This window comes from Alosa sapidissima, chromosome 6 (assembly GCF_018492685.1).
Source record: "Alosa sapidissima isolate fAloSap1 chromosome 6, fAloSap1.pri, whole genome shotgun sequence".
NCBI lineage: Eukaryota > Metazoa > Chordata > Actinopteri > Clupeiformes > Clupeidae > Alosa > Alosa sapidissima.
The window spans coordinates 35,206,820-35,349,378 of record NC_055962.1 but is presented as its reverse complement, the minus strand read 5'-3'; the positions used below and the strand labels follow the sequence as shown (position 1 = coordinate 35,349,378).

The window sequence follows — 142,559 nt, the reverse complement described above, 5'->3', positions numbered from 1 at the left end:
CATTAGGCTAGGCTATTCTCATTGGTAAATAAATGCTTACAAAATATCCCTATAACTTATAGTAATATAGGCCACACGTTGGCTACATTGTGACACTAGTAAATGGAGGACAAGTAAGTTATCACTTACCATGGTGTGATGGTGGTTCCTTGCACAGAACTGAAAACATGTCACACAGCCATCTGGTCCTGAGGGGAAAAATATTATGAACAGTATTATTTCACTTTTTTGAACAAAAGTCAGTCAGACAGTCTCTTCATCTCTCTGTATAGGCAGGCCTATCAGAGTCTGATGTTGCCATTGATCATGCTTAGGCTATTGTCAGTAAGTTCGGAGCTACAACTTCCTTCCTATCCGTGTTAACAAAACTGGAATTGACGTTGATATAAGACATATGCTATTGCTGCAGGGTTATTCTTCAACTATGGCACACACTAATCCCAATGCAGTGAGCTGCCTGCTACAGCCACGCTCAGGGAGCAGTGAGGGGTTAGGTGCTTTGCTCAAGGGCACTTCAGCCGTTCCTACTGGTCGGGGTTCGAACCAGCAACCCTCCGGTTACAAGTCCGAAGCCCTAACCAGTAGGCCACGACTACCCAATCACAAAACATGTGTTTTCAAGCAAAAATAACATCTACTGTTCCAAATGTATTTATTAAATATTACACATATCAGCCAAAATATTCAATTTATTAATTTTCCAGAAATGTTGTATGTTGTATTATTTTTACATGTTTAACTTAAAATATGTGTTGTGATGGAAATGACAAAGTGTGGTGGAGATGACATGACATACATAGACAAATTTAAGATTTAAAAGCATTAAGATTTAAAACAAAAAAATGCGTCCCTGCCATATGTTATGTAATTATGATGTTTTTTTCTACTAGACTCTTTAGTAGGCCTACTATGAAGCAAATAAACTGTGTTTTAGGGCAATGCCATTTCCACCACGTCATTTCCACCACCAAAAACAAAAGTAGCCTAAATATTTTTTAGTTTTTCTTATTTCTTCCAAGGACAAGAAAAGTATCATAGTTGAAGAATTACCCTGCAGTGTTACTTTGCATTACATCCATAGACAGTAAAAGAAATGGACGAACAGACTCCATCGTTTTCAATGGGAGGGCACTTGAGTCAAATAGAACGATTTTTCAGTTGGTCCCCCCAGTACTAGAGCTTCTCCCAGTAATGCGCAGACTCACACTTAACTTTGTGACATTAGCCATCGAACTGAATCTTGTAACTCATATGATAGATACACAGAAATTCTTCTCACACTTCCTTCGCCTTCAAAGTCATCAAAGTTAAACATTTATTTATGTATTATTATTAATATCATCCTCACCAAGTCGTGTTAATGTTGAAGCTACCACACATGATCATCTTCAAAAACAGTCATGCTAAAACAAAACAAAAAAGTTATAGCCTTGAAGCTAATCTTCTTTCCACTTTTCCGACCTACGGTCAATCCATCGAAAACCTCTGAAATGATTAGTGCCGATTTTTTAAAAATTAGGTTTACTTTTTTTATTATTATTAGGTTGCCTCTGAGTAATGCTTTACCTTAACATACGGTCGTGTATGCTAGGTTTTGCTTATGAGTTACCGTCATAGACAGTAAGGTGGACTGAGCTTCTTATCCAAAAAATACGGTTATCTCCCTACGACGCGAAAAAGAGATTACGTCAAAGATAGCTTCCCTCCAACCGAACAAGCTAACCATTCTTCTTACGGGTAACCAACGTTACGGACGAGGTTGTGGAGTCTGTTTTGCCTTTGTAGTGTTTATGTAGATTACACAGAAGCTACAATATCGGCACAGGATATATGTTATATGAAGTTATGGTATTTCAAAAAAATCCTAGAATGAATGGACTTTTATGGGAGTTAGCAGAGAGGTGGTCCCTCCAGCCTACGTCGATTCTTCTACTTCCGGGAATTCGCCTGCCCCCTTGATTACATGTAGCAGCTAAAGTTAACCAGCTTACGGTGGGTTTCCACACAGCGAAACACCTCGCGATTTTCGGCCAGCGAAATTTCGCCTTGGGGGCGTGACGGCGAAACCACTAACCTTTTGACTGCAGTGTCTAGCCAGTGGTAGCAAGCGAGCTAATTAGGCTAATCAGCTAATTCAAACGTTTAAGTACTTGAAGATATCCAGGGGTCTTTATGCCTCGACTAAGTTGATGTTGCCTATAAACAACAATTCATGTTCATAGAAACAACAAGGTCAATAAGACATAATATATTTCATACCTGTCTAGCTAGGTTTACAATGCAATCTAATGTCCTAAAATACTAGCATTTCGCCTGTCAGCTAGCTAAAAAGATCGAGTGCTTAAACTAACATATATAGTGGTCTATTTAGTGGTGTATGTGCTCTGACTAAGTTCGTGTGGCATATAAACCACAATTCGTGTTGATGTGTCAATGTTCGTGTAGTAACAGTTTAATCACATAAACATTTTCGTGTTACAGCTCAGGTAGTCTCCGCCATCTTGGTCAGACTTTTTTGTAACTCCCGCCACCAAACACAAAGACGCGGACCTGATTGGTTCTCGAATGGTTCTCATTTAAATAAAGTTAAACTTTGGCCAACTTTCGTCTCCATTCAACCTCAATGAGAGCGACGCGAAATTTCGGTGTGTGGAAACACCGTTATGGTAGGCTACTAATAGTGCGCTGCCTGTTTGTGCGTGTCATGTGTTTGATTTCCAACTTATGAAACGTTGCTTTGGTGTCTAACCTGCGCGGCCAAAGTAGGCCACACTAGAAACGGTTGGTAAAAGGATCTTTGGTAATGCTAAACCATACTGTTTGTCTGTCCAGTTTCCACTAAAGTAGTGCAACAACAGACTGGCTGGCTGGCTGGCTGGCTGACAGCTCAGACAACAAACTTTAGTTAACTCGCTAAAACATGCAGCTAGCCCGCAAAAGGTCTCTCTTACATAGCCTACACTTTAGCTGAGATCTGCCCGCTGGAAGACGGTACACAAATAAATAAACAAAGTACACCTACATTAAGGCGCGTTCTTACCTTTGTGTAGTAGAGGCTATAAGGCTTGCAGTCTGATGATGATGATTGATGGATGATCTCACTGATTGGTTGCAGCTTGCCTGCCTACATCCGGGTGCGCAGCAGTCCTTGCAAACAATTAGTCTTAGGCCTACGATGTCAAAGTGTATCAATTTACAACTGCCACAATCGATCGTAGACTAGTTAATTCACCATACATTGGGATTTCCTATTTTTTTATTGTTTTATGTTGGTTTGTGTAGGTTATTAGGTGAACCTAACCAATGAAGTTGCACGTCTTTATTACGTCAGACGTAATTTCAATCCACTCTTGAAAGAAATGAGTTTGGAGGTCAGTTCTACTCATATACTAAGAGCTAATCATGTCAAAATAATCAATAACTGGGAAACTAGTTGAGTGAACTTAAAACTTTTGTGGTGCCTGAACAATATGGCAGCTTTGAGTACAGCTCTGTAATTTTATTGAGTTTACAACACTGTTGGGGAATACAGTGTACAGCTGTAGCCTACTGGCACTGTACAGAGTGGTGGTTTATAAGGCAACTGAGTCTACACTGACTGCATTCTAAAAATGACAGTCTCACACTCTCGCTTGAGGAAATCTTGCTTCATTACGCCCCCCTGTAGCCGTAAGATTCCAGTAGATCTACTAGAGAGAGAGAGAATAAACAAATCCAGGCGCTTGCCCATTTTAATTAGACTCACATTACCTCACGAGGGTAAGAGAGTGCTAAAGGGAAGTGAAACAGACAGCGGTGGATGACGAGCGCCCCTGTGCCGTGTTAGAAAGGCGGGCTTGGGGAGGGCATCCGCGGTTCTCGCACTGCTCGCTGACGGTGATTATCACCTCTCTAACAGGCCTAATGGGCACACGACGGTACTACTGGCCTCATCCGTCAGTCTGCTGCGGCCAAAGGCGTCCTGGGAGTGACAGTGGATGGCAGAGGGCGCGATCCGATTGATTACCGGCTTCTTCCCCGCCAGGCACAGCGAGAGGAGGTGACAGCACTCTAAATATAAACAAGTCTTCCAGGCACTAAAAAGGCTAAAAACTCCACAGCGAAGCAGGAAAGATGACAAGGAGGAAAGGGGGACATGTTATCTGTTGACTCTGACAAATCCTCCCCCTGACGCCTTCAGAACGTTGATGTGGACATGGACGCAAAAACATTTTGACAGTGTGCCACTGGCCTGATGGCTGTGTTGTGATTTTTCACTTACTACACATTCTCTTTCTCCCCACTTCTCCAGGGAGATATCGTTAAACGTAGGCTAAGAAGCTCTGGCAGTGAGCTCGATTTCTCGTTATAAGAAATAGGCCTATTGCTAAAAACCTGTTCCCTGAAGCTTCTGTATTGACTGTGGATGCCTCTCCTAATGGCCACGCCTGCCAACACTAGTGGGAAACAACTGGCAGAACACTTGAACACAACTGGCAGAACACTTGGACACAACTGGCAGAACACTTGAACACAACAGGCAGAACACTTGAACACTTTAACACAACAGGTAGAACACTTTAACACAACAGGCAGAACACTTGGACACAACAGGCAGAACAATCAATCAATGAATCTCAATAAAGAGCTACAGATACAGAGAGCTACAAACCTGCCCTGCATGCCAGCCGAACTAGCCCCGCCCACAACATTTGCTGGACTTGTTCTTTTGTGGAGCAATTATGCCCGAACCAGAGCTGTGCGGACCAATCAAATTTGGCTTTGTGCGATGATGGACAGATGAGCAACAGTGCCTCGTCACGTCATCGGAGTACGCTTCGGTTGATTTTCTTTGCAACAAAAACGCTGTGGCTAGAAGCTTTTCATTTACACGAAAATTAGTTTTTATCACAGAAAACTGGCCAATGTGGATATGTGGGAAAAGTCTGGTTTCACTTTCATCAAGGGAAAACAGCGTCTTTGCATTGTGACATGTTGTTCCCTCGTTTGTTTGAAATCTCTGATTGGCCACCTGTTTGCTTGAGGGGTTTGCGCAATAACTTGCAAAAACGACCAGAAAACAATGTTAAAGGTTGTATCAGCGATAGCGGGGATACGTCACTTCTGTTGATATTCAAACAAAACACAGAGCTAGCTCGCTACTCCCTCCCCCTCCCTCCTGTGTAATTGACCCTCCTAAACGCGCATCTCGTCGGTTATTGGTTGAAACACTTTATTTTGCTTTTAAGGGGGTTGACAACCCTTGTTGGTAGCAATTGTTTTTGTGTAGCCTACAGATCTCGGAGCCTAGGCTGCCTACAGAGACGCAGTTTTTTGACGGCCTGCTATGGGGCAGGCAGCTAGCGGATCATCAGGCCTTTTTTGGGCCTGAAATTGCTGATACAACCTTTAAGGCATTTGTGGAGAAGAAGGATGGTTCGGGTGTTCTTCCTACAGCTCACGGTGAGCTATTTCGTTGCTCTGATTGATTAGGTCTATCCAATTGAGTGCAGATGCATTTTCCCCACTGTATTGGTTGAAACACGCCCCATAATCACGTCCCAATGGAGCAATATCAGACTCAAATTCCGACTAGAATTGAGTATAACGACGTCAGGCTACTACAAACCTGAGTGAATCTCAATACAGAGAGCTACAAACCTGCTACAAACCAGATTAATAGTTGTGCAGGTCCATGACAACATATGAAGTTGAGGAACATGGGATATTCCAAAAACAAAAGACAAGAAGACAAAGGAAAACCTTAAGTAGATCCTGGCAGGGTTGTGATAATAAAGGGCACAACATAATTGGAGATGTTACAAAATGTTTACCACAAAGTTAAACACCATCAAAGCCAAAGACAGAGGCATCCTCTGAAGTTGCAATAAAGTGAGGTGAAGACTCAGCAGAATTACCATATGCCAATAGCAATTTTAGCATGCCTGCAAAGCACATCTTTTAGATAATTTCCAATACACATGTCCAACTTCTAATGTTATGTCCAACTGCATTATCTTTGATCCATTAATTCTGGCAATGCTTACTCTCAGTTGAAACATCAACCACAGCAACTGCAACTGTTTCGTGCTGAAAGCACACCATGGCTTACATAGTGACAGATTGAACAAAACCTTTCAAGCCAAAAAGCAGTTAAAACAGAACAAGTACATTGAATAACGGCAGGATATTTCTCCCAAGGGGGGGCACACCGAGAGTGCAAGCGAGTGAGAGACAGACAGACAGACAGAGAGAGGGGGTAGGGAGAGAGAGAGAAAGAGAGAGAGAGAGAGAGAAAGAGACACTTAAGGTAGATGTAGCAGATACAGTTAAATTCCTGGTGCGTGGGATATTGACTCATGGCAGAATATAAATGACATGGTCAGTAATTACTAGTCTGTGGGTAGAAATGCTTTGAGTATATAGCCTATGGATTTATTTTAAATGTTTTGTGATTTACATTTATATTCACTAGTGCAAACATGCTATTTCTGTAGTATAGAAAACCCGTAGCCCAATGACATGCACGCAGGTAGGCCTTCTTTAAAAATAGGATGCTAAGGAAAAATATCATCCCACCATTCAAAATTAATACTGAATATTATATTACATTATAATTAATGTATAGTGAGCAGAATTTAAGCATGTGATATTTTTTATACATAAACAACATAAACATGTAGCTTCTCTAGCAAGCTTTTTGCTGTAAACAAATTCAACCGCAGCGCACTCAGGTCACGTGAATGAATAGGCACCGTTGCTAATCTGTTTCAGAAAAGTTTTCGTTTACACTAACCCGTATATACGGTCAAGAGCATGCCAAACCTGTAGGTGGCAGTGTAACGAGAAGCTCAAGCCCACGTTAGCCAATCAGAATCCCGAAAATAGCAACAACAGCAACAAATCACTTCCTTTTTCTCTTTTGAACAGGCATTACTGTTTATGGGGGTTTTTTCTCATCTGTCTTTTTATCTATCCTCCCTCCCTTCCTTCCTTCATGGTTTTTCAAAATAACCATGTACGTGTCAAACGGGGTCAAAGTTATTAGGGAAGTGTGGTGTAAGTTTGCATTAATTTGTGCGTAGTGCCGGTGTCATTAATTTATTTTACATGTCTTACAACATAAATAAATGCATTCATAGTGAAGTCAGATATGAGCATACAAAGACGCTTAGAACTCATGTTAAGCCTATAGATGCGCACTAAATGCGAATGCGCGATTTGATGCAAGCAAAAGTATCGACTGTTACTAACAAAGGTATTATAGCAATATTATAAATGTGGCGACGGAATGGCCTAGAACTTGGGTACAGCCTAGCCTTTGCACTTGCGGTGATAACCAAAACTAATGTGAATCACGGACTATCCTACAACCAAAGAAAGTAAAGGAGATTATTTTTACCTGCGTTAGCCAAATAAAGGACGGGACTGCACCCTTCACAAACCGTAAAAATTAAGTTTATTAGACAGTTTATTTGACAGTTCACTATAAGTCCACACAAACAATTCTGGTTTCCTTGCACTAGCCATTTCGTCGTAGCCTATTCTGTCTGTTTGTATAGCCTACAGCGCAAGATTTGGTCAATTTCTGTAAAGAAACAGTGCCACCTATAGGCCTGGGTAACGTGTTGAGTCGTGTTGAGATGGATCCGTTTGGACGCAAATATTCTTGATACGGTTCCAGGGAAGACGGAGGAAAAAAAGATCGGTTTGGTACGTGTGGACTAGGCCTTACTGATATATTCACACCTTTTCACATCTTGTCTTTCTTTGTTCACCTCTAGACAGAACATCTCACTTTGCTTGGGAGGCCTATAGCACACCATTATGTGTCAAGCCTAAAAGCAGGTCAAGGCACAAGGAGCCGTCTTTGTTGAAATATGTCTTTTCAGATGTCAGTTGTCTCTTGGTATGAAAAGATGACACCTTCAATTTGTTCACTCTCGTCACCCCATCTTCATCCTGAGTGACAGGTGCAATCTGCTGGTTTTACGCTGGAGCTCCAGCTCTAATATCTCTGCTTTAAGCAGACGGCGTTTCCTAAGTAAAAGAAAGAACAGCACTGACAAAAGCTTTGGCCTTAAATATCACCAGCAGAGGCATCTAGTTTCTCCTAGTTCTTGTCTGTTTCAATCTTTCAGGAAGAAGGCAGTGAAATGGATAACTTTGTTAAGTGCTCTGTTTTGTGGAATAACAGTTTTCAGAGGAATATGTTCTTTAATTTAACTTTATACATGAATAATTATATCTTTCTATGAAGTGCTCTTGGTTAAGTAAACAGTTACACTACCGTTAAGAAGTTTGGAGTCACTAGAAATGACCTTGATTTCATCATTATTGTTGTAAATTACTGTTGTAGAAAAAAATGGCTGATCTTTAATGCAACATTTACATAAGTATACAGATGCCCTAGCCTTTCTGGGTCTGGGAACTTACCATTGGCACTGCTCAATCCGAGGGGCGGGATAAACGGTTGTCTTTCAAATTTCCTCTGCACGCAATAGAATAGCGCTACAACTCATATGAGGCCCATGCGTTTTCCCACCAGCTGAGCTAGTTGGCTAGTTGATCAAACTTTTGCTAATTTAAAAAAAGCTTATCTCGAGTCGCGATTCAAAGACCGCTGTTCGCCAGCAGCAGATTCGGAGTGGCCTAGAGAGACAGGGGGGGTGGGGTGGGCGGGTGGCATGGTGATGGCAGTCGGGCAGGGATAGAAAGTGCCATTGGGAGTGGAAAGGAGCCAAGACTGACCTATTTAGTAACAAAGTATCAAAGCTTAGTCTAGAGTGCAGATGGTTTGGTTTACATATTGTTTACATGATCATATACATACATTACATAATCATCTTGAATTTCCCCTGGGGATCAATAAAGTATCTATCTATCTATCTATATGGAGCCATGGTCATACAGCCACACAAAGGCATAGTCAGAAAGCAGACCAGACATGCAAATGTTGCACACCCAAGTTATATTAGAATATTTGTTATACTTAGGCCACAATATCTGCACTTAGTTTTTATACCAAAATGCACACATTTGTGTTCATATTACTACAGTTATGGTTGTAATTTATTCAAACCTCAATGGCATTAAAAAGAAAACATAAATAATCATGTTACCCCATGTGTTTGTGAATTTGCACATATAATAGAATGGCAGGGACTGTTTTTGCCCCCCATGCACATTTGGTCCCCCCCCCCCAATGTAGACCCCATGGCTACGGCCTTGCTTCCACCCGCATAAGAGGGAGTGACAGTTGGCAGAGCGATGTTGCCAGCATTAAATATTCCACCCAAACACATGATTCATGTAGGCTGTGTGAAGCGTACTAGAGAGGACTAATCTGCTAATCTGTTTCACAATATAACAATATACTAGAGAGCGAACTTGAGGAAGCAACTGCAGAACACATTGTTCACTCTTAATAAAACAATTCCTAATATTAGACCAGTGTGTGGTGATAGTCTTTATTTCTTAAAAGTCTGATATTCCTGCACCATCACCAGCACCTGGGCTCTGAAAACGGACAGTGCACAGGGATTTGATCTTTTTAACAATATACTACTTACTCTGTGTCCTATATCTTGAGTTATATCCACTCATGTGGGCAATATGTGTGAGAAAAAACATATTTACTGTTCAACAGTGAGCATATGTTGTCTTTAAATGTTTGGCTAAGAGTTGCTTGGGCATACATCTTTTGTGCCATTGTAAACCTTTGTCCAATTTAATGTGATCAACACTAGGCCATGCAGGATCTTAAAAGTCAATTCTGTAATTTACTGGAAGCCAGTTCAGAGACTTTGTATTGGAGTAATGTGGTCAGTTCTTTATATTGGAGTAATGTGGTCAGTTCTTTTAGTTTTCGTGAGAAACCTACAGTAGCTGAATTTTGTACCACCTGAAGCTGTTTGATGGTCTTTTTAGGAAGGCTTGTGAAAAGCCCACTGAAGTAATCAACCTTGCAAGTAATCAAAAGCAGGTATGAGTTTTTCTAAATCATGTTTTGACATAAGACCTCTGAGTTTGGCAATGTTTTTGAGGTGGGGAACAAGCTGATTTAGCTATTGCTTTCATGCGTCTGTAGATCACTGTCAAATATAAGTCACCAAGATGTTCAACAGTATCCTTTGCTTTAAGCCCTTTTGTGTCAAAAGTGGTGGCAATCTCAAGTTTGTCCTCCTTATTGGTCACTACCAGTACTAAATTAAGAAATGCTATTTACAATTTTCTCATAAATGATTCAGTCCAAATGAGACTGGAATGCGTCACAGAATTGCCTAATGATTAATACTACAGACCAGTCATTAATACTGACAATATGAAATCTGTAGTCACTTTAAAAGGTTGTACAAATATCTGCTCCTGAAAATCCATCTTACTCCAACGATACATTTTGATTACCACATGTCCCTGATTTGTGTTAGATGCTGCAAAGAAGATTATTGTTTCCAACCCACCGTGTGGATTTCCTGACCTCCAAAGTAACACATTCTGTAGAGCAGACTCACCATTTGGCTAATTAGTACATCAGCACAATTACATGGATTGCTGTCATAAGTATGCCTGTGGCTTTGGACTCACAGAGGACAATATTTGAATTTTTGTAACAGATTGAGCTGATGGAGGATTGCCTAAATCGTAATGAGAAATATCATCTCAACTCAGCATGACACAAAAGGAAACGTGGAGAAAGCCCAGCCATGGGGAGATCATTTATGTGCTCAGAGCATGGACGTGTTAGGTCATATTGTCATGGTCATCAGGTCATTGCATCAGCATTTCAAAGCCAGGCTGTTTGTTTCTGTTCAGACAATTTCAGTTCTCAACATAAATATTAGGATATATCCTTCTGTTGTGTCCCTATAATACCTCAGATGTCAAACACTTTTAGTGCCATGGGGATAAGATCATTTTTTGGGGATTTGTAAACATAAACAGAGGTATGACAAGGGGACAAACAAATCCCCCAGGCTTATCAGACACATAAGCACCATTACATAACAGGCAACATGTGGACAACAAAAGAAGACATAAGAAAACCTCTCACAGAAGTTCAGGATAGAAAGTATAAGTATATATACTCTTTTGATCCCGTGAGGGAAATTTGGTCTCTGCATTTATCCCAATCCGTGAATTAGTGTAACAAGTTAAGAAGAATGATGTAGAACATTCATATTCACATACTACTATCTGAAGAGTGTTACCATGGCAATATATTATTCTACAACACACACACATTCTATGTTTAGCATAGAACTAAAACTGAATGAATCACTGAATGATGCCTTATGCTTGCAAACTGTAAATATGTGTACTGAGGTTCTCTTCACCCTCTTTCAGCTCTCTCCGTAGATGTAGGGTTTTAGGGTTTTCTTTCCCTCATGGGATCAAAAGAGTATATATACTTATACTTATTCAATTTATTTATTTATTTTGTGTCTTTTTTTTCTTCTTAACTGGATTGAGCTACCTCTGTAACAAAAATTACCACCAACATGTGTGACTAGGGATGTAACGGTATGAAAATGTAACCTCATGGTTATAGTGACCAAAATGATCACGGTTTTCGGTATTATCACGGTATTTTTAAAAGTGTGTTCAATATGTTCAGAAAGCACTGATAGGCCTACACAAGCTGAAATAGTTTCAAAAAGTGTCCTGATCATGTTTAATTGGCTATGTGCTTATAGCTTATCTTACCCTAACATTACTTGGAGGCAGTGGCGCAAAAAGTGGGTATGCGCTATATGCGGCGCATAGGGGCGCAGAACCATGGGGGCGCCAAAGTGATGGTAAAAATAATAATAATAATAATATATTTGGTGTATTCTATATGTAGCTACTGTTGTACGTTTCTAAATCATTTCTGCATTTCCTCGATGTTAAATAACATTTTAGAGGACTAACAGGCTAGAGTAGCTAGGCGCCCTATCTCATAAGATTCTATCATAGAATTTTGACATAGAAGAGGGAGTGGGGGCGCCGTGAGCGCTGAGTGAGCAGGTACGAGTAGTGAGTTTTGTCTATGGAAAAAGATGGATGAAGCAAAAAAGCTGTCGGGGGCTAAAATAGAAAAAGAAAGAGGGAAAATGAGATGGCATGTCAAGGGATGCTACAGTAGTTAAATAAGTGAATGGTGAAAAACAACAGGTAGGATTTAAAGTGAGACGTCTGTGCTTGGAAGCACACGTTTCATGTTCATGCTATTCATGTTACCAGACTAACTAGCGTTTGCTAAGCATATGCAGATTGAAACAGCCTATATTCCATTCATAGCTAGGTGGCTACCATGCTCATACGGCACTTTTAATGGCAAACTGCACACAGAAATGTCACACTAGCAACAACTCATTACATGATTACATTTCCTAACAAGACTCCTTGTAATAACTTAATATTGTGCTGTCAATGTGGCGCAAACAAAGGTTAGAGTTGGATCAGCCTTATCCGGCTTTGTGAGCTGCCAAAAGGAAGTTATGAGAACCGTTTAGACTCTCTTAAAGTGACAATGCGACATTTAACAATACTTCAAGTTCAAATCGGCAGAATTTCTTAAAAAATAATAATATGTAATACATTATTGGCTTTTTGTTTTACTTTAGTTGGAGGGGGGGGCGCCGATTTGTTGTTGCATACCCCTCAAAAAATGGGTAGTTGCGCCCCTGCTTGGAGGTTGCTATTACTGCTATTTGGATCCAATCAGTGAGACCAGGCTTGGAATTTCACCATTCTGGGGGCAAGGCCACTTGGCCTTCAGTTGGGCATATTTGGTGGAGGGCACAAAGGCCACATGTTAGGGCACCAAGGCCAAAGTTAACTATACAGTAGTAGGCTATAAAAATGATCAAAGTTGTATAGCCTATTCACTGCAGTAGACCTGCATCACTGTATGAAACATTACAAAAACATGAAACATGACATATGACATAGAACTGCAAATCATCTGATCATCTAATATTTACAGATATCTAGGCTATATTTAACATTTATTTTATATTTGGCCTGTTATGAAATCATGTAGGCCTATTGAACAATTTAAGCACAGTTCAGCTTTAAGAAACTCAAATAGCCTAGATGCATGCTTAGCATTTTGTGATCTACTTTCACAAACTCTTAGCGATATTTGTAACATTTATTTTGTATTTGGACCGTTATGAAATCATGTGGAACCATTTAAACACATTGTAAAACTTAAAGCCCAAATTTGGAGACATCCATGCATGTCGAAATTTACTGCAAATTCAAAACTGGATTACTCTGGAACGGCTAACTGTACAGGGGACTGCTTTACACCTTTGTGTTCGGTAAGGTCTGCTGTTTATTCTGATATATGGTTTGTCATGTGTTAAACAAAAAGGTTCGTGAAGTATTGCACCGAGAGGAATGGGTAGGGAGATGGACGCAAAACCTTCCGTAGAATTTATGATTAAATCGAATTATATTATTTACTTTCTCGCGAACCGTTCACCACAGCAATTCGCGGCTAACATCGTTTAAAAGCTGAGAAAAAGCTCTTCCATGTGATACTGTGATGTCTGTGTGATGAGTAGGCTACTTCGCGAGTAGTTCAACTGAGAAGAATGGGTGAATTTAGACGCACTTTCTTTCTTGCGCTGTCACTTTCTCCACTGCGTAAAAGACTAAATTAATTTGCGCTGTGAATATTTTGACAGGCCATAGGCAAAATAAAAATCGCTATTAGTAGGACGCAAAGCAGAATATTGAAAGAAGGGCACCAAGGCCACCGTGGCCTGTAAACCTCTGATTTCCAAAGGGCAAGGGGCAACGACGTAACCGCCGTGAAATTCCTACCCTGAGTGAGACCAAATTAAGTGTTCAAAATAAAACTGTAGGCTACTGTGTTCTTCTGATAACGTGAGTGGAATGGATTTAATGTGGACGCGAACATAAAAAGACGCAGTGGCTAAATGATACAGTGCAAGTTTTGCGGTGAAAATGTTCCGCCTTTTAAAATCAGTTGTAGCCTAATCCAAATAGCATTTAAAACCATCCATTAGACAACAGAATCAGTAGGGTACCAATTTTGCTTCATTGTACCAGGCCTAGGCTACTGTATGTCAAAAGCAGGCTCGGATGAAGCTGGGAAGGATTAAACACACGGTTTCAACACCGTGGTAATCAACCGTTATAATTATGATATTTCAAAAGAAAACGGTAATTGTTATCGTCAACATTTTTATCACGGTTTATCATTATACCGGTAATTGTTACATCCCTATGTGTGACAATAATGAATATCTATCTATCTATCTTATATACTTCATGGTGGGGTTAGGCTACAGACTTCACTCACCTTACTGATAGCAACGTCAGGGGGGAAGAGGATGAGAGAGGAGGGGGGTGGTGTGGTCCCTATCCACACACACACACACACACATACACACACCACACACACACACACACACACACACACATCACAAGGTCACAAGCTGACTCCCACAGCATGCACACTGGGGGTGTTACAGCATGAATGACCCAGGAACTTGGCTGAATAACACTTCTGGAACTTCTTCAAATCTGGGCATGAAAAGCAAAGACTTTAGATGTCACTGAGTTTCACTACTATGTTTTTGCCTCCAATTTCTCTACACGATATCTTGTTGAAACCAGATGGCTCAATTAATTTAGTGTTTGTGCCACCTGGCTGGAAATGGGAATGGTAATAGCTAAACACACAATATAAAATTAAAAATGTGTGTGCCGAAACAGACAAGACAACAGCTAGTAGGGGATAAAGCGAAATATTTGGTTTTCTGAGTAAATACTCTGATTTTACTGCTTGTATCATTAACCCACATCTTTGATATTACAGTCTTTTTAATCATCTCTCCATCAATCATTTATTCAGTGGTAGAAGACATCATCTGATTAATGAAAGTAGGGCACCCTGCTGTGAAGGTGCCACCCACTGATCATGGAAAGCAGGACCCTGCCGTCCCTTGCCGGACCATAACTCAGTTTGACTGTTTCTCATGTCCGGACAGCACGTTAAATAACCAGCGGGGACACCAGCCAAAGTGCGACAATTTAGCACGACTCTTGACAGGACACATCATCATCTCACAGCAGGGTAGGGGGGAGAGTTCCTCTCTCAGTACGGGTGCTTGGGGGCAGGATGGTAGAAACATGTTTGGTTTAACAGGAGAGGTGATATCTCTGCTGCCTTGTGCTGCCACTGGCAAAGGGACAAATACAGTCCAGTACAAATCAAATTACTGCAGTCATTATGTCAGTGGATTCTAAATTACTCTGCACTAAACTTGTTGGATGTGAAAGAATGCCTATAGCTTAAAGTAAACAGGATCTCAGAAGATTAGAGTGGTAGACTCAAAGAACTTAGTGGCAGTAAATAATACAACCCAGTGATATTCTGTTGAAAAGACTCACTTTTTAGATATAGACCATTTTGGTGTCAGTTTTTAGATTCCAGTCCACCCTCAATGATTTCTCATCTTGTATGAAGGGACCTTCAAAAAGATCTCAAAAGGACCCTTTATGTTGAAGTTTTTTTTAAATGAAGATGAGACAAAAAGCCCAACAAATTGACTGAGTACATCCTCCCTTTTCGAAGAATTTATAAAACTGTCATAAGGGAGACGCTATAGAGCTGCTACAGCAACTAAGAACATAAAGACCTAAGGCGTATGTTTATGCTGGATTTTACAACGGCATCGAACGCAATTCAGCCAATCACATTCAAGGACCGGAACTATCCGTTTTAGAAAGACCTAATAAATGTGCAGTGATAATACATATATTAGTAATGTATTAATGGTTGGCATGTGTTTCTAAACTTAAATGTTACCCATTTTTTTTACAAGTCAAATTAAGGGTCTTCTCTACAAGGGTCATTTTTGTTCTTCAGACTTCCTTATCACTTTACGTAGGGCGTGCTGGCCACTGCAGTGTGGAATTGAGGTGGTGATAGTGGACGCATCAGTGAGCAGACTGCTGTGTGTTTTCACCTGCATGACTCATCCTGAGCAGTGAAGAGTAAAATTGATGTAGGCAGAAGACACAGGATGCAGCACAGTTTATTTGGCTTTTCTTCTCCAATTAGCATCGCTTGAAATAAGTAATACATATTTCTATGGTGTAATTTATGGTTTTCATTTCATTATTGCAGCATATTAGGATGAGGTTTAGAGAGTTGTTTACGACAGAAAATGATCTCCACAAACTCTCAACCTTTCACACCAAAAGCCTACAGAAAATACTGAGAATATTCTGGCCCAAAAACCATATCCAACCAACATCTTCTTAGCCTGTGTAAACAGAAAAACATGTCTACCATCCTTATGAGAAGTCGGTGGAAATGGATTAGGCATGTCATCCGTAGAGAGCTGGATAACATCACCTGAACTGCCCTTCACTGGACAAACATCCTATTTGCAATAATTATGAAATAACAGTGAATATACATTGCTTTAAATGCAGCCACAGTTGTTCTCTTTCTCTCGAGTTCCCTCTCTCGATATCACACTCAGAAGGAAGGAGCTGCTTGGAAAACAGAAGCTGGCCCAGAACAGACAGGAGCGGAAATGCTTTGTTGCTACCCTACACCAGCCGGCATCGCTGGCAGTAAGGAAGTAAGCAGACCTGTTCAAATGAACCAGTTATGATGGCACAGAAGCACTTGTTCCTGAATAACAAGTCTGGCTTGACAGCAGTGATCTCTGCCCCATGTTACACTGAGGTGTGTGTGTGTGTGTGTGTGTGTGTGTGTGTGTTGATACAGTATAAATGCTTTAGCAATGATTACATATCATTTGATGAGTTCTCCTGGCATAATGTTATTTACCCACTTACTTGTGGGCTTTGTTTGCAAATTAAATTTGATCTCCACAGGGACAAAGAGTTTTAAGGCCAGAGGGCTTACCTTCTATTATTTGCTCATTAGATAGCAATGACAAAGGACTAAACAGTTGCTCTTGCATTTTCATGAGCCTGATCCTTAAGGCTAATGGATCATTTACGAAACCACTAACTGACAGCTAGTTGGGAAGGGAATGACAAATGCCAATACAAATAAGTCTATCTGTCTATCTTCCTGGCCTTTCGTGGGGCGTGGAGAACATCTTCCCGTCAGTTGTGTGTGCATATTTGCTGAGCTTTTCCGAGTGACCATGGGGATCGCACACGCCCAGACCAGTAAAACAGCAATGATGACTTTGCAAATGCAATTTCCTCTCATTTATCTTGTGGCCTCTATGGGTCACCTTGCATACATCAGCGTAATGACTGCACCAGCACAATGAATGTTCCCGCAACACCGCAGTCCACTCGTGCAGCTGCCAGATAAATGGCCGCGTTTGATGAGCGGGAACATCAAAGCTTAAGATGGCGGTGCCGTGCACATCGTCTGCTGAGACAAGAGGGGGGTCACATTTATCATTTCGCTCCGGGACCTCATTACCACCAGAGTAATTACTTAAGCCGTGAACATGCACTCACACATATGGACAAGGCTGCTGAAGATGGCGTTCCTGTGTGTGGTTCACAATCTTTCTGAACCAAGCTCAGGGTACTGAATCATTTTGTGCCTTTTATGTCATCTCTGCTGTCTGTTATCAACTGCTGCCTCTGAAGATGCTTTGTGTGGCTGTAAGGAATGTGCTGCACTTCCAATAAAAGTCGAAAAGTCACAATAAGTGACGTCTTTCACAAGACGTCGCTCATACCACTTCTTCAGGGTCAATTGAAAAAGTTAGATTATGTCAATCACAGGTACCGTCCTTGAGTCTGGGAGCCCTTCAACAAAACTCTCTATAATACACTAGTGCACTACCCAATCTAGAGGAAAATACATCAGGAGAGGAAAGTCCAGAGTAAAGAAAATCACCAGAGATTCCAGTCACCCCAACAACTGCCTCTTCTCTGTCCTACGCTCTGGGAAACGTTATAGATAGATAGATAGATAGATAGATGGATAGATAGATACTTTATTGATCCCTAGGGGAAATTCAAGGCTGCCTGAGGGTCAACACAGAGAGAATGCGGAAACGTTTTTATCCCCGAGCTGTCCAGATACTAAATAAAGACTGTAGCAGGAGCACAAGCACGTTGGAAACACCTCATGCACTTTAGACATTTCTTATTCTTCTATTCTTCTATTCTATTATGGCAGCCGTGGCCGACTGGTTAGCACTTCTGACTTGTAGCCGGAGGGTTGCCGGTTCAAACCCCGACCAGTAGGCACGGCTGAAGTGCCCTTGAGCAAGGCACCTAACCCCTCACTGCTCCACTGTTGATGCAGGCAGCTCACTGCGCCGGGATTAGTGTGTGCTTCACCTCACTGTGTGTACACTGTGTGCTGTGTGTGTTTCACTAATTCACAGATTGGGATAAATGCAGAGACCAAATTTCCCTCACGGGATCAAAAGAGTATATATACTTATATATTTATTTCCTTATTTATTTACACATTGCACAGCCATGGAGACAGTGGACAAAGCATTTCACTACATATACTCTGTATAATTGTATGTGACAAATACATTTGAATTGAAATTGAAATTGAATTAAAATGAAATTGAAATTGAATACATAGCCAAGATACCACCCTCTGTGGATCCTTTGTTCATAAAGAAATAAGACTGTTTTGCTAAGTTCTTATTTTTATCACCAAAGCAACTTCTGCTCTTAAGGCATTATAAACACATCTCTTAATTTCCTGCTACGTCAAATTAAACATCTAATAAGCCCCCCCACACAGTTTACCACAGTTTATGGTCAATAAAAGTGTATGATGTAGTGTCAAAACAAAGCACACTGCCATACTGGGTCATGGCTGATGTGTGTGTATAGCCTACATGTAGTGTGTGTATAGGGCATACCAGGTCTGCTCTCAGAGGAAGCCTAGAGTGTCTTGCTTGTCAGTGTCATTCTCCGGCTGACAGCTCTGTAAATAAACAGATGAGTGGTGTACTTACTGTCGCTTCATCTCACTCTTACATGGAGAATGAAGTCAAATAAGTCTGACTGAGCAGGCTCTGATGGCAACAAAGCATTCAGGCCGAAGTCTGGCCTCGTCCTCGATCTCGTCACAGCCTTCACAAGTCTTCACAAGAGGGGGACATGGCAGAGCTGAGGCGCGTGCAAGGGGAACTCAAAGTTAAGCTGAAGGAGGCTACGAAGGACTACAGAAGGAAGGTGGAACAGAAGTTGCAGGAAAACAACATGAAGGAGGCATGGGACGGCATGAAGACTATCACTGGCCTGAAGAAGAGCAGCAGATCTGTTGAGGGGGACCTGGACAGGGCGAACGGGCTGAACCACTTCTACAACAGGTTTGACTGCCCTGCTCCAGCTCCAATGGCAGTGGTCTGTCCACCATCCCCGGATGACTCAGACACTGCTCTTGTTTGCATGCCTGCCCTACCCCCACCTCCCAGTCTCCTAGTTCCAGCTCTGCATCCCGGTGACACCCAACGACCTGAGCCACCATCACCTCACGCCCTGCCCCCGCCTGACGCCTCCTTGCCTGTGCCTGTTGAGGTGTCCACGACCATGGCAGCCTTGACAGGGACATCAAGGAGGTGGTCATTACCCAACCCCCCCCCCCCCCCCACCCATACCAGTGCAACACTCACCTCCACCATCCTGCTGTCTATTCCCCCACCATCACTGGATATTGCACCCCTTCCCCACATGGCGATCACGCACAATGAGGTGACAACGACTTCAGTCAACAGCTATCAGACACACAGATCCCGGATGCACCCCTCACAGATCCCAGATACACACAGATCCCAGATGCAGCCCCCCTCCCATCATCACAGCAGATCAAGTAAGAGTTCAACTAAAGAAACTTCGCCCCAAGAAGGCAGCCGGGCCTGACAGACTGTGTCCAGGGCTACTCAAGGCCTGTGCTGCTGAACTGGGGGAGCCACTGAAGCACATCTTCAACTTGAGTCTATGTCTCGGACAAGTTCCAACACTGTAGAAGCCATGACACTCACTCACACAGAGCACCTTATTTTACTATGCACAGAGAATCACAGGCTCATTCCCTGCCTTAGCCATTGCAAGCGCCTCTTGGATACTGTTTTTAGAATTGATTTAGATTAAGTGTTATTTAGTATAATTTGTATTTTAGTATATTCTTTATCTTCTACTGTCCTTAGTGCTTAGTTGTGTTTTTTATATTATATATTTTTAATTACTTTTTTCTGCTGTTTAGTGAATGTGTGTGTGATGTCTGTATGCTACTGAGACCTTGAATTTTCCCTTGGGGATCAATAAAGTATCTATCTATCTATCTATCTATCTATCTATCTATCTCTGACTAAATAAATGTCCACATGCGCTCAGAAAAAGGAAATAAAAACTATGATAGCCCCAGGCTTTGTAAACAGTCATAAAATGAGTGGTTTGAATCATAACCACCATTGCAAGCTCCATGATTACACTCTTGCACTCAAGGTGAATTAATGTAATAAACGTTATATTAAATGTAAGTAGGAGGGTGGTCAGGTATGAATCAGTCAATCGTGTCAAATTAATGCAATTAAAAAGTTGACAAGCGCAAAATATCCATGAATGACGCTTCAACGACTACTCTCGATCTGTCGTTCGAAACACCAAACTTTTTGTAATTGATCATTGGAACTATTCTTTCCAGAAACACCAAATCCATGAACAATGGTTCTTACTACCAAGATTGCAGTGGAGGTTAGCTAATGACCTTTCTAAAAACGCACCCATGGACATGTTAGTCATATTCCCTGGCCTAATCAACACATGTTGGGGCTTATGCTTATGTCTACAGGAAAACTGAGCAAAGATGGTGTATTTCATTGGCTGCTCAACCAATACTAGAACACCTTCACCATGTCTTCCATTTTTGGTCAAATTTCTTTCTGGGGTCAATTCTTTTTGTATTCAACAAACAACAAGAATGACGGAATAGTTGCTGTAAAGGCCAGTAGTAATAGTTAAGCTGCAACAGTGGTGAACAGAAGTGAAGTGGACATTTAATGGATACAGAAAACCACCAGTAACATTCTGCAGACATATATATCAATGCTCAGACTTACCATTGGATTTATCTTTATTGTTTTCCTTGTGAAACTAAGATAAAATGCCAAAAGATGGTTTGTTTTACCTTTTTTACGCATCTTTACCAGGGGTGCCAATAAGCGCGCTGTAATGTAGTAAAGATATTAGTTTGTGTGACTGGCTAGCTACTGTACTGATATCCTTTTATGGTGTTCGGTGTGTTTGAATATTCTGAGTTGCTAAACAAAACAAAGCCATTAACTGCTTAAAACAACGGATGTTTGAGTGATTAATTCATATTATACAGTATGTAAAATAAACATCCTGTTTGTGATAATTATGAAATAACAGTGGATATACATGGCTTGAAATGCAGCCACAGATATCACACTCAGGACTTAGAAGGGAGGAGCTGCTTCAGTGAGTGGAAAACATGCAACACGAACGGTAATGAATGTCAAAGGCCACAAGGATTTTACATGGTGGGAAGTCCTCGGTGCTTAACATGATTTACAGTATAGTGTTTACCTTTGTCTTCCATTACATGGTTCATTATGAGGTCTTGAGGTCGCCCGTCAAAATCAGAGCCTCCAGATCTCCACTCCATTCAGGACCTCCGCTGGCCGCGACCCAATGAACACACAGAAAACCTTCCCGTACTGGTCTGACAGCTATATGCATGCACAAAAAGAAAATACAGTGTGTGTATGTACACACATACATCTCTCATAAAGATGTTCACTTTCATAACTATTTTTTAATAACTGTACTGTGTACAGACAAATACATCACATGTTCTACATTCACCTGTTTAAATAATGTATGTAGGCTATATTAATTTGTATATGAATATAATTTGTATATACACATATGCCTTCAAGTCCTGAGTAGGAGGAAGAGCAGACATCCACAGAACCCCAGGCAGAGTCACAAAAGCTCACATGATGGCTGCTTCTCGACGAGCCCTTTTAACTTTAAGGATGGAGATAGACCAGTGCATGCCCAGTCCGCTTATTTCTTCATATGTCTGCGTGTGTGTTTTTGACAGAGAGAAAGAGAGACAGAAATAAAAAGTTGTGTGTGTGTGTGTGTCTGTGTGTGAACAAAAAAAAGAGAGAAATGGTGAGCTGTGTGTGAAGGTGTTGCAAAATCTGTTGCATAAATGTCAGTATAATTAAATGTTTGTGTCCATCATAATGATACCTTGTTTTGGCTACAACATGTTTTTAAGCTAACAATTAAAACAGTCCTGATAGAATTTTGATTTACAATCCTTAACAAAATAATAAAACAGAGCAAAAAAAAAGTTTCTACTCAGGATTCCACTTTGGTCACTGCCGAGTGCAAACAGAAACAGTACTGTGTGAGTCATGACACAACAAAGTCCATGGCTGTCCTGCACAGAACTGTCCTTAACAAAAGTTGTCGCATGTATTCAACTTGAGTGGAGGTTGCAGAACTGCCGAGGATGGCACACGTGAGCTGGGATGTGAACTGAGCTGCCAGGTTGGGGGGTGTATCAGCGCCTCTTCCTATGCAGTAGTGACAGCTCTAAGCTCACTGGAGAGGGAGCCTTGAGGAGAACCTGGGAGAAAACTTTCGCAGAGGTGTCACACATGACCATCGGTGTTGTCCTTATGGTGCTTGAAGCCAATGGCCTGTCAGAAAGTAGATGGAGCTGGAGGGTTAACAGGTGCATTGGGCAAGGGCAATGATCCAAGGCAGCTCTACTGACTTTACTTTTACGGAAAAAAAGTAAAAATAATATTTATGAAAATTCATTAAAATTGAGGAGGGTTTTGAAAACAAACTCTTCAAATGTATTCAGTGAGTAAAAATTCTTAATGCAGAAATATATGTGCCACAATTATTGGTGCTCCTAGAAAAGCATATAAACAAAATGTAACTGAAGCATATTTTCTATTTATATTTAACTTAATCAGAGTGTTTTTCAATTTTCAAGTGGAAATCCATGACTTGCAGTTTCACAAATAAGGTGACACAAAGGACAAATACGTTATTCATTATTCAACAATTTATTTAAGGGGAAAGTGTGTTGACCTCCATACTATTTATTTAAGGGGAAAGTGTGTTGACCTCCATACTATTTATTTAAGGGGAAAGTGTGTTGACCTCCATACTATTTATTTAAGGGGAAAGTGTGTTGACCTCCATACGTTAGGGAATGGCTATAAAAAATAGGTACTTGCCTGAACATGCACATCTACAGGTAAAGCAACAGTTAAGGTAACAAATCAACATCATCCTCACCACCAACACCATCTTCATCATCAACATCATCTTCATCACCAACATCATCCTCATCACCAACATCATCCTCACCACCATCTTCATCACCAACACCATCTTCATCACCAACATCATCCTCATCACCAACACCATGCTCATTACCATCACCATCTTCATTACCAACACCATCTTCATCACCAACACCATCCTCATCACCATCACCATCATCAACATCATCCTCACCACCATCACCATCTTCATCATCAACATCATCCTCATCACCATCACCATCTTCATCACCAACACCATCATCAACATCATCTTCATCACCAACATCATCCTCATCACCAACATCATCCTCATCACCAACACCATCTTCATCACCAACACCATCTTCATCACCAACATCATCCTCATCACCAACACCATCTTCATCACCAACACCATCTTCATCACCAACACCATCTTCATCACCAACACCATGCTCATTACCATTATCATCTTCATCACCAACATCATCCTCATCACCAACATCATCCTCACCACCATCATCATCCTCATCACCAACACCATGCTCATTACCATCATCATCCTCATCACCAACATCATCCTCACCACCATTTTGTCGATGAACATGTTAAGGACAGGTGTGGTTCCTAGTCATCCAGGTTATGCACTCCAGTTGACCAGTTCTAATAAAAATAAAAATCAGAGAAAACTTTTCACAGCACATTATTAACTATGACTAAAGCATGTTAGCAAGTTTCTAGCATTGCCAAGAAGGCCCTGGGTGGTGTTTTCCAGGTTTTACATACCTTTTGGAAAGAGCACACTAGTTTTAGACCTAAACTCTGTAGTACTGGTTGTTGCTTAAAGAAGTTCAAATCAATTGGAACAACTTGCCTGGACAAGGACTCATGTTTATTTTACACACACACACACACACACATACACACACACATACACACACACACTGATGAGGATGTAAGAGAGGGCAATTCTTGCTTTACTACTCTTTACTGGAGTGTTCCAGATAGCCTCTGTGGAAAAGGCCATGTTATATCTCCAAACACACACACACACACACACACACACACACACACACACACACACTGATGAGGATGTAAGAGAGGGCAATTCTTGCTTTACTACTCTTTACTGGAGTGTTCCAGATAGCCTCTGTGGAAAAGGCCATGTTATATCTCCAAACACACACACACACACACACACACACACACACACACTGATGAGGATTTAAGAGAGGGCAATTCTTGCTTTACCATGTTATATCTCCAAACATTTGACATTTACTGCTGACTTCCTCTTTCCCTTTCTTCATATGTGATATTTATTTCATGCAAGTAGGCTACTGTATATAGAGTGTGCTCTAGGCATCATAATACACTTTAAATACCACATGTAGCCTACAGCAAATGCATTTACAAATGAATATGGCCAGAATTAATAAATGAAATGTCTGGTGCTGTTTGGTGTATCCAGCTATTCAAGGTGTTATACAAAACAAGTATTAAATCACTCAACAACAGCAGAGTTCACCTCAGTGGAGCGAAGCAACAAAATGTTATGATTAGAATCAAACAAGGTAATTCCCAGAGCTGCTTTTCTAAGGGATGACCTCTGGCATGAAAGGCAAGTGTTTACATTTCAAGGATTCCTGGGTGAGCTGTCATGATTTTCATGTTTTTCATTTCATCATCATCATGTATGCATAGATATTTACACAGGTCACTCTGGTCACAACCCGGCTCCACCACTGCTCATCATTTATACACATGGTCAGCCTTCCTCCGCAACATGCTCTAATCTATTCAGGTTAGCGCGCTAGCTCTGTGCCGCTGGAGCAGCGGGCTTTGCTTCCTTTTGGGACTGAATGGGCGATTTGCATTCATTCGGTGTGCGTCTCTCCTTTCTAGCCTACATGCTCACGCTGCTCGCAGCGGCTACCTCTCAGACTATGTACAGATACAGATTTAATATTCATGTCTGTTCTTAGAAACAGGCACAGTCACTAAATCTAATTCCCGATATAATTTCTCGCAGTTGATTTCACTTACATGAAATGACAAATATCATCTGCATTAACACTTTTACAAACTGCATTACTCTTTTAACTCTGGGCGATGAAGGGGTTTCCTTCTACAGTAAGCTGTTGAATAAAAACATCAAGTACCAGTGATTCATATTGTAGTGGCCTTAAGGTGCAGTAAATGGCTGTATTGATTAAGTACCTCTGCACACGAAACTGTTGCACTGATTATGTGCCAGAGCTATTTTACCTTGCACTATACCTGCTATTTCTATCCCTTTGGACTATATTGGGCAGTCATTCTTGGCTCTAGTTACCCAATACATCAATGGCACTGGTCTTCAGTTGTAAAGATTATTTAGTTTACAGTCGGCTGCAGCTGTGGCCAGTACTTGTGGCCATGCTGTTCCAGACTGCTTGGGTAAAAGTCTCCACCAGAATGTCAAGGCATCAAGCCACAGTGAACCTTTTTATCTTTTCCTCTCTCTACAGAACACACAGGAGTTTGTCCTCAGCAATTGTGGGCAATTTGTTGTTTGAGGGTGGTGACTTTGTAAGGCCTGCTGCTTTTTAAGGGTTCCATCACATACCTCCATTCAGAGACAGCCTCAGCCAGTATCCTTAGGCAATATTCTCTCTTCTGAGCTGACAGAAACAGTTCTATTTGTGTTTATGAGGTGTGTCACCATCCCACAGTGACGCGCCAGACAAACGTGGGATCAAAAGTATCACCCTGGGACAAAAAAAAAGCACACAATGAAGAGTCTGGACTTCCTACAGCCTTGAGGCAACAGACCAGACGGAGTCTTCCAGCAGCCAAATGTGATGATGCATGGGAGTCAGCTTCCCTTAAAGGGCCCAGCATAGAACATTCATCACATGCTGCTTTCATGAGACTGACATGCGGAAGCCCAAGATTTGGAGTTGTGGTGAGGTGTGGTGTGTTGACGAAGACTGCTGTGTGTAATGCAGTGTTTAAACACACTCATTCACACACACGCACACACACGCACACACACACACACACACACACACACACACACACACACACACACACACACACACTGTCTCTCTCTCTCCATACTCTGTCCTCCTGACAGCTTATATTAGCATTCGTTCCTGACTGCCCAGGTTATATGTTTATGGTAATTGGAAGTGCAAAGCCCAGCTGTCTTTTTCAAGTTGGAAAAAAAAAGAGTCACAATAAACAGCCATGGCCATACCAATCTATTTGAGTGGCAGCTCTGCAAGACATAACACAGGTTAGAGGCAGCATGCAAGTAATCTCTCATCAACCCATTCACTAAACAGAAAACAAAAAAATATAACAAAGAAATAAAAAAACATACATACTTCATGTGTCTCAGTAACACAAGCAGACATTATTTTGAGGCATACTTGTTTCATGCGACCCATTCCAGCAGATATGTATGATTTTATGGCATATAATGGGAGTTGTGGAAGTGTGGCTTCTTATTTTTCATGCTAGTTACAGTAATGGTACATGTGCTCAATCTGCTTTTCTCAGCGCAGCAGGCTTGTGTCTTTTCAGGAAATAATAAGCTGATTATGCCATCGGCTCAGAAAAACAACATGGTAATGATCACTTCATCTTCAGCCTTCCACTGCCTGGGGATAGGAAAATGAACGCTTTGGCAAAGAGACACTTCTCATCGCTGCCTTTGTTTGTCCTCAAAGGATATTGTTGAAAACCTCAAATAATGCTCTGTTTAATAATCTGTATATGTGCCTGCACTGTATGAAATAAATAATGGTTCTCTGCAGCTGCAAATAATTAAGATCTCATGTGCAAATGCCTGTGGAAAGCACAAAAAATCCAAACAGTGTGCATCTGTCTGAGACTAACTGGATAGCAAACACATCAAGGTGAATATGTGAGTCAGCCCAGAAACACTCCACGGTGTCATCAGCACAACCAGATTCTCTGTCCAAGTGTCAACACATTTCTTGCAACATCATCACCTTGATCCTCCTGAATCTGGCACCTTTACCACAAATGATTTTAGCAGTTGGCTGTACCTGGGTGGTCAGAGCCAACTGTCATAATAATAAAGGGCTGACTGAAGAAGATAATTTAATAAATTTAACCCCCACAACAGATTTATGTCAATTCATGGGTACACTCTGTATTCATATACAGTAATGTCAAACAAATAATAGCTTGAAAAAGCTATGAGTTACTGCACTGAAATAATATCACAATAGCAGCAAGTGGAATCTGAAATATTCTAAGAATTCATTAAAATGTGTGAGGAAGTATTTTTTTTTAAACTTCTTTGTTGATAGTTAATAGAATATACTGTAGAGCTTTGAGCATTATGCATATAAAACATGCTCGATTTTTTAAGATGCAAGATTCAAATCAAATTGTAGTTGGCTGTTTCTAGGCAACCATGTCCAGATGATCAGATTCAATTAATCTGGAATGAGGTAAACACCTGTCATCCTATCATTACAGATGTGACAGAAATATAATTCACATCAAAACCTCCGCTGAATCCGCCATGACCTCAAATGACCTGATCTCTGAAAAAGATGGTCCCCATCTCTTTTCCATTCACAGCATTAATCACTTTGTAACACAGAGCCTGATTAACACCCAGCCGACTGTAATAGCAGCTTTGAGGCCTCACAGCGGAGAGCGCCAGTCAACCACATCAGGTTTCCCTGGCTGCCACAAATGGCCCATTTCCCTTCTCCTTTGCCACAGCACAATGCTGACTTTGAGAGGACAGGCGCTGCAGGAGGGAAGGCCTCTGCACTTCGTAATGTGGGGAATTGGCGAGCCTCTGGAATGAGGTCAGTCTGGCATGCTCTCAAGAGCGCATTTATTTGGCAGAGCCTCACCCTGGTGGTCCAGAACCCTTGCTGCAGCTCCCATAATGACCAACGCTGAGGTGTTCCACTTAGGACAGAGGGACGGACAGACGCCATTGTTAGTTCTGGTCATCGGCTCGGCTCATCACAGAGTGACCCCTCTCTGTCGGAGCTGACCTTCTGCCAATGCCATGGTTCATTAAGCATCTCTGAGAGATGTGCTTTTAGGTTTTGAGAGGCGTGTGGTTGTGGTGGTAAGGGGGGGATGCTGGGAGGCTGGGGGGGGGGGGGGGGGGGGTGCACTAGCTGTGATCTAAGTACCAAACCTGAAGAAATGTTTGATGCATGGCCAAGGCCTTCGGGGCTTTGACGCCCCTTGGCAGGCGCACACCCCCATTCGAAGAGCTTCCCAGGTGGCCGGCTGACTCCCTCCAGCCGGGGGGCCAAGGCAAGGCCATGACATGCGCTAGTAAGCCTAATAGTAATAGTAATACAGCACACTTTGCATTAGGGAGGGTGAAGTTTGATTAAGAAATCTCATTACGACTCGTTGGCAGTTGCTGGCGCCATTCCACGATTCATTTCCTGGAAAGGTCACAATTTAGGTCCCAGTCTAGGGCTCCCACCTCGGGTAAGGTCCTCATCAACAAGGAGAACCTAATTGAAAACCACGGTCACCCACGACACTGTCAGAAGATAGATGGCCTGTAAAAGGCAGGTAGGGTATAGTTCTATGAAATATCCCCTTTTCCTGATTGTAGTAAGGTATGCTCTTCTTTGTCAAATTAAATGTTCCCATACTGATCAGATATCACTGTTTTTCTAAGTGGCCATAGCACAAGTAAGTAACCTGTAGGCTGCTACTGAGAATTAATTCCTTGTTGTAATATAGTGGACATCCTTAATTCCTTTTTGTAATATAGTGGACATATGTAAGTCACTTTGGACAACACTGTCTGCTAAATGAATAAATGTAAAGATTAAATAATAATTGCTCTAAGCGGCAAATTCATTCATGCCAATCGCTCAGCATCCACTGGCATTTGTGCTACCATAAGCAGTAGGGAATTCACATGGGCTCTATCAAACTAGGTTTCAGGGCACTTGACATCAAAAGGAAATGCATGAACAAAAGCTCTCCAAGTGGACCAGCTCAAGAGTGCTGCTCTTATTTTTTCATTATTATATGTGCCCTCTTATTTACTTACTTTTTTGTTTACTTGAATGTTATGTTTGTCTGTGGACTTAAATTGGAAAAATATGTCTTGTCTTCACCGTGGGATAGTGAGAAACGTAATTTCGATCTCTTTGTATGTCTGGAACATGTGAAGAAATTGACAATAAAGCTGACTTTGACTTTGAGTGCTTGAGCAGTCCAGGTAAACTCAAAGGTCACTGTGTGCCAGGATCACTCTTCTTACTGGGGACATTTTTATTTTTGCGACCAATTTAGAAGAGTGAGCAGACAGAACGAGACGCACGCTGTTGGTCTCCTAATCCAGCAGTACGGGGATGAACTCAACACCGTGTGCAACGCCGACGAAACCATCCCTAGAAACCAACCTGAGAGAACAAGGTGACGGAGGATAATCATGATGCAGAAGGTGTCACGGGTACCCTCCTATACAAATCACTCGGCAACACAAACGCTGCAGTTTAGCTTTCGTGGCAGTCAGCCAGAACATGTCTGGGACGATTCATCTGGGTAGCTGTTCAACAAAATCTCCCATCAAATGCGCCATAATTTTATGCAACTTAATCCCATGCACAATCACAAATTCTTCATACACCCTAAATGCTAATTAATAAATACTACCTTTCTGTATACAAAAGTCACTTTTGTTGAATAACCTTTTGCAAATATCCTTTTTTCACTGTGTGTGTGTGAGTGTGTAGGACCTGACTGATTATCAGAAGTAAGAGCGAGTGGCCATTTATTTCTTTTTAAACCGGTTTTGTATATTAGAGTTCACCTATAAAGCTGAAACTTTAACTATGTAGTAAGGCCAACAGTGCCCCTCTCAGGAAGCCTACATACTTCCAGTGCATAATCATCTTTGTTCTAAGGACAACAATTAATATGCAAAACATTTATTTGTTTCTTTCAAAAAAATTGTAAAGAGAACAGTGTAAAGGGAAATAAGAAATACAAAGACTTCCTCGGCCTTATTTTTGTATTTAGAACATATACTGCGGACATAGTTACAGTTCAAAGCATATTTACATGTTTCTTTTGCAGTTTTACATTTTCTAATACTCATAGTCGAGCATTCCAAAACATCACAACATATAATTTAAAAAAAAAAAAAAAACTCCTTAAATTGCCTACTGTGTCTAGCTCTCTCACACACACACACACACACACACACACACACAGACACACGTAGAAGAGGAAATACAAAAAACAACAAAGCTAAAATGCTAAAACCAGCTCAGCTCAGAATCAACAAAGGAGTGCTGCCACTGCAGGTGTCCATTCTGTGCATCCCTGAAGACAGAGAGAGAGAGAGAGAGAGAGAGAGTGTGTGTGTGTTGGAGGGGGGGGGGGGGGGCTATCTGCGTGACGACCGAGACTCCAGCAGCTGCACCACCAGTCTGTTCTTCAGGCTGCGGAGTTTGGTCCTGTAGTGCTGCTCCAGCTCCGCTTGCACACGGCTGCGCAGGCGCCGCAGACACGGCAGCGAATTGCAGTCGGGCACGTTCAGGAGCGCGCGGAACAACTCCAGCCACAAGTCACTGTGCGGATTCCTGCAGTATGGAAAAGCCATTTGTACCGTCAGAGAGAAGCAGATGTGCGGTGGCAGGATGTGGGTGGATTGTCAAAAGTGTCTGGGTGATTTTTTTTTTATTTTATGTTATTTACTCCTTTATTTACTCCTATGTTATCTTGTCTGTAATAAGATTGAAAATGTCAATATTAAAAAAAAAAAAAAAAAAAAAAAAAAAAAAAAAAAAGTGTCTGGGTGGTGAAGGAGAAGTAGCGAAGGACAACATTGAAAAAATAAGCTCACCGTTTGAATGTTCCACTGGGCTTCCATTCGCCATTCTCGTGTTTCACCTGCATGTACGAGCCGAAGATCATGCAGTACACGGTGCCTGCAATTCCGAAGTAGTCCGTCTGAGGACGAAACGGCAGAAAAAGATGATCAATAATGTCAATCCATGTTTACGGCGCAGTAAACAGACTGCTGATTGCTGTTGCACCATGTTGTGTCCATCAAATGTAACACAATAAAATCAAGGTCGAACAGTTACCATGGCTACTGTGCCGTCCTGTGTCAGTGCAGGGCATTCATTTTATTTTATTTTATCTTATAATGCTAGTCTAAGTCAGGGCATGGAAGGGAAGCAAGTCTACTGCGATGGAAACTTGAGTGCTTTCAAACTTTTCCAAGCCAATAACCATGCAGTGGGAATGACCCCTAATGACCCTGGGCAGTGGGAATGACCCCTAATGACCCTGGGCAGTGGCACATCTGACACAGGAGCCCAGCACTTGGGTAGTCGCGGTGGTTACCTGGTAGTTCCAGGGTCTGCCACTGAGCATCTCGGTGCACTGGAAGGCCGAGGTCATGCACTTGGCCGTGAAGGCCGTGCCCTCTGGGAAGAGGGTCATGTCGATGCTCTGGCCAAGGTCAATGAGGGCCAGGCCGTGCTTAGAGTTCTCTGGATCAAAGGACTCGTTTTCAAGAAACCTGAGAGAGTGAGAGAGAGAGAGAAGGAGAGGGAGGAAGGGACAGAAAGAAAGAAGAGAGAGAGAGAGAGAGAGAGAGAGAGAGAGAGAGAGAGAGAGAGAGAGAGAGAGAGAGAGAGAAGAGAGAGAAAGATAATGATTTCAGAGGTGAATGAACTCAGCTTACGCAAATTCCATCCGTAAACATGGCACTCCTCATCCAGCAGATTATTCACTTCTGAGTAACATTTAGCCAACGGCGATTGAGTGAATCAACAAACTCTAGTCTTTACACTGTTCCCAAAATGGCAATAAATATTTAGAATTCTCTTATACATATTGAACTGCTGGGAGCCTCTGACTGCGGTGGTCATGTTTTATTCATTTTCTCACTACAGATGCTACAGCTTCAGCAACACATTAAAAGACAGGTTGAGAGAGTCAGGGTGGGGGTGAGGACAGTTTACCTCTCCCCGAGCAGGAAGTTGTCAGGCTTGATGTCAGCGTGGACGATGCGTGCGCTGTGCAGCTCGTCCACCATGTGCAGGATGCAGGAGGTGAAATACAGCACCAGTGCTTGGGGCATCACCTTCTCACTGCGGCCCTTGTACAGGTTTATGGCATTCTGTCGCACACACACACACACACACACACTTTATAATTGGAAATAAGTGAGGAGAAGCAGAGGATTGTGGTTTGCCCTCAGTGCCAGTAAGGCTCAAAGACCATGATGACTACGCATCCAAATCTGCAGCAGAGAAAAGACTAACAGATAGAGAATGTGTTTCTTCTGTGATGATGGGAGGACGCCCTCTGTTCTCTTTTCAGTAAGCACCAATGGATGACTCAATATTGCAACAAGTACTGCGAACAGTGTCGAGGGGATATAGCCCTACTTGACTGGAAGCTGTGATGTGTAAGTATATATACTCTTTTGATCCCGTGAGGGAAATTTGGTCTCTGCATTTATCCCAATCCGTGAATTGGTGAAACACACTCAGCACACAGTGAACACATGCAGTGAGGTGAAGCACACACTAATCCCGACGCATACATCCCTCTACATACTTACAGCACACTGCCCCCACCTACCCACACACACACACACAGTCACTGCTCCACTCCCCTCCCGCCCACACACACATCTTCACTGTCATCACTCACATACATCATACATACAGTACTCTGCTTGCAATAGTAAGTCCCTTTACCCCCCCCCCCCCCCTCTCCCCTACATACACAGCACATTATTTCATCAGGAAGCTTCTCCAACACACATCCCCAACATACTTACAGCACTAGGTGCCTTGCTCAAGGGCACTTCAGCCGTTCCTACTGGTCGTAGCTCCGGTTACAAGTCTGAAGCCCTAACCAGTAGGCCACGGCTGCAAAACAAACTGTTCTTGAGTGTTTTACAGACTTAAAAAAAAAAAAAATCACAGCGAGACTCACCAGAAGGGTGCCACAGTTGTGGAGATCCCCAAGCAAAATGCTGCCGTTCCTAAAGAGGTGCGCAGAGTGGATGTTGTTGAAAAGGTGGCGCACGCTTGTTTTGAGCCGAATGTTGAGCTGAATGTTGATGTAATACTCCCAGGGGTTGGCGGGCTTCTGCACCTACAAGGATAAAGTGATGGGGAAGGTCATTTGAAGGTCATTTTCAGACAATTGACAAAAGACAGCATGACATTATGCAACAGGAGGGGGTGTTTTTTTTTTTTTTTTTTTACCTTCAGGAAAAGTTTCTCTGATGTTGTGAGGTTTGTTGCTTGATAGACAGTTGCAAAAGCACCCTGGCCCAGAACAAAATCAACTCGCAATGATTCACCAGCTGTGGGTAGAAGAGTTCAAATGAATTAAATGATGCAGGTGAAGTGCAATAATGAGAAAACACAATTACAGATGGCAGTGCACACAAAATTGTTTTCCTTTGAGCCCTGCATCTGTGATCAGCGAGGATGCCTGGTAACAACAGCAAACTAGTCTGTGGCTGTCCGCGCAAACACTTTAAAGCTGCAGAATGGAGTTTGGGTGAAAACTAGAGAGCCAGGAGGCAGGCTAGTCTTTTCCTGTCTCTTGGCGATATAGTTTGCAATGTGTTGTTGTGACAGCTTTTTACTTTTAGTCTTAACACAGAATAGCAGAGTGTACCTAGGCACTACTTGGACCTACAGGTATGTTGATTCTTCACACGACTGCCTCCTATGACCTGCTATCTATTGCTCACCCATGGTGGTGGTCATCTTTGGGGAGACGCTGGGGAGGTTACATTCCCAAGTGGTGACACTGGGGTACGAGGTGAGCGGTATGTCCAGTCTGGAGAGGAGAGTGTTGATGAGCTCGTCGTTCCAAGGGTCTGGGACCAGATGAGAGGGAGCTGGATCGAGAGACACAAAAACAGCTGGGTTGTTATTCTCTAGAACCATTATATACCTTTGATGAAACAATAAGTAAGTTTGGTGTATGTTTTCCTTGCATATGTAGCAATGCGATTTCTGACACTTTGCTACGGAGGCTTTGTTAATGAGACTTTGAGCCATGCTTTACAGAGTTTGGTAGAGTGGTGGCGTGCACAATGCACATCACACCCGTCTTTGGGCTGGGTGCAGGACAAGGTATACGATAAGATAAAACAAAAGAGAGCGTCTGCACACCAGAGCAGGCAAATGAAGCAGGCAGCAGAGCACCAGCAGGTAAATGAAGAGGACCCTGTTGGCGTTGCCGTTTTTTAAGGAACGTTTGGGAGCTACTCCAGTGTGCAGACATTCCCTCGTTTTAGGCGGGGATCAGCCAGCGGCAAGCGAAACGCTCAGACCATAATAAGTCCTCTCTCGTTCCTAAGCAACACAAACGGTTTGTCAATTGAATACGCTCGCGTTGCACTTTGAAAGTTGAACCAAGTTCAACACTCAGCTTGTTACGCCAGCGTTGCCACTGTTCCGCTGCCGAACCATAGAGAGCAATAGGAAACCAGCCGCTTGCCGCTGGCTAATGTGATCCCCGCCTTAGGCATGCTTTACAGCCTGTATTAGATGAAGGCAGCAGACCAGGTGTACCTGCAGGGGTGGCCGTCGGCGCAAGGGCTTGCGCGGGACTCATGGGCACATCCAGGCACATCTCCGACCCCTTGGCTGGGCTCGTCGCCATGGGGACCTCCAGCCGCGAGCGAGCCCAGCTGGCGGAGAGGCCGTGGGGATGCCGCGAGCTGCCCGTGAAGTCCAGGTCCGACTGCGGGTCAGCAACGGGGCTGCTCAGCGCGAACCAGTCCAGCTTTGGTGCTGCCGAGTCAGGACTCATGGGGACATCCAGGATCGATTTGAAAGCAGGTGCCGCTGGACTCATGGGGACGTCTGGAGTGGGTCGCGGGGCCGGGGCCGGGCTCATGGGAACGTCACAGAGTGACCTGTGGAAAAGGTCCTGGGACCCAGGAAAGAGGTCCTCCGTCTGCGGAACGTGAAAAGAGCTTTTGGAGAGGAAGGAGTGGACGGCCGGGGCATGCTCGAAGGTCATGGGCACGTCTGCTTCCATTTCCGTTTCCTGCGGAGCGTGCTGACCAACCACCTTCGAGAGGTCTGCAAGCGTCTTCTCTGGGCTCTGGTAGACGGTCCAGCCGGGTTTGGGGGCGGCAGAGGAGAAAGTGGCGGCCATCTTGGAAACATCCTCTGTGGGCGCCACGGTGTGGTCAGGGAAGGAGAGGGCGGCCAGCGGGTGGGCGCTGATGGAGCTGGTGGAGGCGGCCTGGCTCTGGCTCTGCTGGACGGCTGCCAGCCCCTCGCCCACGATGGTGCCCTGGGCTCCTGCTGTGCGCTCTGCTGCAGTGAGTTTCTCGTCCACTGGGCTCTGCTCCATGATCGGGCTGAGATGAAACACATCAGGAGACAAAGAATTATCTTTTAAAAGGGAACAAAAGGAGGGCTTTTGGTGAAAAAGCATGGGTTTGTTCACTGAAAGCATCTGAATGTAACATTTTTATGTAGTGCACTTAACCTTCTCATTGAGCTCTCAACTCCATCACCTACTATTGCTAAATGTCTGTACTTCTTGTACAACAACAACAAAAAAAATACTTTTTGAAAATGTGTATTTACTGCACTTAATCCACCCATTCAGCCCTCAACTCCATGACCTGCGTGGAGAATCAACTACCTGAGTTTGGTGGGCTGGCGCACAAAGGGGTTCCCATCAGATCCAGCAAACACTGTTGGGGCATCATTCTCTACAATAGCACAGAACAATAGTCAGAGAGAGAGAGAGAGAGAGAGAGAGAGAGAGAGAGAGAGAGAGAGAGAGAGAGAGAGAGAGAGAGAGAGAGAGAGAGAGAGAGAGAGAGAGAGATAAAGATGGATAGATAGATAGATAGATACTTTATTGATCCCCAAGGGAAATTTAAGAATTTAATGTCCAACATCCCAGAAAAGACCACTCCCAACCTGTGCCTGTATTACGTTAGTCAATTTAGACTTGTTCAACTAAAAAGGAGCAATAAACAGATGCAAATCATAAGAAATGTCTGCACACTGTTAGACGCGCCCATAAACTTTATTCTGCAATGTTTCGATCTAAAAGGTCTTGGTCAAGCATTGTGCCTAACGAAGATCTTTTAGATTATAGATTTTCATCGAGCACCAGACAAAGCACTCTACTTTTTGTTCTCAGCCATGCACAGATGCCACAAAGGATAGATAATGTGGACCTGCATCTGTAATTGTGTAAATGAAGCACTCCACCTTGAGCGGAATCCAGTTCCCAGGAGTGCGGTGCGCTGAGGTGGAAGGGAGTGGACACGAGGTTAGCGGACGGAGCAAAGTCCCGGGTGCTGTTGGGACACGCGGCCAGAGAGTGGCGCCTTAACTCCCACATCGCCGTCTCGTCCGTCACAGATTCCACACCAACAGCGGTTTCCTGATATTCAATTAAATTGAATGTGCAATTGAACACACACTAGCAACACCCAAACATAGCATGTTACCAAAGCCCTTTACCATGACCACTCACAGACCTTTCCAATTAATTACAAAGAACTGAGTCAGCTCTGTCATCGTCCTGTCCCACTGCGTGTCTGTCTGTCTGTCTGTCTGTCTGTCTGTCTGTCTATCTGTCTGTCTATCTGTCTGTCTGTCTGTCTGTCTGTCTCACTTGTCTACGTTACCTTATTACGTTTCATGTGTTTTATGTTTCCATTCACGTGGTGTCATATGATACGGATTCCGGGGTCATATACAAATGGTTGAGGTAGGACAATTGTATTTGCACTTGAAAAATATGTTACTTAAATAAAAATAAAGTTGTCCTCCGAAGAGGGGGGGTGGTGGTGGGCAAAAAAAAAAAAAAAAATTGAATATATGCAAGTGCATAAGTGCACAGGCACTTCTGCAAATACTCCCTTGTGTAGCACTCTGCTTCTCTCATTTACATTTTTGAATCCATTTGTCAATTCACTTTTTGAATCCAAACCAAAGCGATTTACATGTCAGTTATATCACAAGGGATTACATTGTCCACAGAGCAACTTGGGGTTATGTGCCTTGCTCAGTGGCACAACAGTGGAAGCCGGGAATTGAACCCACAACGTTTCAGGCTACTGCATGCTAGCTCAGCTCCTTATCCACTACACTGCCACCACCCTACAGGCTACTGCATGCTAGCTCAGCTCCTTATCCACTACACTACCACCACCCTACAGGCTACTGCATGCTAGCCCAGCTCCTTATCCACTACACTGCCACCACCCTACAGGCTACTACATGCTAGCCCAGCTCCTTAACCACTACACTACCACCACCCTACAGGCTACTACATGCTAGCCCAGCTCCTTATCCACTACACTACCACCACCCTACAGGCTACTGCACGCTAGCCCAGCTCCTTATCCACTACCACTGCCCCTCAGACAGCAGATCAACAGCACTGTGATGATCGTACATGTAACAATAGAGACTACCGGTACATGTTTGGGAAATGAGAAGATAACAGATCAACATTCAACATACGTTCTGCTGTGTTGGTCCAGGTACTGAGACTTCTGCCCTGGGCTGCAATGCTTTCCGTTCGTTGGATGCCATAACTTGCCTGTAAAGTAATGTAAAAACAGAAACAGTCTTTACCATCCAGAAATGTAAAAAAAAAAAAAAAAAAAAAAAAAAAAAAAAGACTCAAATATGCTCAGACCATTTGGGAAAGTATGTTACAAGTGAGATTGTTTACCCTCCATTCTCCTTGTCATCCTCATCCTGGAAGACGGTGAAAACTGCAGCAGCAGCAGCAGCAGGCTGGGACACAGCTGGTCTATCTAAAGGAAACAATGCATACGAGTGAGGGATGTTCTGACACCCACCTCCCCTGAGTAAAGCTCACAGACGTGGGACTGTGTGAGCTCACAGACATGGGACTGTGTCTTCGTAAATCATTCAGATGATGTGTGTGACTAGACTGGCTCTGCGGACATGCGCCTTATGACTTACTCAGTTTTGAATGTCCAAAGTTGAGACTCTCCTCAGCAATGTGAGAAAGTCCATCTGGTGCAAAGGTCGGGGCTTGGAACATGTCCATTATCAGATCTAGATGGAGGAGAATTACATTAAGTGACTAACAATTTCAGCAGCGATAATTTCGACAAAGAGTGTTTTAAAATAATTTGTATTTTAACAAATAAAAATAACCATCATATTTTATTGATGAGGCTAAAATTGTTGAGGCTTTTTGCTATTTTATTTAATCTCAACAGGCCTGCGCATATTCTTCAGTTCTTTCCTCACCGAAATTGAATTGTTCCAATTCTTAACTCATTTTGAAGAACATATGAACATTTTTGAAGACAAGATTTCCCTGAGCAAACAGTTCAGTTAAACATTCACATTACTGCGCCCTCTGGTGGCCGTATATGGAAGACTGTGGCTACACCTGTCAAGTTTTGAGAGAGTCAACCAGAGGTGGCTAATGTAGGTGTAGTCTAGAGGAATACACCTGGATTCAGGGGAAAATAGGGAGGGGGAATGTCTGATTTCAAACAAGGCTTTTTTCAATAGCCAATCACAGAGAGGTGGCAAACCTTGTGAGTATGCACATGTACTGGGTGTTTCATGAAAATACCGCCGACAGCGGACTAACAACCAAAACGATGACGTTTAGTTTGCCTTTGTAGCCGGCAGCCATTTTGCACTGGTTTCAGTAGGAATGGTCACTGGTTAACTGAAAGAATCTCAGAAGACACGAGTCTGCGTGGAACGTGGAACCTTTGCTTTGACCACCCTCTCAGGTTATAGAAGAAGAAGAAGAAGAAGAAAAAGAAGAAGATGATGAAGAAGAACGAAAAAGAGTGTAGACTCAATGGCTGCTGCTCACCGAGTGCCTCCCGTGTGTGGACGGTTGGAGAGGGGAGAACCCGAGATGGAGTGGCCTGGACCAGCCCAAGGGAGTTGTTAGGAGTGATGTGGGAGTGGTTGCCCTGGCCCACCAGTGAGACTGACAGGATGACAAACAGCAGTGTGTGAGTGAGTGCGTGTGCGTGCGTGCGTGTTTGGTAGCATGACAGCAGAACCCTCTGACCCCATGACTTTCTGCTCCTGCTACATGATGAAGCTGACATTTATTTAAATGTTCAAAATGCAGCTCTATTGTTCTGGAATGCTAATAGAAAAATAACTGAAAACAGTTGATATTTATCAAACAAATAATGGAAATAGTAGCTCTTTCGTTCCTCAACATAAAAACAGTGAAAAGTGCATAAATTCAATACAGATATTATTCCAGATCATTTACAACCCAGAAGCATTTAGGCTGTCTGGTCCACTGGCATGTAGACCTTTGTGTAGGCTTTGCTAATCATGATGCATTACCCACCATTGTTAGTGCCTTCTCTGTCCATCTCCCCATCTTTTGAAACATCACTGGTGGGGAGAGAAACAAATAAATACACTTGAGAAATGCTAGCGAGAAATGCTAGCGAGAAATGCTCCTCGTAGGCCAGCCACAGCACATGCCACACAGCAGCACAATCATCTGACATGACTCTTGGACTGAAGCCAAGGAGCAGACCACAATTACTCAACAAAAGCAAAAACAAAACCAATGGATGCACCGATTTCATAAAAAACATGTGCCATTTATCTGCATGAATGACAACAGCCCTTGACAAAGTGGATGCGCTGAAAGCTAATGTGATCTTTGGACAGTAGCCAGCCATTAAACAGATAATTGAAGAGAGCCAGATAAATCACATACAATAAAAACCTACAACCTAAAGAGTTAGAAACATGGCACAGTATCAGCAAGGTTTTGTTTAAGGGAGTCTTTTTAAAAGTGGGTTAGCGCCCTGGGGTGCGTTTCCCAAAACCATAGTTGCTAACCTGTTAGCAACTTAGTTGGTTGGCAATGGGAAATTGCATTGCAACCAACAAAGTTGCTAACTTAGTTAGCAACTATGGTTTTGGGAAACGCGCCCCTGAGTGGTAACATGCTTACTGGTCTGCGTCGTCCAGGGGCTGGTGGAAACTGCTGCTGCGGGCGTGTAGGGGCTCAGCGGTGCTGAGCGCAGAGGGGCCGCTCTGAGTCAGGGCTCTGTAGGGGACCTCGCAGGAGACTGGCGCTCCATGGCGATGGATAGGGAGAGTGCCTGCGTCCGCCATGGCGTTATTAGCCTGGTGGTGCAGGAGGGAGGTCTGCAGGGAGGACACGGCGGCGGAGGCGGTAGCCGCGGTTACGGCTGGTGACGGTGGCTTGGGTGAGAGCTCAGCCCCGGCCGGGTGACCTGCCGCCGCTGATGCCTGCTGACGGGAGGCGACCTCATAGCGAGAGGCTTCGACTTCCTCCAGAGGACACAGCTGACCAGATGGAGGGAGTGACCCGAGTGAACCGCTTGAGCCCCACACCGCGGAGGCCAATGGCCTGGACTTCCGTCTGGCGCCCAGCCCCAGGTCCTGACTCGGTTGCAGGGCCAAGCTGGGCCTGAAGGTCGCCGCTGGCCGCTGGCCGAGAGAGAGACGGTTGCCGAGCGCCGCTGAGGGTCGGGCCGCCAGTGCCGCTAGCTCTGGATGACCTGCAGCTGATACCGCAGCATGACTCTCCTAGAGAGCAATGCAATGTTATAATCAACATTTTATCCCTTATCCATTCAGCACACCAAAACCACTGTGGACACCTTCATTGGACGTGTGGGGACCACCATCAACATTTGAAACCGACAGATAGCATAGAGCTATAATATATTGCAACACAGTGATTAATCACTCTTTGCGTTATTGCATTCCGGTACATTAAAAGCTATTTGAGCATCACTCTTGTGTAATTGATTGCAGCAGCAAATGACAGACAGCCCTCTAAATATTACAATCACACCAACGTTATGCGGCTTTGACAAAAGCACTGATTGTTACCTGATGCCCATCATACGGTCTGTTGGGTGCTTGTGGGTCTGCTGGTGGAACGGGGGATTTGTTGTCCAGTTGCTTCAGGAGTTCCTGCATTCGTTTCAACTCCTCCTCGGCCTCTCGAGCCTTCCTTTGCTCTTCCTCTGCAAACAGGAAACAGCCGTCAACAAAAAAGCCACCCCATAATCTCCTACTCTTATGACCTGTCAGCAGCTCACTCCGACACAGGTTCGGCATACGATATGAAGATACGGATACGCAGTAAGGGTGGCATCCAGGTTGTGAGAGAGTGAAAGTAGAGCCATAGCACTGCACTGAACAAGCTTATTCAAAATCAGCTGTTTAAAACTCTGTTTTGAGAACTGTTCTAATTAGCAAACCCAAGTAGAGAGAGAGAGAGATAGATAGATAGATACTTTATTGATCCCCAAGGGGAAATTCAAGTACCAGAGGTTCAAATTCGCACATTTGCGCCTTGAGTTTTCAATGAACGTTTGCACTCGCAAAAAGTTCGAGGAGGTAGTTCTCCGTGAACAATGGAGTTGAAATTGGACGGAGAGTTACCTTTGAGATGGAATGTTTACACAATATCGTTGAACTGTATCTGTTCAGACAAACATGTTCGCCTCTGTTCAAGTAATTTGAATGCACCTCTGATAATGACTATACAAGGCTTCTACCTCCTGAATATAGAAGCAACTTTATGGGTCACAAATGTACAACAGACACATTTCCGTTTCCACCTGTGGCCATCTTCCAGGTGTCAAGCTGACCATTTTGTTCACATTACGGCGTTTGTTGTGGAAAGGATAAAATTACTTTTACTGGACCGAGCAGGACAACTTATCATTTACACTAAAAAAAGAAATGCATCCTAGACAACTTTGGCAAAAAGTTTGAACAATTTGACCACTACGCATATTGATGGCCCTTTACACTCATGCTGTCTAGCCTACTTGTGAAACGATCACCCAAGATGCAGTTCAAAACCAAGTGCAAACAGGACTCATCTTTTGTTGATAAACCAGTGAGAGTGGTTTCATTAAACACTCACCCAGTTCTCGCAGCTCGGCCTGCTGCTTACGTTTGGCCCAGTAGCGATTCGCTCTCAACTCCTCAAAGCAATACTCAGAGCCCTCGCAGACTAACTCAGTCTTGCAGTACATGGCCACCTGCTCCAGAGGGGCATTCTGGACTTTGGGTTGGTTGGATGGGTTATACTCGGACTTGGAAATTCTGCAGGAGTTTAAAAAAAAAAAACAATGTGTCTACAAAGAGCGACACAACTGAAAATGCCAATTAAGTTCACAGACGGTGGTAATAGAACTTACATGCGAACTGTTCGGTCATCTGGGAACCCGGGCAGATCGGGTTCCTGGACACAGACAGAAGTTCACTTTGACACATTGGACTAACACCACAATGATAAAAACACCACAGAAATAAGCACAGGAACGTTTTCCACTTACCTTGCACTGTTGCTGAAGGATTTCTCTTGGTCGAGATTGTTGATTGGTTAATTGTGAATTCTGAAGAGGGTTCCTCGGCACATCTATGTAAAATATATGAATGCAATTAACATGAATGATGATGGCACAAATAAATCACAATGATAAAACAAGCTAAACAGCATGCATACCAGGTGCGCCTGTCTGAGGCTTCAACACCTTGTCCTGGAACTTCCTGTAAAATGAGCAGATCAATCTTAGTTAGTGTTCTGCTTCAAAAAGGGCCATCCATTATTTAATTTAATTTAACAATTTTTACTGTTACCTGTAGTGTTGAAGCACAGTGTCTACAGGTTGGGCCTGGTTCTCCACAGCTCTTTCATAGACTGCTTCAGCTTGTAGCAACTGACCATTTTTCTCAAATTGTTGGGCCCAGGCAATGTACAACGCTGCCGCTGTGGTTCCAATGCCTTGGCTATGCACTTGACTGTACACTTGGATGGGATCATCATAAAAGCTGGCCTGAAATAAGGCAATATTTGTTTGAAAAAGAATACAGAGTTCCCACTCTAAGTTAAATGTAAAATTCCATGACCTTTCCCTGACAAAAGAACTGAATTTCCATGACCCATCATGAATGGTACAGGGCAATTCCACAGAAAATTTATTTTTTGTCACATCCATAACGCCAGTGAAATGCCTTGGCATTTGTATGATGTGCATGATAATTCATTTTTTGTGCATTTTTTCTAATGTACATTCTTCAGCCAAAAATAGCAAATGCTCAAATTTCATGTAATCATTCACATCATACCATCACATTTTATTGGCGTTATGAATGTTACAAAAAACATTATTTTGCCATGGAATTGCCCTACAATATACTGACCAAAGATTTCAGAGCAGCAGCGTAGCCTTCAAGAATCTGACTTTTTCAGAGCGTAAGATAAATAAATGGACATTGAATAAACAAAGTTGGCCTCACCACAACCACTCAAGCAAGAAGTAAAGCTAATAACCAGGCAGATATACACAATTCTGCGTGGTAATATGTATTAGGCCTATTGTATTTTGTCAATTTTTAACCGCTACAACAAAATCCCCTGATATTCCATGATTTTGCCCCAAATTTGATCAAGTTCCCTGACTTTCCATACCTGGAATTAAATATGATATTCCAGAAATTCCATGACCCGTGGGAACCCTGAGGATAGTATTGCTCTGTCTTCATTACTGATACTATTCTGAATAGCATGATGAGTGATGATCCACAATGTATAATCTAAATCTTGATTACTGAAAACTTCACCAGCTGAAGTCTCAACTTACACATTTAATGCAATGATCGACGAACCGGGGGTCGTTATGATAGCGTTCCTCTTGCAGAAATCTTTGAACAAGACGATGAAATACAACAGACATGCTTTTCCTTTCTTCTAGAGGTAGCTTCCCCTCCAGAAATTGCACAAATCTAAGTAAACATAGTCGTAAATACAAATGTTAACATTAGCAACTATTTGTTGGAATTTCAATGTAGATATTTTCGGTGCACTGCTTACTTTTTAATGTAGCGTGTGTGTTAGTTTTAGAAAAAAGTATCAAAAACTATACTTTAATCAGGTCAACAACAATGACATACCTATCCCATGGATCAAGCGGGTCATCTCCAGAATATGTGCTCAATGATCTTTCAAATGTTCTGCAAAATATGATTTGTCATATCATGTTGAATTTTGGCAAGACATTAGAATAATATTAGTCCATGCCACTGGAACATGGTTATAAAACTTAAGTTATCGTTTGAGGAGGAATTATATTTATCATGCAAAATGATCACGAAACCTAGTAACATTATCAAAGTGTGTGAGGAAATTAAAACACAACTGCTGCTCCGTTTGAAGTGAGCTGCTAAAGCTAACGTTGACGTTTTCTAGGCAGCTTAGATTACAAAGGTCTTTCCGAAGATTATAAACTTACTGTAAATATGTATCAACATCCATTGCTGTGGTCTTTAATAACGTTAAACTCCCATTTAAACGTAATACAATTGATATCCTTAAAAACGCCTAATACTACTACAGTACTGAAACGTGCTACAAATACCCTTGTTATTTTTTGCAACACAACGGCCTATGCAAAATCTTTGACGTCCACACCCGGATTTCAAATTTCCCGGCGTGGCCAATAAAATGACACTACCCTCACTAAAACCAATCAGATTCTATTACAGATATTTGTGGGCGTTTTCGAAGGAGTCGCGGTGGGTGGGTGCGTGCACCAGAGAAATGTTGTACCGTTAGCCTTTTGGAGGAAGAGTATCGATCCAGATCTTTAAGCTACCTTTGCGAGAATTATAAATACTTAATAATGTTTCCTAATGCAAATTACTTGCCTGTTGTTACTGCAACTGCATGCAAAGACAAACCAACATCTGAGGTTACTAAAAAGTTGTACAACCTCCACACCGGTTGATGGCAGTCGTCGACATCATATCACCCTGGGGGTGGGTTTGTGTGAGTGTTTTGAAAAACATGGCGGCTCCCATTTACAAGTGTGAGTATGCTCGTCGGTTACGTTAAATTAATGGTCTATTTCTCAGCATAATATAACTAATTTGGTGGATTTGCGTTCTGGCATTCTCCAAATCAGCATGTGTAACGGTATACTCATATTTTAGTGTTTTTACGGTTGGCAACGTTGACTTATCATGTTGGATGAGTAATGAGCTTGCCTGCTATTGCATGCATTGAAAACGCCTTCCTGACTTTAAGTGCCACAATAATTAGCAGCTAAGTGGTCCACCACCACATCAGTAGAGCTGTTAAGAGTTGCACACAAGATATCTAATCAGTTATTGTAACTATCCACAGTACATTAGTGATTTTACTTTAATTGATCAGCTGCTAGCCGAATGGTAATCACTTGACTCATGAATGCATGAAACAAACAGCGTTTTTGTTTTTTATTCATCACAGGGACTAATGATGATACCGCCATGTTAATAGACTGGCGGGCGCGCAATGCAGGTATCTTCTCAGGCAGGAGATTGACTGCCATCAGAGGTTACGAGTAAGTGATTAGATCTATTTTCCGGGATCGTTATCGGATTTGGAAAACATCGTTTTTTTCCCATAATATTTCTGCTCTGTGTATGCCCCAGTCTTTCTTGAACTTATTTTATGTCCCTCTACACAGGGTGTTTGTCAAGGAGAGAGGGTTGGAAGGGCTGGTATCACCAGCATTCATCAAGAAGAAATGGGAAAATCTCAAACAAAAATATGTGGTATGTTGTGTTTATAGGTTGTTCTTTAGAAGCTGAAAAAATTGCCCATTTGTCATAGGCGTTGTATAATATTGTATTGTTTTTGTAGACCCTAAAAAGAGTGTCAGTGGAAAGCGGTACAGACGCTGCAGCTGAGAGTTGGAGATGGTACAGCCAGATGGAGGATGCCCTTGGGGGTAGGATCCCAGAAATCAAGCCTTCCTGTAACATAAAAATGCCTGCAGTCTTTATCTCTACTGACCATGATGACATGGTCCACTCCCTGGAACTGACTGTGGATCCCCAGTCCCCTCCTCCCCTTCCTCCCCCTCCTCCGATAAAGAGGCAGAGGACTAATTCAACTGACGTCATGCTGGAGTTCCTGGGCAAGCAAGAGGACCGCGACCAACAGAGGGACATTGAGTGGATTCAGAGAGAGGAACTGAGGGAGAGGGAGGCTCTGGAGAGGGAGGAGCAGCGGGAGAGCGAAGCTGTGGAGCGAGAGGAACGGCGGGAAAGAGAGGCCATCGCCAGGGAGGCGAGACGAGAGAGGGAGGCAATAGAGCGAGAGGCTCGGAGAGAGAGGGATGCCATCGAAAGAGAGGCTCGGAGAGATAGAGAGGCTAGAGAGAGGGAGGAGAGAAGGGAGCAAGAGTTCAGAGACAGGGAGGAAAGGAGGGAAACAGAGTTTAGAGAGAGACACGAGAGGATGGAGAGAGTGTATATGGAGAGAGAAGAACGGCTTCTTTCTATTCTAGAGAAGTTTCTGAACAAATGAGTGTTTGGTCTTGGGGAAACACTTCTCAAAAAAAAAAAAGGAATCCTGTAACAGGATTAACCTGTTTATGATGGGTTACCCTTTGTGGAAGGGTATTCAGGCCTGTACACAATCAGCACTGCCAGGTTCTGGTTTGGAATGGCAAGGCTGTCATCCGCTTGTGTTGGACCAACTACCAGCCTTAAAACCTCATATTACCATGGTGCTCAATATCCAGTCAAGAGTAACGGTGGATTTGTGTAAGTCTCATTGATGACCCTGAAAGACCCTGTTTATTTGGGTATGGTCTTAAGGTAACATGCTTTCAATATTTGTGTAGTGTAGTACCATTAAGGTCCATGTGTATGTAATGTACATACATCTTGTGTTGTTAGTCACTGACAATTTTTTTAGGACAAAATGTATTGGACATATAGTCAATGATAAGTGTTGTCATATTTGGAAAATAAATGTTTGTTTTAAAAGTTTTTTCTCTTGTGGTAGTTAATGTGTCCAACCGCTAAATTTAGAGAGAACACCGTATTGTTAACTATCACCAATAGCCACTGGGTGTTGACCTCTATTAGCTTGGCCACACCCACCTAGATCTCCTTCCAGGGAGATACTAGTCTGGAACACCATAGTTCACCAGCGTTTCCGTTGGTCGGCATATTACCTGCCCAATCAGTGACGAGGGCATAACACTATAGTTTGGTAATCGAAAGTGACTGGTAAACGGTAGTAGCAATGCCTGCAAAGATCAAAAATTGCAGTCGGAAGAATGTGTGAATTTATTTATAGCAAAGGTAGGCTCACATACATTATTTCCTGACTGCTTATGTGGTTTACTGACAGTTTGTAAAGTTTAGGTAAAGTTTAGGCAAAGTAGGCAGTAACTTCAGCAATCCCTGATCAATGAGACTGGTATTTTGTTGAAACTAGAATCATGACAGAAAATTAATACACTATCAACACAAAGAAAATCAATAACTTTATTAAAAATAAGTTACACCACTTAATTTACAATATAAAACAATTTATTTGCAGGAATGCAAAAAACACTTGTTAGCCACCAACAGACTGGTTCGTAAACCTGGCTAAGGGTTGAAGATGATGCCGACTCCCTGTGGGAGTGTAGTGTTTAGAAAAACCCTGCATATCACAATCCATGGAGTAAAGAAAAAGAAGCTCAAAGCTGCAGTATCCCTTTAGAACTGGGGTAGTCTCTACTCCAGTTATTGCTGTTCTTACTTCACTTACTAGGTGTAGTCTAGGACGGTGAACAGAGGCAGCTCCTCCAATGTTTACGGCAAAGATTCTAGAACACTCCGCTCTAGAATCTTTGGTTTACGGTCAGTTATGTCTACATGAATAGTATGCACGATGGCTTTTAGACATCATTGTGTAGCAGAGCACACCTTCATAAAAGGAAGCTGTTGTATAAAAAAGTTAAGACCTGTTATTCCACTGAGGAAAAAGGGATACTGCAGAACCTCTTTTTAAAAAGTAGTTGGCGCTGTTCTTGTTTTAATGTTTTGCTTTTTTTTTTGTTTTGTTTTTTATAAAAGTAACAGTTTTCCTAGAACTATGATACAACCAATAACTATCCTGTTGAAAGATAATGAAGGCAAGGCTTGTTTAAGCTCATATGAGTTTGACAAGGCCCAGTTCCATGGTTTGAAATGTCTGGGAAACAGCATATAAAAAAAAAAAAAAAAAACTAACTTTACACAAAGAGAGTTCTGACGTTGCCCTTGTGCCCATTTTGCAGGAGCTGGGTCAAGCCCTGCTTTCATCACAAGGTTCCCTATGTACAGTAAAGATAGGGCAGTTTAAATCCTCCATATTGAGGTAGTTAACCAACCCTTTATTAAAAGAGAAAAAAAGAGAAATAAACAAAAATAGACTAGTTCTGAAAAGAACCACATGCCTGGAATGCCTGACTGTTCATGCCAGGTGGTTACACCTTAAAAAGACTGCAAACATCATCCATATGATCAATAATAATAAAAAAAAAAGTAGACATATTCCATGATAAAGCTAAAATTAGCACAAAAATATACATAGCATCATGCTCCTCAGAGCCACATCAAACTTGACTCCAGAATTCTAATGGAGGATTCTCTCTGTACAGAAGACACCAGTCCCAGCTAACTCAAAATAAAAGAAAACAAAACAAAACAAAACAAAACAAAATAAAGGCGATGAATCCTAATATACATGTAAGTGGTAAGACCTCGCAGAAGTCTATGATTTCTTGAGTGCATTTGTTGTTAACTAGGACTGGGTTTTGACCTTTATGTCGATCCTCTGTTTGAATTCTGGTGTGACAAAGTGCAAATTAAGATTTTCATTACAATAATAATAATAAAAAAAAAAGGTCTTTCTGAGGAACCTTCAGGAAAACAAATTATGTTCAACTACAAATGGCAAACTCTTTGGGGATAGATAGGGTGCTGAAGTGTGGGTAGTACAGATGGTGGCGAGTTGATGTCTAAACACTGCAAAAAGTCCAAAAACATGTTGCGTTTGCTCGTGTGGCAGTCTTTGAGATATGCTTCAGTAAGGCAGTAGCAGCACTGGACCGCTGAAATGACCTTACCATCAAATCGACTGGCAGCAGCTCCTGGTGCAACCCCCTATTCCAAGTTAGTCTTCATAGTGACTGGTCAGCACCGTCCTCCATCCCTCTTCCCTGCTTGTCGGGTAACAAAAGGAAACAATTAGGAGAGAATTCAACCATCTGGAGCTTTAAACAAGACATAAACAAACACCAACTAAAAATACAGATAAGTGCATCACTGGGGATGTTGAGACGATAGAACTAAACAAAGAGGGGGGGAAAAAAAGAAATGTCACTATCACTACCACCAACATCCTTCCAATTCACATGCACAAGACTATGGCTTAAGGAAAACAAGCAGAACAGTGATACTGGTGTGTCTAATTGGTGACAAGAATAGTGGGGGAAAAAGTTATGGCCTGTTATTTTGTTTTTAAAATGTAGTTTTAGCCTAGAGGCAGGTAAGTGCATGCATGCAAATTACTTCCTGAAAGTTTTTAGTCTTAGAAGTAAGCACATGCAGAGCCAGATCAGTGTTAAAAGCGTTTGGTGACAGATATTCTGTCTGATTTTGCCGAGTTCTCCTTTCAAAAGGAATCAAATTGTGCTTCCTGTGATCTCTGGTTCCTAAGTTGATGGATGCACCATCACAAGGTTATCCTGATAGCTAGAAACATCTTTGTTTTAATGGGATTCCTTTAACAAAACCCTTCAAAGTCTTTTTTTCCCCAATGGAAGAACGTTTTAATCAACATATGCTTTTGGGTTTGCGGTAACTGAAATGATGAAGTATGTCACTACACATACATATAAAAGTTGGAGAAAGTGGATAGAGGATGCCGACTTGGTGATTACAAATTTGATGGCATGCAAAAGTGAGGTTGCAGCATGTGGCTAACATAGGCAAACCTTTGCGTCCTTTTCTTCCACAAGGAGCTTTAAATTTGTAGGCAATTTAAGGAGAAAATTTGCCGAAACATGAATTTGAAACACAATTTGAGTTTGTTTTTCGTACACTGATGCGTGTAATGTTTATTAAAGCAGACAAAACAGCAAAGTACAAGCCAAAATGTAAAGCCAAAAAAAGGCTTTTTCCCCCCCAAAACAACAACGCTACTGTACTAGCATTTTCTTTTGTAACATACAAATGGTCTTTGTGGTAAATACAATACGAGGAGATAAATGCTTTGCAGCTGTCACCTACTTAAGACATGGAGACCAAAATTGCTATGAACATACAAGATGCTATAAAGCCAAATAGACATGTTGAGCACATAAGTAAAATTTAATTTTTTTCCCCTTTTTTTCAAATCCGAGATTATAGATCACTGATTGAACACAAATTTAAAACAATAAAACCAGTACGCCCGAAGCACAGAGTGACTACTTTTCAAGTCCAAGCGGATTATTGAAAATATGTACATTAAAAACCGTGCCAGATATCACCAATTAGTAAACCGTAAGCAACCATATGGATTGAAGGGCCAATCAATTGTCAGATTGAGTCTTTTTCGGTTTCTTTCTTTTAATAAAAAAAGAGGGTTTGTAGGAAAAAAATAAAAATTATAAAATAAAAATCAGCCCTACAGTTCTAGTTCCACTGTTGCCCAAAAGAATCCTGATAAAACTCCTGGTTGTCAGATTTGTAACCATAGTTACCAGAATGATCACCACCTTGTAGCGGTTGCTGAGCAATGGGTTGAGAGCCCCAGTTCTGATTATTGGTTTGGCGGCGCTTGGAATCTGGCTGGCTGTACCCGTCAGCTTTGCGCTTTCCTCCTACACTTCCACCGCGGCCACCCCTCGCACCACGTACCCCGCGGCCTCTCGGTTGCGCACCTCCTCTGGACCCCCGTGACCCTCTGCTTGCTCCTGGACCCCCGCCGCCTCGCTGGGGGTAACCGCCGGCCCCTCCTCGGCTCCGGGGCGCCCCCGCCCCTCCTCTCCCTCTGGCTGGAGAGGCGCCTCCTCGGGCGCCCCCTCGGCTGCTTCTGGCCCTGGCTGGCGGAGCCTGAAAGTCGTCGTAACCGTAGTAGGGATCGTCATAGCCACCGCGGTAGTTGTGGTAGTCATAGCCATAGTAGTCATAGTAGTCCTCGTAGCCATAGTAGTCAGAGGGGTAGGCATAACCCCCCCGACCACCGCCTCTGCCCCGGCCTCTAGGGGGAGGGGGCATGTGAGGGGGGCCATAGTAATAATAGTCATCATACCTAGGGAATGAAGGTAGAGGGAAACAGGCTTTGGACAAAGCTAGGACCAACCATTCAGTACTTTTTAACCAAAGGAAATTGATTTTGTTAGGATCTTTATAGGGTATTCTGGTGCCTTACAATTGTGTTTTAGCTGCCTGCCGCTGGGCCTTGCGCTCTTTTCTCTTCTGGTCGGGGGGCTTTGCAAAAACAATTTCAATCGGTTCACCCTCCAGCTCTTTCCCATTCATTTCAGCCAGAGCCTGCACAGATTCCCAGCAGAAAATGAAGTTTAGTTTAGCGAGGCTTCCGTCGTCCTTATTGAACTGTATAAAAGCAGACACGCTCGGGTCTCTTACCTTGACGGCTCCGTCCCGTTCCTCAAAGTGAACGAAGGCGTAATCTTTCAGTTTCTTTACACGCTCCAGCTTACCAAACTGACTGAAGGCTTTTTCAAGTATTTCTTCCGTTACGCTATTTGCAAGGTTTCGGACAAACAGAACTTTGACCTGGAACAAAATGATGCAAGATACAATAAAAATGTGATAATTGCCATCAGAAAGCCATACCTAACATGGACACACACACACGGACACACACACACACACTACTGATGCATCTTTCTCATCTCTTTCTGTTACAGATGCAGCTACACAACCAGCGAAGTATAGGGGCTTCCATATCCAATAAAATCAATACCACCTCCTATAGACCCAACACAAAGGCTACATATAGCCAAAACATATCACCAACACCTGCAGTGCTCTCAGATTGCATAATAATAACCTGCCATGATTCCTTTACATCTTATTCATTGGACCTGCTGGTTTCAGTCCATTTCTGCATTTCCTTGCCTGATGTTTGATTACCGCCTCATGAATTTAACAGCTGCTGACAACATTAACAGGATTGTTTTGCTTCAACCTGGACCATGAAACTTTCAACTGTGAACGTATAAAGGGCGGGCTCTCCCCTCCTGCAATGCTGAAGCCAAAAAGTGAACAGACTGCGTTACCTTAGACATGACCTCAGGGTCTGGGTCCTCAATGGGGTCAGCCCACTCGACCGTGACTACGTTGCCCCAGACCTTCACCTTGCCGCTCATGAGACGCCGTCGGGCCTGGGCGGCTGCTTTATGGTCCTCGTATTCTAGGAAGCAGAAGCCTCGGTTCTTCTTTTTGTCATCAGGCTGATGGTACAGGATGACATCATTAAGACCCTCTGTCGTGGGGGCAAAAGAGGAAATATTTAATGGGTCATGTAGTAGTTGATAGTGCAATAGCAGTGAAAGAAGAAAAACGACCACGTCAGTTTTTATTAGGCTATGTTGGGCAGAGAGTCCTCCATTTTTATAATTTTAGAAGTCTTTCTAGTGTTCAGCTTGTGACAATTAAGTGAGGCCCAACTGAGTGTCACAGTTAGAGAGGAGACTGATGACCTCCAATGGATCAATCTGTCACAGCATCAATTATTCACTTCACTTAAAATATACATAAGGCATCCACACAAAAGACCATGTCTCACCTGTGACTTTAGAAAACTCCTCCACGATCTGTTCTTTCGTTTTGCTTTTGGGGATTGACCCAACAAACAGTCTATTATTCGCAACCGATATACACACTCCAATGTGTTTGCCCGGGCGAATTTCATGATTGTTAAACTGGGGGAAACAAGATGAGAAATAGAATCATGTTAATTTTGAATGGTAGATCTTGATCACATCACAGGACTTTTACAAATGCACAATTTGTTCTGCATAATTGTCACATTTGTAAAAGTCAGCTTCTAGAAAGATCTTAATAAACACACCAAAACAGGGTAATATTCAATGTGAAAAAAACAGGTTCACGATGATGGAGTCTACAATGTCACAGAGCACTAAAAAGTTCAATAAAGCTCAATAAAGTCTAACTAACAGAATTTGCTTTTAATACAAGAAAGTCCAATGACTCACATAAAAATCAGTGTGCACAACTTTAATGGCTTTGACATCTTTACATCTCTCGGTAATGTGCAATCTGCAAAAGCTATAGACCCTTTCAATCTCTTCCTAGAGGGTTTCCAGTTGAAACGTTCAAAACCAACACAGTTACTTTGAAATGAAAATGTATCAGACTTTAGCATAATGCTCTACAAAATGTTGACTTTAAAACTTTTTTTTGTCTGTCCCCAAGTTACCATTAGCTCAATGATTTTTTTCTGCGCCACCGGATATGCCTTGGGAATGCAAATGTTTGTTTATGCAGTAGAGAGGGTCTATAAGCCTACTACCACTACAAACTTATTTGAACACTCCAGCAGAACAGAAATGAGACAGACACACTTACTAGCTTCACTGCCTCCTGCGCAGCATCTTTAGTGCAGAAAGTGATGAAGGCGTAGCCCCTGTTCAGGCCGGTGAGAGGGTCCATCATGAGCCGCAGGTCCCATATTGAGCCGGCCTTCTCAAACAAAGGCACCAGTTCATCTTCAAACAAATCCCTTGGAATCTTCCCAACAAATATCTTAAAGGAAAAGGGTATAGATTCAAGTTACAAAGGTTAATGAATCATAAACCAGAGTTCACAAGAACGCTGGAGTTTGACACTCCTTCAGATCTTAGCGGTAAACGGTCATCGTAACCAAGGTTACTCCAGAATACATCATTCATCATATGGACAGTCTCAATTGTCATTGTAACATGACAAATATAGTGTCAGGCTCTGAACTTGTACATTTTCACACTAGAAGAAGCAACTTTGATGGGGTCCAATTTCTTTGTGCTGGAACATTAAGTCAAATGGAGATTATGTGATAAGTCTTTCACACTTGTTTATTTGATGCAGTTTATTTGCACTGATGCAGTCTTGTGAGCTTTGCTGGAGCACCAGGCCAGGTGAATACAGTGCAGGAGGATGTAGAGTGGTGCTGACGGTGTTCTCACCTCCGTGCCAACATGGGGCTGGTGTCCTGAGTACACCGACTCTGGCGGGGGTCCACCGTACTTCCTCTGTCCTGTCGTCACATCTAGTGTGTAGTTGGTTCTTTCAAGCAGCGCCTGCCAAAGTCATCAGACTGCCATCAGAAAGCGGGAAGCTAATCTAAACTACTAACCACTGTCCAGAGCAAAATCAATTCACTTAAAATTAACAAAGGCAATCAATCAACCAACCAACATGCACTATGATCACACTGCATAAATAATTGGTACACTTACAGATCTATTTGCTTACAGGTTTACTTAATCATCTTAAATCACCTACTTTTATTTTTGCTTCATCTGGTCCTTTAGTAGAGTCTGAAACTTTGGTCCCTTGCTTCTCCCGCTGTCTGTACGTCTTCATTACTCCACACAAATAGGCACTTTTGTTCTGCAGAGACGAGAAGATGGTTTGCCGCTTTACCTCCAAGTCCCATAGCAGCATTAGGCTATTATCTTAATCGAAACATTGAGCACAAACTTACTTGCACATGTGAAAGATCACTTTCCTTAAACTGAACGAGAACTTGTAGTGCAGCTTCTTCATTGAATTCTTTCAAGGCCTCTATTGCCCTTTCATCTAAGTCGCTGTGTGCTACAAGGCCTGGGGTAAAAGACATGTCAACCATAAGACTTTTGTTCAGTAAAACCAGCAAATACAAAGAACCATCTCTTTTGTCCAGTGAAATCTTGACAAGAACCATCATAGCCATCCATAAATTACTCCCACAGAGAGAATCAATAGCCTCACAAGGACATTTAGATCAACACACAAAGACCATGTCAGAGTCATATGAATGCATACAACAAGCCACAATTAACTGAGCTTACATTTAAGGTACACTTTAAAGAAAAACACATAATTAATCCAGGAATAAAAAAAATATTCATTTCTCAACACTGTACAAAGAAAGACTGCGCATTGTATAGCTTTGGCACAAGCCTACCTCTATGTACCTCAACCCCTCCCGTGCACACACACCACTCTTTTGCTGATTAGTGTGCCTGTAGGCAGTGGGCTTTAGAGGGGCACATCACCTGTCCTAGCATCAGACAGCTGCTACTATTGTTCCTGAGCCTACCCAGCTGGCTTTCCTTTCCCATGGGACCATACCAAGAAGCACCTCTAATACAGAGCCCCCCCCCCCCCCCCCCCCCCTCCCCTCCCCCAACAACAGTTTACTAATCCACACAGTGCTTTCTTCTATACACAATGCATTTAGGGTTTAATCTGTCTACTGAAGGCGTTGAGAATTTTGTCAATTGCAACTGCAGTACCCATTTTGTCAGGCAACCACACAAAGTTGCTAGGCTACTGTAGATTTCCTGATTCCCACTCCGCAGAGCAAATAGATGTAGCTTACAAAATACATGCACAGGAGAAAATATCTGGGAGCGAAAAGAGTGTGTTTTGGGTACTTATCACAGGCTTACCTGCTACGTAAATTTCATCTAGTTTTTCAGCAACTTTCTGTGGTAAACCAGCTTCTAACAAAGTTTGGAAATGGTCAGAATGGGTAACTGCAGCGGTCGTGTCCATTGGTTCTTCTGTACCATTTCCATTAACATGTTCTGTTGCCATGTCTCCAGCAATCTGTTCAAATGCAATGGGCCAAATTAATTGAGAGGTTGGGAGGATCAAAGAATTGATATGAATCAGGGTCATCAATATATCATCATGTAAGTTAATTTGTGTAAATTGTTTATCAGACACCAGAAAGTGACAGCAAAGCCATGTTATTCAAAAACATCCAACAGTGAAGTTAGTCTTAAAGCATCCGACCAGTTTTGCTGTAGGAAAAGGTCCATCTAACCAGTTGGGCACCTTCATGTTGCCATAAAATGCATTAACATTAGTGCTTTAAGACTTTGTCAACTGACTGCTTAGTGTTTACTTCCTTAACGTTAAATAAAAACTAACGATGTAAACAATAGTAGCGTTAACCTCAAACAACTTGTTAACACAAGTACTACATCCACACATGCAAATATAGCAAGACAGCTAGGCAAAAATGCACATGTGCAGTTATATATGGTTATGTATAAAAGGAAGATAGTAAAACAACATTCACGTTAGCAACAGCCATGCCAGTAAGTTCGGCCACATCACTTAATGAACGTCAAGGCTAGCTAACTTTAGACATGTAACGTTAGGCCAAGTTTACGTTCGTAACCATACCTTGGAATTCCCACTTCTATGTTATAGCATGGTTAAGTGATTACTTTCATTTTAATGCCAACAATTGCAGTTGCAGCTAAAGCTAATGCTAGCTCAATGTCATTGCTAACTACACAGCACTGTGATTTGCTTGTTGACATGCCGCTTGCAGCTCACGAATAATCAACGTTACATTATACTTAAGACATGTAATACATCTTTCAAACATGTCATATTTACATTTATATATCTGTGACTGGGAACACAGAGTATTGACATTCGGCTGCTAAGCAAAGCACGCCTGACATAAATTACAATGGCTTGGAAGGTCCTTAGAAAGCTAACGTTGACTGACATTAGCAAGTCTTCTCTAATTACCTGATCACTGCATATAAGTTGACTAGGTTACAGGCTAGCTTTGGAAGCCAGCAACCAAGCCAGTGAGTTTGTGGTCAGTCTGTCAAGTCTAGCTCATTTCCCCTTTCCCCATAAACCAACACATTAGGTAGCTGTCCAAGCTAGCGATAGCATAGAAGCTAACGCATCTGACAAAAAAAATCTCATTCCATGTCGGAGACAACCCACGTTAACTGAAATAACGTTAGCTCACCATGCCCTGTCAAAACGTTAACCTCTGTCATCTAGCAAGCTACCTGCATCAACGAGCAGTTTCATGAATCAGTGTAGGGTTTGCATACTGCAGAGGTAAAGATCAGTGAATAAAGATAACGTTAGCGTTACTGAATGTCAATGTAACGTTAGACCTTCATTGATCCAACCGAAATCAAAAATCTAGCCGGCTAGGTGGGTTAGCTCACAACAGTCAGTGGACTCCGTGAATAATAAGTCTGTCGTAAGTTATCATGCCAGCAATTGCAATACAGGTATAACACAATGCCTACTAAGAAGTCAGAAGTACTAATCAACGTGTTGTTTAGGAGTTCACAGGGTGCAACATAATCTTGAAATCAACCCAAATGACCCAACGTGCCGCCACATAACTGGAGTCCATTTTCAAAAAGCCGGGTGGCTACAGCACAAGACAAACCACTTCTCACATTGTTTAGAAACACTACAGCCATAAAAAATAGATAGCATTCTGTAGGGCGAGCAATTTACAGTTCAAGATATAGTTACCTTAAGATGGCTCAATAAGGTGCACGGTAAGGATCGGTTCAATTTTGGGGGTGTTTTTATGAAAAGAAATAAATCTACGACTCCCCGGCGTAAGTCCGGTCGGGTTCTTTCACTTCGGGTGATGTAAAATGGCGGATACGTTCACGCCAGGATTTCTCACGCATCTATGGGGTTTCTGAGACAATCATACACGGGCTCAGTTGTCTGTAGATAGTAAACACGGGAACCAGAGCCAGTCTCTGCAGGAACTGTAAACCGAATTCCAGCCCGTCTAAGTAGACCTAGAATAAAAAATCGTGGAATAGATGTTTACACTGAATAGAATGCTACAAATTAGCAGCGCAATTTGAGCCTATCGTTTTACACAATCATTTAACAATTTAGTCATATAGGCTACTGTACGGACGGTAGTCTACTGTTTTATGATAGTGCCGGTAGGCTATAATTTCTCACAGAGTTTTTATCTATACAAAATGGGATCAGTTCTGGTTTTCATGCATTTTTACAGGCGACAAATACGGGGACAAGAGAAAACAGGTAGGCCTATTACCATATGGTAAGGCCAATATACTCTTAAAATGTACAATAACTGACCGAATCTGTCTGTAGGAAAATGCAGACACATTGGGTAGAATCACAAATAGTTCACAGACAGTTGTAATAAAGAAATAACATGTTAAACAGAAATTGTTTATTGAGAGAAAATGTGTTATTGATCAGTTTTAAAGGACGATTTAATCAATTGCTCAGGAAAAGTGATTTAGAAATAGAACAACTCTGACTCTGAGCTAGAGGAAGAACTGGATCTTGAACTAGCGGTCAAACTACTAGAGAAACTAGAGGTGGAGTTAGATTCATTTGCGAGATATCTGTCATATAACTCAAAAATCTCCCCAAAAAATTCTAAGTCTGAATCTGAATCTGATTCAGAGTCACTCAAATAATGTAAGGCCCTCTGCTCTGGACTCATGACTTCTCTTGGAATACGGGTTTGCTGAGGCATGATGGTCATCCTCAGGTTTTCTCTGTTGTTCAAACTGTCAAGGGACCTGAAGACATTCCTCACTGTGGTGCCCTCTTCAAGCTGAATGGTACTTGCCTTCACAAAATGAAACCAGAAACTATCAAATGCTAATCTCCATCACTATTTTGTGTTGCTATACTGTACAGTTCATGCACTGTTTAATAAACTGGACGTGAAGCTCAGAGAAAACGGCATAAGACCATGATATGGATAGGCTACATTAATTTGCTTGTCGTGTATCTACCTCTCCAAACCTGACATGCGCCTTGTGTATGAAAGAGAAATGGCAACATTTACCTCGCCTTGTTCAACCACTGCCTGCCGTTGAGCCTGTCTGACAGATGGATTTACATCACTCTCTGATATACATCTGGGATGAACAATTGCAACCTGTTTGCAAACATAAGTGTTTTTAAGGCATGAATTTGACCACATCTCCCCATTGGCATTTAAGTTGGGGGTGGGGCATTGTGTTACATCACAGAATACATCGACCCCAGTCCATGCATTTAATGAGACACATCTTCATGACTTGTACTGATCACAGCCAGGCTTGTAATACAATTTCATTATGTTGACACAATATGATCCTCCAGGGAGATTACAACAATTAACAACAGGAATTACTGTTACAATACACAGGCTCAATATATACATTGAACCATACTAGTTATCATACTGGGGTAATGCAATGTATTAAAAGCAAGGAAAAGAATAACCTTTCGAGGAACTTCATTCCTATCCCAAATACTCTGCTTAAGTTTGCTGCCAGAATTGGGAGAACCTCTTGGGTTGTCCAACAGTCTGCCATCAACTCTACAATCCTCAGAGTGTGTCCCTCTAGAAGTTCCTGCAGAGGGCTTTGTGTGTATAAAGAACAGTTATACAAATTATATTCACCAATTATATTCAAATGTGTGGGTTTTTTTTGTTGGTCAAATACATTCCTCCATTACCTTAAGATGTTTCGAGGTATCCATTTTAGGACAACACTGCAAGTACACAAATCTGCAATTGACAGCCCAAATACTTTATTAGAATTACATTCCATCACTGAATGTGTGGAAATCTAGAAGATCTCTTTATTAGCTAAAGCATTCCTAATGACATCACAAACCTTTTGCAACTCTAGAACGAGGACATTGTGAGGCTGCAGGAGAGACTCTAGAACTCTGACACCAGATTGCATTGTGAGGCAGCAGGAGACTTAATGCTGCCCAGGCTCTATGGCTCTGATGCTGCCCAGCTAACTTTTAGTGGGGCTGTTAAGCTCTTAAAATAGGGACGATCTTGCTTTTTATGAAAGAAGCATGAAACTTGACCTCAAGCCACTGACCTCTGTATGTTGTATGTGACACTACAGGTGAATGGGGTAAAAAAAAAAAAAATAACAGATATCACCATGAAACTTTCTCAGTTGAATACTCATGTTAAGCTAAGAAAAAAATGTATTGAAAGTTTTTTTATATTTTAATGTTTAAATATGCAAATTAGGTGATATCTATAATTTTTTTTTTTTTTACCCTATTCGCGTCACAACCATAGACTGTAAAAAATAGGTCACAACATATTACAGAGGTCAATGACCTCTATCTGACCTCAGAGGTCAAACTGAGAATGCCTCCAGATCTAAAATTAAAGCTTAGGTCATCAAGAACAAACCCTGAAAATGTCATGCTTCTTTCATAAAAAACAAGATCGTTGAGCTTAACAGCCCCATTATTTGGATCCTAAGCCAAATTGACAGTTATGAATTTAAGAATTACTTCTGTATTAGAAGTTTTTTTTTTTTTAAGCCTTGTGTTATCCTCAAATCTTACCGACACTCTTTATCCTTGGGGTCAATTTGACCCCAAATAAATAAACCCTCAGAAAATGGTTATAATTAATATTGTTACCCAGTTTTTTTGTGACAGGTACTTAACAAGAGTGTAATAGCCACCATCAAAAGCCCTACAAAACAATCCCACCCCCCACACCCCTTTATGAACCTTGGAACCCTGGCTAGCAGTATTGCCCATCCAGTGTCAGCAGCCCAAAGGCTTGCTGTTGTTTCCCCTTTTGACTTATACAGTCCTGCTAAAATTACTTATATGTAATATGTACTTGTGTATGTAATAATGATAATAACAATATGCTCTCATATTCAAATAATAATGTCCATAATGTGTCAAATATTCATGTATCCTATGTTTCATACAGCTGGGGTCAAACTGACCCCAAGGAACATCAATGTACAAAATATTTGTACAGGACATTGAAAACAAATGACAAATGTCATGTTAACTCACCCTTCAATTGAGGAAAAGTCATGAAACATGAAGCAAAAAAAAAGTGAACCATATATTTTATGATGTTAAACGTTGCTTGGGGTCAAACTGACCCCAAGAAGATAAGAACAGAATATTTTTCTGTAATGAGGTCCTAGGTCCTTGATTCATAGACCAAATCATAGATGAAAACAGAATTACATACACTTGCATTGTATAAAGAACACATAAACGAAGCATTTATTATACTTGAATTAAAGGCATACCTTCTTAGCTAAGACGTGTCCTTGGGAACACATTTGCACAGTAGGTCCCCATAGACCTCTCTTGAATAAGTCCCGCCTCTGAAACATCCGGATCCACCCAACTTCCGGGCGTCGAATGTCTATGGGAAATAACATGGCATTTCGAAAAGCCATACCTGTCAAACATCTATAGGTGGCGAAGTAGAAAAAAAATGGTGGGCCGATTGGCCTACACACTTCTGACATCTAGTTTCCACTGGATTTTTTGATTGTCGGTGCCGTTAAAGTAGAAATATATCAGTAAGAAGCACTAAGCTAACGCACGCTTCTGACGCCGCAACTCCCTGAGTCAAGGTTGCATAGCAACGGCAATGTTTCATAGCTTGTCTTCACCGAAATTGAGTTCGTGGCACCAGAGCACAGTACGGAGGTGGCACTAACCCTGCATGAAATCGTCATGTTTGATAGGTTGTTAATACATTCTGAAAATGTTACTGTTCTGATCAAGGTCATGCAAAATAAAGCTATCGACTCAATGCGACTCTGCCTCTGATTCCTAGTCTGCTTATCATTATCTGTTTTTCGTGAAATAAAGAATCTCGTCTCGTCATGTCTTTAGTGTCTTTGTCGGCGATTTCTTTCTTTTTCAAATATCTCAATAACAGCCAACAAACTCTCAGCACAGTCAAACCAAAGTTAAGTCGTGTAACACTGGTGAACTGGTCTACTTAGCCTCAGATCCGCCATATGTCTATGCTCTCCGAACGTTCGCCTGCCCCCTTGGTTAGATCCATAGACAGTAAAAGAAACCAGTCACAACCTAACATGATGGTCATTTTCACGCGTGATAGAGTGGTGAAGTCCCGCCCCTTCCGTGGACCTATCTTTCAAAAAAATTTGAACGGCAGTCTGGCGAAAAATAAATTATTTTCTGGTCCCGGTTGACTTGTGCCTTGAATTACCCATATGATGTTTGTCGATTTTAATGTAAAGACATTTGCAGTTTGTTTCGTAACTATTGAATTACAACATTGTGAAAGATCGTAATTCCAACGACTACAAACCTATTTTTTACAGTCTATGCTACAAACCCATCAGTCGCGCTAGTGACGTTAGCTCATTCACGGCCACACTAGATTGTACAAGCATAGCTTCTACCAGCAACAGGTCTTAATTGGGCTTTCCTTGCCGAAGAAAATACCATGAGTCAGAGGATTAAACACATCAGGTAAGTTGTATTCGTCCATAGACTGTACATTACATACTGTTAAATGACATAGCAGGCAGCAAGATGCAACCGTTAACTAACATAACAGCTCTTATCGTTTCATTACGTTGGTGACGTACATCGTTCGAGATGAGAGATGTAGTCCACTGAGTGGATTCACACAAAACCAACATAACTTTTGAAGTCTATCGAACAACAGTACTTTCTTGACGTGAAAAATTATCTTTTAAATTCACACACATCATATATGAAATTTGTGGCACAATTCAAACTGGACCAAAAAATAATTGTTATCTCTCCATTAAAGGAACCGTATGTAAGAAATGAAATTCAATTAATCATAAAATGGCCCTGATTTGTCACTAGACATCAATTAATTAGCTAATTTCAAATACTTATATCACTGACAACAGTAGTCCGGCCAGGATATCGTCATTTCAAAAAGTGAAGTTGCAGCCCTCAACTGATGTTGATGTTTACATATTTGTGTTTTAGCCTGATCCTCCACCCTCCACCTATCTAGTAATCACAAAGTCAGTAGTGTTTCGGCATCTGGGTTGCCAGCTCTGCTCTAGTTACCACTGCGGTGTACACCGCTCTACAGTATTTTGAAAGTGATTGTAGTACCAGTTTTGGCCAAAATCCTACATACGATTCCTTTAACTCCCGTTCATAATTTTTTGAAAGATAGGTCCCATGGACCGGAAGTAGAAGGGGCGGGACTTCACCACTCTATTTCAGTGGTCGTGCAAGGTTCAGCCTCTTTTCAACACGAGTCTCCCTTTTGGGAGATTTGTTCTACTGTAGATGACAATACAATTTTGATACAATTCAAATGCCAGAGACTTAAAAAAAACAAACATTTTATTTAAGTAATTGGCGACCTACAGATCATTGCACAAAAATTGTTACAGCCATTTGAACCTAGTGCATTTAAGTTATGTAGGAGTAGTTTTATTTATAATAAAAAAAAAAAGTTGACTAATGAACTAGTGCTGTTCAAACACACCATTCCTGTAGAAAACCAGTAGCCCAATTACATGCCTGCAGGTAGCCCGCTTTAAAAATGCATTCAATAATGACTACTGAATATCATATTAGCCTGTATTTAATGTGCAGTAAGTAGAATTTAGCCATGGCTGCATGTGACAAGTGACATAGCATAGAGATTTGCGAATAACAGACATTCCTGTAATTTAGATAGATTTACATGAATTCAGACCAAGGAGACAATCCATCCTTGTGTGAAACAAGTTATTCAGTACAGGGGGCAAAGCTCAAAATAGCACTTTAAAAAGTCAGATGGGGATACACACACGTATTTAGGTCCCATGGAGTCATTCAGCTAGGAGGTCGATTCACATCTTGGGGCCTACTTTATGATGCTTCTCGTGTCCAGCACCTACTCATTACGGCACAATACTGCCAAAAAAAAATGAAACACTGTTAAAATGAGTAATGTCTCATCAAGTCAGCACTGGACTACAGAGGCAAAATATGGACTGAGGTGCTAAATATGAATGTTGTCTTTTCAGAAGTCAGATCCGAGTAAATCTCATTCACATGAAATCAGGTTCGGGATAGATTCATCCTTAAAGGCAACACAGAACCATTGGAAGCATCATTAATAAACCTGCATATAACCTACAATATTTTTCCTCCCACACCAATACAGACCATCAACAGCTGCAACATGACACCAGTATAAGACAGACCAGTACTCACTCATTTTGGCACAGTACAACCACAGACCACGTCATGTGGATGAGGATCAACTTCAGGGAATTTTTTTTTTATATATATATATATATAAATATAAATATATACACACACACACACACACACACACTTAATAGGTAATGTCTAATCAAGTCAGCACTGGACTACAGAGCAAGGAAAAAGATGTGCTAAACATGAAAGTTGCATTTCAGAAGTCATATTCGATAAGAATTTCATTCACATGAAATCAGGTTCGGGATATATTCATCCTTAAAGCAACCCCCAAAAATGACAAGTGACAAACACACAGCAACACAAGAATCACCCAGGAATTTAAGAATGACATTACATCACAACTACCACATACCACATGAATGTAGTAAGAGTTTGGTACTTTGCTCCAAAGTTCCAGAGTTTTGGTTCCATCTTCATGTGGCCTGGAAATGACATCCAACATCAACGCAACTCTTATATGGAGATCATTAAACTACGAAGGCTACTTCTACAAACATAGCAGGTTGCATTTCAGAAGTCAGATCCGATAACAATCTCATTCACATGAAATCAGGTTCGGGATAGATTCATCCTTAGAGCAACAGACCCATTAGCAGAAGTACCACTAATTAGAGTAATCTTTCATCCTTTTAACCTATCCATATCAACAACCCCCCCCCCCCCCCCACCACCACAGAAGCAATCAAAAGAGCTGAATCATGAAGCTAGTACAAGACAGACCAGCACTTACTCATTATGTCACAGTACCACCAGAGACAGCCTGTTCATGTGATTAAGATCGCCCTGAGGAGAAAAATAAATAAATATATAGATAAATACTCTTAAAATGGGTGATGTCTTATCAAGTCAGCACTGAACTGAGGCAAAACACACATAGGTTGCATTTCAGAAGTCAGATCCGATAAAAATTTAATTCACATGAAATCATGTTCGGGATAGATTCATCCTAAAGCTCTACGTTCACGCCAGGATTTCTCACGCATCTATGGGGGTTCTGAGACAATCATACACGGGCTCAGTTGTCTGTAGATAGTAAACACTGGAACCAGAGCCAGTCTCTGCGGGAACTGTAAACTCAACGAATTCCAGACAGCCCGTGTAAGCAGACCTAGAATAAAAATCGTGGAATAGTTTACACTGAATAGAATGCTACAAATTATCAGCGCAATTTGAGCCTATCGTTTTACACAATCATTTCACATTTCAGTCACATAGGCTACTGTACGGACGGTAGTCTACAGTTTTATGATAGTGCAGGCAGGCTATAATTTCTCACAGAGTTTTTATCTACAAAATGGGATCAGTTCTGGTTTTCATGCATTTTTACAGGCCACAAAAACGGGGACAAGAGAAAACAGGTAGGCCTATTACCATATGGTAAGGCCAATATACTCTTAAAATGTACAATAATAACTGAATCTGTCTGTAGGAAAACGCAGACACATTGGGTAGAATCACAAATAGTTCATAGACAGTTGTAATAAAGAAATAACATGTTAAACAGAAATTGTTTATTGAGAGAAAATGTGTTATTGATCAGTTTTAAAGGACGATTTAATCAATTGCTCAGGAAAAGTGATTCAGAAATAGAACTATGACTCTGACTCTGAGCTAGAGGAAGAGCTGGATGAACTTGAGCTCGAGCTAGAACTGGATCTTGAACTAGAGGTCAAACTACTAGAGGAACTAGAGTCAGATTCACTTGCGAGATATCTGTCATATAACTCACAAATCTCCCACAAAAGTTCTAAGTCTGAATCTGAATCTGATTCAGAGTCACTCAAATAATGTAAGGCCCTCTGCTCTGGACTCATGACTTCTCTTGGAATACGGGTTTGCTGAGGCATGATGGTCATCCTCAGGTTTTCTCTGTTGTTCAAACTGTCACGGGACCTGAAGACATTCCTCACTGTGGTGCCCTCTTCAAGCTGAATGGTACTTGCCTTCACAAAATGAAACCAGAAACTATCAAATGCTAATCTCCATCACTATTTTGTGTTGCTATACTGTACAGTTCATGCACTGTTTAATAAACTGGACGTGAAGCTCAGAGAAAACGGCATAAGACCATGATATGGATAGGCTACATTAATTTGCTTGTCGTGTATCTACCTCTCCAAGCCTGACATGTGCCTTGTGTATGAAAGATAAATGGCAACATTTACCTCGCCTTGTTCAACCACTGCCTGCCGTTGAGCCTGTCTGACAGATGGATTTACATCACTCTCTGATATACATCTGGGATGAACAATTGCAACCTGTTTGCAAACATAAGTGTTTTTAAGGCATGAATTTGACCACATCTCCCCATTGGCATTTAAGTTGGGGGTGGGGCATTGTGTTACATCACAGAATACATCACCCCCAGTCCATGCATTTAATGAGGCACATCTTCAGGACTTGTACTGATCACAGCCAAGCTTGTAATACAATTTCATTATGTTGACAATGTGATCCTTACAACAATTAACAGGAATTACTGTTACAGTACACAGGCTCAATATATACATCAAACCATACTAGTCATCATACTGGGGTAATGCAATGTATTAAAAGCAAGGAAAAGAATAACCTTTCGAGGAACTTCCTTCCTATCCCAAATACTCTGCTTAGGTTTGCTGCCAGAATTGGGAGAACCTCTTGGGTTGTCCAACAGTCTGCCATCAATTCTACAATCCTCAGAGTGTGTCCCTCTAGAAGTTCCTGCAGAGGGCTTTGTGTGTATAAAGAACAGTTATACAAATTATATTCACCATATATTCAAATGTGTTTTTTTTTTTTTACAAATACATTCCTCCATTACCTTAAGACATTTCAAGGTATCCATTTTAAGACAACACTGCAAGTACTCAAATCTGCAATTGACAGCCCAAATACTTTTAGAATTACATTCCATCACTGAATGTGTGGAAATCTAGAACATCTCTTTATTAGCTAAAGCATTCCTAATGACATCACAAACCTTTTGCAACTCTAGAACTAGGACATTGTGAGGCTGCAGGAGACTTTAGAACTGACACCAGATTACATTGTGAGGCTGCAGGAGACTTAAACTTTGGATCCTAAACCAAATTGCCATTTATAGTAAGGATTATTAAGATAGGCCACAGCCATGAGTTTAAGAATTACTTCTGTATTAAGTTTTTGGAACTTAAGATAAAATATTTCTGTAATGAGGTCCCAGATTCATAGACCAAATCATAGATGAAAACAAAATTATACACTTGCATTGTATAAACACAAAGCATTTATTATACTTGAATTAGAGGCATACCTTCTTAGCTAAGACGTGTCCTTGGGAACACATTTGCACAGTAGGTTCCCATTGTAGCTTTTCACTGCAGTGCTTGTACAGGGTGTAATACACCAGTGAATAGTCAGCGATTAACTTACTTCAGAGATCCTTATGCAGCAATTTCATTAGACATACACCATTTTATATTTTTCATATCTTCACCTTAATTCAATGGGTGTGCATTTTTAAGCTAAGATGTTACACTGCATACGTCTACTTCCTGTGGCCCCATCATACACACTTAGAGCCAGTTGGACAACATTCTGATTTTGACTCCCTAAGCCAGTCATCCAAATAAACCACTTTTGCTGCCAAGTATTTCATTGTAGAGAACAAGTTATATGTTGTTAAGGTGGAGGCTAGGCCCTTCTGGGAGATTTGTTCTACTGTAGATGACAATGCAATTTTGATACAATTCAAATGCCAGAGACTTTAAAAAAACATTTTATTTAAGTAATTGGTGACCTACAGACCATTGCACAAAAATAGTTACAGCCATTTGAACTTAGTGCATTTAAGATATGTAGGAGTAGTTTTATTTATATTTAAAAAAAAAAAAAATTCCTGACATTACTGTAATTTAGATAGATTTACATGAATTCAGACCAAGGAGACAATCCATCCTTGTGTGAAACAAGTACAGGAGGCAAAGCCCAAAATAGCACACACACACTATTATTTGGGTCCCATGGAGTCATTCAGCTAGGAGGTGGATTCACATCTTGGGGCCTACTTTATGATGCCGTGTCCAGCACCTACTCCTTACGGCACAGTACTGCCAAACAGACTGATGGAGGATCGCCCTGAGGGGAAAAAAATTAAACACTCTTAAAATGACTAATGTCATATCAAGTCAGCACTGGACTAGAGGCAAAATATGGACTATAGTGCTAAATATGAATGTTGTCTTTTCAGAAGTCAGATCCGAGTAAATCTCATTCACATGAAATCAGGTTCGGGATAGATTCATCCTTAAGGCAACAGAACCATTGGAAGCACCATTAATAAACCTGCATCCTTTTACCAACTTTGAGAAAGAAAAAAAAAAAAAAAAAAAAAAAAGGAACCCTTAGACAATATTTTTCCTCCCACACCAATACAGACTATCAACAGCTGCAACATGACACCAGTATAAGATAGACCAGTACTCACTCATTTTGGCACAGTACAACCACAGACCACGTCACGTGGAGAAGGATCAACCTGGGGGGGGGGGGGGGGACACAGACAGACAGACACACTTAAAAATAGGTAATGTCTAATCAAGTCAGCACTGGATTATAGAGCAAGAAATAGATGTGCTAAACAAGTTGCATTTCAGAAGTCAGATCCGATAAGAATTTCATTCACATGAAATCAGGTTCGGGATAGATTCATCCTAAAGCAACCCCCCCCAAAAAAGATTATCGTTTTGCTGTAACAAATACACAGCAAAACATTACCCAGGAACGTATGACATTACTTCAAAACTACCACACAAATGTTTGAGTTTGGTACTTACATCTCAGTGGCCTACAGACATCATGATCATGGCTCCATCTTCATGTGGCCTGGAAATGAGATCCAACATCAACACAACTCTTCTAGCGAGATCATTAAACTATGAAGGCTACAGAGCAGCAGAGTAGGCTTCCACAAACATAGCAGGTTGCATTTCAGAAGTCAGATCCGATAAGAATCTCATTCACATGAAATCAGGTTCGGGATAGATTCATCCTTAGAGCAACAGACCCATTAGCAGAAGTACCACTAATTAGTGTAATCCTTCATCCTATCCATATCAACAAAGCCCCCCCTCCCCCACCACAGAAGCAATCAAAAAAACTGAATCATGAAGCTAGTACAAGACAGACCAGCACTTACTCATTATGTCACAGTACCACCAGAGACAGCCTGTTTGTGATTAAGATCGCCCTGAGGAGAAAAAATAAATAAATATAGATAAATACTCTTAAAATGGGTGATGTCTTATCAAGTCAGCACTGAACAGAGGCAAACTACTTAGAGATGTGCTAAACATGAAGGTTGCATTTCAGAAGTCAGATCCGATAAGAATTTCATTCACATGAAATCAGGTTCGGGATAGCTTCATCCTTAAAGCAACCCCCCAAAAAAAGATCATTGTTTTGCTGTAACAAAAACACAGCAAAACATCACCCAGGAACATATGACATTACTTCAAAACTACCACACAAATGTAGTAAGAGTTTGGTACTTACAGCCTAGTGGCCTACAGACATCATGATCATGGCTCCATCTTCATGTGGCCTGGAAATGAGATCCAACATCAACGCAACTTATATGGAGATTAAACTATAAAGGCTACAGAGCAGTATAAAGTAGGCTTCCACAAACATAGCAGGTTGCATTTCAGAAGTCAGATCCGATAAGAATCTCATTCACATGAAATCAGGTTCGGGATAGATTCATCCTTAGAGCAACAGACCCATTAGCAGAAGTACCACTAGTGTAATCCTTCATCCTTTTAACCCATCCATATCAACCTCAACCCCCTCAACACACCACAGAAGCAATCAAAAGAGCTGAATCATGAAGCTAGTACAAGACAGACCAGCACTTACTCATTATGTCACAGTACCACCAGAGACAGCCTGTTCATGTGATTAAGATCGCCCTGAGGAGAAAAATATATATATTTAGATAAATACTCTTAAATTTGGGTGATGCGTTATGTCAGCACTGAACTGAGGCAAACACAGGTTGCATTTCAGAAGTCAGATCCGATAAGAATTTCATTCACATGAAATCAGGTTCGGGATAGATTCATCCTTAAAGCAACCCCCCCAAAAAAGATCGTTTTGCTGTGACACACAGCAAAACATCACCCAGGAACGTATGACATAACTTCAAAACTACCACACGAATGTAGTAAGAGTTTGGTACTTACAGCCTAGTGGCCTACAGGCATCATGATCATGGCTCCATCTTCATGTGGCCTGGAAATGAGATCCAACATCAACACAACTCTTCTAGCAAGATCATTAAACTATGAAGGCTACAGAGCAGCATAGAGTAGGCTTCCACTAACATAGCAGGTTGCATTTCAGAAGTCAGATCCGATAAGAATCTCATTCACATGAAATCAGGTTCGGGATAGATTCATCCTTAGAGCAACAGACCCATTAGCAGAAGTACCACTAATTAGTGTAATCCTTCATCCTTTAACTTATCCATATTCTCCCCCCCCCCCCCCCCCACACACACACAACAGAAGAAATCAAAAGAGCTGAATCATGAAGCTAGTACGAGACAGACCAGCACTTACTCATTATGTCACAGTACCACCAGAGACAGCCTGTTCATGTGATTAAGATCGCCCTGAGGAGAAAAATAAATATACATGTAAGGGATAATGGACGACACGGTGGTCTGTTCACAGAAGTTAATGCACGGTCGAGGTTGTAAAACGGCCCGACGCGAAGCAGAGTGCATTAACTTCTGTGAACAGACCACCGTGGAGTCCATTATCCCGCTTATTCCACTGTTGCCACTTGCGTTTTGTTCATTTCCTGTTACAATTTAAACGTTTTAATCGCTAGAACTGTCTTGTTTGTAGAACTAATTTCTTCCGACACATATCAACTAATTTCTCAACTCACAGGACAAACTGCCGTTACTAGTTCTAAATGGATGGTTGCTACGGCCAAAGGCCAGTCGTTAGTTCTATCTCTCCCGTTGTCAAGCGGGCGTATCCCAAGATTCTGATGAACTTCAGCTTTGAAACGTCGCTTTTACTTAGCCTGCCGTCATCCATCTAGCTAAAAGCCACCTCCGTCATATGCTACAATGTTGCAATGTTCTGAACGTCTGCATTTTACAGCTCGGATGCAACGTGACCGTTCATTTAAACTTCACAACGAGTTCGGCGAATTAATATACAAGTGTGATACGGCCAAAAAAATTGATCTACTTCATAGGTGTGCAGATAATATACGGTTAATGGTCGTTCTAAATTACGTATGACAATGGGAAATTCAACCAAGCAGTGGAATACATTTAGATAAATACTCTTAAATTTGGGTGATGTGTTATCAAGTCAGCACTGAACTGAGGCAAAACACACAGGTTGCATTTCAGAAGTCAGATCCGATAAGAATTTCATTCACATGAAATCAGGTTCGGGATGGATTCATCCTTAAAGCAACCCCCCCCCCCCCCCCCCCCAAAAAAAAAAAAGATTAGCGTTTTGCTGTGACAAACACAGCAAAACATCCAGGAACTTGACATTACTTCAAGACTACCACATGAATGTAGTAAGAGTTTGGTACTTACAGTAGTGGCCTACAGACATCATGATCATGGCTCCATCTTCATGTGGCCTGGAAATGAGATTCAACGTCAACGCAACTCTTGGAGATCATTAAACTATGAAGGCTACAGAGCAGTAGAGAGTAGGTTTCCACAAACATAGCAGGTTGCATTTCAGAAGTCAGATCCGATAAGGATCTCATTCACATGAAATCAGGTTCGGGATAGATTCATCCTTAAAGCAACACAGGTTTATTATTTTTTTTATTTAAGAACCAAAAAGGTATTATTGTTACCCCCCATACCACAGAAGCAATCAGAACAGCTGCAACATGAAGCTAGTATAAGAGACCAGCACTTACTCACTATGGCATAGCACCAGAGGCAGCTTGTGTGGATGAGGATCGCCCTGAGGAGGGAAAAAAAGAACGATAAACACTCTTAAATGGGTAATGGCTTATCAGGTCCGCACTGGACGGCAAAACACTATATAAATGTGCTAAACATGAAGGTTGCATTTCAGAAGTCAGATCCGATAAGAATTTCATTCACATAAAATCAGGTTCGGGATAGATTAATCCTTAAAGCAACCCCAAAGCAATCCTTAATACGTTCAACTACTGCAAATAAACTTTCTTTTAAGTACAATCAAAAGGATTCTGATCAAGCCTTTCTACAAAGGCCCTAGAAAGAACCTCGCCTGGAACTGCCCATCTCAATGAACTATGCTAAGCTTTGCTAACGGTGGGTGTTTCAGACTGAATTACGGCGCTCACAGAGACGAGAAGGGTATGCAGCATCTTATCTAACTCTGGGGGAGACGATGAATAAGCGAATGATAACAAGTGCCATAGTAATAAACCCAAGTAGGCAAACTCACCACAGCACTCTTGACCTCAAGGTAGCATGTGTGCAGCACGTGCTTGTTTAGCGCAACAATCACATAACTTGGAACATTTGGAAGTTTAATAGCCTCTTTTTGGATCCAGTTTGATCGCTGTTGTATGCTCTTCCAAACATAGCGGACCTTATAATAATCTTGCAGAACGTGGACTACCTAATTACTTCAATGTGTTCTATGTCGCCGACGCTATGAGATGTCTTCGAAGACTCAGGAGAATGAGTGTGAGGGGCACATGCTTTTTATAGGCGGATCGCAAGGGGGCTGGATTTCAACGTGGTTTGCAACGCCGCTCCGCCTTTCTTTTTAAGATAAATAAATATTTCAACGGTTGCCGACCCATCATCCACCACGACAGTTTATCTGACTAGAAATGGGCACCATAACGTTAGAAGTTATATGCAGGATACAAAATAATTAATTGCAGAATTAATTTCTAGAGTAAATATAGTTTATTTGAATGCCGCACAGAGTTGACGTATATTTCCCATAATATTTCTCACATGGCGTTGGAATTAATAGTCAGCAAAGACTTTCATATTAATGAATAATTCAATCTTTCTCATTCCACAGGAAGTGACAATACGCTTGTCATGTGACACTATTCAGTCCACTTTTTCAGCCTATCCCTGTTAGGAATGTTGGTGTCGTAAACAAACCATTCGCTCGCTGGTCTGTCAGAGGAAAAGAGAGTCAACAGAAGTCTGGCACTGTTAAACAGTAAAAATTGCAAAAGCCTCACCTGTTCTCACTTATGTATTCATCGGTCGTTTAGACAGGGTCTTGCAATGTCAACACTGTTGGAAGTTTCTTTAACGTTACATCAAATTCTTTGATGACGTGTTTCTAAAATCCCATCATCTTTGCTTAGAAGGTTGTGGTATCGGCGCAACTTTTCTAGAGGTAAGTAGGAACTACCAGCGAGCTAGTGAACAGGGTGCCTAAACATAATGCTTCGTTTGTTTTCAACAGCATATGTGAGTGTCTATATGTGTGCATTATGATGAAATGGCAGCACCCGACCCAGTAACACTTGTTTGACCAAGCCCTCAACTTCAAGAGAAGCACAGGAGTTAAGTGGCTTATCGTTAGTAGCTTGATAGCTAACTAGCTTCCTTATATTACAAACAAGGATTTGTGGCGCTTCCTCATATTTATCAGCTGTCTGACTTTGATTAGATGGATTATTTTAGACAGATACTTAAGCATTTATGATGAAATGGCTTGACTTGTATAACAACTCATACCAACGTACCCACTCAAAGTGAGTAGCGTTAACAGAATTGTTGAAATGCATTTTAATTTAATACACTTTGTGCTCCTCAGGCAACAGACCGAGATGGCTGGAGTGAAAGAATATATACAAAACGTACGACAATGGTTGAGGATTGAGATTTGGAGGGAGGTGGTCCGCCAATACCCAGTCATATGTTTCCTTCTTATGTTTATGTTCCTGTCAACCATCATTTTGAATAGGTAAGGCCTGAATAGGTAATGTTATCTCAGTAAGGATTTAATAGTTGTTTCGCACATTATTGAGGAGTTTTACAGTATTGGTGTCATGCTACATAACCATTGCTCTGTAATTTCTCTATAAAGGTATTTGCATATCCTTATGGTATTCTGGTCATTTCTGGCTGGGGTGATCACATTCTATTGTTCTATCAGTCCGGAATACCTCCTGCCAAGCATTCTCTTCCATTTAAAACCAAAGAGCAAAGTAAGCATGCATTTTGACAGCATCAACATACAGCTATACAATTTGTGGGCAGTCTTAATGTGTGATTATTGTGAATGATGCTTTTCCAGCAAAATGAACAGCAGGAATTATTTCCATCTGGTCATAGCTGTGCCGTTTGTGGAAAAAGGAAGTGTAATCGCCACAGGTATACTTAGACCACCATGCATATGTAGTTCTTTTAATTTGGGTACTTTTGCAGTGTGTGGTCATACATAGATGAACAATAAAACGTTGTCTTTTGTCTTGAAGGCCAACTCTTCTCCTGGAAAACTATCAACCATGGTTGGACTTGAAGGTGCACTCGAAAGTGGATACCTCCATATCAGAGGTAGCTAACAAACTTTTTGGTAGTCCATGCATGGATATTATCCATAAAAAAAAACAATACTAAATGTAATCACTTCTTATATATTCCAGGTTTTGGAGTTGATTTTGGAGAACTTTGTGTATCCCTGGTACAGGTAATAGGCGTATTAAATTGGGATTTGGGGTTGGGCAGTGGAGACTTCCCAGTTGGCTGTGCAATGTGTTGTTTCTTTGTCTCAGGGATATTACAGATGATGAGGCCTGTGTCGATGAGTTAAGGATGATGCTTCGGTTTTTTGGTGCTGTGATTGTGAGACGAGCGCAAAAGGTAAAATTGTACAAGCTGTCATTTGATGCACTAACTTGTATTACGAAGAAGTCATAACTTTAGTATTGGCTGTTAAATATCCGCATTCTATTTTTCAATTTTGTGAGATATGTTAGGATCATGGACACTGTCAGTATAGCTTCCTTATGCTTTATCGCTTCTAATACAAGAACCTGTGCAATTATATGCCCTCATGGTAATTATTTGCTGATTTATATAATGTTTAATCACTGGTTCAATGTAGGTGGACTTCCCCTCACTTCTCACAGACAAAATGCTGAAAGCAGCCATGAAGCATGTTGAAATTGTGGCAAAAGCCTGGAATAAAGGTATTATTTACATCAAACATTGTTTATCGATTTTCCGGTTGGAACTGTTGCAGAAAATGTTAGTTTTGCCTAATTTGCTAACTGTGTGTGTGTGTGTGTAACAGTATCCCGAAGTCCTGAGCACTTGCAGCAGGCAGCCTTGGATGAGTATGGCCCAGATTTGCACATAGCATTACGCAGCCGCAAGGAGGAGCTGCTTTATCTCCGCAAACTCACAGAGATGCTGTTCCCTTACGTCATCCCACCAAAGGCACCAGAGTGCAGGTACTGTTCTACACAGTGCTCAGGAAACACCCAGGACATCTTAGACTAGTCTATGTGCCTCTGTGGAATATATATTTCCATATTGATGTATACTTTCTCACCACAAGCTTGTACATGAGTCTGTTAGAATAAAGGTTATAGTTATTATAAATGTTCAGAAACCTGCAGAATTCACAAGCATCTTCATCTCTTTTTCTGTTGGAACAGATCTCTTGCATACCTACTTCGGGAAGTAATGACCGGATCAGTTGTCCTCCCAACAATGGATTTCATGGCCGACCCTGTGAGTGATTTGAACTAGACTCCCTGTTTGTGTCAGCTTTGTGTTCAAAGTGACATTTGTAACTGTGTTATGACATGGAGCGATTCTTGGTTTTGATGGCCCTTTCACAATGTCTTCCATGCAGGATACTCTGAATCACATGGTGCTCATCTTTATTGATGATACTCCCGTAAGTAAAAAATAAACATTATATTAATTTAGCTAGCTGTAGGCATCAAAAGCATTTTTCACTCCTACAATTGCGATTGACACTAAGTTTGTCTTCTGATACTCACAGCCTGAAGAGGCATTAGAACCTCCATCTCCCTTGGTGCCGTTCCTCCAGAAGTATGCTGATCCCCGTGACAAGAAACCATCAGTAAAGGCTTTCATTTCATTTTGCTGCCCATTTCTCAGACATTGTTGTTTTGCGTTTAAGCTGACCCTAGCACTTATATGCAGTAGCAGTTTCTACATGCAGTAGCTATGACTTCACATGTTTACATGTGATGTGGTGTTCACATGTGATACGTAACAGGAAAAATTACTTTGAAGTTTCCCCTGTTTGGAGTTTATATAATGTTGACTATATATTTTGCAAATCACAAAGCTCTCTATGGTAGTCTTTTGTTAAGATTTTAACCGTTTGTGTTAAACATTCACAGGTATATGGTTGGTTCTTCTACCCAATGTGACTGACTGCAAAGTGACCCCTGACCTTTGACTGATCCTCTGACTCTGGGGCCTGTCTTCCTGTGTATAGGTGTTGAAGCTGGAGCTGAAGCAGATCCGTGAGCAGCAGGACCTGCTGTTCCGCTTCATGTGCTTCCTAAAGGCAGAGGGTGCTGTGCATGTGCTCCAGTTCTGCCTTGCCGTCGGTGAGTCAGCTGCCACGCTTGTGCAGTCTTAAAAATTAGGATCTCTTGTGGTTCGCGCTCAGAGCCACTGCGGTTTGGTCTGTCATATTTCATAATATCATATCAGCTGGAGTGGAGTGTTACACTTCAGGAAACAAATGGTGTGCCATCCAAAGAGGAACTAGATATCAGTTTTTAGCATATGAGTGCATGTTTTCGATACCATTTTAAATGATTCGACATGACCTGGAATCCATTTGTCAATGATGATTTAAAGCTACACATGATTTTGTTGTTTTGAGGCTGTTCTGTCTCAGTATGTGGTGTTATTTTAAATCATCATGGGGAGAAGTCTCGTGTGCTTTAACAGACAGAGATCCTAGTTAGTTTCACTGTTTAGTCAGGTTATGCAGCACTGCAATAGGAAGATGCTTGACTTGATTTACAATAAGAGTAGTCAAAAGAAGCAGCTTTTGTTGGATTTTCTTGTTTCTGCCAGAAGTTGAGCATTATCTGTCATCATTTTAGAGCTTGTTTAACAAGTCTCCCCTGATCACACTGGCACATCTTTTTTTCTTGTTGGTAGGCCCCTTTCCAAGGCCACAAGCATGATCTAACTTTACAACACCAAACACTTTTAAACGGCATTTTACACCACTCACAGGATTGCCACGGTCATGGAAAACCGGGAATAGTCATGGAATTGTAAAATTCCATTTTCCAGGCCTGAACAAATCATGTATTTCAGTTAAAGTTTTGGAAAAGTCATGACATTTAATTCAGTCGTACTAGGGACGTAGGTATGAGATGGCATACATGTTGCTTTCTTCATAGATGTAGAATGGTGGGGGGAAAAACTGAGAAAACACATTTTATCCAATCTCTTTTAAGTTACATTTCATAATTGTCCCCAACCTGTGGCAAGGTCATGGAAATGTCATTCATGGTCTTTGAGCAAGTCATGGGAAGGTTTTGAAATGTCAGTGAAAATGGGTGGGACACCTGCACTCAGTTGCTGAGCTCTGTTGCTTGTGTCAGCTCAGTCTGCCCATCATAATAGCATGATCCTTTATCCATCACCACTACTTACATAAACTCAGGTTGTCGGAATACAATCTGTATGTTTTTGCTTAATGACTTTGACCCTTTTCCCATAAAGCTTACATGTGGATTTCCCATAAAGCTTACACATGGATGATTATTGCGCAGTAGAAAAAAAAAAGCAGAGGCGCACTCAAGGGCTTGATTCTAATACAAATTTGTATTGAGAGCCGAGGTATTTTCAACAAGTCTACAGACAAAAAACTGGGAAACAAATGTTTCGGGCTTAGCCCTTTATCAATGTCTCCATTATGAAATGCGTCACGGGGCGTTCAGGTTTTTTATAGCCTCTGCTTTTTTTTTTTTCTACTGTACTCAACCTTTAGAGTTCACACACCAGGCAAAACATCACAAACTTAAGGCGCAGACGCCGACTCGCCATTGCTCCTGATTATTGCGCACACATCTCATTCAGTCCTGGTAGCAAGTTTCTTTGCAAACGTCGTCTTAAGTAGCTTTTTTATCAGTTCTGACATCTTTCACATTCCAGAGGAGTTCAACGATAAAATCCTGTGTCCTGACCTGAACAACGCAGAGATGGAACGCTTGCATGGAGAGGTGAAAAACATCTACGAAACGTACTGTCTGGATGAGAGCATTGACAAGATCCGCTTTGACCCTTTCATTGTCGAGGAAATCCGCAACAGTAAGTAAAGTGGCTGCTGCTGCATTGATGAGATTGCCAATGACTTTATTTTGAAACGCCTGAATTTTACATGTGATGCATCTGAAATTGTAGGACAGTGAAACTAAAGTGCTTAAAACAAATTGGCTTGAGTATATGAATGAAAGAGAATGTTGTGATTGGATGGCAAAAACCTGTTATATGAACCTGTTATATGGATTTACAACGTAAACGTTCTGAAGAGGCCCTGTTGGGAATTGGACAACATTTGGAATGTTGGAATGTCTAATTCACTTAAGGAGGAAATATTTCTGCAGTTCGCCTATGAAAGGCCAAACAAGCTGTAAATGGAGGAACAGTATCGCATTCATTGTGTAACGATCATCTCTTCATTTTTAACTTCCTGCAGAAGTCAGGCCACTGAGAGCAACATTAGCACACAAGACGTGCTTGTTGATAGCCTCACAAACTTCCTATGTTTTCATTGGTTGAGCAGTCAGCAAGCTGAACATTTTCCCACACAATTTCAGGCATGTGCTTGAACGATGTGCTAAAGCTCTCTCGAGGGGTAGTTGCGAGAGAATTTTCAGAAATATATATATATATATTTGAAAAGACTATTAGAAATAGCATATTTTAGCCACAATTGTAACAAAAGATAAAAATAGAATTGAATAAATGATATTATGGTTGTTAAATTATAGATAAAATTATGGTTGTTAGGGTGTTATGCTCTTTTGTAGTAATATGCTTGTGCTTCGATAGGCCTATTAGTGCACGTGCGCTGTTGCACGCAACGTTTGTATATTTCTACCACCTCCGGGGATAGTGGGGGTCGCAAGTCACTGTCACCGTTATTTTAGGGGTTGCGGCCTGAAAAGTTTGGAAACCCCTGCTCTATGGACAGTAAGCACCTGGTGAAGTGGTAAATCACAAATTGGCCGTCCAAATCCTCAGTATGAGTTTGGTAGATGCCACTTCATCAACACATGGCCCTATTCTCTTTGCCACTTGCACGGCATGTTTTTGGTAGACTTGGGTCGTGGTCTGGACTGGGCTTTGAACTAGTCCACAGTTTAAGTGATAAGGAACATTAGATTGTGACGGGACATTTTGACCGCTACATTAAAAAAAATGACATTCTTTAAAAAAAAAAATAGTTCTTCTGGTGAAATCTTTACTTTGAATTCCAACAGTCAAAATGACCATCTTGGTAGTTCTACTAGTTTTCAAATTCTTGGCAGTTCTAGTGTTAACAGTAGAGCATACATTTTGATCCTATACCTTTTGAGTAAGATGCAGATGTAATTATCTAGTAGAAAATACCCAGCTTCAGTAGTCAAGTTAAAGTTCATACTTTAAGACTGTCTATTAGTGTCTATTGACCTTATCTAACATCTCTCTGTCTCTTTCTCTGTCTATCTCTCTCTTCTTTCTGTCTATTCTGTTTTGTCTATTCTGTTTGTCTATACTGTCCCTCTCTCCCTCTACAGTTGCAATGGGTCCATGCCAAGGGGTGGTGAAACTGCAGACCATGCCTTGTCTGTTTGAGGCGTACGAGCACGTCCTGTCCCTCCTGGAGAACGTTTTCACCCCCATGTTCTGTCACAGTGATGTGGTGAGAATTCAAAAAAACAGTTCACATATGCTTTCAGAAGAATGGGAAGATGCTACACGATAAAAACAGCACATAGTACGGAATGTAATCAATCATAATGAAGAAGACACAGATATTGGATCAAGTGTCTCTTTAAAAATGGGGTTCAATCTGGTCGTGTTTGTAAATGAGATATTGATGTTCAGAGTTCAGTTGGGATTAAGCATCTGAAATTCCTTTCTTTATGTAAGACATGCGATTTCGTGTGACTTTTTTTAATCATTTCCTGGAACTAGAGCCTCCTGTAGAAATTGAGTATTTTTCAGGACAGAGTTTTATAATGCTAGTGTGACTGGCAAACATGTAATGGTTCCCATGAATATTAAGGAAAGTTTACATTTAAGCTTACAACTTTGTAGATGCCACTACATGCCAAGTACGTCATTGCACAGTGTAGTCAACCATGAATCAGCTTGTAGACCTCCTTAACTTTTTCATGTGAAATTGAGAATAAAACAAACGGCAAAGTAACCATAACAAGCTCATCTATCTCCAGGCTGTGACATATGAGAGAAAAGACTTTAGTCATCTTGAGAACAAGCAGACGTAAACTGTGCTCTCTGTGATTATGATTTCATATTGAGTGCCTCCCTCTCTGTCTCTACAGTACTTCAGACATTTGCTGTGTGGGGCTGAGTCTCCTACCAGAAGCACCAGGCTGAGCAGGTGTGTGTTCTCCACACTTCTATGTGAAACTCTATCCCTCTCTCTCTCTTTCTCTCTCTTGTATCTACAGTCCTCCGTATCAACATGCTTCTCTCCCTCACTAAATCCTTCATGCTCGCCCCATGCCAGAGACATGTCAAGAGTACATAAACACAGTTCCAGCTTGCATACAGACACATACTCTCATGAGTGCTCTGTCAGCTTTAACCCCAATCCATCTTCCTGTGTTGTCAAAATTCAGTTTTTTTCTTCTTCTTTCTGTTCCATATCACTGTTTGCACATTCTGCCTCCTCCCCTCGCGCCTGTCCCGTCTCCCCTGTGAAGAAGCTCTGTGCCGTGTAAAAGTGTCTAGCAGACACCTGAGTTCTCCCCCATGACAATGTCACTAAATCCAAGAAACAGACCCCAAATACAGCTAGGATTGTCTGTGGAAAAGACTGTAACTCCTTGATGTGCCTGTGATTTCAGGAATAGCATGAATTTCGATGACTTCAGGTAAGTTCAAGCATGGCGCTGACGTCTGCTGACGGTGCAGCTGCTGATCTCCCACTGCATGCTCACGCACGTAGAGGATGCTCGAATGCCATAGAGACAAAAAAAAAGAGAGAGAGAGAATGTTTCACGAATAGGCTTACGAAACCGAGACTCAAGGTGTTTAAGCTTCGTGTAGATTCAGTCTGTGTGTTACCCTCTGCCCTGAAGCCACCTTTCCATTTTGAACTGAGTTAACCACTTAATCTTGCTAATAGATTTTCAAGCATTGACTCCATTTTTAGAAGAGTGCCATTTAACTGTATGCTTTTCATCTGATGAAGGATCGTTTGCATGCATGGATGAAGTCCCCAGTTATATTAGTGGGGATATATGCATATAGTATGCACTTGAAAGACAAACTTGGTCAGCAGAGGTCAGTCAGTGCCAATTCCCATAATCCTCTGCTGCCTTACGGCTGGATTTGCCCCTTTTGCACCCCCCCCCCCCAATAAGTCCACAACGTCCGCATGCCATACATAGCCTTAGAGCCAGGCCTACAAAAGCCCGTCACGAGGGGGTGCAGGTCACCCAATGCTTGCCTGCTGCTGTCTCCTGCAAGTCCCTCCCCCTAAACCCCCCCCACCCCGCCCTCGAACGATCCCCTCGGGTTTCCTGTCCTCTCTCAGTACCCCCGCTGAAGTAAGTCTTGTGGTTTGGCTGCGTGTGTTTATGTCTGTGTGTGTGTAAATGGACTGCTTTTCCACTCCTCCGAGCACTCAAAGCGCTTTACAATGTCACATTCACCCATTCACACACACTCACACACCGATGGTGTAGGCTGCCATACAAGGTGCCAACCTGCACATTGGTGTGTGTGTGTGTGTGTGTGTGTGTGTGTGTGTGCCTGTGTGCGTTTGCTCGGCACAAACCACGGACCATAGTCCTGTGTTTGCAAATGTAAAAATGTCCGTTCTGGTTGTACATATCTCCTCTCCTCTTTACAGCTGTGTGTGTGTGTGTGTGTGTGTGTGTGTGTGTGTTTTGGGTGTGTCTGTTTATCTGTGTTTGTAGGACGGGAGTGATTCACCCTTTCCATTGCCGTGTTGGCCGTCATGTTTTTTTCTCAGCCAGCCAGGAGTGCATACTCATTCCCTCCTTTAGTGGGCGCTGTTGTTTAGGAGTTAAAACTCCTAGAGAGGCCTCTTCTCTTATTCAGTGCACAAAATAAAAAAAATGAAAAACAACCGGGACCACAAAAAATTGAATTGTCAAATGAATCAAGATAACTGTTTTTTCTCCCATGTGTGTCTTGTCTGTCTGCTTGTGTTTGTGTACAGGAACACCTCCAAACGTGGGGAATCCTTTGGAATCGGCCGCATCGGCAGCAAAATCAAAGGAGTCTTCAGAAGCACTACCTTAGAGGGAGCCATGCCTCCCAACTATGCCATGGTCGAAGGCATGGATGACCAGGTGCGATCCAACTGTCATTATTAAACACTGTGGTCTTCAATACATGCTCCTCCCTTAGTTTTATGCCTTAGTATTATGACCGCCGTGCTAGTGAAGTGGCTACTGCATACTAGCAAAGCTCTTTAACCACTACGCTACCACTGACCCCACACTGTTTTTTTACCTGGCTTTATTCCCACGTTTTCAGCCCAACAGAGGTTTTCCTAAATGAAATTGCAGTTAGTGAACAAGTTCATATTATTCAATTGGAATTTTCAGTCAAGAGAGTAGGACCTACACTATGCCTAAAACACGCATGCATGATCTGTGCTCAACTCTGGCAACGATGAAGCATTCTCCACCAACCTGTGAGCCTAGCTAGTCACGTCAGTAGCATGCTGAGGTCCTTTTCACTTGCTGATACAGTAACAGGAGAATCCTCCACTGCTATCCTGCTCCTCAGTGCCTTGATCAATAGTGGAGTGGTTATCGGGAGAGTCAGGAGAGTTCTCGGTGGGCAGGTGACTGTTTGGGGCCAGGCCCAAGCTGATAACTCTTGTAATTTCTTTGCTGTGCCCTCTGACAGCCTGCACTGTGCAACTCCTTTTGTTTTCAGGATGTTTATTATATCCATAACCATAAGTCTTTCTTTAGTGATTAGCATCAAAAATGCGCGCGTGTCGTAGATTTGTTTCAGTACTTTCTACCTGCTTTCCATAGATATTTAGGATATATATCAACTTCTTTCCTTTTGTGACCTAATCACTTCAATATTGACGTTCTATGCAGAGGGATAAGAAAGAGAGATAAGTGTTTAGCTATGTCACAAAACAATAGGTTTTGTCACTTATTCGGGTCTACTTAAAACATGCCCGCTCGGCACGGGCCCTTAGTTCCCCCGGGCCTGGGTGCGATTGTAACCTCTGCACTCCCTATAGTTACGCCAGTGGTTGGAAGGCGTTGTGGTAAATTTGCCATGGAATGGGTTGGCAAAGATGGGAGTGGAGATGGTGATGGTGACAGTATTTGGCAGATCCATGCTTTCAAGTGCCCCACAACATCTGAAAAACAGCAGGTAATATGAGCAGGACAACAGTAGTGTCAGTTTATATAAAAACAACACATGGCATAAAAAGGTGCCCATGAATCTCACAAAGAAGCTTACCTGTGAATTCTCTCAATGAGGAAAAATTCTGCTCAGTCTCTCAAGCTCTTCCAATAAATGTACTCAAACTAACAAAATGCTAACCAAAATAGTTCAACTCAATGGAGCCTTCAAAACCAACTTGCAAACTTTCTTTTCTTTGTGTAACAGTTGCAACATAGGATGAATTGTGTATTTCAAGATTACTCAACATTGGATGTGGGTGTTCCCTTGACTGTCTTCAAAACTTACCATCTCACACCTTTTTAATCCCAGTACGTTTTGTTACCTAGCATACAATACTGTGGTGTGTGTTTGTCAGTTTTTCATTCATTAATTCGATTTCAGATTCTTGGTAGGCCTCCAGAGAGCAGCTCAACTAACCCAATGTCCTGTAGTTCGCCAGAATGTGTAGGGTCTGACCCACCCATTGGCATTACTTCAGCAGTAGACATGTATCCTCTGGAAGTTCAGTGAGCTAATAAGGTGACCTTGAACTCTTTGACACCAGTTTGAACAGTAAGAGTATGTCTGTTAGACCAGCCTTTGAGGTCCGGTCATGTCAGACTTTGGGGTCATAGGGAGATATATGAGAAACATTTGGGGTCATAGGGAGATATATGAGAAACATTTGGGGTCATAGGGAGATATATGAGAAACACTGTGTTCGCCCACTATTCTCACTCTCTCACACACTCAGTCTCCTGTATTTGAACTCACATTTGAACTCATTTCAGCATATTCCCTTTTGACATTTCGTATGCGTTCGTCTCAGGTGGAGGAGGCCACAGTGGTTGTGGAGGATGACTCCCCAGCCGAGGTGGTGAGTACGCCGGGAATCCAACGCAACCTCTCGGCCTGGGCCATCTCCATTCCCTTTGTTGACCTCTTTGACGATGATGTCAAGAGGGAGAAGATCCCAGTTTTCTGCATCGACGTGGAACGCAACGACCGAAAGGAAGGTAAGTGTTCAATGGAGAGTGGTCTTCTCATCAGTGTGGGACAGGATGCATAGTGTTGGTAAAAATATTGTATACCAGATGAGATCCAGTCACAAAGAAGTACAAATCAAGATGCAAGGTTTTAATTGCTGTATACAGGAGAGAGGCACACCCGTAGCACAGCGTACTCCAGAATATGCATCTCTGACTTGACACAGAATCGTCCAGGGTTTAAGTACCCAACAGTAAAGAATAGATAATCATACAGTGACTGTGGCAAAACCAGGAGACATTCAGTCTACCTTAATCAATGACGAAAATGACTGTTGACGCAGTAAACCATATATTGGAATATTGGACATAATGTTCTATTCCACTTTCTCTCAATAGGCAGAGAGGGTTCAAGCGGAGCTAGTAATAAGAAAGCTAGTAATCAAGGATCTTTGGTATAGGTACATCTAAAACAAAAAACTAGCCTGACGCAAGGTTGCCGTAGCTGGAGACATAATCAGGTTTTAAAATTACTGGCAGATTTGCTTGAGTACAAGAGTTGACAAGAGTTGAGATTAATTCTATGCCCGTAAATGACAGGGGCTGCAGAATTTTGTTAATAAAAGAAATGCAAGAAAATGGGGCACATTATATTGTTGTGACTGCTTTGAGTTCAGATGTGGTGTTGTATTCGGAGAGTGAGCACATTGTTTACTTTATCGAGCTGACTATTCCCTTTTGAAGACGTGATTGAGGAAGCCTTTGAAAAAAGACATCAAAGTATGCAGAACTGGTAGCAGAGGTGAGAGAGCGAGGCTGCCAAGCCCTCACAAGACCAGTGGAGATAGACGCTAGAGGCTTTGGAGCAAAGTCAACCACAACCCTTCTGCTAGACTTTGGTTTTCGAGAACAGTCACTGAAAGGAGTTGTAACAGTTATTGGAGGCTGCTGAAAAAGCTAGCCAATGGCTGAGGTGCTCACAGACTAATTGGGGTCATGTTGTAGCCTGAATTGACTTTGTTGTTTTGTAGTTGTAGTAATTGTAGTTGTTGGTCCCCTTATCGAAGGCTTGCATGTTGTTTGGGTATGTTGCTCATCATAAAGCAGCCAGACCAACGGATACCTTGTCTTAACTGAATTACTGAAGCTAGGTGTGGGCCTGGTTAGTACTTGGATGGGAGACCTCCTTGGAAAACTAGGTTGCTGCTGGAAGTGGTGTTGGTGGGTGGCCAGTAGGTGGCACTCTTCCCTCTGACCAAAAAGATCAATCGCAATGCCCCAGTGCAGTGACGGGGACATTGTACTGAAGGAGATGCCATCCTTCGGATGAGACGTTAAACCGGGTCATTAAAGATCCCATGGCACTTATCGTAAAGAGTAGGGGGTTCCCCGGTGTCCTGGCTAAATTCCCAACCTGGCTCATTCAGTCTGGCCCCCTAATCATCCCCCACTGTAATTGGCTAATTCACTCCCTCGCTCTCCCCCTGAAGCTGGTGTGTGGTGAGCGTTCTGGCGCATCATGGCTGCCGTGCATCACCCAGGTGGCTGCTACACATTGGTGGTGGTTAGTGAGGTTCCCATTTTCCATGTGAAGCACTTTGAGTGTTGAGAGAAGCGCTATATACATGTAATGTGTTGTTGTTGTAAACGACGGCTACAAAAGGATCATAAACAGCCACAGGTAAGAAGAGGAATGACTGAAGAAGTTATGATATTGTATGGTATGTTGACATGTTGCTGATTGGATCATAAACGGCCACAGCAACAAAGAGGAATGACTAAAGAACTTGTAGGTAATGGTTGGTATTTATAGGGGCCTGCAACAAGGGCTTGCGGTGTGTAGGGTTATGTTGCTGATCGGATCATAAATGGCCACAGCAACAAAGAGGAATGACCAAGGAATTTGCTGGTAATTGTTGGTGCCTCCATCAAGGTTTTTTTTTGTACATGTTGCTGATCGGATCATAAACGGTCACAGCAATGAAGAGGACCAAATCATTTGGTATTTGTTGGGTCTGGGACACCAGATACCACTGTTGAGCTTTCTGAAGGTGTCTTGGGCCTAATTCAATGAAACGCCTATGATGGAAGGTGTCTGCTTGATAACCCCAGTGACGGCTGTTCTGTTGGTGTATATTTGAAATTTTGAGCTATTGGATTTTTTATTTCCATGAGTTGTAAGCCCTATTTATCAAGATTAAAACAGGAAAAGGCTTGAAATATTTCACTGTATGTGTAATGAATCTAGAATACATGAAAGATTGACTTTTTGGAATAAATTATGGGAAAAACTTTTCGACGATATTCAAATTTGTTTAGATGCACATGTATGTCTCATTGTTAACTCTCAGATGACTTAAAAGTGAATGTTTTTGTTGGTGCTTGCTTAAATTTCACGAGCATTGAGGAAAAATATCAGTGACTGTTTTTCCCTGATTTTAGTGGGACATGAGAAGGAAACCTGGGTAGTCTACAGAAGATATCTTGAATTCTATAGCCTTGAGTCCAAACTCACAGAGTTCCATGGTACGTTATTTATTGAATCAAGTTTATCTTTTCTATACGGTGTCCATCTTTGGTACAATGGAGGTTAAAAACTGGAATTTCTGACCTTGATTTTCTTTTTCCAGGATCCTTTCCAGATGCTCAGCTCCCCTCTAAAAGGATTATAGGACCAAAGAATGTTGAATTCCTCACCTCTAAGAGGGTAGAATTTGAAGAGTATCTTCAGGTGCATAGTCCCTGTTAAAGCATAAGTAGTAACCAGGAAACAAAAAATATATGTCTACCCAATAATGGATGGATTGAGATACTGAAACATTTGCCCTCACGTTTCTGTTTTATACCATCACAGAAACTCCTTCAGCATCCAGACCTGAGCAACAGTCAGCTGCTGGCAGACTTCCTGTCACCACACAGCATGGAGTCACAGTTTCTGGACAAAATGCTCCCAGATGTCAACCTTGGTATGAATCAGAACCTTAGACAAGACGCTCTTCATTTATTGGCTTGTTTAAAAGTGTCACCACTGTGTCTTTGTTTTTGTGTACAGCCATTATTGACAAAGAACACTGTACAATTGCATTTGGGAGGTCTAGTTTAGTTAGAAATGTTTTTAATCATTCTAAAGTAAGACTTCATTAACCTAGAGCCAGAAGTACAAGCACCTTTCAACAGCGGTACATTGAAAAACACTTTTGAGCAATGAGAAGAACATTCAATTGACACATGTATTACGTCAGCTTTAATGTAATATGATGTTGGTCTCCTATTTCAGTCATTCTGTTTTTTTTGTCATTCTGCTGAAACAACTGCTGAACATTGTGGCCATAGAACAACTTTTTCAGCTCTGAAGACTTACTGATATCTAATAGTAAAGGATTTACAATATACTGCACTAGAAGCAAAACTGTTTTGTATACCAAAAAAAAAAAAAAAATATGTAAATGTTCATCATAGGAAATAAATATTTATTTATTTCAGGGAAGATCTTCAAGTCTGTTCCAGGAAAGCTAATTAAAGAGGTAAGTTGCTTAACTGAACTGAGGACTTTAAACTCACTTTTACAAACTCAGTGGGCGGCCTTAAGCAGGGTGCAGACATCATCGGTGCAGTTTTGCTTGTCAGCTTTGTTGAGTCTATGCAGATAAGCACGTACAGTCGGAGCCACACTATGATTTTCGCTCCTTGTCAACACTGAGCTATTTGAGAAGATCAATACATACTATCACTTACACCGTGGCAGTCAGCGAAGTTTATTTAGACCTGTAGGAGTGTTTAAAGAGTTGTTGGTTTGTATAAGGCCATTTTGAGTGGTGCTTTTCCATTGAGGGCCCTATCATGACATTCTAAAGTGCATTGTCACTCGTCAAAAGTCTATTCAAATTTAGTAGGATGTCCAGTTCACATTGGGAGGGGTTTCGTTATCAAAAGTGGAGCGCATGGCGCAACAAGGTGTTCCTAGGTTTTTTAATCAGTCATATGGGTGTGTTTGGGGCGTAACATCATTTTAAACCAATGAGAATGACATCTGGCATTCCCTTTAACGGCGCAAAGTGCGATATGTCAAATAAATGCATCGGTATTTTGGCATTCAATGGCGCATTTGAAGGAGGCTGCTTGCGAGATCGTAGTCATTCTTAAACCATGCATTACTAAAACCTAGCATAGCCTTCACGTGTTTGCACTTGTCTATTATTTGAACTCATTGGCAAAGTGAAACTAACTTCACCAAGGTGTCAGTCAACGAAGACAGTTATATGCAGTTACTTTCAGTATTGACTTACAATGGGTTACCACCAAAAACATAGTGTACCACCGAAAACATAGGCTGGAAAAAGCAACACTTACCCTAATATTGCACAAATGACTGAATAAAACAACATTTATCCTGCAGAGGAGTTGCTTATATCTCGTGACAGTGCGTCTTCAGCTGTGCTCCATACATGTCTCTCGCCTCTCCCCTAATCACTTTTAACCATCATTACCAATTTGCAAATGATGGTGAATAACTACTCATCATGAGATTACAGTATTTCGTAATATCTTTATTCTAATTATGTTCCCCATTGTAATCGTGCAATTTGTAATGCTTTGCATGGACGTGCGCTGGTGTGCGTTCATGAATGATATGGTGCGTGCACCTGCCAATATGACTGTTGACATGCGCTCTTAAAATAGCATATGAACAACTCGCCATTGACTTCTGACCAGGTTTAGGTGGTGTATGATCAGGGATGGATTACTGCACGGGCCTACCGGGCCCAGGCCCAGGGGCCCAAGGGGTCAGGGGGCCCTGAAGCCCAAGCCTTTGCATGGAATCATTGCCTCAATATAAATAAATCCGGATGTAGGCTATGAATCTGATTGAATTTAGTATTGGCAAACCCCAAAATGCACCAGAATACAGGAAATCACATCAAACAACTTTTAAAAAAATTCTGGGGGAGGACCCCCAAACCCCCCCTCCCACATATACGACAATTAGTGGGGGGCCCCTTAATACATCTGGGCCCAGGGGCCCAAAAGTTCATAATCCGCCCATGTGTATGATAGCGATTTTTAGACAACTAGGTTGTTAATTGCCACACCCCTGGTCGCAATGTTTAAAAAATAAAAGTGCAAAATACCGAATTAAGCTTTGCGCGGGTGAATAACGAGCTTTACGCCATGCGCTAGAGCCCAAAATACAGCCCTGAGTGGAGGAAATCCATTTGTGTTTACCATCCTTAGCTGTGCGCTGTAACCGTTCTTGGACAAGAGTCCAAATATTCTTGGACAAGACCTCCAAAAAGTCATAACCTTTTGAGTGCTACAGCACTAGTAATAACCTGTTTGTTTATCCCCTGTGCTGTCCTTACTCCCTGCCTTCACCACGACAGAAAGGCCAGAACTTGGAGCCCTTCATCCAGTCCTTCTTCAACTCGTGCGAGTCACCCAAACCCAAACCCAGCAAGCCCGAGCTCACCATTCTGAGCCCCACCTCAGAGAACGACAAGAAGGTGACTGCACGACACGTCGTCTGTCTCATACGCACCACCCACATTCTCTTGTTCACGCTCAGACTTGAGGTCTGCCGTCAGCCTGGGATTCCACAGACCCCCACCACCATCAGTGCTGATCCGAGTCGAGGGTATTTTTCCCCCATGTGGTCTGGAACGATTAGTCATCATGGCGGTGGGCTAAGTGCAGGACCGAAACCTTTTATTTCTTTAGAGATGAACGGGGCGGTAGCGTAGCGCTAAGGAGCTGGGCTAGCATGAGGTATCTGGAAAAGTTGGGGTGGTTTAAATTCCCATCTGTGTCCACCATTGTGGCCTTGAGCAAGGCACTTAGCCCCAAACTACCTTTGTAATAATTAACATAATGAGTTAGTTGGAATAAAAGCATCGGCCAAGTTAATAAGTAGGATGAAGGATGAAAACGGCAGCTGTGCAGATTGTGTAGACAATTGATGTGTGCTTGGCACAGATGATTATTAATAGTTTTATAGGTTTATAGGTCTTACCGACAATGTAGCTATCCTCCCGCCTCAGATGTCAAAGTTCTCAGGGTTTCAGATTGTCAGGAAACTGTCTTACTTCACACTTCTACTGCCACTCTAACCACCCGGCGTCAGTTTAAAGTCCACAACAATGTAGACGTCAGGGTTTACTGTGGGTGTTTCAGATGCTACAGTATACATAATATTTAGGATTTTATTTGGATCCCCATTAGCTGATGCAGAAAACATCAGAGAGTCCACACACAACATATAACAAACAAGAGGTAAACATACAAAACAACAGATATAAAAACAAACAAACAAAAGAAAGACTTTCTTTCTTCTTTTTCTTTCTTCAATTGATTTCACAATCATAGGTGTGGTTGAAAAGGATAATTGAGGATGTGCGTAATGTGATGAATATCTCAATGAGATTTGTTATGCACTGGTAAACATGATATGAATACATACAAAAGTGTTATCTTTAGTGAACTACCTCATAAACCAGTCCTCAGGTCAGGTCAAATAGAGTTGTTTCCTTTTTCTGAAACATTTTGAACCACACCCCTCAGAGACCTATCTTTCATCACTCTGAATAATCTTTGCTGGATTCTTACTGTATTGAGGCTGCACACTTCAGACAAGGACTGCAGGGTGAGATAGGATGAACTATGAGCATATTAGAGCACCACTTTAAAGGAGAATTCCAGCGCTTTTTCACATAGATCTCTGTTACTCTGTGTCACCGAGTACTATTGAGCTACAGTGCTACACTCTGGGGGCATAAACATGGGGGCTTATGAACATGCCCCAGAGTGTAGTACTGTAGCTGCCTGCCTAGCTGTTGGCTGCAGCAACTCAGCCTAAGTAGAACCGATTGTTTTCCTTTTTTTTCGTACCGACAGTACACAGTGACTTTGAGAAACAGAGATCTCCTTTAACAGAACCTCCTCCCATTAAAATCTCTTAATGAAAATGAGAAATGGATGTTTTGCAGGCTGAAGTGTAAACCATATACAGTACCCTTGATGCACTGCCACTATATAAACAAACAATGTGTTTTGTTTCTTTTAGCTAATTACTGATCTGTTCAAAAACAACGCAAACCTCTCAGACACTGTTGAAAAGAAGCACAACCAGAACTACTTCATGGAAGTCATGTCCTTGGAAGGAGTGTACGACTACATGATGTTTATGGGTAAGGACCACCCTATGAGCCTTGTCCTCTCCTTGTCCTTCCTGTGGCCCATTAACAATGTCATGTTGGGCCCCGGCCGTGGCGCGACTGGCTGGGGCACCTGCACCCTACGCCGGCGACCCGGGTTCGATTCCACGCCCTGTGCTCCTTTCCGGATCCCACCCCGACTCTCCCACTCGCTTCCTGTCATTCTTCACTGTCCTGTCATTAAAAGGCATAAAAAGGCCAAAAATATATACTTTAAAAAAAAAAAAAAACCCAATGACATGTTGATTTGTAACAGTACTTTAATCAGGGTTTTGAAGGTGTCTTATTTGTTGTGTACTACTGGCTGCAGTGCCCTGGTTAGGGACACCATCACTTGTAACGCAGGCTGCTGTGGACAGACAAAGTGTTTGTCTTCTAACTATTGATGTACTGCATATGTAGCAGGAAGGATCCACCGAGCGTGTAACTGAAGCAATACAATAGTTCAAATAGTTTTAGAAGACCAGTCTGTTTATGTTTTCTGGAACGTACGCACCACTACAACGTCTGGTGTAGCCAGTTCCATTGATCATAGTAGAAGGTAATTGTTGCTGCAGACGCTACTAAAACGGAACGCTTCAGTTACTTGCCCGATGTTGCCTCCCATAAGTCATTTTGGATAAAAGTGTCTGCTAAATGAATAAAACACTGTAAGTGCCATCCCACTTGGAAGACCTTTTCGAGGAATCTCACTTGGCTTCTCCAGCCTGAGGTTCAAGATATACACCCTTTCAACAATAAAAACAAAAACAATGCTTGAACGTTCTATTTGGTTCCCAATCTACTTCCTCTGCATTAAGATAACATATGGAATGTTAAAACGGAAGCCATCTGAAATCAACACAGGTGAGGCCAAGGGTCTCTCGAGTGGTTTTCCATATGCACACTGTTTTCGTGGATGCCTCTCTCGCAGGTCGAGTGGTTTTCCGTATGCCGGACTGGCTGCACCACGTGCTGTGTGGCGGACGCATCCTGCTCAAAAGGACCCTGGAGGCCTACATGGACCACTACCTGCAGTTTAAGCTGGACCAGATCCTGCAGGAGCACCGTCTGGTGTCTCTCATCACAATGCTAAGAGGTGTGTGTGTGTGTGTGTGTGTTTGTGTGTGTGTGTTTGTGTGTGTGTGTGTGTGTGTGTGTGTGTGTGTGTGTGTGTGTGTGTGTGCGTGCGTGCGTGTGTATATAAGTGTATTTCTTGCAATTGTGTGTGAAAACAGTCATTGCCCTGTGTGTGTGTGTCTGTGTGTGTTTGAGTTTGTCCCAAGGTTGCTTTGGAAATGAAGCCTATTCAGGAAACTAGATAACACAATGATTGCGATTAACATTGAAAACAGAGTTGCCTGTAAAGGCTGTTGATCATCGAGGTTGTTTTGCTTTTGTGTTTGCATCTGGCTACGTGCTGCTATGGAAACTATGCTATGTCATGTTGATTCCCTCTTAGAACACTGTGACGTACTGACCACATGCAGTCGGAGGAACTCTTTATGGCTCAAAATAGCCATGTGCTCTTTTCAGGGCTGCAGTGTTGTGAAATAAGAATTCCACTTGATAAAACTTGGTTGTAAATTGTATGAAATCTATCTGCTGCTCAACGAAAGAAGGTTGCACTGACCTTGCTATTTTGTGTAAGCTTTGTCCGGTAGTTTTGCCAACAATGAGAATGTTATGTGTCCAGCATGCGTGTGTGTCCTGTTCATAATAACAGTAATTGTTGTCTGACCACATGTAGACTGTAGAGGATATCCAGTAAATAAAACACATTCCTCAGAACTTCAAAATCATGCCCCCAGAGTGAAGCACTGTAGCTGTCAAGCTGCTCTGGCTGTTGGCTCCAACAGCTCGAGCTGAGTTGCACCATTTATTTTTAAAATAAAAATTTAAATTTAAATTATTTTATAAAGAGATGTGCTAAGCACTATCACCCATAGCTAGGTTCCTCTGTGATAACAGTCTCACAGACACACTGTTGGTCACGAGGCACGTTGTGCATCTAGAGCACATGACCACAATACCATCAAGAAAATTAAGTAGAACTGAGCTCTCGGACACACCTTAGTTTAAAGTCTGTATTTCATAAACGGGGTTATAATAAACAGTAGCCTTTTTTTGCTGAAAAATCATTTTGCTGAGTATTATTTAGGCAGTTTACTCACTTGACATTCTCAGCTGCCACTAACATAATGCTCAAAAACATGTTGACGCACTGAGTCACACACGAACGCGTAAATACGGCCAAACCCTCTGTGATTTGGGTTATATTATAGGGTTAGTGTCTGGTGTTGATGATTACCTTGGAGAACTAGGTGGTGGCCTGCTTCAGCAACTAACGACAACATTCTGTCGTCTGAACAGATGCCGTGTTCTGTGAGAATAATGAAGTCCGCTCCACCGAGGACAAACAGAAGAGAGCCAAACAGGCCTTTGAGGAAATGATGAATTACATCCCAGGTCAGTGCTAACATGTGATTTAAAAGATCTCACACTCCACTCTCACACACACACACACACACACACACTCACTCACAGCAAGTCTAACACTATGGTGTGGTTATCACAACCACACACACAGTTGTAGTTGACCTGATACTGATCTCAAACTGACTCTGCTGGTTTAGCATATTGAATGTTTCCATTTTGACAACAGGATCGGACAACAACAGTTCATAGGTGGAATCGAGTTAGTTGTGCTTTTGCAACATTTTGTACATTCTTGGCATTCCATATTGTTTTCGAAAATACAACCTAGTTATTTCACTACCAGAAAAAAAAAACACACATAATAATTATCCTACATACAATACAGAGGTATGTAGGATATTACAGTAATTAAAAAGAACTGCAGCTTATGACATTCATGTTGCATCTTTATGGATGGTAGGCCTACAGTTGAAATACAATCTAAACATCTAGCTTCTCCAGCGGCTTCTCCTTGCAACTCAAGGGCGCTCAGGCAACGTGGATGACTACATCACTGTTGTTCATCTGTCCATCCTCGAATGAAGCCCGCCCGGACGATTTGATTGGCCCGAACACACCTTGACCAGGCATATAAACTCAAATTTTGTGGGCAGGGTAGTTTCGAGCTTGCTTCCAGGTTATAAATAACACTTATCGTTGGGAAATAGCTGAGGAAACATCGCTGATATTGGTTGCAGACATCCTCCACCCTGATAAGCTGCAGAGAATAGATGTGCACTCTCAGGGGAGTTGGATGCAACTTGCAAGACCAAACGCTGCAAGTTTTGATAGCAGAGTGCAGGAAGAACTGATGTTGTGTATACTGTGTTCTGTTGTTTGAACCTTGTCTTGTAGTGGGCGCAATGTTGATGTTGATGATCCTGCTCAAAGCACTCGAACATCTATTTTTAATGTAACCAACAAGAATCTGCATAAATGTTTGTTTTCTCATCGAGGATGTGTCTGTGGCTATCTCTTCAAAGATTAGACACAAGGGGCAAAAGGTGAGGGGTATTGTAGTGCCCTCTGGCCAGTCCAGGGAAATACATTCTGGCCAGACTAACAGGATGCTTCATGCTCTTTCCTGAAGGTATTGATTTCCCTTTAGTGACAGGTGGGTAAAATATTAACTTTTCTGACCACTACGAATAAATAATTCTCCATCATGCAAATACGAAATCTCTCCAGTTCCAGTTAAATACAGACACATACAAGCCAGGGAGTTAGGTCTGTAAAAAACTGGCAATGCTTGGTTTGGTGTTGATCATAGTTTCAAATGAATAATAATATCAGCCGGTATACTCATTGCATTTGCCTTACAAAATAATAGGGTCAGTGTGTCTATCTGATGTCAACTTCTTACATGAACATACATGCATTTATTCATTTGGCAGACACTTTTATCCAAAGCGACTTAGAGCAGTAGATAATTTAAGCTGCAGTGCAATACAGTGCCCTTAACAAGAAATTACCACTTCATCTGTCAGTACTAGTACTACCGGATAGGAGGGCCTACATTATACGTACTAATCAAAGTGTAGGAGGAGGAGAAGGTGGTAGCATGAGGAGGGAAGAAAGGGAGGTGGAGGAGGGAACAGAGGGAAGTAGAGGAAGGAACAGAGGGAGGTGGAGGAGGGAAGAGAGGGAGGTGGAGAGGAGGGAAGAAAGGGAGGTGGACGAGGTGGAGGAGGGAACAGAGGGAAGTAGAGGAAGGAACAGAGGGAGGTGGAGAGGAGGGAGGTGGAGGAGGGAAGATCAACTATGACTCAGTCTGTGGATTGTAGAAAACAATAAAATTCATTCCGATGTCCTAAAATGGCCATGACTCCATGGAGATCATTGTAGACAACAATCCCTGGCTGTATGTTAAGTGACACACTCATTTCTGTCCTTAAAATGGGCCTTACTACACAGTCTTTTCCTTAACGACAGACCAAACTGCCATCATTGTTTTGACGTGGATTGCCCCAAGCTGTGTGGCAATTCAAAATAAAGTTGTGATAGTTGTTCTCATCTTGACAACTCAGCTCTATGTGATTTTAGATGTGGTGGTCAAGTGTATCGGCGAGGAAGCCCGGTATGATGGCATCTGTCTCCTGTTCGAAATGATGCAGCAGCCCCTTCTTAACAAGCAGGTTAGAGCATTGGGAGTGGACTATATGTCACGGAAGGCTGTTTCAGCCAGGACATTTATTTCTGGTGGCGTGCCAGCAACGGCATATCCTGTTTATGCCCAACTGTGCAACAGTTTATTCAACTTAAACATACGCATAAATCTTTCTGCATTTTAACATGCTCATTCACTAGGTAATAACACCCAACCGGGTCCGCAACACCCAATCACGGTCCATCAGAAATGTTTGTGCTGGCAGAAAAGCCTTCCAGGAAGTGCGTGGCATGTAGGCACGGGGAAACCACATTTGTTCATTTTTTCCTCGAGCTCCCGGAAATGAGTCATGTCCTCATGTTTCTTTGTCCCATCTGCATTGTGTGTGCCGTTTCCAGATGACCTACGCGCTGCTGGATATTGCCGTGCAGGAACTGTTCCCAGAACTGAGGAAAGGTAAATCCCTTTACCCAAACAAACATCATTCATCAAGACAAAGCAGCAGGGCTATCGTGGCTGTGGAGGCTCTGCAGAGCCGTTAACCTTGTATGCCTCCACCGTCTGAGGGGCGGAGGGCAGGGTATCTGTCTGTAAGCCACTGGCAAACAGTGGGTGGTTTTACGAGGCAGGCAATCAGAGGCCATTGTGGCAGATTCTATGAGAACATATATAAAAGGCCATCTTTCTTGTTATGCTAGTTGCAGGTTGGAAAGTCTGGTTTTCTGGATTTCTGGAAGCAATTGAAATACACCTCAAGATATTGTCACAGGCAGGGCCACTGCTACCATGACTGTGCTATGACCTACCTTTTCTTGCACAAACATGTTACTGCAGATATCGCTCCTAGGCAGAAGCAGCAGATGTTATTTAACTCATGGTAAACATGTGTTCAGCATGTAGGCGGGAAGGAAAATCATTGCAGATGTCATTTCCTTGTTGTTTTCCCGTGGAGCCCTTTGAGTCCAGAGTGTTTCATTCACCAAAGGTCAAAATCCCTGTGCACAGCTCTTCTTGCTCCAGGTGCTGATGGTGTGCAGTATAACTATTGAAAAGTCAAAGAGTAGTATACATTGCACACTGGAGGGTATATTTTGCTGACCTTATTTGGCGTGAACTGTTTCATTCACCATTTGCACATTCACACAAGCAATGTCTCATCCACAGACACAAAAGGAGAACCCCAGCACTAGTCCAAAGGTCTAAGGCCTCTTCTGGAACCCAGGCCATTGTCCTGTCCTCTGGGGAACAGAGGAGAACCGGAGAACCGAACACGCTCAAAAGGACCACGCAAGCTTGAAAGCATTCCATTGTACAAACAATAATGTTGAAATATAAATATATAAATCGATACAAAATAAAGAGAATATATTTATTAAACTGTAGTGTGCTGTCCACGTGATTGCATAGGCAGCCACTGATTCCACAGTGGTACTTGAGTCTGTTAGACTCAAAAGGCAGTTAGTACTTAGGAAAAGGTAAAAAACCAAAATCATTATTGATATTTGTTAATGTTAGCAGGAAAAGCTGTAGTTTTCACTTTTAAAAAGAGTGAGTGGATCATTAAACAAACCAGTCCTAAGCTGCACTGACATCATAGCAAAGAGCTTTTTCTAATTTACACAGACGCTAAAGCTGACAACGGCCAGACATAATTACGACAGAGCAATCACCCCAAATCAGTGAGTTGAAATGCAGTTAGTTTGATATGTCACTTGAATGGATTTCAAAATAAAGCACAGGGTGCTTCCCAATAGCAAGTCTAGTTTTGACCAGTAGTAGCGTTGAATAGGCCATCTTGCCAAAGAAGCCATACATACAGGACAGGCTGACATGAAAATGCCATGTTTCCAAGAGAGAGATGACTGAACTAGCTTCTGTAAAACATTTTTCTAATAAGAAATTACTCGTGATTATGAGATTGTAAAATATTAAGATTCTAATGCAGATACTGTGATTTTAAATAATTAAAATGTGAAGGCATCTAAATGCACTCTACACGCATTGGAAGTTCTAAATCCAGGTACACTGGAAGTGTTCCGCACTAGTGCGTTTGGACAGAAACCGACACATCAGCTTCCCCACTTCGCAGTAGTGCTAGAGATGTATTTCTGGATGTTTATTAATCGTTACCTTATTGTGGGGCAGCCGTGGCCTACTGGTTAGCACTTCGGACTTGTAACCGGAGTGTTGCCGGTTCGAACCCCGACCAGTAGGCACGGCTGAAGTGCCCTTGAGCAAGGCACCTAACCCCTCACTGCTCCCCGAGTGCTGCTGTTGTTGCAGGCAGCTCACTGCACCGGAATTAGTGTGTGCTTCACCTCACTGTGTGTTTACTGAGTAATTCACGGATTGGGATAAATGCAGAGACCAAATTTCCCTCACGGGATCAAAAGATTACATATACTTACTTAGACATATACCTCATCCAGAGTGAAACATCTTAATCATTATTAATGTAGGTTGCAGAAGTTGGATCCTCACATACAGCGGGGGGACGCGTCAACATTTTTTTCAGTAAGTATATTCCAGTGAGGCTATTTGCATGATATTTTCACCAGACATTAGTATTAACTCAGGTAATCCACCCATTTTTTTTTTTTTTTTAAATCCAAACATTAAAGTCCATAAGTAGAGTTATGTGGAATAAAGTGGAATGACACAGGTAAAAAGTATTGAACGTGCCTACTGACATTTTTTAAATACTTTGTGAAAGGCCTTTATTTCTAATCAGTCGCAGTATTCAGGTGTGATTTTGGCCCATTATTTTAAACAGGTAGTCTTTAAATCTTGAAGATTCCAGGGGTCCAGAACTGTTCAATTGAATTTAAGTCAGGGCTTTGATTTCCTTTCTCTGAAACCAATTGAGTTTCCTTTGCTGTATGCTTTGAATGATTGTCCTGCTGGAAGGTCTAGCCACGTCTCATCCTCATCATCCTGGTGGATGGCAATATTCTCTTGGGAAAAAATGACTCCATTCATCATTCCTTCAACTGTATGAAGTCTGCCAGTACCATGAGATGAGGAGATCCTTTGCATGGCCGGTTGATGATGCAATGTTCCCTCCACTTGCATACAATGGCCCCAATGCTGCTTACTGGAAGATTCTGAAGTTTTGAAATGCATCTGTAATCAGTTCCATTGATTTTTCAACAATAAGATTGCGAAGGTCTTGGGAGAGCTCTTTGCTTTTTTACCCATCAATGAAATGAAATGTTTCTTGTGTAACACCTTGGTAACAATAAACCCTTTTATAGCCCATTAGTATGTACTAACCCAGCTATATGAATTTGCACAGATAGGAGGGATAATTTCTCTCGAACTACTTATAGATTCCAGCTCGTTCCTTGCCTTGGTGTACTGCTTTTTCATGGTGTTCAATATTTGTTTTCTGTATCATTCCACTTTATTATACATAACTCTTATGGACTTCAATGTTTGAATTTTTGATATGTGTGGATTACCTGAGTTCATATTAATGTCATGCGAATAGCCTCACTGGAAGTATACTTACTGAAAATAATGTTGACAAGTTCAATACTTATTTCCCCCGCAGTATGTCTCTACATACAAAGTTTTTTAAGACTTGTATGACTGACTGTTTCAAACCGCTGCATTTCAGAGCTCAGGAGAGCTAATGTGGTTAAAGCAGAAGTAAAAAAAAAACTGCACTCAAAAAACTTTCTTGCACTTTCTATACTGAGGTCTCTGTGACATCTGTTCATGTGAACTTTCGCCCTGCATTGAAATATAAAAAGCATTCATAGGCTACTCCTATTTTCTCTCATATTACTTTTTTTCTCACCAATTTCCTTGTTCCTAATAGATTTTAGCATACTGTAGCATATTTTCCACAAGTGCATGGTTGGAATAGAAGCAATGGTCCCTAAGCTGGCAATTGTTTATGTGGGTGCCCAGATGGGCAAACAGGAGTGCATAAAGCCTGCTTTGTCCTGGAGGTTAAAGGGGGAACATCAGTTACTGGCGCACCCTACAAGAACAAAGTCTGCTCTTATTTACAGCTTATTTCTCACAAGGTTTCCGCCTGCGGTTCACTGGATGGGTATGTAAAGAGACTATGAAACGTGGTGTAAATTTGCAATTGTTCAATATCAAACAAAACCATGTAGCACAGCCATTTTATTGAATCTTTTGCTAATGCCAGGAAATCATTTCTTCAGAATAAGCAATACAATGAGCAATAACTTAAAGTTCATTAGACAACTACAAACTGCATTTTCTTTTTAACTTCTGTTGTTATAATCTTTCCATTTCTTTTAAAGATATTAACAAAAACCTTCATGTTTACCATATAGAGAATTGGATATACAATTCTTGAACAATAGATCATAAGGCCAGTCGCTTCAGAACATTTTTCTCTTGCATTTGGAAAATGCCTTCTACTATTATATAGCTATTGAAATGCATACATTATAATATTGTTCTTTATTTTAAAAGACTATTACACATTCTTCTAAGCTTAACTCCAATGTTATTTAGTGGAACATTAGCGTGTTAAAAATCTTTTGCATTTCAACCCAATGTATGACCATTTTTACGCAATTAAATAAAAATGTTCAAGTATTTAAGCTGGTATTGAGAGACAGAACTACTGTCTAGACATAGCAGACTTTTTACGTTGATGCATCAGCGCAGAATCAGGCTCGAGCTACATTCTACTTTAGAATGAAATTAGATTATTCAACTATGCGGCTTTATTCTGACAGCTACCTTGACAATAGAGGTTTGGTGAAATGAATGTCTCTAGGACTCTCTTTGGCTTTGTATAAGCGGCACCCTACAATTTATGCAAGAGATGACTATATAAGGCCATTAGAAAACTGCTGGTGAAATCGACACTCCTGTCTAACAGTACACTGTAGATAGGAGGAGACTACTAAGGTGTCTCGGTGTGGAAGTTCAGAATAAATATTAGTGCCATGAGCTACATTTTGAAGAGTTGCACACATTCTAAACAAATTCACATGTTCTTAGGTCCTATTTTTTTTTTACTTCATCAAAAAACTGGGATCTAAGATGAGAATACAGTATGCCCTCACACAAGTGAATTTCACAAGGGTTGCCAACCTATTTAGCTTTCTGGTATTATAATTCTACCAAAAAGACTCGGGAGGCAAACTATATTGAAAGGCGTTTTAATCCTAGTAAAGTCTTTGGCGTAGGCCCCCGTCCGTAGTCTGGCAAGCAGTGCAGGGATATCGGATCCTGCTGATAGAGCGAGGCAGGGACGAGGTGCTATCCCCCGGTATACGCTTGAGACGGGGACCGACTGGTGGCGGTGGAGACATCGAAATCAGCTTACTGAAAGTAGCTAGGAGGTGAGTTAGATACAGAAGTTTTTAAGAAGCACATGTACTTCCTATTGGTTCGTAGAGGGCTAGTTGAATGAATGGGAGACGTAGGCAACGTGACTGTGAATCGAGGAAGAAGAATGAATTAATGACGTGGCGTGTTAATTTGCTAGTAGTACTTCTGAGCTGTGATTGGTTAGCGAGTTATGAATGGAATGTGTGACTACGAGTCTTCCCAATAGAACTTCGCTTAAGCTATTATTTATTTTGTTGTAGTTTTTGCGGATTGTCCATCTGAGACGACATAACAATCTAAAATCTTTTGGAATATTCAAAAATATGTCTACACCCTTTTTCAAGAATTCAAGAATATGTGTACACCAAATTTTAGTGTGAATACCCCTACCTGAAAAACCCTATAAGGGCCAATTAAGTTTTTGGGTAGGTTTTCCCCCATCATTTCTTGCATGTGTGCACCTGGTAGAGGGCTTAGGCACACAGGTGCATTCTCAGTGCAATGAATCTTCTAAACTCTCTGTTTGTGCTCAGCAACAATAAATGTTAATTCTCCCCTGAAATGTTCTGGTTTCTTGTGTTACAAGTGCTATTGAAATAACACTGAATTCAAGTGCATGGTCCAAATTGGATTTGTACATAAGTTGCTAAGCTGCACTGACTAACTGTGCCCCACAAACAATTGGCCAGATTTGAGCCTTTTGTTACTGTAATGTGCATAACCTTCTGGTTTCAAGTTCATCACGCCAAATCACCATAACAGTGGTGAAAGAGTTAGGTACACAAGTGCATTCTCACGGGACCAATCCTTCTAGAACCATCTGTTTTCAGATATAGGGTTCAGGATACCTGTAAAGCATCCTGGTGTCTTTTGTTTAAAAAATGCTTTTCAAGCACCGCTGAACAGAAACAAAAATCTAACTGTTAATTTCCACACAAGTGGTTAAACTTCCCTGCCAAATTATACCCAACAAGCAACTAATGCAAACGGAGCTTTTGTAGTCTTGACCAGGGTAGCCATGGGGTTTCAGGTGAATCACGCCACTGGAAGTAACAGAGTTCATAAAGAACTATGTCAAAGCCGAAGCATTTGGTATCACACAGATACTTGCAAAACGTCTGGACAGAGCTGATGGGGTCAGATGATGGGGAAATGAAACAGGACGCAGAAGTGCTAGTACTGAAAGCCCCAGAACAGCAGGAGATGGAGCAGTGTCATTGTTTTGGAGGAGTGAGGTTGGGTTCAGAGACATTACTTTATAGAAATTTGTTTTCACTTTGACATTAAAGAGGAGATTTGTGTAAATTATTGTAAAAAAGTCCAAATTAAATGAATCCTTTTATAAAAGCTGTAAAAGGGGAAATATCCAAGGGGGGGGGGGGGGGAGTACTTTTTATAGGTACTGAAAACTGAGGGGGGGGGGAACTAAAACTAAGCTGATTTTACCTTTACTTCTATTTACTTTTAGTTAGTTTTGCAATGTTCATTGTTGTTTTTATTTAGTTTTGATTTTTTGAAAGTTAAATTAAAAAACTAAATTATTTTTTCACTGTTAAAATAATTCTAACTCTAATAACTCTGGTTCAGACAGCGCTGACTATAGGCTCACTGACAAAGCCAAAAGCATGATCAAGAGCGGAAGTGAGATCATGCGACTAGGTCCTCCACCTGCCAAGCTTGAGAACTTGATGCGCCCTTCCACAGCCGGGTGAACTCTCTTGGACTCGCTGATGTAGCGTTCCACCACCGCGATGTCCAGATCGCCTGCAAAAGATGAAGTAGTGCTGAAACTGGCATCGAAATATCTTTCCGGTTAAGAAAGGCAGAACAAGACAAACACTTCTCCTTTCTGTGCTCCAAACTTACCACTATCATGCTTCAACTTCTCCTCTTTGATCATTGTATAACCGTCACCACCATCCGCAATGTAAGACGGCATGACTAATTTGTAAACCTTTTCATCTTCCATTGGCTCATAGCGTGGAACTCGACACTCGGTGCAAAGGATGTGGACAGATGTCACACGCTGGAAGGGTTCCCGAGAGAGATCAAACTCAACCTGAAAGCCTGCAGAGGCATCGTAGAAAAACCAACAACTTTAATGCCATGAGAAGTGTGGGGTAGCCCCATATGTATTGACATGTGACATCAGACTCCTTGGACACTGCTGTACCTGATACTTGTAGGAATTCCCCTGTGCCCCCTCCATGCCGTCGCACGCCATGCTCAAAGGCCTTTCTGATGGTGGAGCCTTTCAGCTGAAGCAAGTCAAATGTGGATCCAAAGGGCAAGACTGCAATCAGGTCCTCCATTGTGATAGAACCTGCAATAATATTGAATTTAGTCAAGACAAATATACTGTTCATACAGGGCTGGTTCTACAACTAAACTGAGAAATCTCTTTGCAAACCCTCCTCCACATTCATGTTCTTATTTTACCTACAAAACCAGGGACAGTCATGTGACAACTGATAACCTAAGCAAAGTAATTAGTAGCATTTCTCTGTACTACCGTAGTGTTAAACATTTTTGCGGACTGGATGCCTACATCTCACCAATGTGACTTTATATTTAAATATCGAAACTAGAGGCAGACACAAACACACCATTTCGGGCACGCTCGTCAATGGGTGACCGCACTGCCCCACCGTTTAGCAGGCATGCGCTCACGTGGTTCCACTGAACCTCATCGGCATACTTGATGTTGTGGTCCACCTGCAGCACACAGTGAATGGAGTGAATGATTTAAAAACACAGTGTTTAGCAGACATTTTTCATCCAAAGTGACTGGATGACATATGTGAATTCTATTACAAGGGACAACATTGTCCCTAGAGCAACTCGGGGTTAAGTGCCTTGTTCTCAAGGGCATAACAGTGGAAGCCAGGAATTGTACCCCCAACTTTTTCAGGCTACTGTATGCTAGGCCAGCTCCTTCGCCGCTACGCTACCACCACCCCACCGAATGCTGGCCTGTGTACACTGTTAGTAGGAGTCTGAAGAAGACTGAAAGGTTGCAACGTTATTCTAAGCCAAGCATAACAAAATAAAACACAAGAAAGGAAAGAATCGACTCCTTTTAAAGGTGCTCTAAGCGATGCCACGCGTTTTTTAGGCTAAAACATTTTATGTCACTTACTCCAAACATCACCTAACCCAGTGTTTTTCAAAGTGGGGGCCGGGGCCGTGAGGGGGTGCCAGGGGGGCCCCAGCAAGTTGGAAGGAAAAATAAAAGCAGCAAATACATTTGAAGAATTTAAAATATACCTATTACTATGAGGGTTGTTATACAATGCCATTATAATAATTTGTCAAATATCTGTACATTATATTTTCCATGATAATGACTGGGAATAATAGTAGAGTGATAGCTCTCATATAGCAGAAAGCCCCAAATGCAATTTTGTACACACTGTATGCACGAAGTGCTTGTGGCTAAAATAATTATTAGGATTAGCTTAATGTATTTTACATTTGCCGTAGTATTGTCGATGGGTTTAATAACATATCAAGGGGGTCCTTGGCCAGAACCTAGTGGTATTTGGGGGGCCTTGTCGTGGAAAAGTTTGGGAACCCCTGACCTAACCAACCGCTAGCTGTCTGTGTCCTGAATACACTGTAAAAAAACGTGATCTCTGTGGACAGCCCAGTCTCCAACAACGGCAACAAAAACAACCTGGGCAAACCTAGCCCATAAAAACATAATAAACTGTTCTAGCAAATCACAGAAGAGATGCGTGTTTAGGAGTTTCAATTGCACGGGAGCAGCACGGGAGGGAGGGGGAGGAAGTAGCGAGCTAGCTCTCCGTTTTGTTTGAAAGTCAACAGAAGTGACGTTACCCAGCATCGCTTAGAGCTCCTTTATGTATTTAAGTATTTCTTCACTTTTTGTCCTTTAACTGTGATGTGCACGATGACCCCTTCTGACTATCCAAACACATGAATAATGTATATATGCAAAGTGTGGCCTTTTTTCTCTCTGCGTTAACATTTAAGTTTGGCCAAGCACTCTAAAAAGTAACATAAGAGACTGAGTGAAGACTGCTCCTACCATCCTACTTCATCCAAACACATGACCATCATCACCCTCGGGAACTTTTCAGGCATTCACATTGCAGCCATTCAAAATGTTGGACATTGTACCGGTTTATCAGTATTATCAACAAGAGCTCTCTCTGGGGAATTGCACTTGGGTGTTGGCAAATCCCTATTCTATTACCCGGCCTAAGGGAGTGCACTGTTTTGTACACACCATGGCGTCACAGATGAGGTTTCCCAGGTTGCACTCGCGGAACCGACACTCCTGTGAAGTCCCATTGAGATAGACGAGAGTCTTGCCCACAAACTGAGCTGTGTAATTAGCCAAGCTTTTCTTCCACTCCTCAACGTCAGCAAGGATTGCAGGGTCTGCGGTTATGACAATATGATGGTGAAGCAGATATCCTCTCTTTCTCTTTCTCTCTCTCTCACACACACACACACACACTGTTTCTTGTGTATGTGTATACATACATAAACCACAAGTTAAGAATGTGCAGTGTAGCATGCAACAAGTTTTAGAAATCATTTTTTTAGAAGCAAAAAAATAAAAAGCATTCATTATTTAAGGTACTGATATCATTGTTACAGTAATTGACCCGGCCTTTTCCATTAAACATTTCAAATGGAAAATATGTTAATTTACCTTGTTGTATGGAGCTGTCCAGTAATATTGGATTGCCTTCTGCCTTAAGAACATTTCCACTGTCGTCAAAAGTCACTTTAAGATGGCCAAGGTATTTCCCAAAGGCGTAAGCCTGTACCACAGGCACCTGTCGGCCATCTTGTGATTTCACCATGTAGGGATAAGGTCCAGCCGGGACCTCGTTGGACGGGGCTATTCCTTTAGACAGAGGAAGGGGGACAAACACAAAATGAGGACTTGGGAGTTTAAGAGGTTGAATGAGGTTAATGTGATACTTTCAGTACTGCTCTTTTGACTATTTCCTTTGATCTTGTCAACTGTACTGTGATGGCCAGGAGCCTTCTATGCTGTATGTTCTCAAGCTTAAAACACAGCTAAGAAACACAGTAACAGTATGTAGCAAAAGCCCTGAAGATTACATTCCTGTGAAATGCAGCACAGTGTGTTCATAATTAAATACACTGCAGAATATACACTATTCAAATTTCTTGCAATATAGGGACAAGATCAAAAATGTGTGATTTAATGCACATTTCAAGAGTTTCCAGTTAGGATTTGTGACTTCAGGTCACTGGCCTTTACAACCATTTGAGCAAAGTCTGAACACTGAATAGAGATCAAAATCTTAGATCTTAGATTTAAATACAAGGAAGTCAAAAGGCAAAACAAAAACAAAAAGAAACACACTTCCTCTCTGGTAGAAAATGGGTTTGCGGAAATTATCAATCTTTTTCCATTTTCCATGTTTTCCCAACATGAAGAGCCAGCACACTAAAACTCCACTACTGTGTTGCATACATGCACATATGATCTCAATTACAGTTCAACTCACCCTGCCCATCAGTTACACCCAGTTCATTAGCTGAAGTAAAAACAGTTTGCCTTGACTAGAGTGAGCAGTGGATGGGGCAAATGGGCTGTTATGGTAATACTCATATAGAAAGTGAACAATTTGCACAAGAGTCTGACTTAAGACTGTTAAGTGGACTCTGGATCCAGGTCATTTAGGATCAGACAAGTAAATTATCTTGCTCCATGGCAAAGAGCATAACAGATTTTTTCCCCCTCAATTTCTATATATTTTGGAACAAGTATATTCAAAAGGAACACTTTGCTGTCTTTTCTTTGTCTCACAGAAATAAGGTCAAAATCTTTTCCTAATGTTAAATTGAGCTCAATTATATGTTCATTTTAGCTCTCCTCATCATACACAGTACAATCTACCGATAATATTCCTGCTTTATTCCTGCTATTCCTGCTAATGGCTACAAAAATGCATAAACATAAATGTCTGTATAAAGAACTAAGAATACATTAGTGCTTTGTTGTGCAAAAGACTATGTAGATGAATATGTTACATGAATGTAGAGTTCTAACAGGCATTGTGTAACCTGCGTTGTGTTGAACCGCGCGTCTCAGCCCTGCAGTCACCCTCAAACCCGCAACAGCAGCACCTCAGATTGGAAGTCGAGTGTGCTAGCAATCGAGGTGAAGTCGACTGTGCTAGCAATCGAGGTGAAGTCGAGTGTGCTAGCAATCGAGGTGAAAGCCCAGGCTGCTACATGTAGCTCACCCTCACATGACTCTTAAAGTGAGGAAGGTTTACACAGCGTACATACTGCACAGCTACGGACTAGCTGGCTGCCGTTACACTCACCTGTGTACAGGAACGTGTTCGTGTGTCCTCCGATCACCACATCCACACCTGAGACCTTTTCTGCAATTTCTTTGTCTACCGTAAAACCAGAGTGGCCGAGGGCAATGATTTTATTAATGCCCAGAGTTTTGAGTTTTTCAACTTCTGTCTGCAGGGCTGTTATCTCATCGTGGAATATCAGGTGTGGACCTACAATGAAGAGGACAAAGACAAGTGAGGTTAATGTACCCGATGCTTTAGAGGGTGCGTACCAGGTGCTTTTGAGAAGGCATTGGCCATGTTGGATGTACTTTTGGGTTTGTACCATTCTGCATCACCCCATTTGGAGCATGTAGTGGGTGTTTGATGTGCCATATTATACTGTACCATGAATCCTATATACTGTACATTTTCCTCTTTCAAAGTGAACATTGCTGCTTGGTATTGCTGCAAATGAACCCTCATTATATACTCTCTAATACAAGAGCAACATTGGTAGGGACGGTGTTGCTCTGTCAGTGACATTATCCGGTGTGCTTTTTTTTAACACTATGTTGTTTTTACCTGGCATAGACAGAGCAGGTGTTTAACACTATGTTGTTTTTACCTGGCATAGACAGAGCAGGTGTTTAACACTACCGGTATGTTGTTTTTACCTGGCATAGACAGAGAAGGTGTTTAACACTATGTTGTTTTTACCTGGCATAGACAGAGCAGGTGTTTAACACTACCGGTATGTTGTTTTTACCTGGCATAGACAGAGCAGGTGTTTAACACTACCGGTATGTTGTTTTTACCTGGCATAGACATAGCAGGTGTTTAACACTACGTTGTTTTTACCTGGCATAGACAGAGCAGGTGTTTAACACTACCGGTATGTTGTTTTTACCTGGCATAGACAGACAGGTGTTTAACACTATGTTGTTTTTACCTGGCATAGACAGAGCAGGTGTTTAACACTACCGGTATGTTGTTTTTACCTGGCATAGACATAGCAGGTGTTTAACACTACCGGTATGTTGTTTTTACCTGGCATAGACAGAGCAGGTGTTTAACACTATGTTGTTTTTACCTGGCATAGACAGAGCAGGTGTTTAACACTATGTTGTTTTTACCTGGCATAGACAGAGCAGGCGTTTTAACACTATGTTGTTTTTACCTGGCATAGACAGAGAAGGTGTTTAACACTATGTTGTTTTTACCTGGCATAGACAGAGCAGGTGTTTAACACTATGTTGTTTTTACCTGGCATAGACATAGCAGGTGTTTAACACTATGTTGTTTTTACCTGGCATAGACAGAGCAGGTGTTTAACACTACCGGTATGTTGTTTTTACCTGGCATAGACAGAGCAGGTGTTTAACACTACCGGTATGTTGTTTTTACCTGGCATAGACAGAGCAGGTGTTTCTCTGGATGTGTATCCTACCACAGCCACTGTCTCTGAACCCATGTTGAAAATCTTGTAAGGCAAATATTTCCCTGAAACGCTGGATGCCAGAGAGGCATCTGCTTTGATGTTAGCACTCAGGATGGTGCAGCTCACATCTTGCAGAAAGGGACTGACAAGGCCTTCCCATCCATTGTCAAATTCATGGTTCCCTAGAGCCTGGGAACGAAGGGAGAGAGGGTAAATAAGAGCCTTGCCCAGTGAGTGTCTCTATGCCATGTTACCACTGCGACCCAAACCTGGCATGTTAACAGGCTACATTTGTTTAGATCAGTGGTTCTCAAGCTGTGGTACAGGTACCACTGATGGTGGTGACTCTCTCTAGTGGTATTCCGGGAGTCTCCAAGATGGGTTTTTTTTTTCCATGAAGAATAAATAAGCACTACAAATGATATTAAAATACATGTATATAATAAAAAATACCAGTGATCATTTAAAGTTTTTGCCTTTCTTGAAAAAATGACGCAAAACCATATGTGCAATGTAAAATATGTAGTTACATTGGCCAAAGCTGATGACTTAGTTCATACGGGTGACGCTGCTAATTGGTCGTGGCGTTAACCAATCAGTCTTGTTCTATTGCCATATATTTAATATCTGCGGTCCAATGTCAGACTCAGTCAGTCATGAAGTGACGGCGCTAAATTGCTCCCTCCTCCTCCCCAGCTCCACCTGTCTACATCTGCTCAGGATAAGGGAGTCTTTTGGACTCCCATCTATGCTTGTTATATGTTCTCACGCAGCAGCACATTCTTCAGCGAAAATAGTATTACTCATGCAGCTTGTTATTCAGCTCTGCTGCAGCAGCGTCTTGAGCAGATCTAGGCCTCCATGACTGCATAATACCTTGTACTTACATCAATAAATGCATTCTCTCATCCATCTGTGGTTTTTTTGTCTGAACTGTATTTTTAATGCTGGTCATAATGGTGGTACTTGGAGAGACGATTGTTTTCTGAGGTGGTACCCATTGTGAAAAGTTTGAGAACTACTGGTTTAGATGTTGGTGACATTTTAAAGGGGTTAAATTGGGACATTCATCTAGAGTAGCTGCCCCTTGCCATGGTTTAAACTAGGAACAGTAGAGAAGCAGTAGAGTTGGCGTCTGTGCCTTATGGTGATCTGTGTATAAAGGCCAACGCCCACTGGCAACCACTATGGATTTGATGCTCAAGAGATAGAACAATTTTCTAAAGTTTGGCGTTGACGCGTGTCAGACGCCGCCAGTGTGGGCTTTGCTCCGTTAAAATAAAGTAAAGAGTTCTAAACTTTGGCATCATTTGACATGCGTCAGACGCCCCAGTGGATGTTATCCTTAATGGTGTTTTGTCTGGTGTATAGTCTCAAACAGATGAGAAGTGGAAACCTCACTCAGAGCAGTCTTGTCTATTCAAAGGAACCGTAGAAACACAGTAGGGACGTAGCCTACAGCACCAAGACCACTATTTAATATACTGTAGGTTTCTTCTAATCCTTACTGGTGATGTAAACATTTGTCTTAAATGACCTTATATATCTTATTTGCTATCAAATCAAACAAGCAGAGAAGATCTCGTATCACTACTACTGTGACTAATGATGTCTCTCCTTTAGCTTGCCACTCAGAATCCCAATTGGCTCTGGATTTAAAGCCCTTTTGTGTATCTTAATGGTCACAGAGGGGAAAAGGATAGCCCCTGTCCAGACATGTCTAGCTGCCCTCTCATCAGCACCTCCAGATAAGATTCCAGACCTCTACATCTGGGGGTTGTACTCCATGGAATTAAGCCAGTCCCCATACACAATTATGGAAACCTTCAACTTAGTCTGCGTTCACAACATCCACTTGTTGATTACATAGTGCACTAGTGAAAAACTATATTCACTGTATAGTGCACTATATAGGCCTAGTAAATGAGTGGATGTCCAAAAATAGGCTTCATAACGTTCTGTGAGAACAAATTAACAAATAACACACCTTTCGTTAGTTTGTAAGATTTCTAACAAACTACTTGGTTATACTGTTGCAACTCAATACGTCCACTTCCAATAAGTATTAAGTAAGTATATATACTTTTTTGATCCCGAGGGAAATTTGGTCTCTGCATTTAACCCAATCAGTGAATTAGTGAAACACAAACAACACACAGTGAGGTGAAGCACACACTAATCCCGGCGCAGTGAGCTGCCTGCTACAATGGCGGCGCTCGGGGAGCAGTGAGGGGATAGGTGCCTTGCTCAAGGGCACTTCAGCCGCAGCCCACTGGTCGGGGCTCGAACCGGCAACCCTCCGGTTACAAGTCCAGAGTGCTAACCAGTGGGCCACGGCTGCCCCTCAAATAGGACAATAGGCTAGTCCACAGTCACACTCTGTCTTTGTTTCAACCATTCTCTGAACCAGCGGTTTCTAATAAGCAGAACTCTTCAGCCCCAAAACCCTAACCTGACTAAGCAGAACCTATAGGCCCAGCCCATGGGGCGGCAACCGGAGATGACAACCGTTTAATTTAAAGACGCCGCAGCTTGGACCACCTCAACTGTTTGATTAGCCCATTCTGGTCTGCCATCCAATATATATAGCCTAATTTAGACCAATAGGCTGAAGACAAGGCCCATGGTACTTGCACTTTCTGGCCCCCAGAAAGTTTTTTTTTTTTTTTTCCAATTCCTTGTCAAAAAATGGCTCTTCTGAAAGTAGCCTAAAGATTGCCGACCCTAATGGTCTGGCTTAGCTTTCTATTGCCTTGCCTACTTTCTGGTGACTCGAAATCAAAGTAGGCCTATTTAAGTTGATGGGTTAGTAGCCTACCACGTCACGATGCTTAAAGACGCGCACTAAAGATGCACGAGCTGCCTTTTCATTTAAAGCTGTTTCAAGCTTACATGTAGCCTATAGGTCTAATCATAATCTCAGAAAACGCCGAAAGGGGTATCAATTCATTACAAGAAACACATATTTTAGGCTACATGAATTACATCCCTCTAGAAATGGATAAAGAGAAAGGTATGACTGTCTTACCATTGCATCGTATCCGAGTTTGTTCATGAAATAGGCTGCCTCTGCACCTTTGTATAAGTTGAACCAAACCGTGCCCTGAAACTGGTCGCCGCCATCCAGCAGCAATACATTAGGTTCCGTTCGGCGAAGCTGTGATATTTCCGTATGCCTCCTCGCCACTCCACCGAAACACGGAGGTTTCGTGCATTTTCCCGAATCCTTGCTTGTTTCTTCTATCCGTGCATGGACATCGTTGGTATGAAGCAAGGTTAAGTCCCATGCCTTTCCGACGATAGCTTGAGTGCAGAGGAAAGTGCAAACGAGTGTAGAAAACCGCCACTTTTCCGTCCCCATCTCCGCCTCTGCGATGAGGTAGGCTATAGGCTATGGTCTTCTTCACACGCACTGAAGTGCAGATTGCACTGCTGCGAGCCTCAAAGCGAGTTTTAGCCTAGGCTACTCTGACACCGCCAGAAGAGGGCTGGCTATTCATTGTTTCCATGATTTTAGCGTTCAATCCAACCGGCTGAGGAAACCATGCTTGAAATTTACAAACGTACCCATAAATACCAAAACAAAAACAGATAATGAATAACATAATAATTTAAAATGTATTATTACATCCATTTTAACAGTTGCAAAGTTATGAAAAATAGGTAAAATGTTGATGTTGGATGTAAGGTCTGCTCTAGTGACCAACCAAAGGATGTTAGCTACACCCAATTATTGACCAAATAAACATTGCATTAGTCCTACCTACAGTAGGCCTACATTTAAAAAAAAACAAATACTTGTAGGCCTACTTTTGAATACTTAAATCGTTATTCATTATCTGTTCACAAATCTAAAACATTTTGACCACCAAATACAAAACAGGATAACTCAATTATTAGTTGTTTATTTACGTTTAATGATGTACAGATCTGGTCCATTTCATGATCATGGAGGATGTTCTGTTCATGCACACACACACACACACACACACACACATTCAAAAACTGAACACAAACACACGCATGAACATGCTCAGGAGCGAACACAGGCACGCAGACATACACACACACACAATATACCTTTTTTTTATTACTACTACTTAATTTATTCTTTAAAGTTGAGCTGGCTCTTGAGCACAAGACATTTCATTAGGCCTAGCCTACTGATAAATCCTACAGTAGTACATGACAATAAACTTGAGCTATTTAAACTATTGAAAAAAATGAACTTCAATATGGTCTATCACATTATTGCATTTAAAGAATCCCTTCAAATGTGCTTGCGAGTAATGAGTAGGCTACTTCATGCTTTCATGATGTAGTGGAGTCATAAGTACAGTATATGTCATTAAAATAAAAGTAATACGATTCCAAAAATATTAACACTCAAGTGAAGTATTAATAAGTATTTTTTAGTCAAGTGTTATCAACTACTAACACTATATCCACAGCGTGCAGAACACTATCTCACTGCTTAATAAATATAAGTGAGAGATTTGGGCCTATAGGAGTAGGCCTGAGCGCTAACCCCCCACCCCTCCAGCCACAAGGTTTTAAGGTCTCCTCTCATACTGAACAAGTTCTTCTTAGGCTTAAAAGCATTTGGACAGATGAGATGGGGCCTCAAAGAGAAAAAACCCACAGAGAAAGGAAGTCTGTGGTTGTGCTGACATTTATTACACACAGTATAGCTCCTCTAATGCCGTCTCCTAAGAGCTCTTCAGTTAGTTACAGTAGCTAGTTATACTTCATTAGTCCTGTAGGAAATTTGTTCTCTGGATTTTACCCATCCGGGGGTAGTATCCGATTCACTAACCAGTAGGCCACGGATGCCCCATCAGTTGTTGTGTTCAGTTGTTGTGCTTGTAATATTTGTATGAACGTTACAGTTTGCATACCAGGAGAAAGTGGGCGTGGACGATGCCATCACTTATCTTTTACACAGGACACATTCTCACCTAGACAAGGGGAAAAGTGCTGTGAGAATCATGTTCTTTGATTTCTCAAGTGCTTTTAACACCATCCAACCCCTCAGACTGGGAGACAAGCTTTTGCAGATGGGTGTGGACGCTCACCTGGTAACCTGGATTACAGACTACCTGACCGAGCGACCACAGTTCGTCAGACTGAAGAACTGTCTCTCTGACACAGTGATCAGCAGCACTGGTGCGCCACAGGGAACTGTGCTCTCTCCAGTCCTGTTCACCCTGTACACATCTGACTTCTGCTACAACACCGAGTCATGCCACATGCAGAAGTTTTCTGATGATACTGCAATTGTGGGGTGTATCAGGGACGAGCAAGAGGTACAGGAGTACAGGAGCCTGGTGGAGGACTTTGTGCATTGGTGCAAACTCAATCACCTTCAACTCAACACTTCAAAGACCAAGGAGATGGTGGTGGATTTCCGCAGGTCTAAGCCCGCTCTGCTACCAGTCTCCATTGATGGGTTCAATGTGGAGGTGGTAAGCACCTACAAGTATCTGGGTCTCCACCTGGACAATAAACTGGACTGGTCAGCCAACACTGATGCACTCTACAAGAAAGGTCAGAGCAGGCTGTACTTCCTGAGGAGGCTGCGGTCCTTCAATGTGTGCAGCAAGCTCCTCAGGATGTTCTACGAGTGTGTTGTGGCCAGCGCCCTCTTCTATGCAGTGGTATGCTGGGGAGGAAGCACAAAGAAGAAGGATGCTGGGCGACTTGACAGGCTGGTAAGGAAGGCTGGCTCTGTAGTGGGAGCTGAACTGGAGTGCATCACTTCAATATCTGACAAAAGGACCCTGAACAAACTGATCAACATCTTGGACAATGAATGTCATCTACTCTACAGCACTATTAAAAAGCAAAAGAGCTTGATCAGCTGGAGACTTCGCTCACTGCCATGCACAACTGAAAGGCTGAGAAAGTAATTTGTCCCCAGGGCCATTGAACTGTTCAATGCCTCACTAAAGGGAAGAGGAGAGATAGACTTCTCTGCTTAGTCTGTCTGCCTCTCCACCCTCTCCATGTTTGAGTACTGACTGCCCACTACTGCTTTACTACTGTTTTACTACTGTTTTACTAATGTCCACAGCCTAATGTTTTCACTACTGTTTTACTGCTACACTGTTTTTCATGCTATATTAGCACACATGATTAATGGCTGCGGTCAGGCTTCTGCTACAATACTGAATGAATGAATGGCTATTACCCTATTACCTTAACCTGTTCTTGCACTGACATAGTTTTTTTTATATTTCCTTGTCTACATTATACTTTACTCTCCTATTTGTCCATATTATTTATGCTGGTCTCTAGACCTTATTCTTGCACTGTTGCACTGTTGGACTAATTAATGTTGGACTACTTTTTGCACCTTCACCATGACACTCACTTTCTTGAGCACCTTACCATGCACACATAACTAAAGGACTATGGTTGGACTACTTTTTGCACCTTCACCATGACACTCACTCCCTTTAGCACCTTACCAGTCCCGGCCCTGTCACTACAAGCGTCTTATGCTTGATCACCTTCAAGCACATTAGACTTTTTAAATTTAATTTATATAGTATATTTAGTATTTAGTTTTGTTAGTTTTCTTATCTTTCTTATCTTCTACTGTCTTTATTGTACAGTGGAGTTTAGTTATATGTTTACACTTATACTTATGTTTACCATTTCGGCTGTAAGTGCATGTTGTGTGTTATGTCTGTATGCTACTGAGACCCTTTAATTTCCCCTTGGGTATCTATCTATCTATCTATCTATCTATCTATCTATCTATCTATCTATCTATCTAACTTTACTCTACTTTTGTTTTCACGTTTTTTTGGAATCCAAATCCTAAAGAGTTAGACCATCTGCTGCATCTCCACAGTGTAATATCTATGTTTAAGAGATTTATGGAGTATAAACCAAAACAACATTTGGAATGTGAAAGAACATCTGCACAGCATCTGCTAAGTACTGACACAGAATCAGATGGTTATCATCCAGCACAGCCAGGTGCATAATGTGCACAGCCCAGGAAATTGCCACATATCCTCTGTCCCTGATGCAATTTCATTTACTGAATTTAATATAATGAACTATTCTAAAGTCTATTTATCCCCGGATGCTAAAGCAATTTCATTTAGTTGAATTTCATTTAATTTTATTTCAATAAGGCTAACTAGCAATACTTGAATAGTATTTGGTCTAATCACAGAGGTTCCATCTCAAAATAAAATCAAGGAAGTGACAAACACGCCACCAGAATATAGGATGTACGAACCCTCCAGAAACACAAGGTGGCAGAAAATGCCCATGAATAGACTGCCCTCTTCCTACACAAAGAGGCAACTACTGCAAACACTAGCTACGCAACTCTAGAATATTCACAAGAATATATATAACACAACAGTATTTCTTTCATGTGTACACGCTACCAGTTACCAACTCACAAGGGTTTCATCAAGGTCAGGCCAAGTGCTTTAAGTGAGCCTGTTTAAATTGAGGCTGTATGTTGAAAGAGGTGCCATGACATTCACTTTGACCTGTGTCTTCAAGGGCTAGAGTGATGCTCCTTGGGTGGGTTGAGAGGAGAGATGTGCGTGGTTATCAACCCCCCCCCCCCCCAACCCCCCCCCTGTCTCCTCACACCACACGCGGCTGCCGATTATGGGGAATGCCGTCCGTACGCCGTGGGTGTCCAGTTCCGAGCCCCTGTAGCACACTCACACCACACTGGGGGGCAGGAAGCCAGCGGAGGTGGAGCAAAAAGACCCTCCATAGTGTACACACACACACTCTGCTGTGCCTCTCTATATAGTATCAGATATACCTATGTGGTTGTTAGTGTACTGTATATATTTTATCTGTGACTCTGCTCCCCATGGCATTTGAATTTGAATATTTCTCATATCTAGTGAAATTTATTTGAAGACTGGCTAGCAGTGAATACATACATATGACTATGTCTACTATCTGAATAGTGTATGCACAGTGTACACAAATATATGTTGTTGGTGTTTAATATCCAAATCCATTTAATGTGTGGGTATACATTGAGTGTGTACATTCTGTGGGTGAATTGATTGTCATTCCCTCAGATTTGTCCTTGCAGTGGTATGCTAGGGAGGAAGCACAAAGAAGCACTGTGCAAGGTCACCTGCATGGGAGCTCCACAACCTTTGCCTTTATAAAATGGTGCTGAAGACAGCATGTTCTCCTGGTTCTCACTTTGGATCCAAGATCTGCCTCACACTATGTCCAGTTGTGATCTATACAAAGTCAAAGTGCAGTATCTGCATTTTTGTGAGATTCACTTTTTTACACTAACATAAAATGCCATATCCTCCGATCAATCTATTAAAATCTCATTGATCTACTAAGACATTTTTCTGATGTAACAAAAAAACAAAAAAAGCTGTTTTTTTTCTGTTTGGAATTTTCACAACGTCTCCAACGTTGTCTTCCAGGCAGCGCTGCCACCGCTGACTTAAAGGCACCTAATCCTAAACCTAACCCCAACCCTAACCTTAACCCATGCCTAACCCTAGTGCCTTCCAGGCAGCGCTGCCTTAACGTTGGGGGCATAAAACACCAAAGAAAAACAATTTGGCTTTGCAGTTGTCCCCCATCCTTGGGCCAGAGAGGTTGAGAGTCCTAGAGAGAGAGAGAGAGAGGGAGAGAGAGAGAGCAAGTCCTTTTAGCCAAGTCCCTCCATTCGGCGGCCGTCTTGCAACACACTTTGGGCAGTTATTTTCCTATTCAAATGAATGGGGAGGCATACAGGAATGGGCGGAATATGTGTAGGCTAGACAGCGGCCATATTGGCGTTACGAACAAACCCATGCATTTCTGTGGATGATTCTTTGAGTGCTGTGTCTCCTCATTAGAAAGTCTCTGGAGAGAGCTTGTGTCATGTGAGTTTGTGTGTACGTGCACAGCATGTTTAAAAAGCAAAGAGACTTCCTAAACTCCCTTGTTCTCCTGACACTGAACTTTGCCGGAATATTCTCTGACGCGTCCCTCTAAATGAGCTAATCACTGTCCCATTCGATTCCCTCAGTCACACCTGTGCGGTCGTGGCAGACAGACAGACTGCCGGTGTACGTCCCTCGCTATCCAATACAACAACTATCGCTGAAAGGTATAGTCTAACCCAGACAAAACAAGCGCCGAAGATTATGAATGCGGAGGTGATATGATCACAACAGCCTTAAGAAAAATATGAGTTATGCTCCAGAACTCGAAAAGTTATCCAATAGAAAAGGTGCACAAGATTCTCCTCGATTATGGTAGTCTTCATGAGTGCACCCAAGGTCACTTCCACGGTAAGATAGAGCTGCCGCTAATTTGCAAGTTTCATTGCTTTTCCATTCCCTGCCTGTACAACTTCAACAACAACTTCAATCGTCTCTCATGCCATTTTTTACAAGATTTGGGTCAATGAGGTCTAACCACAATTGCCACGGGTATACCACAAATTAATAGCAAATGATTCACTCAAAAAACACAAGTATGGATTATGGCATCTTCTCTATATTGTATGCATTCAGACAGTGTATAGTGATTATATAGAATGTTAACATTCATGCATGCTTCATTTTCAAGTCATTTTTTCTGGCGTCAGACAATAGTCTATAGAGTATAGACAATTCATCAATGTATTAAGCAGGACTGTGAGAATCACATGGGAGAGTGCTGACACAGCATTGGACAGGGGGTAGCATGCATACTGTATTGTGTGTTTAAGAATGTTCCAGAAACAGAGAAATACAAATGCAACTTCTTGGAAACACCATGTGCAAACACACTAATCTCCCCTTGTAATTATTCAAAACAGCTCATTATAGACAGAGTGATGTCTCTGTCATAGATGTTTATGGTGTGAAGTTTGAAATGTGCTTACATATATTTATCATAATCAAGCAGTTCTTCCACACACGCCTAATTACTCTTAACATCAGATAATATATTTGACATGCACATATACAAATATGTGTCATGTGTAGGCCTACTGTATGTGTACTATTACGCCATACTGCCATGTGTGTGAGTGAGTGTGTGTGTGTCAATAGATTCTCAAGCCAACATACTAAATATTTGCTATACTGTAGCAGCAAGAGAGAGAGGAGTCTTTTGCTTGTAATGTACTAGCCTGGTATTTTCCCACTGAGATTATAGTCTTGAAACCCTGTTTGTTGAACTGCTATATGCCAGGATGGAGCACAATAACGTGACAGCAGTGGTAGAGCTAGATGAAGCAATAAATAAAGTGTGGATTTATTATCAGTTTGCAAAGGTTAGTGGTGTGAGGAATACTGTACCTGATCCATGTTATTGATATAGACCCTTTCAACAATAAAAACAAAAACAACGCTTGAACGTTCTATTTGGGCCCCAATCTACTTCCTCTGCATTAAGATAACATATGGAATGTTAAAACGGAAGTCTTGTGGGGCCAACTATGATGCTGATAATGGAACTCTCTTGAAAGGGTCCATAGCTGGTCCAGTGATTTCAAAATGAATGTGAAGTCTATGCCCATTAGGATGTTATGACCTTCAAACATTCCAGTACAGACCATTCTCAGATGAAGTATACATGTATACACATTATGCATGAAGTGAATGGCTTTGCTGAAGCCAGGCTAGTAATATACAACCCTCTCTCTCTTTCTCTCTCTCTCTGTGTTTGTGTGTGTCTTTTGTCTGTGTGTGTGTGTGTGTGTGTATCTTTTGTGTGTGTGTGTGTGTGAATGTGCAGCATACATCTACTGCTGATCACACAAAACACACAGTACAGTAATTAGTTCTGTATTGCAGAGAACCGTCTGTAAATTGGGGTGAGTGATGTGTGTGTGTACGTACCATACACACACATCAGCCACCGGTCATCCTTGTCCAGACCATAATGACACATACCAATTATGCACACGGTATAGTGCATGCGGAATCTGCCTCTACATGTGTGCATATAGTCACTAATCCCACAACCCAAACTAATTAAGCGTGTGTGTGGCTTTTAAGGTTTGTACATGCACATTCCGTTGCTGACTCCCACACATTTAATCACACATAACAACTTATAGCGAATACAGTAGCCCCTGTTTGTTATGGCCAGCTATACAGAAAGAAATACAGAGTATAGAGCCAGAATAACAACTTCATACTCATGGCACACTGACATAGAATATGGAGACTGAAGCCTCTGACATTGTCAGTGCATGCCCAGAATGCTATTATTGCTTGAGTAGGCCAACCACATAACCAGTCCCATGAGTTCCGATTGGATGATCATGTTTATTTGCCTACTGATGATTAAAGTTCTCAAGAAAAATAAGTTGCCCAACATCTAAGGGAAGGTGCCAGAATAACAACACTCAGGTACAGTATGTTGCCCACAACATTGCTCAGAAAGGTGCCTTGTATCATCAGCTTTAGAGGACACATACACATCACAGTCAAAGTTCTACCAAAAACAAGGAAACTTATAAGTGTGGGTGAGCAAGTTATGTGGTCCAGAGAGTGGGTTGGTGTGAGAGAGGGAGTGTATTGTGTGTCAAGGGCGTAGGTTTGCAAATGGACCATAGGGTCATTTACAATGACTAAATTGTCCTCATCAATATTTTAGTGAACTCATTCATGTTATATTTGCTGTGAAGTCATATTCATTCGAGCGTGTCCTCAACCAATTTATGTCCCTACCCAAGCTGAGACCAAACCTACACCCTTGGTGTGTGTGAGCAACCTTCATGTTACTCATCTTGCACTGTATCATCTTCCTGAATCTCAATATTCTGATCACAAGTCTGGGCAAATTACCAAGTCAGCACCAGTCAGAGGCTTTATTCATTGTTTTGCACTTTTATGATGTGGTTTTACCAGAAATATTTGGCAGTGTTCTAAGGTGCTCTAGGCGATGCCATGCCTTTTTTAGGCTAAAACATTTCATGTCACTTACTGCAAACATCACCTAACTAACAGCCAACTGTAAAAAAACGCGATCTCTGTGGACAGCCCAGGCTCCATGAATGGCAATGGAATTCCCCCTGGGGATCAATAAAGTATCTATCTATCTATCTATTGGGGATCAATAAAGTATCTATCTATCTATCTATCAACAAAAACAACCTGGGCAAACCTAGCCCATGAAAACATAACAAACTGTTCCAGCAAATACTGACAAGATGCGCGTTTAGGAGAGTTTCAATTGCACGGGAGGGAGGGGGAGGAAGTAGCAAGCTACAGTAGCTCTCTGTTTTGTTTGAAAGTCGACAGAAGTGACATTGCCCAGCATCGCTTAGAGCACCTTTAAACTACAAAAATACATACCTATAAAGTATTTTGATACAAAATATGCAGCCATTTTCTTCAACTCAATAAAATACAATAAAACACAATTACATTTTGTATTTTAAATACATGTATCATATTTATCATAAATTATAATGTGTGTGTGTGTGTGTGTTTATCTGTGATTCACATGTCTGCTGGTAACTGGATCGCTGCAAAATGAGTGAGCCCCCCCCCCCCCCCTTCTCCCCCCCCCTGCTGGGAAGTGGGACAGGAAGGCAGATGAGATCCCTGTGCACCCATCAGAGCCGAAGGGAGCAGAGATGAAGGTGTCACCGCCGGCAACGTCGGCTGACTCATGAGACACCTTCCATTGGCACCCTGCAAAGCAGGCAATCAGGGGAGAGCGAAGGAGGAGTGGGGGGCTGGCAGGGGTAGAGGAAGCTCACACAACCACCACCACCACCACCACAGCCACCGACCACCCCCCCTCCCTCCAACTCCACGCCTTTGATGCGCGCAAAGAGCAGATGAGAGGAGAGGGGAATGAAAAACGGTCCATCTCGAGGAGATGAGAGCGACAAGAGAGGACGGCGAGATGCAGGGTCGATAGCCCTGGAGGAGCGCGGCACGCGTGCTGTTGTGGACGGAGGCACAAGGCTGTGGTAGGGCTGCACAGGTGTGGGGGGGGAGGCACAAGGCTGTGTTAGGGCTGCACAGGTGTGGGGGGGAGGCACAAGGCTGTGGTAGGGCTGCACAGGTGTGGGGGGGGAGGCACAAGGCTGTGTTAGGGCTGCACAGGTGTGGGGGGGAGGCACAAGGCTGTGGTAGGGCTGCACAGGGGTGGGGGGGAGGCACAAGGCTGTGCCAGGGCACCGCACAGGGGTGGGGGGGAGGCACAAGGCTGTGTTAGGGCTGCACAGGTGTGGGGGGGGAGGCACAAGGCTGTGGTAGGGCTGCACAGGGGTGGGGGGGAGGCACAAGGCTGTGCCAGGGCACCGCACAGGGGTGGGGGGGGGAGGCTAGAGGGTGGAGCGGGGATGGAGGGGTGAGATGGTGAACATGGTCAACATACCCTTATCAATTATTATACCATCATCTATAGATATGATCGAATTTATGGTAGACCAGAAAACCAGAGAGCCAGGGATAATCAAAAGGTCAGGGGGATGAGTGGAGCGCTGGTTGGATAAGTGCTGCCATATGTGACAATTTCCTATGGTAGTTTACGCTATCTGGATGAATTGTCGTAACGGTCACTAATGGCCTGTACAGTGGTTATGAACGGCTGTAAATTCTTTTTTGTGGGCTGTTTGTTTGCTTTTGTGTGTGTGTGTGTGTATGTGTGTGTGTGTGATATGTAATGTCACCAGGTTAGTGTCAAATGGATGTGGTCACTTATCTGAAGGACACACTCCTATAAAGATCTTTATCATGACAGTGTTCAGCAAGAGCTGTAGAGCGAACAGGTAAGTCCAGAGGGTCCAGAGCTAGAGAGAGATAAGCTGTGTCTGTCTGAAACGACACGCAGCTGCCTGCTACTTCAACTATCAAGTCACTTGCCGTGGCAGGCATCAAGGTAGCAGCTATGAACTTTGTTTCGGATGGCCTAGCAAGATAGCAACACAGAACGCCGTTGCCAGGATACTGACAGCTGGCTTTAATCAGTGGGAGTTGAAGCAGAGACATTCTAAAGATTCTAAAGAAGGCAGCACAAAAAATATGAATGTATGCTGTCTTCCGAATATATGGCCAAGGTATCTTAGAAGGCAGCATTTTATAGAAATATTTACCTTGCTGTCACCGAATGCTATCTTTGAAGGCAGGGTTTTTTCCATGTTGGACACAGCCATAGTGTTTGACAGAGAGAGAGAGAGAGAGAGGAAGAAATAGGGATAGGATTTGTTAAAAAATGACTAAACATGAAGAGGGATTGATTTAGAGAGATCTTCAAACAGGTTGGAGAGGCCGCCAGGGCTATTTGCCAGCTGCATCCAGTGCCCTGCCAGGTGTAGCGCCACAGGCAGTCGGAGGGGCTTCGTGTGCCCACACAGATGGCACAGAAGAAAAGACATGACATGACCCAGAGACAAAGAGCAGGAAGCCCAACGCCACATCAATGCTGATTAGTAGCCACAGAGGAATTTAAAACCAATCAAAGAAAGAAGTAAAGAAAAACATCTGCAGATTTGTTTATCTACTAAAGAGAAATCACTTAGGGGGGACATTTTGTGTAGAATCTGCTGAGGTTTCTTGAATTGGTGACCATTGGATGGGTACTGACCTTCTTGTACCAGACAGTGGAGCATGTGTCACGATTACAGATACGTAATACATCACAATGATGAGGGAGGACTTTCAAGATTACAAAAGAGAGAGAGAGAAGAGAGAGAGAAGAGAGGAGAAAGAGAGGAGAAAGAGAAGAGAGAGAGAAGAGAGGAGAAAGAGAGGAGAAAGAGGGAACTTGCTCAGCTTTCAAGTTGAATTGTCCCTCTCACTCCTCTACCCAAATTCATGACCAGACTGATCGCAAAGAGGTTAATTTTAGGACAGACGATAGCAAATTCATTTCTCTCCCCAGCGAAGCTATATCAGATTCCACCTCACCTAATTTCCGCCGAGGCAGGATGATGGAATTTTCTCCCGGATCTATGCATTTCATTATTCACACGCCCCAGAACAGGAGGGGTCTCCTGGAGGAATCTGTCTGAATACTGACACCTGCCTCATCCACCGTGGTACAGAAGAGGGGTTAAGTTGGGAGGGGGGGGGGGTCTTTTCTCTGACCCCCAGGGTCACCATAATTGATAGTGGGAAGTCTGTTCAGATTGAGAGAGTGGGTATGTGTGTGTGGTTGGTGGGTGTTGGTAAGATAAGTGATGGAAGATGTGTGTGTGAGAGAAAGAGAGAGATAGAGAGTGTGCGTGTGTGTGTGTGGGGGGGGGGGTGTTGGCAAGGCAAGCAATGGAAGATGTGTGTGAGAGAAAGAGACAGAGTATGTGTGTGTGTGCGTTGGCAAGGGAAGAGATGGAAGATGTGTTTGTGTGAGAGAAAGGGAGAGATAGAGTGGAGGATAGTGTGGGGTGTTTTAATCAGGACTCTGGGCGCAGGAGGAAGGTGCCTTGGTGCCGCGCTGAAAAGAAGTCTTGTTCCCAGTGAAGGTCTGAGCCTGAGCTCCCATGCCATGACCCTGACGTGAGTGCCAGCTGCTGCTGATGAGTTTTTAATCAGCGAGGCTGCATCAGAGCTTTACAGTATCCATCAAACTGTCAGACATGGCCTCTGTATTATACGCAAGAGCTCGCGTGTTCGCGTTGTTAAAATACATCATCTGGTCTTTACTGTACAAGTGACTGACGTGTTAATAATCAGTTTAATTTCATCAAAATGACCAAACCCCTCGTTAAAAAAATAGGCACTTTCACTGAAATGGATTGGCCATGCATAAACAATGTCAGGTCGTGTCAAGCACATGTTGACCAACCTTGAACAGTGGACTTGTTTGGAAAGTGGTTGTTTGGGGGAGAGGCTGAGTTATAGTGGGAGGGCTGAAACTGAGTTCAGTGATAATGACAGGGAGACCAGAAGCAGAGACGTGCGCAGACTGTCTATCAGAGCACGCTCATAACACGACATCAGCTGCTGGAAACATGCCTGTATGATGGAAAATGCACCGTGACAATATGCTTTGTAACTGAAAATGATCCATTCCAGAAAAAACAGCATGTGATCCATATGATCGCTCGCTGATTGACAGGCAGCAGACACATTTCCCATAAGCCATCACTTGGCTTCGACATATGGAACACATCACTCACATGTTCGTTCACTAGGCTTTCATGCCTAAATTATGCACTGCGCCCTTGTCAGCCCATCATGCATCATGGATGTGTGTGACATGGCCAACACATCTGCAGAATGTGTGTGTTGTGGTGGTGGTGAAGTGTGTGCGCACATGTGCATCCGTGTGTGTGTGTGAGTGTGAATGCATGTGTGTGTGTATGTATGTGTGCATGTTGGTGGAGTTGATATGTGCATATGGCAATAGTTGTATGTGTATGTACTGTATGTGTGTGTGTGCATGTTGGTGGAGTTGATATGTGTATATGGCAATGGTCGCTGTGTGTGTGTGTGTGTATGTTGGTGGAGTTGATATGTGTATATGTCAATGATCACTGTGTGTGTGTGTGTGTATATGTTGGTGGAGTTGATATGTGTATATGTCAATGATCACTGTGTGTGTGTGTGTGTGTGTGTGTGTTTGTATATGTTGGTGGAGTTGATATGTGTATATGTCAATGGTCGCTGTGTGTGTGTGTGTGTGTGATTGGGGAATGATGGACGGAGGTCTTCAAAAGACCACAGTAATCAAACACACCGACTGCTGGGGAGGCCTGAACATCACAGATAGCTGCTGCTCGCCACTCGGCATAATTCACTGCCGCTATCCTTAACAAGTTTCCCACTGCTCTGTGAGATGGTCGCCATGGGTTGCCAATCCAATTACAAACTGGAAGCGAGCATCGGATTGTTGTGCATACATGTGTTTGCAATTCTAATGTATTCTGTGGATTAATAATTGTATATTTCCCTAATGTGAATGCACATTATGTGACTGGTATCAGTATTTGTGTGTGTATACATTTTATTGAAAGAGTATGATGTGCCAGTGCCATTTCCAGTAGAAATTGCATAGATCCTTGCTTATCTCTTGTACATGTCTGACAAATATTAGCCTGCATGGTCTGATATTTTGGTGCTGACCTGATTACATTTTGATTTAAAGAATAAATCATATGCCTATGCTGACCATTTTAGGCTCGATCACAAAAGATGGAGAACAATTAATCTTTAGTTTTACAATGCTCATTCTGGAATGTCAGAAATTACGAGTAGACAAACACAATGTACAATTAAAAATTACAGTAAATTTGTACAATTTTAATCAATTAAAATATCTTACTACCTTAAAGGTTTTTAATGGTGTGTTTAATCAAATTGTACTTAATGTAAATGGGGATAATGTATTGTCCGCCGGTCGACATTGGAAAATAAGTTCTGACAGGGTGGACAGGCCGGACAATAGCCTACATTATCCTGCCTATTACACGGCTACTTGTGAAAACAAGAAAATATGATTCACACAATATATCTTTTAAAATGAATTTGTTACTGTTTTGTGGCTTACGTGGAGAAACAAAACTGACTGTCACTCTGAATGAGTGAGTGGACTGCCTGCAGAGGGATATGAAATAAGGCACAAAAACCGCTGCAACGGTCATTCATTTTTTTGCGGCAGTTATTACGTTATTATCGGACCCCCAAATGTTGGGAAGGTCTGTTCATGTTAATGAACCTTTCTGCAGCATTCTAAGAGCCATAGAATAACTGCTTTTACATTCATTCCTTTTGCAGGTACCGTTAGGCACAGGGAATGTGTATGTGCACAGGGAATGTGTATTTTTCTCAGTATGTGCGCTCCCATTCAAATTAACATTCCTTATGAGTCAATCACAAATAACCAATTTACAACCTGCAGACATCAAATGAGCCGCATCCTAATGACCTTGAGTCTCTCTTTCTCTCCCTCTCTCTTTCTTCTGACCCACTTAGATGATGAAGGTTTTGAGCCGATTTAGCCACTACTGTGGAGATGTGGAGAAGCCAGGCACCTTAGCAGACGCACAGGTCAACCCCGCAGGGCTGGGACTTTCTGTGGGCTGGGTGTGTGTGGAATAGTAAGCGCGTAGCTTCAAGGGGGAACACGCTAGGTGGGTCGCACCGGGTCAGAACAGGCCCAGGGACCACAAACTCGGAATCCAATGCAGGAACACGAACACACCCTGGAGTAATAGGATATCTCAAGGAAAGCTGTCAATCTAAGGAATGCTTTGTCATCGCTTACACTGCACAAGTGATTGACACAATTTTTTTTTTTTTTATCAAAGACAACATTTATTATCTCATTCTCTATTGTGTGCATGCAAAGAATTCTTCATGAAAAGAACTGTATCGAAACAGATGTGTCAGAAGATGACAGATGTGTCAAAAATATCTCATGCAACAGCAACCATCCAATTTATAACAGATGTGTATCAGGAAAATCTGTCCTGAAGGTGGTACCAGATGTTGATGAATCTCAATCATTCACCATGACTATCTGATGAGTGTAATCGGCTGTTAACCAAATGGATGGTGTTGCTTTTGCCATTTTAACTTCTCTATTTGTCTCGATTTTCAATCAACTTTGTTGTACCAAATTTCAATTTCCTTGTCCATGAGAATGTTTTCATCCTGTTACTCACCATGTGTGAAAACAGTCAGAAAGAAATAGAAATGCAGATTAAGGGATAAACTGGGTATAAGAATTCATGGAATGAAAAGCCTTGGTTTTGGGGAGCAGAGCTGCCTCAAGATGAATGGAAATCTGAAATGTATGCGCCTCCTGATAGCTTCCAAGTGAGATGACGGCGTGTGGTTTCCATGCTACTAAAATGAATCACTTTCTATGTTGTGGGGTTTTCTAAGGTAAATGGGTGTAATATAAGAGCAAAGAGAGGACACTGATGTGAGGTTTTAGAAGAGCAAAGAAAGGGCTGTGTAGAGTATGCATGACTCACCCTACACACACACACACACACTCTGCTGTGGTTTTTTGCTTAGTGAAAGGATTGCATCTTTAAGTGTCTGTCAAAGCCATTGTGCAACATGATTGCATTCTTTTCTCCCCCCAAGTGGTGAGAGTACAGTGTGGTTTCAAAGCAAACAGCGTACGGGTTCATCTGCAGACGTGCAGTCCTGGTTGAGGAAGCAGTCGAAGAGCAGAGAGGGGGACGGAAGTAACAAAGGATGGATGGAAAAAGCCATAGAGAGAGAGAATCAGTGGACATCACATACCTACACCGTTATCATGTAACAGATGAAACTCCGTCTTTGAGGCTGACAAGGACCATTATCTTCCTCTCCAGGAGAAGAAAGCAAAGCAAGGGAATGGAGTCTTACTCGTACACCAGAGGGGGACAGAGACAGAGGGAGATAACAGGATGATAACCATTCAGGAGCATTACTGTGAATGTGAGAGTGGCTTTGGAACCATGTTGTTTTTTACCCAGACCACGTATCGTATATCTTTAAATTGTCATTTTGTGTGTGTGTGTTCCATAATTACCATCATTTTCAGCAAATTGCTTGTTTTTCGAAAGTTCTTGTGCAATTACATTTTTGTAGGTAATTTGCCAGTGTACAATTACTACCTCCCCAAAACCATAGTGCAAGTTCGGCACATTAACACCACTGTGTGAGAAGATCAATGAGACAGACTGAGAATGAGCATGTTAAAAAGTGCCAAAGCCATCATCTCCTAGTCAGCAGGAGAAAAGGCATCCCACATAGACAAAGTAAGAGAGCTTTAAAAATAGGCAGAGAGAGTAGAGAAAGAATTTTGTGTCTGTTCAGTCGACCCTGACCACTCTGAAACTCTGGAACTCTGGCTCAAACCGGTCCAGACACCTTCCACACTCCACTCCATCGGTACAAGACAATTAGAACTGTCACAGGCCTGCGCATCACTGCACTGCTGGTCCCCCCACGGCCACTGGTCGCAGTCCCGCTCAATGCCATAGCGTCATTCCGTTTCCAGTTTGGTGCCTTGACGGTTGCCAAGAGCAAAGCCATATCCCTTTTGATAGCTTGTCAATAAGATGCAGGCCCCTGGAGGTCAACATATGAAAGAATGTTGGAATTTGGTTCCAAAGCCTGACAAGTCAAATAAGGCCAGGCCCTGAGGTAAGAAGGGGACACACCAACCATGAGAAATGTTGCTTGTTAAATTATGTTGATTTGTCCCAGTCATTTCTGCTGCTGTAACACTTGGGTTAAATGCACCTTGTCAGCACTACTGGACAGCAGAGGTGGGAAGTAACAGTACAAATACAGGTGCTATAAGCGATGCAGGGTAATGTCACTTCTGTTGACGTTCAAACAAAACAGAGAGCTAGCTCGCTACTTCCTCCTGCAATTGAAACTCTCCCAAACGCACATCTCGTTGGTGATTTGCTGGAACAGTTTGTTATGTTTCTATGGGTGGTTGGCCCAAGATGATTTGTGGCCGTTTTTGGAGGCTGTCCACAGAGACCATGTTTTTTTACACTGTATTCAGGGCACAGGCCGCTAGCGCATGGTGAGGTGATGTTAGCTGTAGGGCAATTCCACGGAAAATTTACTTTTTGTCACATCCATAACGCCAGTGAAATGCCTTGTCATTTGTATGATGTGAATGATCAGTATATGCTCCCAAGTTATAGTTTAATTACCGTGACGTTTCGGGCCCACTCAAGCCCTTCATCAGACGTGAGTCAACAATCCAAAGACACCCATATATGTACAATTAAGTGATCACATGATCACACAGTGGTGTTACACAGGCAAGTAATTATCCAATCACAGCAATAGCCAATACATGTTCAGTAATGCAGTGCATACATACATCCATACACATATCTACATTTTCCAGAAACACCTACATACACTATATACAAAAATTACAGGAATCCAACAACTACAAAAAACATGACCTCATTCTCTGTCCACAGGATACACAACGGTCAGATGTCAAAACAGACTGTGCAAAATTGTGCAAAATAGTGCAAAATGTGCAAATTGGCATCCATTATCAAAATGTGCAAATTGGCATGTCGGCATTAAACACATGTTCACTTATAGTAGCTGTCCATAGAATAAGCAAGTATACACAAACCCCATATCACAAATCACCAGCTCGAGGTCATACAAATAATCTGTGCAAAATTGTGCAAAATTGGCATCTCTCACCACATTGTGCAAATTAGCATCTCTCATCAGGACTCATCTCATGTTCACTTACAGTACATATCCATAAAAATGTGCAAAATGGCGAGTCTTTATCACATTGTGCAAGTTCACGTCTGTATCAGAACTCATGTCATGTTCACTGATAGTACATATCCATAGAACAAGCATGTCTCCACATCTCATATGTCGATTTTTCCCCTCTCTCTCATCGTAAGTGTTTTGTCCAGCACCCAGGATCAGATCGGGATGTGCGTGCGTTTTTTCCTCTTTATGATGTGAATGATAACATTAATTTTTTGTGCATTTTTTCTCATGTACATTCTTCAGCCAAAAAATAGCAAATGCTCAAATTTCATGTAATCATTCACATCATACCATACCATCACATTTTATTGGAGTTATGGATGTTACAAAAAACATAATTTTCCATGGAATTGCCCTGTATGTGACAAAAAATGTTTTAGCTTAGAAACCGCATTACATCGCTTATAGCACCTTCAAGTACTGTTCTCACGTAGCATTTTCATTTTACTTTACTGCCCTTATTTTTTATTTTCACATAAATATCTGTACTTTCTACTCCTTACATTTTCAAACTCTCTCTTTTATGTTAATGCATTTGAGGCAATTTATCATGACTTTGAGGTCATTGTGTGCTTTCCCAACATCAAGGCTGATTTCAACCTACAGTAAATGGATGGGACAATAATAGTGATGCAAAAAGGTGCTAAAGTGCAGCGGCAAAACAATGGTTTCATGAAAACTTCGCCGAATTCAGTGCGTGTACAAATGACAGTTTACTTTTCCTCCTAGAAAATTTGTGGGGAAATATTCTGACATTTTTCTACTAGACCTATTCTGCCAGCAAACTTCCCTCAAACAGTCAAACCTCAAACTTGTTCTTTGCAAGGTCATACTTGGCTTGGTAGTAGGCAACAAGCTTGCTTGATTTTTTTTATGAAAGGAGTTAACAGTTCATAAGTACATTTTAGAGCCTGTACTTTGTGACTTTTACTTGAGTAAAGAATCATGACATGCATGCATGACCCACACTGTGTTCAGTGACATAACTACATTCATTCACACAGGACTCCAAAGCAAAGGTCCACAGTTAAGCACATGCAGCGCTGTAAGCATTAAGGCAAATTTATAGCCCAGATGTCCCTCAGAATCAGTCTAAACATCACTCAGTCCAGACGCCACTTTGTGTCACTCAACAAAAAAAAATGTTGTAAAAATAATAAAATGTATGTTGCTAAGATGTCGCAAAACTCATCAGATACAACATGCTTTGCACAGACTTTGTTGCACAGTCCGATTGTATAGCAAAGTAAGCTGTAACAGAAATTTAGATTCTGTTGTGTTCTATGTGTCTGTGGTTACTTTTGTTTCGTGATGAAATGTAACATTAAAAATGTATACTGTAAGTTGCTATTGAAACAAGGTCAAGTCAAGTCAACTTTACTTATATAGCACATTTAACACAACAGAGTTGACCCAAAAGTGATGTTTTATTTGACATTTTGTCACTGGCGCATGACTATGAAAGCCTACAGCGCTATAGCTAGGCCTTCAACCTAATATCAACATCATATCAGCATTTGCGCTGATCAGAAAGAAAGCATACATGAAACAGGGAATGAAATACATGAATAAACTGTATGTATAAAAATAATAGTTAATCTAACTTATATGACAAAATTATTGAATTAATGCTCACCTTTCTTACTGACCTCTGTGTGTTAGAACATGTCTCATATCAGCGAATGGCCCAACCAGCTGAAGTTCGACAGAAAAATCCTTGTATGTGGATAAAACATGATTCTCTAGGTAACCATTCTTCTCTTAATATTAATAATTTTATTTATTTATGTATTTATGCTTATGAGGAAATGTGTATAGAGCCTTAAGGTTTTAACTTGTAAAAGATGGAACCTCTGGATCTTTAAAAAAACTGCATTATTGAGAACAGTGTTGTCTTGCATTTATTTTGTTTCTAATAATTGCCCAGTCTTTGACATAGCTAGGAAAGGCTGCAGTAGACCTCAGTGACAGTGAAAATATTTTGGGGATCAAAGTCATACTGTTGTGGAGCAAACTGTTGGCTGCCTAGATATGAAGAAACATAAATGATTTTAAAAGAGATAGATGGCATGATGGATTTATTGGACTATATCTCGGCAGCCTTTGCTGCTTAACTTGCAAAACCACACAAGCAACGCTCAACACCACTACAAAAGTAAAGAGCAGCAGATGCCACTCTTCTGGACAGCTTTGACAGAAATCAATCATTTAAAGAACACACAGAAAAGGGGACATAAAAGACGACTAAGTGGCTGAGACATACTTACAGTATGGAACGCTAGAGGAACACAAGGACACTTTGAGGCCCTAACCTGATGAATAGGTCGACTTGTTTGTTTATTGCATATGTGTATAAACGCTCACCTCTTTACCTCTCTACCTACCACCCTCACTCCCCAATGTCTTTGAATCACTACAGCAGGGGTCTTTGGGCAGTATATGTAATATAAAAAGAATACTGAAAAAAAACCCCATTCTGTTCAGAGAAGCTTCTCAAGCACAAACACACACTTCACCACATGCATGTAATGTACATACATACACACACACACACACACACACACATAAAACATCCAAACATCCACAGACATATCTGTAAACCGTGCACAGATACACTCAAACATGCACCTATAAATGCACATAATCCACGAAAAACACACTCACCATTCACAAATGCCACCACAGGCCATCCCAAACAAGCAGGCCGCCCAGGGACCGGGGAATATGTATAAAATCATAGCATCACGCTTGAATGCCAGCACACATTATGATTAGGGCTCTGAGCAACCGTGAAAGACAAACAACATGACAATCAATGGTACTTTTTCATCTGTTCCCCCTGCTAAGCCGCTATTCCCCTGCGAGATCTCAAATGCTTTGCAATCACAGTGCTGCCGCAAACACATTAATGCTGCTGCCTCTTCCCCATATTAGCAATTCTCCCTTTAAAATGATTGACCTTTTGTAAAAGCGACACAGAGGACACATGTCAGCCATGGCTAATTTGTCTGGTGTTGGGTTGTCCACACACATCCTGAAGTGTGTCATGTATGCTCATTTCCACACACTCGCAGAGACCGGCTTTTGTTGCAGCCTGCTATCAAAAATACTGAGTGTTATCATGGATATGACGGAATATAAAAAGCCACAAGGGATTCAAGAGTTGTTATTATGCTTATCTCCATGGCGTATCATGGGGTGAGAATAAAAGATGGAGATGATCTGAGCAGCTCATTTGTGAATGTGGAGAGGCCTGGGCGGAAAAAAAGGGAGCAGAGACACTTTGCAAATGCAAATAGAGGTAATGAGAAAAAGAATTAATTAGATGTCGACAATTGAATTAAGGCAAAAAATTAATCGTAAGTCCGGCGTGCTGCAAGGGAGCTCAAACGAGGGCCTTCGATCACGAAGCGTGGTTTCCCGGGCAACGCACATATCAACCAATATGCATAAACAACAGAAACAAGCCAAGCCGCAGCTGTGATGACTGTATTGAGTCAGTAGAATGCCAATCTAGCCAAAGGCCTATTGATAAAAACAATTAAATCTGCATGCTGAGAACAACAGCTATGTGTTATCACAATCACAGTGTGATTTCTGCACACGGTGAATGTCCTATGGAGGTAATAATACCTAAAATGGTGGAAATTGTCGCACGCACGCACGCACGCACACACACACACACACACACACACGTTGGAGTGAAATCAGAGGCTAAGGCCTACAATCTCCGGATAGACGGAGTGGGCCTGTTACACATCAGATGTCCAACATGTGAGCTTTTATTAGCAGCTGTACTTGATTAAGACTTCTAACTCCTTCATTTCCCTAATTAAGGCCCTTAATTTGATCCTCAAGAGCCTGAATTGCCCTCCACTGACATTGACAGAGCTTGAAACGTATGAATAACAGATTTAGCCGAGTCGTGTTTGATCGCTTCGGGCCTGCCTTAATTTTATAGCATGCAATTAACAATGCGCACACAGCACTATATTCCCTATATACTCTATCTTCAGGTACAGTTTATATGAAGATGAGATTATTGGGGAGTTGGTTATTAAAAAAGCAACCACGTTGTCTCTATGTCAAAGCTGCCAGAGACTTCAAGCCACTGAGGGCTCGTGAAAATAATATAAGGTGGGGCTCTCCATACAGCGGTCCGAACACTATAGGGAGAACATACTACAGAAGACAGAATATTCTGAAATTGCTGCAATTAGTTTGGTTTATTTGAGTGGATGGCATGTGCTGTGAAACCTATAAGTTTGAAAGACAAAAGTTACTACGCAATTGTGAAGCCGCTGATGCCGTGCCAGTGTGAAATAGCCTACCGAGACCCCTCTGACCCCCTTCATGATGGGAGTCTGGCAGTCATGTGCCCCTATGCTCTCTGTTCATCAGTGATATCTGACCTCTCAAGCACAGAGACGATAAGCGCAGGCTTCTTACTGTTCCTCACAAAAAATGTCGTCGAACCCACCATGTGACACGAGGTCTCCATCACTATGAAGAGAGGACAGAGACTGGGTCGTGCTTCATACCAGCTCCTCGTCGTTTTTGCATTGTGCAGGCTGGGCTGTCCCAAGAGTAATCATCAGACACTGTCACCCCATAGAAATCTTATGCAAATGCTTTCAAATATACTGACGCTGTTCAACCGTATATCCCCGAGCTGTACTTCGCACTAGAAAAGACACCTTGAGCTCTTGGAGGTGACACACAGGTGCAACGACAGCAACAAAAGAGCAGGTAACAGCAGAGGAGACCTGGCAGTGGCCCTTCATTCACAGCTGAAGGCTTCATTTGTAGTCAAGCAACAAACAAAATTGCCTAGCTCACCCTTTTAGTAGCCTACTCTCCTCACCCTGGCACACTGCTTTCTCTCTACTTTGATCTAGCGGTTGCAAGACATCTTTCATTCTTTACATGTCATGGACCTCAAAATGATAAGATAACACTATTTCAACAACAGTTATTAGCATTTTAAATCGAGGTCTCTGTACACATATCAATTCATCATGGCTTAAAGGAGAATTCCGGTGTGATATTGACCTAAAGTGTATTGAAACATGATACCGAGTGTGAACGTATGTCTCATAGCCCATCTCGACTTGTCCCCTGCACTCCAAAATCTGGCGCTAGTTAGCCGATGCTACCAACAACTTTTTCAGTAGTGGTGCTTCAGCATCGGGCTAGCCATGCAAATAAATCACTGTTTTACACCCATTTACGAGGCTCAATGTATCTCCACACTTCATTGGTAGACTTCCTAGGGCCCTGACATTTAAAACGAGACATTGAGAACTTTGAAAAAGCACTGGTAGTTTACTTACAAGACGATTTATACAGACAGTATCTTCACGAAGTTTAACGTTTGCAGCCATCTTGAATTTAGTCACGATAAGTCGAGCAACGAGTAAGAATGAACAGGTATGATAAGGGATCAGATTCCAAAAATAATTCAGTGGAAATGCATGGATTCCAGTTTCTTCCAGTAGCAGCAACTGGAATCCATGCATTTCCACTGAATTATTTTTGGAATCTGATCCCTTATCATAGCTGTTCATTCTTACTCGTTGCTCGACTTATCGTGACTAAATTCAAGATGGCTGCAAACGCTAAACTTCGTGAGGATACTGTCTGTATAAATCGTCTTGTAAGTAAACTACCAGTGCTTTTTCAAAGTTCTCAATGTCTCGTTTTAAATGTCAGGGCCCTAGGAAGTCTACCAATGAAGTGTGGAGATACATTGAGCCTCGTAAATGGGTGTAAAACAGTGATTTATTTGCATGGCTAGCCCGATGCCGAAGCACCACTATTGAAGAAGATGTTGGTAGCATCGGCTAACTAGCGCCAGATTTTGGAGTGCAGGGGACAAGCCGAGATGGGCTATGAGACATACGTTCACACTCGGTATCATGTTTCGATACACTTTAGGTCAATATCACACCGGAATTCTCCTTTAATGAGCCCTTGTTCCTATCTGTAATGGTTAGTGAATCCTAGTCTCATCTTCAGATTACTGAAGTATCACAAACCAGCTGATTTTTGTAGTGTCCAGTTTGAGTTTATTGGTCCACGAAAAAGAATTCACTTGCTGAGAAATGTAACAGCAGATTCGGCTGTCCACCATTGTCTTGCTACAGCAGAGGTTTATGATTGATCATGTTACATCATTACAAGTTTGTCAAAATAATTCTTTCATTTCAGTACAGACAGCTGTTGGCCATGACAGCTGCATCAAAGTATCTAAGAATCAAACTTCAAACCACTCATCAAAAGTGTGACTGACTAGACTGGGTGCAGACAGACATCTACAGACCTTTTTTTAAGATGGGTTCAATCTACTGTAGGTGCCAACTGTTCAAAGACAAGTTGTGATGCAGAGCCACCCCAGTCACTCCATCATTGCCCCAACAAGCCGCCACCTATGCGTTTGCAGAAACCTGCCTAAACATGCCCCCCGAAATGAGTTCACATCTCTGACATTAACAAATACGTGATATGACATTGGGAAATACATCATAGGTCAGAAAACCCATTTGAGTGACTTCCAGGTGTTCCAGGCTACAGCACCATTGGCAGCAGGTTTGATTGATGCACCTGTGACCCCATCCATTCATTGGGCCGCATGCTAGATGGAGTAGTGAGAAGACAGAACTGAGGAGGAAGAATCACTCTGTAATACTGTAATGGTATGAAGACAGACCATCCACTTCAATGAGTAACCTATAAATTGCTCAGACAAATTGTTGCAGATGAGATGGGGCCTCTCGTGTCATTTAGGTGACAGCTGACGGAAAAATATTGTGCACTTGTCCTTTCGATAGATTGCCTTGGGAAAGTCTTGAACAATCTGATAAGCCAGTGATTGAAGCTTTATTGTTTTTTTTTTATTTTATTTTTAGTGTCCTTTGGAAATATTCATGTTAATCAAAAATGGTTCTTGGCTATAGCAGAGGTCACTTGTGGATGACAGGGTAGGTAAGGTGACTAAAACAAAAAACAGTTTCACTGACATCTATTACATCTAGTTAAAGATTAAATCTACCGTACATACCAACATGATTTTTTGGAGCAAACAGCCCCCCAAGTATAGAGGTGTATATGTAACGAAATACACTGTATTTAAATGCGCTGTGCAATGCATTTATTGGTAAATTTAATTACTCACTCCCAGTGTGAATCCTATGGATCAAAAATAGTAGTCCTCACTACTGCAAGGAGAAGGTCATGTTCATGTCGTGTTTTCATAAAACTTTAATCAGGATGGCGGCTGAGAAAATTATGTACAAGACTACAAAAATTTTGATTAAAACATGGCCATCTGGAAGGAAATTTGTGCCTGCTATAAGTATGCTTGTGAAAGGCATTCAATTAACATAAGAACTAAAGGCTAAACATTTAGTGGACAAATGCATTTCCACTGTCTAGTCGAGATTTATTCAAGGTCTTAACTATCAATTTTGAAATGAGGTCTGTCTTACGGTATACCCTATCGAGTAAACCACTCTCAAGTCCTTTTTAAAAGTCCTCTCATAACCATTCAGTGTTCTGGCAATAAACATGCACTTCCGAGGCTCCATACAGGGTGACCTTGAAAAACACAAGTACGGTAAGTTAATGTTAAGGAACCTTTCCGTTTTGTTTTTGACCAGGCTGCATGTCAGCTGTGCCGTTTAGCTGGTGGTCTCAAGCAAGGCCACGTGAGCCAACCCCCATGCTCTGACTCTTGACTGTGGGCAGGCGCCAGAATTGCCCTCCTCAACCCCGAGATTAAACTGCCAATACTCGAGGAAACGGTCAATAAAGGGAACCTCCTTCGCAGCAATGACTTCCACCTCTTGGCCTGTGGATTTGACTGTGCTCACTTCACATCTCATTATAGCCCCTACGGAGTGATTGATGGAAAACAGCAGCTATATGAGTTGCCTCAAGAGCACTTAGAGAGTAGAGGTTCAGACATAGGCTGAAAGGACACACACATACACACACATGCCTGTGTAAAGACGCAAACTTGGTCTCGCAAACCAATGAAATCTAACCAAAGTGGCTCTTAGCTGCAGCGTCTTCAGTCAACTCATCTTCATAACAGTTCGTAACCCCTAAATTTATAATCCGTTTTTATTTTGGTGCCATGGCATGAACACCACAGCTGAACAGAGTACACTCTTCCTCTATGGCACCATCAAACACAAACACAGACGGCAAGCTCTTTGTTTTTCATCCCATTTAACTCTGCACAGTGACACTGGCATAATTTTGTGCTCAGTTGGTCAGAATTGATTGATCTGAACAACTCTAATGAGGCCTAGGCCTCTTTAATGTACAACATTAGGGGCTAGATGGGCTGTTGACAGAGTACTAAGCAAAATAAATGCAACACATTTTTAACAGCAATTATTTCTCCTCAACACCTCTATTCTGGAAAATGAAACGTTTAGGATTCGGGTATTGTCTTGTGTAAAGTCAATGTTCTTTGAATTCAAAATAAGAATATATACTGTATATATATATGATATAGTAATATACAGTATAGTACTAAGAATATATATACTATAGGTATTTTTTGTCACACTAGAAGCAGAATTATGAACTGGGCTATAGAATTCAGCCTAGTTGCCTTGGCACTGGCCAACTGCTGCGCACCAGTGGTGTTTGGAAGCAAGTAGCATACTAAATGAATCCTGAAAAATTAAAGCTTTAGCCATTCTCCCTGATGCCATCCCTCAGCACAGCCTCAGATCAAATGTTTACTCTATGTGATGATGGCAGGGCCTCAAAGGGGCCAGCAAGATTTTGAAGAATCAAATAACCCCTACTGAAACGTCGGATGGGCTGTCGGACTCGGACATCAAGCATGGTGGCGCTCCAATCAAACTCCTCAAACAGCATTATCAACCCAGCGTATGCGAGCATCAGGAGCAGACGGGCCAGCCCAAATACCATGGTATTGTGTTGGTGTTATGGATGTGACAGTTTTGCGCGGAACTGCCCTTATGCAGTATATGTGAGATGTGAATATGAGATCTTAGTGATTTGTAGAATAAAAAACATAGACCACAGATGTTTCAGTATGTATTATTAGAAGCCTAGCTTAAGATGATGTCCTCAATTGCCCTGTTTTGTCCACACTCCCAAAATATCTAGTTTACTGGCATAGAACAGTACGTAGATAAGAAAACATTGAAGTTGAAGCTGAAATCAGAATTTTGAGTCAGGGTTTTTCCCCCTAAGAAACTGCTCAATCAATTACCATTATAGTTGGTGATTAATTTAATCAACCATTTAATTGCTGCAGCCCTAATATATTGACCCGAACAAATTACCTCATAGACCTGTTCTCACAGCCTCGATGACTCCTCTGAGGCCTCTCTTGTTCTGTCTTTCCCTTCTAGGTTCCTCAGGTTACTTCAGCTTGTATTGTGGGTGATTTCTTTTACGTCATATCTTTGTCAAGGAGACAGAAGGAAGAGCTACAGAGCAAGTCAGAGGCAAATGTAAATACTATCGTCATCATCATTAGGTGATGTCTTGGCACTCCTAGGGGAAAAAAGCTTCTGCATCATAAAATCTCATTTAAAGCCCCAACATGCCCATAAGGTGATACAAGAAATACCAGCACATTCATTAAAAACTGAGTCAGGATTTGGTGTCATGGTTACGGTTACGGTGACAGAGAAATCTTGTAACCATGGAAGTTGCACGGTTGGCCACAGCAATGTCTCTGTCTCTGCTGATTTAAAGTGATTCTTGAGCCTTTGCAAGATTTCTGTATAGACCCTTTCAAGAGAGTTCCATTATTAGCATCATAGTTGGCCCCACAAGGCTTCCGTTTTAACATTCCATATGTTATCTTAATGCAGAGGAAGTAGATTGGGAACCAAATAGAACGTTCAAGCATTGTTTTTGTTTGTATTGTTGAAAGGGTCTATACAAGGAACATCTAACCCCCTGTGACACAGTTTGATGCTCCTCTGATAAGTCTTGCTTTTTTCTAAAATAATGAATCATCAATGAATATTTAGATTTGACAGCAAATTAATGAGAGCCAAATTAATCATACGAAGTTGATTGCCTCTGATGCATCAGGGACCCCCACTTAACGAGAGAAGCCATTTTATTCAGTGACACGAATCCTCTATCATTCAAAAGCCACCGTTTCATCCGTGACAGCAAACAGTTTTGAAGACACACCTCAAATGAGTCCTCACTGAAGAGGATCGTTACAGAGCCCACCCAAACTAGCAGTTCTAATAACGCTGGGATGAATCATTAGAAAGCACTGACGGCCGTTGTTTTGGTTCTCTTCAGCAAGCAGCAAGCAAAGGTCACAGCCGTGCAGACTTATTCTGTCTGATTAGTTATTAGTTGTGTGTACTGTGTGCTATATTAGCGTGTGCATTACTGCATCTCTTCCAGTTAGTATTGGACCTTAATACAAATGACTGCAGCACTTTCTTTACTGTGACGCAAGGGCTTGCCTTTCTATCTCTCCTCCTAAACTCAAAAGTATGTCTCATGAGTGCATTGTGCGCAAAGGCAATTACAATCAATGCAACTGATGCAACAAAGCCCGAAGAAGAGGGAGAAAACACACACACACACACACACACAGATTACGCCTGTTCTCAACAACAATAGAACATCAGAAGTGAAATGAGGTTTTGTTGCGCAGAGAGGTGTTTTATCAAGTGTTTATCGATAAAACACCTCTCTGCGCGTGTTTATCGATCGCCCCCCCCACGCGTCTTGTTTGTGATGCGGGAGATGCCACCTTCCTGCGGCTCCAGTCTTGCTGAAAATCCACAGTTTTCCCCTCATACAGTTGGCAGTGACACAAGATAAAGCACTTCAGCACACAGAAGCAGGATCTCAAAGACAAAACTGATCACAAGAGCCAGATCTGATCAGAGGCCCGTCATGTCAGGCTCACTCAGGCACACAAACTTGTTCTTAATTCTAAAATGATGATTTCAAAAAATAACTGCCATTAGAGTGTCGTGTTCCAAGACGGAAATCTCGTTTCAGATGGTTTGGACAAGTGAATCACTGGCCCCAAAGCAGAGAGCATCATGATAAGAAAGGGTTATTTCCATTTTATGTGTTTGCTCTGTCTATGTGTTGGGGTGTTTTCATTTTATTCTCATTGTGTGTTCTGTCTGTGTAAAGCAGTGATTCTTAAACTAGGGGTCGCCAAAAACTTCCGTGGGGTCGCCAATTATTTTCTGTATTCAGTCTGAAATTATTATTAGGTGAAACAAAGGAAAATAATATTGGCCTTTTTCTTATTTACACGCAGTTAAGAGAAGAGAGAGAAATGTTTTCGTCTTTCAACGAGATCTGGTTCAGCCTATGGGCTACTGGTCCGCTGATAGAAACAATGTAACTATCTGCTCCACTACGCAAACTGAACTTGTTCCCGCTATTTTAAGTAAAACAAAACAAAAGACATAGGTAGCCTACTAGCCAAAATGGACAGGTGGCTGCTTAAAAAATTGAACAAAAGCTCGGAAGTGCCATCTACCAGTGCGTCTACTCCGTAAGTCTACAGGCCGGTGAGAATAAAAAAGGCGCGTCGGCTTTATCAGAAAGAATTTCTGAAATATGGATTCACTTGCCAAGTTAAAGATAACCTCGACCACCCACAATGTGTGATTTGCGGCGATGTTCTGGCGAATGAGAGCTTAAAACCTGTCTCTGTGTCGCCGTATGCAGCATTCCTCCTAGAATTAACTTGCTATGTTCACGGAAGCATGCCCACCCTTCCCATTGAAATTGTTAAAGATAGTAAA

At 42.0% G+C, this 142,559-nt stretch overlaps 5 protein-coding genes, 3 long non-coding RNA genes and 14 other non-coding genes across 39 annotated transcripts; 2 read left to right on the top strand and 20 right to left on the bottom strand.

The window, feature by feature from the left end:
* Positions 1–30,216: 30,216 nt before the first annotated feature.
* bub1 (BUB1 mitotic checkpoint serine/threonine kinase) lies at positions 30,217–44,770 on the bottom strand. Of its 2 annotated transcripts, none has more exons than XM_042095302.1 (25): positions 44,602–44,770; positions 44,264–44,323; positions 43,954–44,095; positions 42,950–43,146; positions 42,816–42,859; positions 42,646–42,728; positions 42,508–42,551; positions 42,231–42,412; positions 41,183–41,319; positions 40,272–40,873; positions 39,651–39,697; positions 39,153–39,272; positions 38,273–38,368; positions 38,016–38,100; positions 37,802–37,880; positions 36,539–36,722; positions 35,958–36,027; positions 34,868–35,667; positions 34,039–34,188; positions 33,542–33,642; positions 33,267–33,428; positions 32,282–32,439; positions 31,659–31,836; positions 31,153–31,259; positions 30,217–30,889 (listed from the first exon to the last, which is right to left on the bottom strand). In XM_042095302.1, the coding sequence occupies exons 1-25, from the start codon at positions 44,622–44,624 to the stop codon at positions 30,694–30,696; spliced, it is 4,047 nt and encodes a 1,348-aa protein (XP_041951236.1). In that variant the 5' UTR covers positions 44,625–44,770; the 3' UTR covers positions 30,217–30,693. The 2 variants fall into 2 exon arrangements, with proteins under 2 accessions (XP_041951236.1, XP_041951237.1); XM_042095303.1 differs by having other exon boundaries at positions 36,539–36,713.
* A 123-nt stretch (positions 44,771–44,893) lies between these two features.
* Positions 44,894–47,131, top strand: LOC121711628 (conglutin beta 5-like). Of its 3 annotated transcripts, none has more exons than XM_042095400.1 (4): positions 44,894–45,127; positions 45,600–45,693; positions 45,820–45,907; positions 45,996–47,131. In XM_042095400.1, exons 2-4 carry the CDS (start codon positions 45,620–45,622, stop codon positions 46,662–46,664), a joined length of 831 nt encoding a protein of 276 aa, XP_041951334.1. In that variant the 5' UTR covers positions 44,894–45,127; positions 45,600–45,619; the 3' UTR covers positions 46,665–47,131. The 3 variants fall into 3 exon arrangements, with proteins under 3 accessions (XP_041951334.1, XP_041951332.1, XP_041951333.1); XM_042095398.1 differs by having other exon boundaries at positions 44,894–45,177; XM_042095399.1 differs by lacking the exon at positions 44,894–45,127 and adding an exon at positions 45,171–45,284.
* LOC121711641 lies at positions 46,055–73,143 on the bottom strand. 2 transcript variants are annotated; one of them, XR_006032393.1, is made up of 12 exons: positions 72,595–73,143; positions 72,077–72,123; positions 71,739–71,785; positions 70,732–70,784; positions 70,354–70,402; positions 70,028–70,080; positions 69,665–69,713; positions 69,309–69,359; positions 68,947–68,995; positions 64,881–64,933; positions 64,142–64,191; positions 46,055–46,076 (listed from the first exon to the last, which is right to left on the bottom strand). It is a non-coding gene; the product is annotated as an uncharacterized LOC121711641 (long non-coding RNA). The 2 variants fall into 2 exon arrangements; XR_006032392.1 differs by lacking the exons at positions 46,055–46,076; positions 64,142–64,191; positions 64,881–64,933 and adding exons at positions 67,874–68,248; positions 68,598–68,648 and having other exon boundaries at positions 72,595–72,870.
* LOC121711605 (synaptotagmin binding, cytoplasmic RNA interacting protein) lies at positions 47,622–57,815 on the bottom strand. Of its 10 annotated transcripts, none has more exons than XR_006032383.1 (13): positions 57,650–57,815; positions 55,789–55,948; positions 54,840–54,958; positions 54,638–54,745; positions 54,319–54,432; positions 53,723–53,899; positions 52,920–53,055; positions 52,411–52,616; positions 51,755–51,904; positions 51,537–51,658; positions 50,866–51,416; positions 49,246–49,341; positions 47,622–49,144 (listed from the first exon to the last, which is right to left on the bottom strand). XR_006032383.1 is itself a non-coding variant. In XM_042095353.1 (12 exons), exons 2-12 carry the CDS (start codon positions 55,934–55,936, stop codon positions 49,313–49,315), a joined length of 1,860 nt encoding a protein of 619 aa, XP_041951287.1. In that variant the 5' UTR covers positions 55,937–55,948; positions 57,650–57,815; the 3' UTR covers positions 47,622–49,312. The 10 variants fall into 10 exon arrangements, 7 of the variants coding, with proteins under 7 accessions (XP_041951287.1, XP_041951288.1, XP_041951292.1 ...); XR_006032384.1 differs by having other exon boundaries at positions 49,246–49,338; positions 50,881–51,416; positions 57,650–57,814; XR_006032385.1 differs by having other exon boundaries at positions 51,023–51,416; positions 57,650–57,812.
* On the bottom strand, positions 63,945–64,014 carry LOC121712400. Its single transcript, XR_006032615.1, has one exon. It is a non-coding gene; the product is annotated as a small nucleolar RNA SNORD50 (small nucleolar RNA).
* Positions 64,341–64,411, bottom strand: LOC121712409. Its single transcript, XR_006032624.1, has one exon. It is a non-coding gene; the product is annotated as a small nucleolar RNA SNORD50 (small nucleolar RNA).
* LOC121712410 lies at positions 64,658–64,728 on the bottom strand. The gene has a single exon (XR_006032625.1). It is a non-coding gene; the product is annotated as a small nucleolar RNA SNORD50 (small nucleolar RNA).
* Positions 65,033–65,103, bottom strand: LOC121712403. Its single transcript, XR_006032618.1, has one exon. It is a non-coding gene; the product is annotated as a small nucleolar RNA SNORD50 (small nucleolar RNA).
* On the bottom strand, positions 65,647–67,085 carry LOC121711642. Its single transcript, XR_006032394.1, has 4 exons — positions 66,954–67,085; positions 66,723–66,863; positions 66,316–66,408; positions 65,647–66,093 (listed from the first exon to the last, which is right to left on the bottom strand). It is a non-coding gene; the product is annotated as an uncharacterized LOC121711642 (long non-coding RNA).
* Positions 68,354–68,423, bottom strand: LOC121712405. The gene has a single exon (XR_006032620.1). It is a non-coding gene; the product is annotated as a small nucleolar RNA SNORD50 (small nucleolar RNA).
* LOC121712397 lies at positions 68,760–68,830 on the bottom strand. Its single transcript, XR_006032613.1, has one exon. It is a non-coding gene; the product is annotated as a small nucleolar RNA SNORD50 (small nucleolar RNA).
* On the bottom strand, positions 69,098–69,168 carry LOC121712408. The gene has a single exon (XR_006032623.1). It is a non-coding gene; the product is annotated as a small nucleolar RNA SNORD50 (small nucleolar RNA).
* Positions 69,475–69,545, bottom strand: LOC121712398. Its single transcript, XR_006032614.1, has one exon. It is a non-coding gene; the product is annotated as a small nucleolar RNA SNORD50 (small nucleolar RNA).
* LOC121712407 lies at positions 69,813–69,883 on the bottom strand. Its single transcript, XR_006032622.1, has one exon. It is a non-coding gene; the product is annotated as a small nucleolar RNA SNORD50 (small nucleolar RNA).
* LOC121712396 lies at positions 70,171–70,241 on the bottom strand. The gene has a single exon (XR_006032612.1). It is a non-coding gene; the product is annotated as a small nucleolar RNA SNORD50 (small nucleolar RNA).
* Positions 70,507–70,577, bottom strand: LOC121712406. The gene has a single exon (XR_006032621.1). It is a non-coding gene; the product is annotated as a small nucleolar RNA SNORD50 (small nucleolar RNA).
* Positions 71,537–71,607, bottom strand: LOC121712402. The gene has a single exon (XR_006032617.1). It is a non-coding gene; the product is annotated as a small nucleolar RNA SNORD50 (small nucleolar RNA).
* On the bottom strand, positions 71,886–71,956 carry LOC121712401. The gene has a single exon (XR_006032616.1). It is a non-coding gene; the product is annotated as a small nucleolar RNA SNORD50 (small nucleolar RNA).
* On the bottom strand, positions 72,231–72,301 carry LOC121712404. Its single transcript, XR_006032619.1, has one exon. It is a non-coding gene; the product is annotated as a small nucleolar RNA SNORD50 (small nucleolar RNA).
* A 130-nt stretch (positions 73,144–73,273) lies between the features above and the next one.
* On the top strand, positions 73,274–97,900 carry LOC121711596 (sorting nexin-14-like). 5 transcript variants are annotated; one of them, XM_042095335.1, is made up of 30 exons: positions 73,274–73,518; positions 73,942–74,091; positions 74,215–74,335; positions 74,425–74,501; positions 74,606–74,684; positions 74,774–74,817; positions 74,903–74,990; positions 75,235–75,319; positions 75,424–75,583; positions 75,791–75,866; positions 75,991–76,035; positions 76,144–76,224; positions 76,609–76,723; positions 78,294–78,449; positions 79,922–80,046; positions 80,693–80,751; positions 81,221–81,247; positions 82,564–82,696; positions 84,595–84,781; positions 87,194–87,277; positions 87,382–87,482; positions 87,606–87,717; positions 88,235–88,275; positions 90,133–90,252; positions 91,809–91,932; positions 92,873–93,037; positions 94,312–94,407; positions 96,460–96,551; positions 96,922–96,976; positions 97,686–97,900. In XM_042095335.1, the coding sequence occupies exons 2-30, from the start codon at positions 73,955–73,957 to the stop codon at positions 97,724–97,726; spliced, it is 2,826 nt and encodes a 941-aa protein (XP_041951269.1). In that variant the 5' UTR covers positions 73,274–73,518; positions 73,942–73,954; the 3' UTR covers positions 97,727–97,900. The 5 variants fall into 5 exon arrangements, with proteins under 5 accessions (XP_041951269.1, XP_041951271.1, XP_041951272.1 ...); XM_042095337.1 differs by having other exon boundaries at positions 96,922–96,979; positions 97,688–97,900; XM_042095336.1 differs by lacking the exon at positions 73,274–73,518 and adding an exon at positions 73,564–73,688.
* Positions 97,901–100,645: 2,745 nt separating this feature from the next.
* Positions 100,646–113,072, bottom strand: nt5e (5'-nucleotidase, ecto (CD73)). Its single transcript, XM_042095362.1, has 9 exons — positions 112,617–113,072; positions 109,555–109,777; positions 108,190–108,378; positions 106,533–106,730; positions 106,101–106,255; positions 104,455–104,563; positions 104,022–104,171; positions 103,715–103,915; positions 100,646–103,612 (listed from the first exon to the last, which is right to left on the bottom strand). The coding sequence occupies exons 1-9, from the start codon at positions 112,947–112,949 to the stop codon at positions 103,446–103,448; spliced, it is 1,725 nt and encodes a 574-aa protein (XP_041951296.1). The 5' UTR covers positions 112,950–113,072; the 3' UTR covers positions 100,646–103,445.
* Positions 100,646–124,040, bottom strand: LOC121711644. Its single transcript, XR_006032396.1, has 3 exons — positions 124,031–124,040; positions 119,189–119,194; positions 100,646–101,426 (listed from the first exon to the last, which is right to left on the bottom strand). It is a non-coding gene; the product is annotated as an uncharacterized LOC121711644 (long non-coding RNA).
* Positions 124,041–142,559: the final 18,519 nt, after the last annotated feature.

What these genes read in the sequence shown, in the direction of transcription:
- bub1 (XM_042095302.1), bottom strand. Translation starts at nt 44,624, where the DNA reads ATGGATGTTGATACATATTTACA. An exon ending in GATGTTGATACATATTTACA is followed by an intron (nt 44,324 to 44,601) that starts GTAAGTTTATAA and finishes CATATTTTGCAG; the next exon opens with AACATTTGAAAGATCATTGA. An exon ending in GGAACTGGATTCCGCTCAAG is followed by an intron (nt 36,028 to 36,538) that starts GTGGAGTGCTTC and finishes GTGCTATTGTAG; the next exon opens with AGAATGATGCCCCAACAGTG.
- LOC121711628 (XM_042095398.1), top strand. Translation starts at nt 45,096, where the DNA reads ATGGCAGTCGTCGACATCATATCACCCTGGGGGTGGGTTTGTGTGAGT. An exon ending in GGCGGCTCCCATTTACAAGT is followed by an intron (nt 45,178 to 45,599) that starts GTGAGTATGCTC and finishes TATTCATCACAG; the next exon opens with GGACTAATGATGATACCGCC. An exon ending in ATCTCAAACAAAAATATGTG is followed by an intron (nt 45,908 to 45,995) that starts GTATGTTGTGTT and finishes TTGTTTTTGTAG; the next exon opens with ACCCTAAAAAGAGTGTCAGT.
- LOC121711605 (XM_042095352.1), bottom strand. Translation starts at nt 55,936, where the DNA reads ATGGCAACAGAACATGTTAATGGAAATGGTACAGAAGAACCAATGGAC. An exon ending in AGATGAAATTTACGTAGCAG is followed by an intron (nt 54,959 to 55,788) that starts GTAAGCCTGTGA and finishes CTTTTACCCCAG; the next exon opens with GCCTTGTAGCACACAGCGAC. An exon ending in CAGGCAGCTAAAACACAATT is followed by an intron (nt 51,417 to 51,536) that starts GTAAGGCACCAG and finishes TTCATTCCCTAG; the next exon opens with GTATGATGACTATTATTACT.
- LOC121711596 (XM_042095335.1), top strand. Translation starts at nt 73,955, where the DNA reads ATGGCTGGAGTGAAAGAATATATACAAAACGTACGACAATGGTTGAGG. An exon ending in TCAACCATCATTTTGAATAG is followed by an intron (nt 74,092 to 74,214) that starts GTAAGGCCTGAA and finishes TTCTCTATAAAG; the next exon opens with GTATTTGCATATCCTTATGG. An exon ending in TCTTTATTGATGATACTCCC is followed by an intron (nt 76,036 to 76,143) that starts GTAAGTAAAAAA and finishes TGATACTCACAG; the next exon opens with CCTGAAGAGGCATTAGAACC.
- nt5e (XM_042095362.1), bottom strand. Translation starts at nt 112,949, where the DNA reads ATGGGGACGGAAAAGTGGCGGTTTTCTACACTCGTTTGCACTTTCCTC. An exon ending in ACCTGCTCTGTCTATGCCAG is followed by an intron (nt 108,379 to 109,554) that starts GTAAAAACAACA and finishes TCTTCATTGTAG; the next exon opens with GTCCACACCTGATATTCCAC. An exon ending in GAAGTTGAAGCATGATAGTG is followed by an intron (nt 103,613 to 103,714) that starts GTAAGTTTGGAG and finishes CATCTTTTGCAG; the next exon opens with GCGATCTGGACATCGCGGTG.